Source organism: Molossus molossus, unplaced genomic scaffold (genome assembly GCF_014108415.1).
Source record: "Molossus molossus isolate mMolMol1 unplaced genomic scaffold, mMolMol1.p scaffold_m16_p_12, whole genome shotgun sequence".
NCBI lineage: Eukaryota > Metazoa > Chordata > Mammalia > Chiroptera > Molossidae > Molossus > Molossus molossus.
The window spans coordinates 64,035,783-64,137,319 of NW_023425347.1; the positions used below are offsets into that span (position 1 = coordinate 64,035,783).

A 101,537-nucleotide genomic window follows, 5' to 3' on the forward strand; every position below is an offset into this window, starting at 1 on the left:
GGGAATTAGGTAGAGAGTAGCATTTCAGAGAAAGAAAACAGCCTATGAAAATGCTTAGAGGGGAAGTGATGGTGGGATTTCCAGTTTTGATAAGTCACTTTGTTTCTAGCACAGAGAGGTAAATTTGAAGCGGTTAAGACTGGATGCAAAGGGACCAGTTAGGAAGCCATGTAGTCAGTCTGGGCAACAGAGGATGAAGCCCTAAAATGGTACTAGAAATGGAGAAGAGGCAAGAGATTCTAAATATATGTGTCAAGTAAAACCATTAGGACTTGGCTGGGTAAGGGTAGGAGAGGAGGCGTCTAAGCTGACCCTCAGGCTCCTCGCTAGAGTGCCTGGGTTACCACTATTGCCAAGTGAGAAAAGACATTTTATGTCTGAGATGCCCATGGGACATCTTGGAGATATCATCTGAAACCGAGGGACCATGTATAGTCTGAAGATACAAACTGGATAGTCATCCGCATGCAACCGTGAGTGAATGAAATCAACCAGGGAGACACATGCAGTCAAACAGACCTGGGTTTTGCAACTCAGCACTGCCATTCACTATCTGTGTGACCTTGAATATGTAAGTTACTAAACCATTCTGGGCCTCACTTTTCTCATCTTTATTTGGATATTATTATTATTATTATTTAAATGTCTGTCACAGTACTGAGCACATAATAGGTGCTTAATTATTATTCTAACTCCAGTACTTCCTAGCAGTGGGAAATTGAACAAGATACTTCTGCTTGGTGAACCTCAGGGTCTCATCTACAGCTCTGGCTAGGTATACACAGTAGCCCGTGGAATGGGCGTTCAATAAATGGTTGATGGGTAAATGAAGAAATCTAAAAAAACGGAAACAATATCTACCAACAACAGGTGAGAGGATTAAACAGGACTTTTAAAGAACTATATAAAGATCAATGTAAATGTTGCCCTAGCCGGTTTGGCTGAGCGGTTTAGAGTGTCGGCCCGCGGACCAGAGAGTCCTGGGTCCAGTTCCCGCTAAGGGCATGTACCTCGGTTACAGTTTGTCCCCAGCCCCGGTTGGGGTTGTGTGGGTGGCAATCACGCGATGTGTCTCTCTCACATAGATGTTTCTCTCTCTCTCTCTTTCCCCCTCTCTTCCTCCCGCTCTATCTGAAGTTAAATGCAAAAATATTCTCAGGTGAGGATAAAAAAAATGATCAATGTAAATGTTAATAAATTAGCCAGCACTTAGAAGGTAGACAACATTAGTCCCTTCCTTTCTGTCCTTGCTTTTTAACCTATCCCCTCTTTTGTTTTGTATTTTAAATCTCTCCTTTTTTATTAGCTCCTTCTTTTCAGCTTACAAACATGCTCCAGTCTCTCCTAACCTAAAAAACCTTCTTTGGGTCTTGCTGTCTCTCTCAAATTCTTTCCAGTCAGTCTTCATTTTCAACTATACTTTTTCTCAACCCAAACACTTTTCAATAAACAAGCCATATCTTTTGTTTTAGGGGAAAAGTCCCAGTTTATTATTACTTTTAAAAAAGCCAGTATCATTTACATAATTGTTCAAGCAGACCTATATAGAGGCATTTCATTTTAAAATATATATGTATGTAATTTTTCTACTACAGTAATTCATTTCAATAAGAATTTCATTATGTATCTTCTACAGAACCCTAAACCAAGAGCGCCAATGTATTCAAATAAACCTCAAGGTGTAGGGCTGCTTCAGGCCAGTTCTTCATTAGAAGCCTCAGCATGGGGGCTCCGGAGACCAGCACAGAAGGTCTTCCAGGGAGACCTGAAATGGTCAGATAAGTGAGTTCTGGAAAGAAGGGGGAGTTGGCTGGCTCTGGCAGGCTCACCCCTGGGGTAGAGCAAAGAGAACAGACAGGGGAGTTCTGAGAGGCACCAGAGCTATCTAAACTCAGGGGGACGGAACAGAGTGAGCAGCAGCAGTAATTGAGTTTCAGTTACCTGCAGGGTGGCGAAATAAAGTAGTAACTTCATTTGCCTGACGTGGGGGAAGTTTAGAGGTGTCCTTGGCATACTCACAGTGAAATCCGTCACCTTTTGCTGTGTTGGGTGATGGCAACCGTACAGTGCTTCCTAGTGACAGCCCGTGTGCGTGCTGTTAGGCAGCACCAGCGCACTACAGCTAATGAAGCATTTCCTGCAGGCCTGTCTCCCAGGGCTCTCTGCATCCTCTGTCTGAAGGAATGGCACCATGGGAAAATTTAGCACAGCCAGCAACAGCCATCACCCAAACTCAAAAGAGTCTTTGAATGACAGAGAGGGGCACATTTTCTTTTCTGCCCAGCCCAGGGTTAGAACCATCCTCAGGTCATTTTTTGTGGGTCTGTACAAACGTGCCGACTGGCAGCGAGCCGTTCTTCACCTGAGCCCGGATTGCAGCTTGGTGCTTTAATGTGAAGACCAGGGCTCTCACCGTCCGCCGGTATGGCCCATTAATGAGGCGGGAGCAGAGATGAAACGTTTCCCGCTCAATATTTTCAACCAGTAGGTGATCCATCTAAAAAACAGCAAAATTATCAAATTAGGGCCTTGCATTGCATAAGGATTAAAAACAAGAGAGGCTGAAGCACTATGCTCAGAGGCTCCCATTAATCAAATGAAATTCAAGGACATCTACTTCCTGTCACAAGAGAAACAGGAAGAGCAAATTAATTCCACCCTGGCAATTAAGGAACAAGGCCATGTGCTTTGTGACAGGGACCTCATTCACAACCCCTGCCGGGTGGTAATATTTGCCATTATAACAGGAAACTGGCCTGAACTAAGCAATGGGTACTGGGCCTTGTACTTTACCAACCAGGAAACGAAGATCAAAGATAATAAATCAGTGTAACAGTTTATACTTTTTGGGGGGTTTGTTTTAAAAGTGCCTTTTAACCCCTTACTGCATTTCAGAAATACTGGGTCTGGATCCTAATACTTGTGTAGAGCAGTTTATAAATCACATTTAATAATCACTTTTCATATTTAATGCTCAAAACTCCTATTACCTCATTTTACAGGTGAGGAAATGGGTTCAAAGGTAAAGAAAAATTCAAAGTCTTACAACTCCCAAGAGGCAGAGCTAGGACTCTGGCCTGGAGCCCTGACTCCAAAGTTCATGTTTCTTCCCTTTCACTATACTAACTGTCCCCTCAACATTCTAAGAGACCAGTAGAGCTTGAAGAGATGCTTTCAGGGCCAGCTAAGCATAGCAGGCCTGGGGATGGGACCTGGAGCAATACCGGGGGGGGGGGGGGGTGCGGCTGGCTCAGGTCTTCCTGAGGTCACAGACATAATCAAAGTCGGACAGGTCTTAGAATTTGTTCACATGGTCTGGATCCAGGCCAGGTTGGGCTGCTGGTCAGAGAGCCCCCCTGCCCTACCTTTCTTTCCAGGGCTTTTTCCCCTCCCTAGTCCTGAGCACCGCCCAGCGTGATCTCACTAAGCTGCTTTCACATACCTCTATGCTACTGCACAGGTGCATTTTCCCTAGGAAATACATTCCTATTCTATGTCAAAACAGCTACAAAGCAAAATGCAAAACAACAAATTCTAGCTCAGAGGACTGAAAGTTCTTCTTTGGGCTGCCACATGTCCTGAGCTTCCCTTAGCCATTACCATAATACATTACAATGATCCTTTTTTTTTGTCTGTCTCTCCTGAGAGTAAGTTCCTTGAATACAGGACACACATTTCTCTTTCATGTCCTTTTTTCCCTTCATTCAAACATTTTTTCAGCACTTACTATGTGCTAGGCTCTGTGCTCGGGGAGAGGAAAAGCAGTGAAAAGGGCTGGCAGTCTTTGACTCAATGGAGAGCACACAGTCCAGTAAGAAACAGGTAATAAATGTGGCTTACAAGTGTACTGGGTATAGGAAAGAGGACAGGCATGCATGCTGGCGTGCAGAGCTATAGCAAAAGGACCCAACCCAGGAGGGCAGTGTTTGGCTTTGGAAGGAAATGATAATTTAACTTGAGACCTGGAGAATGAATAAGATCTGGCTAGGTAAAGTAGGCATGCGCTTTGTGATAAGTTCACTGAGCTGTATATATATTTTTGTACACTTTTGCTATTTTTTATTTATTTCCTACTTCTTTCTTTCTCTATTTTTAATCCTCACTTGAGGATATGTTTTTCATTGATTTTAGAGAGAGAGAAAGGGAGAGGGAGAAAGAGAGAGAGAGAAACCTCAATGTGAGAGAGAAACATCAATCGGTTGCCTCCTATACACACCCTGACCAAGGATCAAACCCGCAAACCTAGGTATGTGTTCTGAATAGAACCCATGACCTTCTGGGGTATGGGACGACACTCCAACCAACTGAGCCACACGAGCCGGGGATATACTACTATTTATTTTTTAAAATGTAAGAAAAAAAATGCACCAAAAATAAAAAAAGATCATCTGACATTTGATAAAATATCCTAATAAAAGGGACAGACCAAAACAAATAGAAAAAAGAAACTTGGAAGAAACAAGGACCAAGCAGGGAGCAGAATAGGACTGAAAGAGAAAGAGACAGGGAATGAATAACCAGGCCCAGACATCTGCCTAGCTATAGGAGACAAAAGATGTTCAGGGAAGTCTGTGGTCCTGATGACTGACTGATCACCTAGGCCTGTGCTAGAGTGAGTGAACTCAGCGCCATGGCTCTTCTCCAGGACCCAGACTCCTCAAGCTTCTCATGGCCTCCTGGGTGGGCAATGAACTAGCCCCTGGTCTGAGGCAGCCCTCATAGCAGATTACTTTAGGCTAGAAGGGTGGCTAACTATCTGTCCAGCATTTGTTTAGCAACATTTGCCAGAGAGGCTCCTCAATCTTCAGATAGAGTAGGGGAGGGAGAGACAGAGTGGGAGAGGGAGAGAGAGAAACATCCACGTGAAAAAGACACATCGACTGGTTGCCTCCTGCACAACCCCAACCAGGGCAGGGAACCAAACCACAACCGAGGTACGTTGTGGGAATCTTTGGTCCGTGGGCTGACGCTCTAAACTGGCCAGTGTAAGCCCTTTAAAAGCAAGGGAACAAGGTCTTCACATGCGTACCTTAAGTGCAGAACTTCCCACACTGTACTATAACTGTTTATTTGTGAGCCCTCTAGGGATGATATTGTGTTGGATCCATTTCTAAATTTCTCATGCCTAGCATAGGTACTAGCACATGGTAAGGGTTCAGTAATTATTTGTTAAATGTCCTTTTTTTCCCTATGTAACCTCCTTCCTTTCCTGTTCTTTTAATAACATCCTACACTTAGCAGATATGAAATATGTTTCTATTTTATACATATTTTCTAGTTAGCAAAATCCTACCCTCTTGCAAATGCCAGTTCAATTGCCATCTTGTCCATAAAGTCTTCCCAGATTCCATCAGAGTTCACATTTTGTCTTTTGTGTGTCTACACCACTTGCTAGTACCACTATTTCAGGTACATTTCATCTTGCCTTCTATTAATCATTTACAGGCTCTCAGCCAGGAGACAGTAATCTCTCTTAAGGTGGGGAATGCAACTCACTTGTGTCTGCATTCTCTCCAGGTACTAGCAGTAGTAGAACAAAACATTTGCTGACTTGAATACCCACTGGAAGCAAACTTTGTGTGAGTTTTAGCACATAGAGCATGACTGGATTTGTACCTATCTAACCACACTCCTTTTTGACCACTTAAACACATTTATGAAAGAGCTGGTCAAAGCCAGAGGTGCAGTCTGAGGCCATTAAACAAAGAAAAAACTAACAGTCCCATATGGGGACATACCCCTGACCTGGATCTCATTAGCACCATCTGACAACCAACTGGGCCAACCAGCCAGTGTTTCATAACTCTTAATGATACAAGCTCACTTTGAGAATCGGGTTCATTTTTTTTTTAATGACATAATAGGAAAATGATCACAGGCCATGAGGTAGGAAGGAGAGTGGATAATGAGGAAGGGGAAGTAAGAGAATGACACCACAGGGAATGTTCATATGAGGAAAGATCTAAAATATAGGAAAGAACAAAGAAGTTCCGGAAGGGAGAAAGTAAAGAGGAATGGAGCCAGGGTCTCAACAATGGAGTTTTTATTCATCTATTTCATTATTCCAAGAACAAGGAAACAGTCCACGAATCTGGAAAGCGAGATCTATACAGTAATAAAGAGATACATTTGGCTGTGTGTGTATATTCCTCATCTGTGGCTTTCACTACTAAAGAATATGACCAAAACAAGTAACATGAAAACATTTTTTTCTAAAAAAATGTAATAAGTAGATCTGCAAAAACACAAGCTAGGATCAAACTGTAAAGGTTTTTTTAGTCATTGGGCCAATAACTTACCCAATGGTTTACTACTGCCTGATAAAGTACATTTGTGGAGACAGGATGTCTGATTTGAATGCACTCAACATTGGTTACTGTCAAAGACGCGCTACTGGATTAGATGGGTCACTGATTTACCCTAATATGAAAATGTTTCAGATGATAATAGATGCTAAGAGTTAACTTTTATGCAAAAGTGTTTATAATTCTCTGACATAGCAAACTGATAAAATTACAGGATCAAATATTGTTTATGCAAGGAAAACAGATTGATTTTTTTTTTCCCCAAGGAAGAGAGTAAGATGCATATTTTTAATTTTTAAAATTTACTCTTTGGGAACAAAACCACTCAACTATGCTTAATCTGATATTTTTTCCAATTACGTTGGAAAGCAATAACGAATGTATCACTTTTTTAACTTTGCTTTGTAACACTTGAGTGCTTACCACTTGATGTGCCATTTAAAGGATAATTAATGGATAAACTAAAAGGATAATTATTATGGAGTTTAATATAGTAGGCAAACTGCTCATTAATCCTTACAAGCATTGCTTCGTTATTATAATTTACTTAAAAAGATACCACAGGGAACTGGAATTTACCACCACATTAACTACATATTATATACCCACACTCTATGTTTCTGTAATAATTTTGGTTTATTTAAAAAATAAACTTTATTTAAAATACTAAATAGCAAGTCTTGTTGTTTAATCAATACTCTGGAAAGTTTAGACTTAAAATCTTCATATTTTTTTCTCTCTTCCAAGGATTTAACATTCATATTAAAGTTTCCTTTAGGAAGAGGAAAGCAAGCTTAACAGCACTGCAATTTGCTGAACTATCAAATAACATTAAAAATTAGAAAAATTTTAAAAATATATGGAGAGAAAAGGATATACAAAATGACACTAACTGATATTGATCAAGATGAAAAAGACAACACAGATGTAAATTATCGTCAATTTTCTGCAATGTTGTTTAAATAATCAATAAAACTATCTTATGGAACATTTGGCATATAATTGGCTCTTAATAATCTGGAATAATCACAACTTTATAGCATTCATTTAAAAAGCTATAATAATTTACCAAACAGAAAATGCACCAAAATGTTAACAAGATCATGTCTGGATGGTAAATTCAATAGGATCTTATTTTTCCTTTCTACCTTTTTCTCATTTTCTATCATAAGTTTGTATTTAAAAACTCAAAACTATATTTTATAAAACTAAATAGTAAGTCCATTCGCCCTTCTTTTGTGATGCATAATTGAGACAGAAAGGTTAAAATTTTTTTCAGAAAATATAGTAACGGATCTAGCATTTATTTAATTTTTTGTTACTCCTCACCTGAGGATATTTTTTCCATTGATTTTTAGAGAGAATGGAAAGTAGGGGAGAAAGAGAAAAACACTGATGTGAGAGAGACACGCTGATTGATTGCCTCCCGCATGGGCCCCAACCAGGGGCCAAGAATCAAACCTGTAACCCTTTGGTGTGTGGGCCGGTGCTCTAACCACTGAGCAAGACCAGCCAGGGCCAGATTTAGCATTTTTTTATTTTTAAAAAAATGTTTTTCCATTATTGATTTTAGAGAGAGAGAAAGTGAGAGGGAGAGATGAAAATACCAATGAGAGAGAACATTGATTGGCCGCCTCCTGCATACCCCTTACTGGGGATTGGGCCCACAATCTGGGCATGTGTCCTGACCAGGAATTGAACCAGCAACCTCTTGGTGCATGGGTTGATGCTCAACCAGTGAGCCACACCAGCTGGACCAGATCTAACATTTAAATCAGACTTTTGAATTGCTTCCTTTGTTAATAATATTAAATTATTTTTTTTATTAATTTACTTTTGTTCCAGATGTTTCTCCTTATTAAATTATTCTTAAGGAAACTTTAATAGGGATACCCTAAGAAGAAACAAAAATGTAGATGTTACATGTCTGATTTTTCCAGACTATAAATTGACATATAAGATTTGTTTGATGATGGTAATTAATATTATTGTTAATGAGCAAAAATCCTAGCATGTGTACCTCTAACCACTACTGTCATCTAAACTGTTTGTTGGCTATGAAGATGACAAGAATTATGTGTAGCCAATTGATTATATGCTTTAGAACCAAAGGTATGAGTGAGGATAAAAAATGAGGGAGTAGATTTTCAATAGACAGCTATTTATTTTGCCATTGATATTCCACAACAGTCCATCCCAGAATTTTTGCTTCAGTGGGAAGGAAACAAATTTTATTTTATTTATGTATTTATTTATTTAAAATATGTTTTTATTGATTTTATTAGAGAGGGAGGGAGAGAGAGAGATAGAAACATCGATCAGCTGCCTCCTGCATGCTCCCTACTGAAACCCAGGCATGTGTCCTGACTGGGAATCGAACCGGGACCTCTCAGTCCATGGGACAACACTCAATCCACTGAGCCCACCAGCCAGGCAAGGGAACACATTTTAAATGGAAGGAGCCAACATTCATTAAGTGACTTCTAATCACCAGGCACTATACTATCCTTTTATATAAAGAGTACTTTTTTTTTTTTTTTTTAATCCTCACCTGAGGACATTTTTTTTTTCTCACTTTATCTTGAGATAATAGAGTGGGAGGGAGAGAAGGAGGGAGAGAGAGAGAGAGAGAATATCAATATGAGAGAGATACATCGAGTGGTTGCCACCCACACAACCCTAACCGGGGCCAGGGACAAACTGCAATGGAGGTACATGCCCTTAGTGGGAACCGAACCCGGGCCTCTCTGGTCCACAGGCCTATGCTCTAACCCCTGAGCCAAACTGGCCAGGGCATAAACAGTCCATTTACTCTTTCCAATAACCTTAGGTGTAGGAATGATAATCATTTCACTGATAAAAAAAATCAAGTCTCAGAAATGTTAAGGGATTTGCCTAAGATGCCACAGTTTGTACGTACTAGAGCCAGGGTTTTAATCCAGGTCTTGCTAGTTCCTTTCTACAACATTGTCTTCCAGAATGATTACAAATCCAGAACCCTTAAAGAAAAAGCAGACTAAAGCCACAGCACTAAGACTATGAAACTTCATTCTGAAAATGTGAGGCTCATTTAACTGAGAACACCTAGTAATAACATTCCAACCAGAGCATTACCTCTAATTCCAACGCTTCTGAAAGTAACTTCTGGGCATTTTTCCTAAGTGCCTCAGTTTTGGAATCACTTCGAACTTCAATGGAAGGTCTATCTGCATGTTTCTCAATGAAAGTTCTCCACTCAGTGTAAACTTCTCTGGCAAGACAAGCCACTTCTGAATCTGAGTGTTTACGCATCTTGTTCACAGTGTGACCTGGAACAAGAAAAGAGAAACCAAAGGAAAGGTTGTTCTGTCTTCTGAAAAGTACAGGACTACATGGACTGATGTGTGTATGGCACTTAGAAAGTAATTCACATCCCTAAGGATTTTAAGGCTCTTGTGCAAATGAAGACCATTTCTCAAAGACAGATTTCAAGATAATCACTGAAGGAGAATCACAGGACTAGCCAGTGTATTAAGTCATAAAATAGAAGTATGACCAATAGATACTTAAAACAGAACTAAGGTACTAACTCCTTAATCCAAAAATTACAACAAAAGAAAATGAATTAAGCTTTTTTCTTATCTTTTTGGGAATGTTCTATATTCAGCTGATAATAAAAAGATTAACAGAATTTTAAAAAAATTGTAGCCCATAATAAAATAATTCACTCAGGTGATAATCATCAGTAGACGAACTCATTTGATGAAAGGTTGATGGGGAAATTTATAATGGAGGGATGAGCTTGTCATCACCTGAACCACTGATCAATCAGCATCCCTGAGAATGGGACTATCAGACACAGGTAGCACCCTCCTCCCAAAGGAAAAATGAACCAAAATCCAACGGCTCATTCAAAGCTACCTAACTTCCAGTTTATAGAAAATATGAGAGGCAGAGGAATAAGCTATAATATAAGGAAACAAACATCCAGAATATGGCACATTCTATAGGGCATTCTATAGACCTAATTTCTACAAAAGTCAATGACTGCAATAGATCAAAAAAGTCTTTTGAGTCCAAACTACCAAATGTGGTACGTCTGGAATTCCTTAATGCCATCTTCTACGATAGGCAGAGTGGTCTTTATTTAACTTTATCATTTTCTCTTTCAGGGGTATTTTTTCTAAAACATAAAACTGACCATTTCATTGCTCCCCTTAAATCTTTAAATTCTATATGCAAATTCATTACCTTGTCACAGAAGTCCCTTCAATCTTCTGCCACCTCCCATCTGCTTTCTAGCTTCATTTCCAGCTACTATCCCACTGTCATAATATACTCCAACTACTTACTTGTAGCTCTAAAAACACTTCCATATTTTGAAAGTCTCTACTTTTGAACATATTTTTTAATAAACATACTTTCTACCTGGACTACTCTTTCTTCCTCCTTAATCTGGTCAACTTCCATTCTGTCTTTAAGACTCAGCAATGGAGACCCTCCTCTAGGAAGTCTTCTGTAATACCCCTAGTCTTGGTTGGCATGCCTCCTCTGTGCTTCCTTAGCACCTTAAGCTTTGTTCATCACAATCATTATTATAATTGCAATTAGATAAGTTATCTCTCTTGTCCACCAAAGAGAGCTCCTTGAGGCTAAGAGCTGTGACATGTTCATCTCTGTATCTCTAGCAAACAACCATGGCAGGAGGCAGGGATCAGGAAAGTGGGTGTTCAATAAATGTTGTGGAATGACAGGCCCATATGAAGGATATATTTTTACTAAAATATATAAAGAAGGGAGAAAAATACCATATTATATGATGGAAAATTAGTAAAAGAATGCCAATATATTGAAGTTAATTTGTAGATTTACTATAATCTCAATAAAAATCTCAACAGGCTGTTTGTATTATAATACAAATATTATAATACAACCAATATTTCTAGACTTATTATAGAAATATAAATGGGCAAAAGCCTAAAATACTATTTGAAAAAGAGGAATTACCAGGTATAAGCAGGCTTATAAGGTATTAGAACTTGACTTCCGGTCAAGATGGTGGCGTAGGTAAACGCGGTATCAAGTCCTCTCACAACCACATCAAAGTTACAACTAAACTACAGAACAACCATCATTCAAAACCGCCTGAAATCAAGCTGAATGGAAGTCCTACAACTACGAAATTTTTAAAAAGCAGCTACATCCAGACTGGTAGGAGGGGCGGCGGCAGCGGCGAGACAGGCTGGTCCCACACCCACGTGTGGCGGATAAAAATCAGGAGGCTCCCGCGGCTGGGAAGGTCCTTCCTGAGGACTGAGGGGTCCCCGTCCCACACCAGGTGCCCCGCTCAGGGTTCCAGTGCCAGGAAGAGAAGTCCCCATAACTTCTGGCTGGAAAATCCAGCAGGAACTGAGGCTCAGGGAGGCTGAAGCAGCTGGAGCCCCAGGCAGCTCCCTAAAGGGCCCGCGCACGGACTTATCGGACTCTCCCCCTCTAAGCTTGGAGGGGAGGCAGCTCGAGGGGCGTCAGAGACATACAGGGAAGAACTGAGCTGTTTGGCACTAAAGCGAGGGCTGGAGAGGGGGCTTCCTCGGGGACAAACGTGCTGTAAGAGGCCTTTGTTCCTTTGGTGAGCCCTTCCCGGGGGGGGGGGGGCGGCAGACAGAAGCCATATCTGGGACTCCAGCAACCTGGCTCACACTGGTAGCCCCACCCTGCTGACTCCCTGAGGCCCCGCCCCACCCCACACAACTTTCAAGCCCACCCAAGCTGTTGCCACTTGCTTAACCATAGGATTGGCCGGTCTTGGATCCTGCTTCAGGTTTTCCCTAAATTCTTTCAAACAAGCAGCATCGGATCTCAGCGAGCCCCATACCTCTCATTAAGTAATACACAGAAACAAACACAGGGAGGCAGCCAAAATGAGGAGACAAAGAAACAGGTCCCAAATGAAAGAACAGAACAAAACCCCAATAAAAGAACTAAGCGAAAGGGAGATAAGCAACCTAACAGATACTGAGTTCAAAATACTGCTTATAAGGATGCTCAATGAACTTAGTGAGAACCTCAGTGAACTTAGGGAGGGCCTCAAGAGCATAAAAAAGGACCAGTTAGAAATCATGGATACACAGTTAGAATTGAAGGAGGCATTAACTGAAATAAAGAATAATTTACACAGCTTCAATAATAGAGTATGTAAATCCAAGGAGCAAACCATCGATTTGAAATATAAGGAAGCAAAAAATCCCCAATCAGAACAGCAAAAAGAAAAAAGAATCCAAAAAAATGAGGATAGTGTAAGGAGCCTCTGGGACAACTTCAAGCGTGCCAACATTCGCATCTTGGGGGTGCCGGAAGGAGAAGAGAGAGAACAAGAAATTGAAAACCTGTTTGAAACAATAATGGCAGAAAACTTTCCTAGCTTGGTGAAGGAAACAGACATACAAGTCCAGGAAGCACAGAGTCCCAAACAAGATGAACCCCAAGAGGCCCACACCAAGACACATCATCATCCAAATGCAAAAGGTTCAAGACAAAGAGAGAATCTTAAAAGCAGCAAGAGAAAGGCAGCTAGTTACCTACAAGGGGGTTCCCATTAGGCTGTCAGCTGATTTCTCAAAAGAAACTTTGCAGGCCAGAAGGGAGTGGCAAGAAATATTCAGAGTGATGAAAACCAAGAACCTACAACCAAAATTACTCTATCCTGCAAAGCTGTCATTTAGAATCGATGGACATATAAAAACTTTCCCAGACAAGAAAAAGTTAAAGGAGTTCATCACTACCAAACCGTTATTATATGAAATGATGAAGGGTCTTTTTGAAGAAAAAGATAAAATGTATGAACAAACAAAATGGCAATGAATACATATCTATCAACAATGGAATCTACAAACAAAATGAACAGGAAGAACAGAAACATTCTCATAGATACAGAGAACATTTTGTTGGTTGCCAGTTGGGAAGGGGGTTGGGGGAATGGGTGAAAAAGGTGAAGGGATTAAGAAGCACAAATTCATTGCTAGACTGACAAACCTCAAAGGGAAAGGGGTTGGGGGGGTGGGAAGAAATAAACCAAAGAACTTATATGCATAACCAATGGACACAGACAATAGTGTGGGAAAAGGTGGGAGGGGGGTGGGAGTGGGGAGGAGGGGGTCAATGGGGGAAAAATGTGGAACATCTGTAATACATTTTACATCAAACAATAAAGATTTGAAAAAAAAAATATTAGAACTTATTATAAGCAACAAAAATTTAAATTATATGGACTAGCACCAAAAAAATAGACCTATTGAATAAAAAAAATGAGGCTCAGGAATGGGTCCTATTATATACAAGAATTTAATATATAATAAAAAAAAAGTCATCAATGAAAAAAGGGAAGCAGAAAAAAGATTTAAATTTGGGGAAATGGTCAAAACCATTTAGAAAGTTTATCAGCGTATGCCAACTGAACAGCCCAATACAGATTTATTTACTCTCCACACGTTTGCTGAAGGCCCGCTCTTTGTAGAGGAGGTACTATGCTAGGCACTAGTCATGCAGGGCTGAACAAGAAAATGTCCCTGCTGTTAAGATTCTGTGAAGATCCCCTGACCGGTTTGGCTCAGCAGTTAAAGCACCAGACTGTGGACTGAGGGGGTCACAGGTTTGATTCCTGGTCAAGGGCACAAACCTGGGTTGCACGTTCGATCCCCAGCCCTGGTCGGGGTCATGTGGGAGGCAACCAACTGATGTTTCTCTCCCACATCAATGTTTCTCTCTCTCTCTGTCCCTCTCTCCCTCCCTTTCATTCTATCTAGAAATTAATAGAAAAATATTGTTGGGTAAGGACTAAAAAAAAAAAGATTCTGTGAAGAGCATTCTGTAGGTGAAAAGAAATGTAACTTTGAAGGGAAGACAAGCGTCTTTAACTTCTCACTCTAACCAGTTATCTGTGTAGAAATTTCATCTAGCCTTTCTACTGCCCAGGGAAAGGAATACATCAATATTCATCACAAGGAGAGGAAGAGGGAAAAGCAGAGCATCGTAAGAAATGTCTCAAGGTGCTTCCTAACTGCTTAGTGAGATGTTCTGAAATACATCACTTAAAAGCTGGTCACTACTCAATACTTCCCTTTTCTGAGTACAGTTCTCCATGTCCTTGAAATTATTCATTCAGCAAGCACATTTTTGTTGGTCCCTATTATAGATGCTAAAAATACAAAGATAAACAAGACATTGGAGGACCTCAAGACCTAAATTTAGAGCATTTTAATACTTTACTAAACACCTACTTTTAGGTCTGGTGTTGAGAGTACACAGATGAGAAAGACACAGTCCCTGGAATTTAACCTACACTCACCTTGCGCCAAGGTGTGCAAAGAAGATGTGTGTACAAAAATATTCATTCCAGTATTGTTTGCGGTAGTGAAGAGTTAAAACAACCTAGAAGCTCATTGTTAAGGGTCTACTATGTTAAGTAAATTATAGTCCATTCAAATAATAAATATTTTGCAGTCATTGCAGACTAGAATAGCTCAACATGTAGTAACACAGAAAGATGTTTACTTAATCAGTTAAGTGGGGAAAAAACAGGTTCACAGAAGAATATGCACAGTATGGACCAATATTTGTTTTTTAAATTATATTTGTGTACACATATAAACACATATGTGTTTATGTGTTTATATACAGAGAAAAAAGTCTAAAAGAATGTACAATGAAATTATTAATGGGTCTTCTCTAAGCAGTAGGACTGTGTGTGTCCAGCTCACAATCCTGTGGGTTGGCTCAACTGGTAAGCAATCCTAATAGTGCAGGCTGTGCTTTACTAGAGGTGCATTCAGGCTCCTTTGGAATAGACATCCTTCTATGTGTTGCCCACCTTATCCTTTTATCTCCCAAGAAAGGCACTATAGATCCAGCTTTATATACAGAACTGAAGACAAAAGTCTCTTGGAGTCCTTCTACTTGTCAAATCAATGGACCTTCTCCATCCTCATGTTACTTGATCCTTCAATGGCATCTGACACTGCTGCATTCTTCCTTCGGAAATATTCTCTTTCGCTGCTTTTTGGGACACCACCTGTTACTGGTTCTCTTCTTCCTTTTCTCTCTCTTCTGCTGGCTGCATATGCCTTGCTCAACCTTTATCTGTGAACCCCAGCTGGGGCGTTGTTCTTGGCCTCTTCTCTTCTCTGCCTGTCTTCCCTGAGTAATCCTACCCATTCCTGTGGTCCAACCACTATCTGCAAGCAGATGACTACCAAATATATATATATATCTTACTGAGTACAAGACCCAAATATTTAGTCCCCTCTGCATGCTTATTTTGCAAGCACCTCTAACTCAACATTTCTAAAATGAAAAATGTAATTCATTATTATTTCCCTCAGTTCCTCCTCCTGTATTTATTTATTTATTCATTTATTTATTCATTAATTTATTTATTTTTGTTAATCCTCACTCAAGGATATTTTCCCATTGATTTTTATTTATTTTTTTTCTTTATTGATTTTAGAGAGAGGAAGGGAGAGGGAGAGGGAGATAGAAACATTGATGAGAGAGAACATCAACTCGCCACCTTCTGCATTGCCCCCATTGGGGATTTGGCCCACAACCTGGGCATGTGCCCTGACCAGGAATCGAACCGGTGACCTCTTGGGGCATGGGTCAATGCTCAACCACTGAGCCACACCAGCAGGGCTCCCACTGATTTTTAGATAAAGTGGAAGAAAGGGAGTGAAGGACGAAGATGGAGGGAGGGAGGGAGGGAGGGAGGGAGGGAGGGAGGGAGAGAGAGAGAGAAAGAGAGAGAGAGAGAGAGAGAGAGAGAGAGAGAGAGAGAGAGAAACATCAATGTGAGAGAGACCTGCAACCCAGGTACATGCCCCCTGACAGGGAATCAAACCCATGACCCTTCAGTGTGTGGGCCATTGCTCTAACCGCTGAGCCAAACCAGTCAGGGCCTCCTCCTGTATTTCTTATCACACAATGACACCACCATTCACCCATCATGTTAGACTCTTTAACATTTATTGTATCTTTCCCTTTTCCTGCTGCCCTGATTCAGGTCCTCATCACGTCTCCCCAGGTCTACTGCAATGATTTACTAACCAATCTTTGTTCCCAGTATGGTCTTCTCTAATTTATCCTCTATACTGAAGTAAAAAATAACATTTTAAAACACAATTTGATCATATCATTCCCTTACCAAAAACCCTTCAGTGGCTCTCTCCACTGCTCTCAAATTAATTTCTTTTTATTTATTTATTTATCTTCACCCGAGGACATTTTTCCATTTTTTGTTCAGGTAGAGTGGGAGGGAGAGAGAGGAACAGAGAGAGAGAGAGAGAGAAACATCGACGTGAAAGGGACACATCGAGTGGCTGCCACCCGCACGACCAACCAGGGCCGGGGACAAACTGCAACCGAGGTACACGCCCTTAGCGGGAACCGAACCCGGGTCTCTCTGCATTGCAGGCCGACGCTCTAACCGCTGAGCCAAACCGGCCAGGGCTCTCAGATTAATTTCAAAGTATAGCATTCAAGCTCTGAATGACCTGAACCTCTTGGTTCAGGCCTTACTTCTCACCAGATCACCCTCTTTTCTCCCTCCCCTCACACCCAGCCCTCCTACTCCTTTCTCTCTCTCTCTATGTACTAAGTTCAAGCCTAAAGAGCAGCTTGCACATCCTTGTTTTGGTTCAGTCTGTCTGGCCTTCTTACATTTCTGTGCCTTAGCTCACTGTTCCCTCTGCCTAGAATGTTTAAGTGCTCGCTTTCTCTTCTAAACTGCAAAAACAGTCCTGGCCACTTTGGCTCAGCGGTTAGAGCGTCAGCCTGTGGACCAGAGAGACCCGGGTTCAGTTCCCGCTGAGGGCACGTACCTCGGTTGCAGTTTGTCCCCAGCTCTAGTTGGGGTCATGTGGGTGGCGGCCACTTGATGTGTCTCTCTCATGTCAATGTTTCTGCTCTCTCTCTTCCTCCCTCTCTCCCTCATGCTCTGTCTGAAGATGAATGCACAAATGTCCTCTGGTGAGGATAAAAAAAATAAACTTCAAAAACATCTGTAAAACAGCTCTTAGAATAGTGCCTAGGACAGAATAATCAATAAATGTTTGCTGAACTGAATCAAAGTTAAATATAAAAATTTACATTTAGCTTTAAATTGGTTTTGTACTAACATTTGAATATAGATGCAGTTGATTGGTAAAATCACACAATTGCAAACAAAATAATGGAATGATACTGTAAAACTAAATCCAAAGGCACTGGGGATCCAAAGCTTCTAATTCTTACCCATTGCTAAGAATTCTTTCTGCTGACCACTCCAGATTTTTTTTCCCCTCTGTTGATTTTACAGAGAGGAAGGGAGAGTGAGAGAGAGCTAGAAACATCAATGAGAGAACACCGATTGGCCGCCTCCTGCATGCCCCTCATTGGGGATTTGGCCCACAACCACAACCTGGGCATGTGCCCTGACCGGAAATTGAACCGGCGACCTCTTGGTGCATGGGTCGACACTCAACCACTGAGCCACACCAGCCAGGCACTACTCCAGATTTTATATGAATTATCTCATCTAATTTTTATAACTAAAAAATGAATTAAATACTATTTTACATCTCTTTTTACAAACAAGAAACTGAAGGTCAGCAAAGTAACATGCCCCAGGTCTCACAGCTAGTAAGTGTGGAAGCCAGGATTTGAATACAAGTGGCCTGACTCCAGGGCCTGCACACTTAACCCCTAACACCCTGTATTTCTATGTTATTAGGGACTAGAACACAGGGAGTGTTCAATAAGGCTCTGTTGAGATAATGTTGTTCACTTTCTTGGTATTCCCAAAGCAGAAGAGCGCAGGACTTGAGGGGTGGCCGTAGGGCTTAAGGTTTCATCTCTCAGGCCAGAGCAGTGGAGTCAATGCTTCTGGCCTGCAGGGGACAGTACCACCCACAGATTACTTTCTCGGGAGCCACATCCAGACCGGTCAGGAGGCTCTGCTAATACCAAGGAAACCATCCCAGGAAGGGCAAGGCTTATTAAGATTTGTTAGCGCCCTGGCCAGTTGGCTCAGCGGTTAGAGCATCGGCCTGCGGTCCGGAGAGACCCGGGTTCGGTTCCCGCTAAGGGCACGTACTTCGGTTGCAGTTTGTCCCCGGCCCTGGTTGGTCGAGCGGGTGGCAGCCACTCGATGTGTCCCTTCACGTCGATGTTTCTTTCTCTCTCTCCCTTCCTCTCTCTCCCTCCCACTCTATCTGTACAAAAAATGGAAAAATATCCTCGGGTGAGGATAAAAAATAAAATAAAAATAAAAATAAAGATTTGTTAGCAAGAGGAAGGAGTCTCCAAAAAAAAAGAGTGACAGCAGGAAAGGCAGTCTGGGCAGGAAAAGAGAAAAATATAGGGGGTCTAGGGAACTTCTAGAAAAAACAAGGATAAAAGCAGCAAGAGATAAGCAACAGGTTACCTACAAAGGGAACCCCATAAGGCTCTCAGCTGACTTCTCACAAGAAACACTACAGGCCAGAAGAGACTGGCATGAAGTAATCAAAGTCATGAAAAACAAGAATCTGAATCCAAGACTACTCTACCCAGCAAGGCTATCATTCAAAATAGAAGATCAAATAAAGAGCTTCCCAGACAAAAAAAGGCTAAGGGAATACATTTGCACCAAACCAGCACTGCAAGAAATGTTAAAAGGACTGCTGTAATTAGCAGTAGAAATGGGAAGAAAAATAGAACCACACTAAACAAAAATGGCAATAAATAAGTACATATCAATAATCACCTTAAACGTAAATGAATTGAATGCTCCCATAAAAAGACACAGAGTAGCTGATTGGATAAGAACGCATGACTCATCTATATGTTGTTTACAAGAGACCCACCTCTCAACCAAAGACTCACATAGGTTGAAAGTGAAGGGATGGAAAAAAATTTTCCAAGCAAATGGAAAGCAAAAAAAAGCTGGGGTAGCAATTCTCATATCTGATAAAATAGATTTCAAAATGAAGACCATAACTAGAGACAAAGACGGCCACTACATAATATTGAAAGGATCTATCCAACAGGAAGTTATAACCTTCATAAACATATATGCACCCAATATAGGAGCACCAAAATATATTTAAAATCTTCTGGAGGACTTTCAAGGAGAAATTGACAACAATACAATCATAGCAGGGGACTTCAACACCCCGTTGACAGCACTGGATAGATCCTCTAGGCAAAAAATTAGCAAGGAAACAGAGACTCTAAATGAAGCACTAGACCAAATGGATTTAATAGATATCTACAGAGAATTACACCCCAAAACAACAGAATTCACATTCTTCTCAAGTGCACATGGGACATTCTCAAAGATAGACCACATGATAGGACACAAACTAAATCTCTACAAGTTCAAGAAGATTGAAATCATATCAAGCATCTTCTCAGATCACAATGGCATGAAACTAGAAATCAATTGCAACAAGAACATGCAAAGACATTTCAACACATGGAGGCTAAATAGCATGTTACTAAACAATGAATGGGTCACCGAGGAGATCAAGGAAGAAATTAAAAACTTCCTGGAAACCAATGAAAATGAACACACAACAACACAAAATCTATGGGATGTAGCAAAAGCAGTTCTGAGAGGGAAGTTCATAGCACTACAGGCCTACCTCAAAAAACAAGAAAAATTTCTAATTGACTGTCTAACCTCACAACTTAAAGAATTAGAAAGCAAACAAAAAGAAAACCCCAGAGCAAGTAGAAGGAAGGAAATAGTAAAGATCAGAGCAGAAATAAATGGCATAGAGACCAAAAAAACAATTCAAAGGATCAATGAAACAAAGAGCTGGTTTTTTTTGAAAAGATAAACAAGATTGATGGACCCTTAGACTCACCAAGAAACAAAGAGAGAGAACCCAAATACAGAAAATCAGAAATGAAAGAGGAGCCCTGGCCGGTTTGGCTCAGCGGTTAGAGCGTCGGCCTGCGGTAGAGAGAGACCCGGGTTCGGTTCCCTCTAAGCGCACGTACCTCGGTTGCAGTTTGTCCCCGGCCCTGGTTGGTCGTGCGGGTGGCAACCACTCGAGGTGTCCCTTCACATCGATGTTTCTCTCTCTCTCTCTTCCTCTCTCTCCCTCCCGCTCTGTCTGAACAAAAAATGCAAAAATGTCCTCGGGTGAGGATTAAAAAAAAAAAAAAAAGAAATGAAAGAGGAGAAGTAACAACCAACACCACGGAAATACAAAAGATCATTAGCAACTACTATGAACAACTATATGGCAACAAATTCGACAATCTAAGTGAAATGGACAAATTTCTAGAAACACACAGTCTCTCAAAACTATTCCCAGAAGAGATAGAAAACTTGAACAGACCAATAACAACTAAGGAAATTGAAGAGGTAATCAAGACTCTCCCAGCAAACAAAAGCCCAGGCCCAGATGGCTTCACGGGGGAGTTTTACCGAACATTCAAAAAAGAACTAACACCCATTCTCCTCAAACTATTTCAAAAAATTCAAGAAGAAGGAAGACTTCCAAACACGTTCTATGAGGCCAGCATAATTCTAATTCCAAAACCAGAAAAAGACACTACGAAGAAAGAAAACTACAGGCCAATATCCCTGATGAACATAGATGCCAAAATCCTGAACAAAATACTAGCAAATCGGATCCAGAAATACATCAAAAAAATTATTCACCATGACCAAGTGGGATTCATTCCAGGGATGCAAGGCTGGTACAATATTCGCAAATCAATAAACGTGATACACCACATAAACAAAATGAAGAATAAAAACCACATGATCATATCAATAGATGCTGAAAAAGCATTTGACAAAATCCAGCATCCATTTCTGATAAAAACGCTCAGCAATGTAGGAATAGAGGGATCATATCTCAACATAATAAAGGCCATATATGAAAGACCTACAGCCAACATCATACTCAATGGACAGAAACTAAAAACGTTTCCATTAAGAACAGGAACAAGACAGGAATGTCCACTTTTGCCACTCTTATTTAACATTGTACTGGAAGTCTTAGCCACAGCAATCAGACATGAAGAAAAAATAAAAGGGATCCAAATTGGAAAGGAGGAAGTGAAACTGTCATTATTTGCAGATGACATGATACTATACATAGAAAACCCTAAAGACTCCATCAAAAATCTACTAGACTTAATAAATGAATTTGGCAAAGTAGCAGGATACAAAAATAACGTCAAGAAATCGACGGCATTCTTGTACACCAATGATGAACTCACAGAAAGAGAAACTTAAAGAACAATCCCATTTACCATCGCGCCAAAAAAATTACGATACCTAGGAATAAACTTAACCAAAGAAGTAAAGGACCTATTTGCAGAAAACTACAGGTCATTTAAAAAAGAAATAGAGGAAGATATAAAAAAGTGGAAGCACATACCCTGTTCATGGATTGGAAGAATTAACATCATTAAAATGTCCATACTACCCAAAGCAATCTATAGATTCAATGCAATCCCCATCAAAATACCAATGACATATTTCATAGAACTAGAACAAATACTTCAAAAGTTCATATGGAACCAAAAAAGACCCCGAATAGCCACAGCAATCTTGAAAAAAAAGAACAAAGTAGGTGGGATCACAATACCAGATATCAGGTTATACTACAAAGTGACTGTAACCAAAACAGCGTGGTACTGGCACAAGAACAGGCATATAGACCAGTGGAACAGAACTGAAAACCCAGAAATGGACCCAAGGCAATATGCTCAATTAATATTTGACAAAGGTGGCAAGAGCATACAGCGGAGTAAAGACAGCTTCTTTAATAAATGGGGTTGGGAAAATTGGACAGCTACATGCAAAAAAATGAAACTAGACCATCAACTTACACCATACACAAAAATAAACTCAAAATAGATAAAAGACTTAAATGTGACCTGTGAATCCATAAAAATTCTAGAAGAAAATGTAGGCAACAAAATTTCGGACATCATACGGAGCAGAATTTTCACTGATACATCACCTAAGGCAACAGAAATAAAGGAGAAAATGAACACATGGGACTACATTAAACTAAAAAGCTTCTGCACAGCAAAAGAAACAATCATCAAAATGGAAAGACAACCCACTGTATGGGAGAACATCATTGCCAATGATGTATCAGATAAGGGGTTAATTTCCAATATATATAGAGTGCTCCTACAACTCAACAAAAGGAAGACAAAGAACCCAATTAAAAAATGGGCAGAGGAGCTGAATAGACACCTCTCCAAACAGGACATACAAATGGCCAAAAGACATATGAAGAAATGCTCAACATCACTAATCATCAGAGAGATACAAATTAAAACAACAATGAGGTATCACCTCACACCTGTCAGAATGGCCGCCATCAACAAATCATCAAACAACAAGTGTTGGCGAGGGTGTGGAGAAAAGGGGACTCTAATACACTGCTGGTGGGAATGCAGACTGGTGCAGCCGCTATGGAAAACAATATGGTGCTACCTCAAAAAATTAAAAATTGAACTTCCATTTGACCCAGTGATCCCACTGCTGGGAATATACCCTAAGAAGCCTGAAACACCAATCAGGAAGAATATATGTACCCCCATGTTCATAGCAGCACTATTTACAATAGCTAAGATCTGGAAACAGCCCAAGTGTCCACCAGTAGACGAATGGATCAAAAAGCTGTGGTACATATACACAATGGAGTACTATGCAGTGGTAAGAAAGAAAGATCTCTCATCCTTTGAGACGACATGGAGGGACCTGGAAAGTATGATCCTAAGTGAAAGAAGCCAAGCAGAAAAAGACAAATACCACACGATCTCACTTATATACGGAATATAATGAACATAACAGTCTGAGGAATACGGTAGACCCAGAAACATGGAAGTAGGGCACAGACTGACATCCCTCAGAAGAGGGGGTGGGGGTGGGTGGGAAGAGATAAACCACAGAACTTATATGCATGTATGCTTGACCAATGGACATGGACAACTAAGCTGGGGACGGGGCGGAGGTGGGGTGGGGTGGGGGGTGCCAATAGGGTAAAAAGGTAAAATATCTGTAACAAAAAAATAAATTAAAAAATTCATAAAAAAAAAGAAAAGAAAAAAACAAGGAAAAAATCATAAATTTTAGATACAAAAGGAATTTCATGGTAACAATGATGACAGTTAAACACTGTGCTAAATGCTTTATATATTTTAACTCATTTAATCCTAGGAGGTAGGTGCTGTTGTGATTCCCCATTTTATAGGTAAAGAACCTAAAGAACTAAGAAATTAAGTAACTTGTGAAGGACCGGGCAAGTAAGAGGCATGGCCAGGTTTCAAACATAGGCAGTTTGGTCCCAGAGCGCACGCTTTAACCCTATACTATTGCCTCTGGTGATAACACAGTTCTACTTCCTCCTGATTCAGATGAAAAAGTGAGGATCCATGACCTTTCTCCAAGGTCACAAGTTGGTCAGTAGCTACATCAAGGAAGTTAATGATCTGCAAAAAGTCATTATTTGCTCCATGAAGTTTATGTTTTAAAGCAAGCAGTGCCACTGGCTGGTCTTATGATCTAGGTCAAGTCCCCCGGGTTTAAGGGTAGGGGGTTTCTGCATCCCAGTACATTAAGCCAAATTCCCTGCACGAAGTAGTCTTTCACACATTTAACAAACATTACCAAATGCTAGGTATGTACCAGGCCCTGTGCTAGACATTAGGATGGAACGTTGACCAATATGCAACCCTGTACTCAAGGAGCTCCAGGTAGGTCTAAGCACAGGAAAAGATACTAAAGAAAAAAGTGTATGAAAATGTTGCAGGTCCTAAGACAGTACTAAAGGGGTAATCCCATGGAGGACTAAAAGGGCAGAGAGGTCAATTCAGCTGGCAAAGGGGCTAGGAAATACCACACAAAGAGGCAAATTTTCATCCTGAGTCTTAACTTAATGAGTCAAGGAAGCAGGATTCACAGCAGTAGAGTGAACAAGATCATAGAACCCGAAATAGCATGGGAAGGCTTGTGGTAGGTAAAATAATGGTGCTTAAAGACAGCCATGCCCTAATCCTTAGAACCTGTGAATATGTTACTTTACATAGAAAGGGGGACTTTGCAGATGTGATTAAGGTTAAGGACACTGAGATAGGGTGGGTTATTGGTGGGCCCAATATAATCACACTCCTTTAAGGTAGAAGAGACAGAAGGGTGGGTCAGAGAGATGAGGTATGAGAAAAATCTGACCCTCCAGCTCTGAATATAGAGGAAGGGAACCATGAGCCAAGGAATACAGGTGGCTTCTAGAAATTGGAAAAGCCAAGGAAACAGATTCTCCCCTAGAGTCTCCAAAACAAAATGTAGCCCTGCCAGCACCTTGATTTTAGCCCACTGAGACCCGTACTGAAGTTCTGACCCATAAAATCGTAAAATAATAAATCTGTGTTGTTTTAAACTACTAATTTTGTGAAAATTTGTTATGGGATTATTCATAGAAAATGAATACAGGAGCCTGTAAGTAATTCAAGATTGCTGAAGAAATGGGAATCTATGGCACAACTTGAGACCAGAAGGCAGTTTGAAAGGTCCTTGCCACTAACTTATCCCATGACCTTGGGCAAGTCAAATCACATATCCATTCATTCATTCACCTACTCACTAATCTGTTCACTCAATGAACATTTTTAGCCCCACAAAGATTATGTTTCATCTGGATCTTGAAGGACAAGTAAAAGCTTGCTATGGACATCTTTAGGTTTCAGGAGGTGACATGACATGGTATAAGAATATCTTAGCATTGTCACTTATTATTTGGTGTTCTGACTTGGGGTAAGTTACTTTAAGCTCTCTAAGCCTCAGTTTTCTCATTTGTAAAATGGAGAAAATAACATTTACCTTCCAGAATTGTTATGTGGATCAAATGAGGTCATAGTTGGGAAAGCACTTAGTAAGTATAGGTTTTCTTGTTGTTAATCAATCATAAATGAAAATAAGACATCTCTGAAATCAGATCAATATGATCGACATAAAACTTTTCCCAGAATATGCATGTACACAACGTTGCAAAGTGGAACATGCTTGCTCACCAGGTTGAGAGTACAGTGCCTAACTCCACTGCCTCATCAGCCATCTTACTAGACAGCTCTTACCCACTGGTCTTCTTTATTTTTTTTAATCCTCATTCGAGGACATTTTTTCATCTTTTGTTCAGATAGAGCAGGAGGGAAAGAGAGGCAGAGAGAGAGAGAGAGAAACATGGATGTGAAAGGGATACATCGAGTGACTGCCACCCACACGACCCAACCAGTGCCGGGGACAAACTGCAACTGAGGTACGTGCCCTTAGTGGGAACTGAACCCAGGTCTCTCTGACCTCAGGCCAACGCTCTAACCGCTGAGCCAAACCAGCCAGGGCCCCACTGGTCTCCTTTAAAGTAAAGGTATCCAGCCCAACTGGTGTGGCTGTGGTTGAGCATCGACCCATGCACCAAGAGGTCACTGGTTCAATTCCTGGTCAGGGCACATGCCCAGGTTGTGGGCCTGATCCCCAGTGGGGGGCATGTAGGAGGCAGCCAATCAATATTGTCTCTCATTGATGTTTCTATCTCTCTCTCCCTCTCCCTTCCTCTCTCTCTAAAATCAATAAAGAAAAACAATTTTTTTAAAGTAAAGGTATCCAGTCACAGAGGCCCCATGAAGTGCTAGGTCCAAAGGCCCTCAACTTCCCAGACCACTTGAGAACAGCGAGACCACTCATTTCCCTTGCCTCTTAAAACATTCTCCTCCTCAGCTTTCATGGCACAATACAAAAGTTCTGACTCTCTTTCTCTCTCTAATTATACTCCCTCTACCTTTTCACTGGCTCCTCTCTTCCTCCACGGATCTTCTAAGTTCTATCCTTCAGCCCTTTAATCTTTTCTTTTACTCAGAGAACTCATCCACTTAGATGATTTTAAGCAAATGCTTCTAGGCAAATGACTTCCAAATATGTATTTTTAGTCTAAATCTCTCATATGAACTTCAGTCCCACATCTCTAACTGCCTGCTGGACATTCCTACTTGGAGAGTGCATGTCAGAGTAAAATGGTAGGGGTACTGACTAAAATGGGAGTACTGGGAGAAAACTTGCATTTGAGGGACACACGAAAAGGCACTAAATTCTGTTTAAAAGAGGTAGGTTTGAGCAGATGGCACAACCCATAGATATGGTCCAATAAAATAAAGGCACATATGGCTAGGGTCCAGAGCACAATGGCAGTCTGCAGCTGACCAAGAAAGGACATTGCCCCAAGAGACCCAGGTTCTCATTATATCTCTGGTGCGGCCCTGGATAAGTCACTTCATCTCTCTGGGTCCGTTTCCTTCTTTATAAATTTAGGTAGCTAAATGGATTGATAAGTGTTATGACACTGACATTTACAAAGTTCAGAAATAGCAAAAATTATAAGATCTCAACAGTAAATGGACAAAGAACACAAACAATTCACAAAAAAAGGACAAAGTGCCAATAAACACATAGAAAACAATTTATTTTCTGCAGCAAGATGCTCTTTTAACCTATCAGGAAGATTTTAAGAAAATGGTAGTAATATAAACTAGAACAACATTTCTAAAAATCGAAGATTCAAAAATGTAGCAGGACGAGAGATACATATCCAAGAGCTGTCTGAGTGAAGGCCTCAACGAAGTGCGAGGTTGGACAGACTGCTGAAATGCTCTAAAGCAGCAGCAGCAAGACTGAGGTTGAAGTTTTATGGAAAAGCACTCCTGTTAGGGAACAGGGGACAAGGACTAAAGAAAAAGAGAAAGGCAAGAAACAGGAATATAAAAAATTAGAAAGAGTCACAGAGAAAATCTTATTTGACCTTGTCATTTTCATTCATTTGATGAATATATTCTGAGCTCCTGCTATATCTCACACTAATGCTTGAAATGCATTAACTAAATAAAATGTGTTACATGGTCCTAGAGTTACTGTTTAGTAAATAAAAAATAAGGAAGTAAATAATTTTAAAAGTAATTGCAAACTCAGGTAAGGGCTATGAAGGAAATAAACATTTAAAAAATGTTTAAAACATTTAAAAAATAAAGAACTATCAACAAGGTTCAGTGTCATTTATGTTCAGAGAAGAAAGATTAACCAATGGTCTCAAATTCATGGTTCTGGGAAGATGAGAAAAGAGACAAGACTATTGGACTTGGAGAGAATGAAATCACTTATGTCCTGAGAGAGAATAATGTAGTGGTTGTGGGAGAAATCAGTATAGAAAGATTTGGATGAAGGAATGGGAGGTACAGAAATAGGAGTGGTGATTATTAATCACTTTTAAAGGAATTTGGCTATAAAGGGAAGAACAAGGTATCTGTAAGAGGTGGTAGAGATAATTAAAGGGAAAGATCTGAGTCTGTCTGAAGGCAGAAAGAACCAGTGGAGAGGGTAAGAGTAGCAACAAAATAAAGAGACATCTTGACCTCCTCATCAACACAGTCCTTGCTAAGTCTAGTCCATTAACCCTGATAAGGTCTCTCTACAAACTAGTCAATCAACAGGTTAGAATCTCTCCTATTTTATAAATAACAACTTTCTTCAACCCCACATTTCCTTTCTGATATTGCCATCTCTCTTTTTTCTTTCAATACCAAACTTCTCGAAACAGTTGTTTATTTTCAGTTTCATTTCCTTACCTCCTTCTCATTCTTCAACCTTCTGCCCCTAACTCTGCCTTTGACTTTATCAAAATCATTTATGACCTAAACTTGCAAAATCTAATGTGCAATTTTTAGACTTAGCATATTTGGCCCTTTGAGAACAATGAACACTGCTGACCTAGAAATAATGCTTCCCATTTCATGACAGCATTCTCTCCTGTTTCCCTTGTCACACCTTCTCAATCTCCTATAACTCTCTTATTTATATCTGTGTGCTTTAGGATTTTGAACTTAGCTCTATGCTTTTCTTACTTTCCCTCGGCAAGTTTATCTATTTCCATTGTCTCAATTTCTAACTATATAATGATGATGACTCCAAAGTATATACTTACAGTCTCTTCTTAGCTTCAGCCTTGTACATCCAACATTCTGTTGGACATTTCCTCTTGGATGTCCCATAGTATATCACACAGTAAGTCTAAAACTGAATTTATTAAAGTCCCCACTTCCAAACCTACTGTTCCCTATCTTAATGAGTGGTACTTCCATCCACCTACTTGGCCATAACAGAAATCCAGGCTTCAGCCTTCATTCCTTTATTATCATTCCCAACATCCAATAAATCTCTAGATCCTTTGGGATTTTATTCCATTTATTCCATTGTCTCTCTTTACACACACACACACACACACACACACACACACAGAGGGAGGGGGGGAAGGGAGAGGGTAGAGAGAAACATTGATGTGAGACAGACACATCAATTGGTTGCACAACCTTGACCAGGGATTGAACCTGCAATTGAGGTACATGCCCTTGACTAGAAATCAAACCTGTGACCCTTTGGTCCATGGGTCGATGCTCTAACCGCTGAGCCAAACCAGCCAGGGCCCATTTATGTCTCTTGATCCCAACCACACTTCTCTGTCCCCATGACTATCATCCCACCCAGGCCATCCTCATTTCTCAACCAGGTGTGCTTCTCTCCAATACTTTCCCACATGGCAGCCAGACAGATTTGTTTTTCTAAAATACAAATGCGAATGTCATTCCTCTATTCAAAATCTTCCCATAATAATCACTATATTTAGGGCCTCAGGCTTCATTATGGACAAAGGCTATCCTTTCACTGCAGTAAAACTAGATTCTAGATAAAAACCACCTCATTCCCTCTTCCAAAAAAGTAAGCAGAGGCTAATGGGGTAGACTCAGGGAGGGGTAGGGTTAAACTAAGGGCTGATATAAATAGCAATGCTGCTGAAATACTCACTTTTGGGTCAGTGGTAAAGTGGGAGAGCTAATCCTGAGACTCTCATACTGAGCTGGGATCCCTGAGAAGTGTGCTAAAGTATTCCAGGTCATAAATGACCCTTCACTATGGACAGAAACAAAGAAAAGACGCTAATCCCCTCTAGAGGGAAGTTTCTCCAAGTTGGTCCCACTAAACTCCCACAGATTTAAAGAAAATAATGCATTCACAATTAAAAATCAACAAACACATAAGAAGTCAAGCACCATGAGAGTCAGCAGAAACAATAAACAACAGATTTAAACCCCCAGGAACCACAAATATTAGAAGAGTCTGCCCTGGCCGGTTTGGCTCAGCGGTTAGAGCGTTGACCTGCGGTCCTGAGAGACCCGGGTTCGGCTTCCACTAAGGGTGCGTACCTCGGTTGCAGTTTGTCCCCAGCCCTGGTCGTTTGTGCGGGTGGCAGCCACTCAATGTGTTCCTTTCGCATCGATGTTTCTCTCTCTCTCTCGGTTCCTCTCTCTCCCTCCCACTCTACCTGAACAAAAAATGGGAAAATGTCCTCGGGTGAGGATAAAAAAAAAAAGAAGAGTCAGATGAAAAATACAGAACTATACATTGTGTTTAAAGAAATAAAAGGCACAATCATAAGAATGTATAGATAATACTGAAAAGAGACAGATTTAGGGGGAAAATAAAAAATAGTTTTGAGATAAAGAACTCAATGGTTGGGTTAAATAGCAGATCAGAGCCAGCTAAAAAGAGAATTAGTAACTTGAAAGATATATATCTGAAGAAACTGCCCAGAATATTAAGAGACAAGAAGATAAATATATATATATATATATATATATATGGCAAACAGGCAAGGGATATGAAGAATAAAAGGTCTACCATACTTCTAATTGTAGAACCCCAGAAAGAAGAAACAGAATGAAAGAGATGTACTTCTAAAGGGATAATGGTTGTACAATTTCTACAAATGAACACAAATCTGTATATCCATGAAGTATAATGTATCTGGTTAAATAAAAAGAAATACATGTTGTGGTAGCCAGTTTACAAGATAGCCCCCAATGATCCTTACCTCTTGTTATTCATAACTTGCATGTAGTTGCCTCTCAAACTGTACCAGGATTGGTGAGTGTGCCCAATAGAATATGATAGAAGCAATGGTATGTCACTTCTGAGACTAGGTTATAAAAGACACTGTTGCTTCCATCTTGGTTGTTCTCTCTTGGATCACTTGTTCTGGGAAAAGACAGCTGCTATGTCATGAGCAGCCCTAAGGAGAGGTCTATGCGATGAAGAACTGAGGCCTCCTACCAGCAATCCTGGTACTGAGCCATTTTGAGTAAATCCTTAAGCCTTGGTCAAACTTTCAGATGACTACAGCCACAGCCAATAGCTTGACCAAAACCTCTTAAGAAACTACATGCCAGAATCTCCCAGATAAACAGATTCCTGACTCTCAGAAAACTGTGTGAGATAACAATATTTAACTGCCAAAATTTGGGGTAATTTTTGCACAGGGATAGATAACTAATACACATGCTAAGACCAAAGAGTTTTGAATGGCTTACAAAGGACTTTCTCCATCTGGTCCAGACCGTCTCTCCAGCTTCACTTCAAACACACAAAACTTATTTTAGTTTCTGCAACGCATCCTGTTCTCTCCCATCTCCAGCTCTGTACAGCTCAGATATACCCCCTGCCTGACACATTCTTCAACATCTTCTCCTCCACTCCCAATGCATATACTCCTTAGGCTAACTTCTCCCAATCACCAGAGCACTCATCACATTGTCTGATAAAGTCTTGTTAAATTGACTGTTCTTCCATTAGACTGCAAGCTTCAAAGAGGCGTGGACAATATCTGTCTCCATTATTATTCGAGCACAGTTCCTAGCACAAAGAAGGCACTCAGTAAATATTCGTCTACATAGCCCACAGGATAAGGCAGGAGGCTAAAGGTGGAGGAATGTAAACATATCCAGGCAATGATCCAAATGAATCTTCAGCTTAGCAACTGTTGTAACTACAAAGAAATCAAGAAACCCCTATATTCCATACAACCTCAGGTTTAGGGAAGGCTTAGGGTAGAGTCAAGACTCAAAAGTTAGATGGTTTCCAGCTCCTCCCAAGCCAAGCCCTCTTGTGTGGTTTCATTATGATCCTTGAACTGAAATCTCTGATCAGACACACCCATTCTTAAAAGCATACTCACAATTTACTCAAAGAACAAATAGAAATTTTTTTTTAATTATCATATTCTGTATTTGTAGAACACCTCCAGTCTATTATGCTGATATTTAAGATCTGATCATAAATGGTAACTGTTGTGTGTGCCTAAATATGAACATATACATACATATATGTAAATATATACATGTCATGAAATATTAATCACTAGTACCCTCTACTGGTGGAAATAACCTTATCTGCTCATATCAATGGTCTTATTGCCCTCTAGTGACCACAACCTATAAAGAGAAAATCCACCAGCAGATGGGAGCATTTCCTTGACTATAATGATAGGGTTTTATGTTCTTTAAGCATATAATTTTCTCGGATTCTGGTTTATATTACAGGGGTGCAACTCTCAAGACTCTTGGGGAGCTCTCTGGGGGATTTCACACAGCTCTTGCCAGCTGTTAACGCCAGTGTGAAGCTGCTCTCTCTCCTGCTTCTCATGAACAGGAGGTCAAGGGGAGGCAAAGAAGGCAATGGCTACACTAGTGAGGGCAAGAACAGCAGCTGTGAATGACTACCCTGGACTCTCCGGGGAGTTAGGAGCAGCTTGAGGAACACATGTTGGTCTTCCCTTGCATATTATTCACAGTAGTGTACTGTAATAAATGGCAATTCAACGTAGTCCCTGACTTACTTTGTAAATATCTCCAATGTTATAACTAATGATATAGCAGCAAAGGATGCTATCATTTTGTTTTTATAAACCATGCTTTGCAAATTATTTCTACTCAAGACAGAACAGCCAAGTCTGTATCAAGATTGAACTGAAATGTCACCTCTTCTATGAAGCCTTTCCTAAAATCCCCAGATGTAAGTGACTACTGTTCTTTACGCCAGCATTTACCTTGTATATATCAGAATGGTACTTAGAACATTATTTCTGTTTTTATTTATAACCTATAATTTCTTACAGCTCACATATGGCTACCATGCTTATTTCTCTACCAAACCTGAAGTTCCTTGAGGTCAAAAACTATGTCTTATTCATTTTTGCATACCCAGCATCAAACACACTCAAAACGTTATCCGTAGATCACTGCCAGTTACCAGTCCAGGCAGAAAGCACAGAAACTGAAGCATTTATTTATTGATTTATTTTAATTAATTTATTTATTTTTGTTACAGATGTTTCTCCTTTCCCCCCCACTGATTCCCCCTTCCCCCTCCCCCCAGCCCTGTCCCCAGCTTTGTTGTCCATGTCCATTGTTCATGCATACATGCATATAAATTCTGTGGTTTATCTCTCCCCCACCACCCCCTTTTCTGGGGATTGTCAGTCTGTACCCACTTCCACGTCTCTGGGACTACCCCATTACTCAGACTGTTATGTTCATTATATTCCACAAATAAGTGAGATCATATGATACTTGTCTTTCTCGGTTTCACTTAGGATAATACTTTCCAGGTCCCTCTATGTCGTCTCAAAGGATAAGAGCTCTTTCTTTCTTATAGCTGCATAGTACTCCATTATGTATATGTACCACTGCTTTTTTATCCATTCGTCTACTGATAGACATTTGGGCTGTTTCCTGATTTTACCTACTGTAAATAGTGCTGCTATGAACATGGGGGTACGTATATTCTTTCTGATTGGTGTCTCAGGCTTCTTAGGGTATATCCCTAGAAGTGGGATCACTGGGTCAAATGACAATTCAATTTTTAATTTTTTGAGGTAACACCATACCGCATTCCCAACAGCAGTGTACTAGAGTCCCCTTTTCTCCATACCCTCGCCAACACTTGTTGTTTAATGATTTGTTGATGATGGCCATTCTGACAAGTGTGAAGTGATACCTCATTGTTGTTTTAATTTGCATCTCTCTGATGATTAGTGATGTTGAGCATTTCTTTATATGTCTGTTGGCCATTTGTATGTCCTGTTTGGAGAGCTATCTACTCAGCTCCTCCGCCCACTTTTTAATTGGGTTCTTTATCTTCCTTTTGTTGAGTTCTATGAGTACTCTATATATTTTGGAAATTAACCCCTTATCTGATGTATCATTGGCAGTTATGCTCTCTCATACAGTGGGTTGCCTTTCCATTTTGCTGGTTGTTTCTTTTGCTGTGCAGAAGCTTTTTAGTTTGATGTAGTCCCATGTGTTCATTTTTCCCTTTGTTTCTGTTGCCTTAGGTGATGTATCAGGGAAAATTCTGCTGCGTATGATGTCTGAAATTTTGTTGCCTACATTTTCTTCTAGGATGTTATGGATTCATGAGTCACATTTAAGTCCATTTTGAATTTATTCTTGTGTATGGTGTAAGTTGATGGTCTAGTTTCATTTTTTTTGCATGTAGCTTTCCAATTTTCCCAACACCATTTATTAAAGAAGCTGTCTTTACTCCACTGTATCTCTTACCCCTTTTGTCAAATATTAATTGAGCATACTGCCTTGGGTCCATTTCTGGGTTCTCTATTCTGTTCCATTGAGCTATCTGCCTGTTCTTGTGCCAGTACCAGGCTGTTTTGATTACAGTGGCTTTGTAGTATAACCTGAAATCTGGTAATGTGATCTTTCCAACTCTGTTCTTCTTTTTCAAGATCGCTGTGGCTATTCAAGGTCTTTTTTGGTTCCATATGAACTTTTGAAGTATTTATTCTAGTTCTGTGAAGTATGTCATCGGTATTTTGATGGGGATTGCACTGAATCTATAGATTGTTTGGGTAGTATGGACATTTTAATGATGTTAATTCTTCCAATCCATGAACAAGGTATGTGCTTCCATTTTGTTATATCTTCCTCTATTTCTTTTTTCAATGCCCTGTAGTTTTCTGCAAATAGGTCCTTTATTTCTTTGGTTAAGTTTATTCCTAGGTATCTTAAATTTTTTGCCGCGATAGTAAATGGGATTGTTTTTGTAGTTTCTCTTTCTGTGAGTTCATCATTGGTGTATAAGAATGCTATAGATTTCCTGACATTAATTTTGTATCCTGCTACTTTGCCAAATTCATTTATTAAATCTAGTAAATTTTTGATGGCGTCTTTGGGGTTTTCTACGTATAGTATCATGTCATCTGCAAATAATGAGTTTCACTTCCTCCTTTCCAATTTAGATCCCTTTTATTTTTTCATCCTGATTGCTGTGGCTAAGACTTCCAGTACTATGTTAAATAAGAGTGGCAAAACTGGGCACCTTGTCTTGTTCCTGTTCTTAAGGGAAATGCTTTTTATTTTTGCCCATTGAGTATGATGTTGGCTGTAGGTCTTTCATACATGGCCTTTGTTATGTCGAGATATGATCCCTCTATTCCCACATTGCTGAGCGTTTTTATCAGAAATGGGTGCTGGATTTTGTTGAATGCTTTTTCAGCGTCTATTGATATGATCATATGATTTTTATCTTTCATTTTGTTTATGTGGTGTATCACATTTACTGATTTGTGAATATTGTACCAGCCTTGCATCCCTGGGATGAATCCCACTTGGTCATGGTGAATACTTTTTTTGATGTATTGCTGGATTCAACTTGCTAGTATTTTGTTCAGGATTTTGGCATCTATGTTAATCAGGGATATTGCCCTGTACTTTTCTTTCTTTGTAGTGTCTTTTCCTGGTTTTGGAATTAGAATTATGCTGGCCTCATAAAACAAGTTTGGAAGGCTTCCTTCTTCTTGAATTTTTTGAAATAGTTTGAGGAGAATGGGTATAAGTTCTTCTTTGAATGTCCATTAAAATTCCCCCGTGAAGCCATCCAGGCCTGGGCTTTTGTTTGCTGGGAGAGTCTTGATTACATCTTCAATTTCTTCTTGTTATTGGTTTGCTCAAGTTTTCTATCTTTTCCTGGTCCAGTTTTGGAAGACTGTGTTTCTAGAAATTTGTCCATTTCGCTTAGATTGTCGAATTTGTTGCCGTATAATTGTTCATAATATTTGTTAACAATTCTTTGTATTTCTGTGATGTCAGTTATTATTTCTCCTCTTTCATTTCTGATTTTGTGTATTTGGATTCTCTCTCGTTTCTTGGTGAGTCTAGCTAAGGGTCCATCAATCTTGTTTATCTTTTCAAAGAATCAGCTCTTTGTTTCATTGATCCTTTGAATTGATTTTGGTCTCCATGTCATTTATTTCTGCTCTGATCTTTAGTATTTCCTTCCTTCTACTTGCTCTGGGGTTTTCTTTTTGTTTGCTTTCTAGTTCTTAAGTTGTGAGGTTAGTCTATTAGAAATTTTTCTTGCTTCTTGAGGTAGGCCTGTAGTGCTATGAACTTCCCTCTCAGAACTGCTTTCGCTATATCCCATAGATTTTGTTTTGTTGTGTGCTCATTTTCATTGGCTCCCAGGAAGTTTTTCATTTCTTCCTTGATCTCCATGGTAACCCATTCATTGTTCAATAACATGCTATTTAGCCTCCATGTGTTTTTTTTTTAATTTTCCTTTTTTTTTTATCCTCACCAGAGGACATTTTTTTCCATTTTTTGTTCAGATAGAGTGGGAGGGGGAGAGAGAGAGAGAGAAACATCAATGTGAAAGGGACACATCGAGAGGTTGCCACCCGCACAACCCAACCAGGGCCGGGGACAAACTGCAACCAAAGTACGTGCCCTTAGTGGGAACCGAACCCAAGTCTCTCTGGACCGCAGCCCGACGCTCTAACCGCTAAGCCAAACTGGGCAGGGCTAGCCTCCATGTTTTCAAATGTCTTTGCATGCAATTGTTGCAGTTGATTTCTAGTTTCATGCCATTGTGATCTGAGAAGATGCTTGATATGATTTCAATCTTCTTGAAGTTGTAGAGGTTTAGTTTGTGCCCTAACATGTGGTCTATCTTTGAGAATGTCCCACATGCACTTGAGAAGAATGTAAATTCTGCAGTTTTGGGGTGTAATTCTCTGTAGCACTTCATTTAGAGTCTGTGTTTCCTTGTTAATTTTTTGTCTAGAAGATCTATCCAGTGATGTCAGCGGGGTATTGAAGTCCCCTGCTGTGATTGTATTGCTGTTGATTTCTCCTTTGAAGTCCTCCAGAAGATTTTTAATATATGTTGGTGCTCCTATATGGGGTGCATATGTTTATCAAGGTTATAATCTTCCTGTTGGATACATCTTTTCAATATTATGTAGTGGCCTTCTTTGTCTCTAGTTATGACCTTCATTCTGAAATCTACTTTATCAGATATGAGTATTGCTATCCCAGCTTTTTTTTCCTTTCCGTTTGCTTGGAAGATTTTTTTCCATCCCTTCACTTTCAACCTATGTGAGTCTTTTGTTGTGAGGTGGGTCTCTTGTAAACAACATATATGTCATGCTTTCTTATCCAGTCAGCTACTCTGTGTCTTTTTATCGGAGCATTCAAACCATTCACATTTAAGGTGATAATTGATATGTACTTATTTATTGCCAATTTTTGTTTATTTTGGTTATATTTTTCTTCCTATTTCTTCTACTAATTACAGCAGTCCTTTTAGCATATCTTGCAGTGCTGGTTTGGTGTTAATATATTCCCTTAGCCTTTTTTTTGTCTGGAAAGCTCTTTATTTGACTTTCTATTTTGAATGATAGCCTTGCTGGATAGAGTAGTCTTGGATTCAGATCCTTGTTTTTCATAACCTTGATTACTTCATGCCACTCCCTTCTGGCCTGTAGTGTTTCTCTTGAGAAGTCAGCTGAGAGCCTTATGGGGTTTTCTTTGTAGATAACCTGTTGCTTATCTCTTGCTGCCTTTAGGATTCTCTCTCTGTCTTTAAATTTTGGCATTTTAATTACTATGTGTCTTGGTGTGGGCCTGTTTGGGTTCTTCTTACTTGGGGCTCTCTGTGCTTCTTGAATTTGAATGTCTTCTTCCTTCACCAAGTTAGGAAAGTTTTCTTGTCACTATTTCTTCAAATATATTCTCTAATCCTTGCCCATTTTGTTCCTCTTTGGGGACTCCTATGATGCAAATGTTAGTATGTTTCCAGTTGTCCCACAGTTCTCTTGAGCTGTCTTCCTGTGTTTTAATTGTTTTTTCCTTTTGGTTTTCTGATTGGTTGAATTTTTATACCCTGTCTTCTAATTCACTGATCCGGTCCTCAGCTCCCTCTACTCTGCTGGTTAGTCCTTCCAATGTGTTCTTAATTTCTGCTATGTCATTCTTCATTTCTACTTGGTTGGTTTTCAAAGTTTCTATATCTTTACTCATGGTGCTTATGTATTTACTCATGCTGTTGAGCTTCGTCAAGATAATGGCTCTGAACTCTACCTCTGATAATTTGCTTAACTGCATTTCATTGATCTCATCTTCAATAGAGTTCTCTTGTTCTTTCATTTGGGATTTGTTTCTTTTTTTCACCATTTTGGCTATCTCAGTGGGTTTTGGAGCCTGCATAATTTTCCCTATGGGTGTTGGTGTTCTGCTGTTTGTGGCTCCCTCTACTGGGTTTGGATGAGCCTGGGTGGGCCCACGTTAAACACCACTGTCACGTTTTACTTTCCTGGGTAGATTTGCAAGCCCAGGAAAGGTTCAGTTGTTCTCTAGCTTTTTCCTGGTGGCTAGTAGTCTCAGTTACTCAGTGCCTTGGAATGTAGCCCTGGTGTTCTACATAAGAGGATTTCCACAGGGTGGGATAGATGCTGGTTGTTAGGGAGCCTCAATTTGCATTTCCTTGCCTCACCTGGGAAAGGCTGAATCTCGGGGGGGGGGGGGGGCTGCTGCTTTTCCCCACAGCTCAGGGAAGGAGCACACTGGCCACCGTCCTTTGTGGCCGCAACTCAGTAAAAACTCTGAGTGCCCTCCAAATTCCAGGTGTCCCCACAGAGTTCCAGCCCAGTCTGCCCTCCCTCTGCCGTAGCCCCCAGGTGAGTGGCTATGGCTATTTTAGTGCTCTGTCCCGGCTCTCTATGCTGTGGAGGGGGCTTGGTCTTTATTCCCCTAGGGCGCTGCTCACAGCTAAGACTGCTGCTGTCCGTGGGCTCCCAGCCCGCCACCCTCTCAAGCCTCCGCAGATCCTACCAGTGTCCCTTGTTATATGGTTCTGTCCTGCTGCCTTTCTGTTGCTTTTTTCCAAGGATTTGTCTTTATTTTAGTTGTAGTTCCTGTCTGGTCCTGGGAAATCATCTGTGTAACTTCCATTCACTCCATCTCCATTTTCACATCCTCTACGCCTATCTTGTACAGTCCCTGCTGGGTCGCACAGGCCTCTCTGGTGCCCCCACACCATGCAGGCCCCATGGGCAGGCAGCTGGATTGCACCAGTCCCTCTTGGGCTCCGGCTTCCCACCACTGTTGTGGGCTGCTGGGTCACACAGGCTTCTCTGGTGCCCCAGCACCCCACAGGACCCACGGGCAGCTGGATCGCACCAGTCCCTCTCGGGCTCCAGCTTCCCACTGCTCTTGTGAGCTGCTGGACTGCACAGGCCTCTGTGGAGCCCCAGGTCCCGCCACTGGTGGCTGAGGAGTGCTGCTGCCCCATGGGGCTCAACTCCTGCTCAGCTTTTGCTGTAGTTTTTGGGGACGGTGCTGGGCTCCTGGCTGTCTGCAGCTTCTGCAACTGGCACCTTGGAAGTTCCACTACTGTGCACTGGTCTGTGTTGACATAGCGTGTACACTGGTCCGATGGTGCCAGGTGCATTGGTAGGCTCAGGTTGCTGGGCCCTAGCCGCTCCCACTGCCTCCTCCCAGGGAAGATCTGGGATCTTCCAAAATGGTGGGACCTCCCAGTGGCGCAGGGAGAAGCACCCTGAAGAGCTGCTTACCGCGGTAGCCAGCTGCTCCTATCCACAGCAAAGGAACTTTCTGCTCCGTGGCTCTGCACTGCTAGGGTTTGGTCGTTCACCTTCACGTCCACTCACACTCTCTCACACACTAGCTCCCTCTCTCACACACTCACCCTCCCTCTGGTCCTGCCCGCTGACATCTTCTAGAAACTCAAGCATTTAGAAAATTTTATAGCAATTTGACAAAGTAATTCTACATCTGCTGAGTCTGATAAAGAAAAGTGGGGATTGTATTTTACATATTTTATTTTTCTGGTAGTTTTTATTATATATTATGGAAGTATTGGTCTGCAACCAATGAAAACTTTTTAAAACAATGGTCTCTTACCATGTATAGTTTGAGAAGCACTGATATGATAGATAACTTAATGTGTGTGTGAGGGAGGAAAGGAAGAGGAAGGAGATAAATGTTATACTCTGCATAACATTCAGAAGGAACATACCTATCCTTGTTGACTTTAACACTTCCCTGGAGGGTATTTTCTTCTTTAATTCTTGTAGGGTTTCAACTAGATTCTCTTTTGTTTGATTAGGAAGCTCCAACATAGTTTTCCATCTTTTTATGTCTTCTATAACCACAACTCTCTGGGAAAAAGAAAAGTCATTTGCAAAATGGAACATTTTCATTAGAAAGACATCTGCCTTCACCTGAGTTAATGGGGCTCCTATTGACAAATGAATTATTGATTATGACCTAAACCAAAGCACAGTGTGTGTGATAGTCCCAAATGATGGGTAATTGCTTAAAAGCAGGTCCTGCTTACTGCAAATCAGGAAAGGAGTTACATCTATTAGGAAAAGTACAGGTTTTAATCTTACCATGTCAGGCACTACTGGGCACTTAGCATTGAGAAGCAATAAGGATAAGAAGAAGAAAAAAAACGATGCTGAGGTGAATCAACCCTATAGCTCACTTAAATGTTTTAAGTCATAGGCAAGGACAGAGAGCAGAAAAGTAATAAAGACATATTTCAACAATCAAAGCACATTTTAACAGCTCCACACCTCCTAGATGATACAACTCAAACTGTCTGGTTTGAAGAATTTTTAAAAACTTCAAACACACAGAAAGGTAGAGTAATTCAGTATTTATAATAAAAAAAGTTAACATTTTGCCATTTTTTATAAATAAAATATTACAAAGTTTAAGTGTCCTTAAATCCTCCACCAAATTCATCCCTACCCCCTTCCATTCCTTGAAGAAACTACCATTACTTGCATTAAGTGTGAAATTTTAACAATTAAGTAATCTGGGTGAAGGAATGAGAAAGTTCTATGTTCTGTGGTGCAACTTTTCTGTAGTTTTGAAATTATTTCAACAAAGGAACTTTTTAAAAAAGTAAACAGACAAAATACTAAAGTTGTTTTATAATAAAAAGAATCTTGTCTCGCCCTGGCCAGTTTGGCTCAGCAGTTGGAGTGTTGGTCTGCGGACCAGAGTCCTGGGTTCAGTTCCCACCAGGGGCACGTATCAAAACTCATTAAAAAGAAAAAAAAGCCCTGGCCGGTTTGGCTCAGCGGTTGGAGCGTCGGCCTGCGGTAGGGAGAGACCCGGGTTCAGTCTCCGCTAGGGGCACGTGCTTCAGTTGCAGTTTGTCCCCGGCCCTGGTTGGTCGTCCTGGTTGGTCATGCGGTGGCAGCCACTCGATGTGTCCCTTTCACATCGATGTTTCTCTCTATCTCCTCCTCTCTCTCCCTCCCACTCTATCTGTACAAAAAATGGAAAAATGTCCTCGGGTGAGGATTAAAAAAAAAAAAAAAGAAAGAAAGAAAAAAGAATCTTGTCCCCATGGTTATTACCCTGGGGAGGGGGCCCAGTTAGGGGATGGAAGGGGGTACTAGGGACTCTGGTAATGTTCTTATTTCTTGATCTGAATACTGTAACACAGCTGTGTTCACTTTGTGAAAATCTGTCAAGATGTACACTCATATTTGTCCACTTTTCTATATGCACGTGATAGTTTAATAAAAAGTAACCAACCGCCAACCTTGCAAGTCTCAACTCTCTCCCCTGTCTGGAGTCTGTTTGCTTCCAGCCTAGCAGGCAGTGGTGGGAGCAAGATATGTCTGACTCTTCTACTTCCCCATCTTTGCTCTTCCTCCTCCCCCATCTGCTGCTTTGCTTTGGTCTCTGACCCTTCCAGGTTTGAAGCTAGGAAAAGGAGGCGAGGTAAGGATAGGAAAAGCCTTTCTTTCTGTTGTGATACTATGCTAAGCAGATTTTAGTGCTCTGGGATATTTTCAATAGGAAGAAGGTATAAATATCATCTCATTCTGCAACTTGCTTTTTCACTCAATATATTTTCTTGATTTAGTCATACGGAGATATATATATAATCTACTTTAATAGTATTAGATAATATTCCATTATTTTTATATACATATGTCTCAGAATTTTTAAATCTATTCCCCTAATTAATATTCAGGGCTGCAGCCTGGCCAGTGTGGCTCAGTCGTTGAGCATCGACCCATGCACCAAGAGGCTGTTTCAATTTCTGGTCAGGGCACATGCCCAGGTTGTGGGCCATATCCCCAGTGGGGGACATGCAGGAGGCAGCCCATCGATGTTCTTTCTCATCGATGTTTCCATCTCTCTCTCCCTCTCCCTTCCTCCCTCTCTAAAATCAATAAAAGAAAAAAAAATTTTTTTAAATATTCAGGGCTGCAGATAGCATTAATTTAAATATATATATATATATATATATATATAGAGAGAGAGAGAGAGAGAGAGAGAGAGAGAAATACATAGAAGTGTAAATATATAGATACATATCTCCATGCATAGTAAGTGTGGGGTTCTACTTTATTATAGTCAACTCTTTTTTCATCCAAAACCTCGAGAAGACCACAATCTTCATGCTGTTTCCTTGGAGTAATGAAATTTTTCCAGCTCACTTTTCTCAAACATGGTAGCCCAATTTTGGCTCTCAGCTTTATACAGGGGTTATTATCTGAGGACTTATGTGCAATCCCCATACTGGATATAAAACCCCAGCCCCTAAGCATTTACATCTGGTTTCAACAGAACTATTCACCTTCAGCTCCCAGCTCCCAATTGCAGTTCTGGGTTTAAATTTCCTTTCTTCCCGGCACCTGACGCTTTCTCGTTCTTGCTTTTGTTTTTTAAAATTTTTTTTTTTTAATCCTCACCCAAGGACATTTTTCCATTTTTTTGTTCAGATACAGAGGGAGGAAGAGAGAGGGAGAGAGAGAGAAAGAAACATCGACGTGAAAGGGACACATCGAGTGGCTGCCACCCACACAACCCAACCAGGGCCAGGAACAAATTGCAACCGAGGTACATGCCCTTAGCGGGAACTGAACCCGGGTGTCTCCGGACCGCAGGCCAACACTCTAACCGCTGAGCCAAACCAGCCAGGGCTCATTCTTGCTTTTGAATTTAACTCTGTATTAGACACCTTTCCATGTTTTTTTGTTGTTGTTTTAAATCTTCACCCAAGGATATTTTCCCATTTATCTTCAGTTAGAGTGGGGGGGAGGTTGGGAGGAAGTGAGAGAGAGAGAGGGAGAAACATCGATGTGAGAGACACATCAACTGGTTGCCTTCCAAAGGACCGCAACCAAGGCTGGGGACTGAACTGCAACCGAGGTATGTGTCCTTGACCGGAATCAAACCTGCGACTCTTTGGTTCAAGGGCCAATGCTTCAACTGCTAAGCCAAATCAGCCAGGGCTGTATTAGAGACTTTTTATCCAGGATTTCTACATGTTTAGAATGAGGTTCAGGGTTCCACTCAGCTCATTACAGCACATGGAATTATATAGAAGACCAAATTAGTTAGCATGGCATCAAAAGCCTTACATGACTTGACTCCTGACATCCTTATCACCCTTATCATTTGCTCCAGATTCACCAAACTATTTATTTACTTAATTAATTTTTTTTAATCCTCACCCAAGGATATTTTTCAATTTATCTTCAGACAGAGTGGGAAGAAGAGAGAGGGAGAGAGAGAAACATCGATGTGAGAGGGACACATCGATTGGTTGCCTTCCACACGACCCTGACCAGGGCCGGGGACGAACTGCAACCAAGGTGCGTGCCCTTGGCCAGAATTGAACCCACGACTCATTGGTCTGCAGGCCGATGCTCAACCACTGAGCCAAACCAGCCAGGGCTCACCAAACTATTTAAAGCTGCCTAAACAGCCCTGGCCGGTTTGGCTCAGTGGTTAGAGTGTTGGCCTGCGGTCCAGAGAGACCCAGGTTCGGTTCCCGCTAAGGGCATGTACCTCGGTTGCAGTTTGTCCCAGCCTTGGTTGGGTCGTGCGGGTGGCAGCTACTCGATGTGCACCTTTCACGTCGATGTTTCTCTCTCTCTCTCTCTCTCTCTCTCTCTCTCTCTCTTCCTCTCTCTCCCTCCTGCTCTATCTGAACAAGAAATGAAAAAATGTCCTTGGGTGAGGATAAAAAATAAAAATTAAAAATAAAGCTGCCTAAACAAATCCCAGTATTTCATACTCTGCCTGGGGTGTTCTTTCTTTGCCTACTTATTTTTTAAGACTCTCTTCAAGCATCACCTACTCTATGAAGCCATTCTTGCCACTCTCCAACCACATATGACCATACTATACAAACTTCTATTACTGTATCTCAGCTTTCTGCATATACTTATCTACAAGGCTGTCCTCAGCACTGGACTATGAGCAGCCTGATGGCGGAACAACTCATTTGTCTCTCTATCCCCAGTGCACAGGTGTAACTGAACAAAACCACTTCTACCCTCAAAGACTAAGTGCAGTATAGTTTTCAGATCTGAAATTTAAGGGTATAAATAGAAAGATATAGCAGTCAGTTTCAGAGAAGAAAAATTCCATAAACATCAAAGAATGTTTCCTTATTTCCGTCCAAATGTGGGCCCCAAAACAGATATTTCAAGTTTTTGTCAGAATTATGGAGAGGAACAAGGTAAGTAAACATGAAGTATCTATGGGGTGGGTAGCTACAATTAACAGCGGAATGGTTACTGCCAAAAAAAAGAGGTGCTCTCCAAAATACCATCTGGTCTTATAGTTGTAGATGGCTGAAATATCAAGTTTGACAAAACCAATTAGGGACAATGATTGTCTCATAAGCAATAACATGGGTATCATTCCACTGGTGGGGGCAGGGGACACATATTAGCTGGTCGATCCTACAAAGGGAGGAAAGGTTTATAGAGCATTCTTAAGTGCTGAACCTAAAAGAATTAGCATATTCTAGAATCTTTTAATTTAAAAAATCTACTGCAACCAACAGAAGAAATCACTTTCCCTTAAGAGAGTAAAAAGGGATTAACCAAATTAACCTTTACTACTCAAATGTATACTACGTAAACTCTATTGAGTATCACTTTCATTGAATGTGATAAGGCTATGGCAAAATTACTTGTACTATCTGATAACAGAAGTACGATGGTCCTAATATTCTAAAATTTTTATACTTTCTTTGCATGGCATTCAGAAACCTCCACTTTTTTTTAGTAGTTCACCTTATAGGGGGCAGACTGTAGAATCAGATTTCCTAGTTCAAATCCTGGCTCTGCCACTTATAGCTGCGTGACCTTGAGCAAACTACTTAATTTCTCTGTGCCTTAGATTCTTCATCTGTAAAATACAAATGATAGCTCTGCCCGGGTGGCTCAGTTGGTTGAAGCATTGTCCCATACACCAAAAGGTGATGGGTTCGATTCCCAATCAGGGTACATACTTAGGTTGCAGGTTTGATCCCTGGTCAGGGCATGTACAGGAGGCAACTGATCAATGTTTCTCTCTCACATCAGTGTTTCTCTCTCTCTCCGTTCCTTTCTCTAAAAATGAGTAAAACATATCTTCAAGTGAGGATTAAAAAATAAATAAATGATAAAAGCATCCATTTCACGGAGCTATTATTAGGATTTAACGAGGTAGTATGTGAAAAGCACTTAACACAATGCCTGGCCCATAGAAATGGGCTCAATAAATGTTAGTAGTAATCATTACTACTATTATCATTCTCACCTCTAGTTTTACTATGTAATTCCCACACACTAGCATCACGTTTTAATGCCAAGAATCTGCTAAATGCTCAAGCCTTGATTTCCTCATCAGTAACATCCAAAATAATAATATCTAATCTACAGTGTTGTTACAAGGGCTAAATAAATGCATGTTGAAAGGGCTAAGCATGCCTCTTCTTTTCTGTACATGAAAAGAGGAAACTCAGTTTTTACTACATTCCAGGCACAATGCTTAGCCCCTCCCCCCTTTTTTTAATCATCACCCAAGGATATTTTTCTATTTATCTTCAAATAGAGTAGGAGGGAGAGACAGGGAGAGAAAGAGAAACTGACGTGAAAGAGACACGTCGACTGGTTGCCTCCCATGCAACCCAGACCAGGGGCGGGGACAAATGGCAACCAAGGTACATGCCCTTGGCCAGAATTGAACCCATGGGGGCTGACACTACTGCTGAGCCAAACTGGCTAGGGCATGCTTAGCCTTTTCTTTTATTTATTTATTTTTTTATCCTCACCCGAGGACATTTTTGCATTTATCTTGAGATAGGGCGGGAGGGGGGGGGCGAGAGAAAGACAGAGAGAAACATGGATGTGAGAGACACACAACAACTGCTTGCCACCACACGACTCCAATGGGGGCCGGGGACAAACTGCAAAAGAGGTATGTGCAGACCGAACCCGGGCCTCTCTGATCGGCAGGCCGACGTTCTAACTGCTGAGCCAAACCAGCCAGGGCTGCTTAGCCCTTTCAACATGCATTTATTTAGCCCTTGTAACAACACTGTAGATTAGATATTATTATTTCGGATGTCACCGATGAGGAAATCAAGGCTTGAACATTCAGCAGATTCTTGGTATTAAAATGTGATGTGAGTGTGTGAGAATAAGTCATTTGGCAGAGACCTAGCTAACTCTCTAGAACTCATGTTTAACTCAACTTGATTTTATTTATTTATTTTTAAATATGTTTTTATTGATTTTTTTAGAGAGAGAGAGATACATTGAAGAGAAAGAAACATCAATCAGCTGCCTTCTGTATGCCCCCAACAGGGATCGAGCCCACAACCCTGGCACATGCCCTGACCAGGAATCAAACCAGTGACTTATTGATGCATGGGATGAAGCTCAATCCACTGAGCCATACTGGCCGGGCTCAACTTTATTTTAATTTGTCACTGTTTATACATGAAAGCAAGCATGTGACGTGCGCATAAGGAAAGAGGACGGCAAGTACCACTTACTGACTAGTTATCTGTCACTACTTCTCTCTACCTAGCCAAATCTTTCCATCCTTTCAGGGTGCTCTGACCAGTAAAACAGAAGCTGGGCTCTCTCCTCTCTTAACTCTTATCTATTTTTTTTTAAATCCTCACCCGAGAATATTTTTCTGTTTATCTTCAGATAGAGTAGACGGGAGGGAGGAAGGGAGAGAGGAAAAAGAAAGGAAGGGGTGGGGGAGAGAAATATTGATGTGAGAGACACATCAACTGGCTGCCTCCTGCATGACCCTGACCAGGGCCAGGGACCGAACTGCAACCAAGGTATGTGCATTTTACCAGAATCGAACCCATGGCTCTCTGGTCTGTAGGCTGATGCTCTCACCGCTGAGCCAAACCAGTCAGGGCCTCTCTTAACTCTTAACCCTTACTGTCCAAATAAAAATTTTGTAATGGATCACATATGATTTCGTATCATTACTTAATACTTACTTATGCTAGGATCCTCAAATAGGAAGTCCCATGAGGGCTCATACTTTGACCTTAAATTTCTCTTACTTTCCTTAGAGTACCTAGCATACTGCTGGGCATTAAGTTATTTCACAATAATATTTATAGAATAGTTTAATATCCAGACCCTGCAAGGCTTTTCCAAATAAAGATGATTCTTATTTATTCAATAAATTTTTACCTAAAATGTAGTAGGTACTGCGTTAAATCTTGAAGCTGAATTAGAACATAATAAAACACTGTGGTCCCAGTCCTCAGAAGTTCATAGTAGACTGGGGAAAACTACAGGTAGTCAGATAATTATGATATAGTGAGGTAAGTGCTATAATGATATTTGAGCCAAATGCTAAGAGAATATTGAAAAGGGAAGGATAAACTCCCCCAAAGGGCCTAGAAAGCAATTCAAAATTCACTTATTTAACAAATATTTATGACTACTTAATATGTGCCAAGCACTGCGATAGGTCCAAGAATACAGAGGTAAATAAAATACCAAAGGTCCCTGTACTCATGAAATTTATAATCTAGAATTCACAGAGAAAGTTGCATTTGAGTGGGTTGACAAATGATTAGAAATTCACTCCATAAAAATAAAAAGAAAGGTTTTCCAGGAAAAGGTAGCAACATTATTCAAAGCACTAGAGACATGAAAGAGAATAGCGTATACAGAGAACAGCAAGAAATGGAGTGTGGCTGGATGGGATGAGATGACAAGGCTCACTGCGTCAGAAGAGAAAGGGTAACAAATACCATGCCAAGGTTGTTCAAGTTTTAGTTCATTTGGTCATTCAGAAAAATGTATTGCAGACTTCTATATGCCAAGCCCTGTACCAGGCACAGGGGACACAAAATCAACAAGACATACTCTTTTTTTTTTTTTAATCCTTACCCGAGGGCATTTTTCCATTTTTTATTCAGATAGAGTGGGAGGGAGAGAAAGGAAGAGACAGAGAGAGAGAGAAACATTGATGTGAAAGGGACACATCGAGTGGCTGCCACCCACACGATCCAACCAGGGCCGGGGACAAACTGCAACCGAAGTACATGCCCTTAGCGGGAACCGAACCCAGGTCTCTCTGGACCGCAAGCCGACGCTCTAACCGCTGAGCAAAACCGGCCAGGGCAAGACGTACTTTTTCAAGAATCTGAGTGTAGCAGGGCGTAGGTATGTAAAGGAGCTCAATTAAGCACAAACAAGTGTAATGATAGGGGCATGTTTAAGATGCAGGGATGTAAACTTAGAGAATGTAAATTTGAATAAAGGAAACCTCATTTAAATAGAATTGGGAGGCCAGGAGGAGGAGCTGTACTGCACTACCACTAGACCCCAATAAGAAGGGACCATATCTTGCATATCCAACAAAAAGTGTTTTTACTTTACTAACAAAAAAAGTTTTTCTATTTAGCCTAGCAACAAGCACAACCAATGGGAACCCTCAAAACCCAGCCAATCAGAAGCCATCAACACTTGGAACTCTCTCTTTCCTCCAATGAACTTACCTTCAAAGCACCAGTCTCCTCCCAACTTCACCTTTTTTCTCTACAAACGTTTTCCTCTCCTTTGTTTACTGGACTTGCATATGGTTTTTGCTATAGCATGCTTGTGTTGAATTTTAATTCTCTGCCATTCCTGACTCAATCCATTTCTGCTGGTAAAAATAACTGTGTCTGGCTGGTATGGCTGAGTGGTAGAGCATTGACCCCTGCACCAAGAGGTCACCAGTTCAATTCCAGGCCAGGGCACATGCCCAAGTTGTGGGCCAAATCCCCAGTGGGGGGGATGCAGGAGATGGCCAATGGATGTTCTTTCTCATTGAGGTTTCTCTTTCCCTCTCCCTACCTCTGTCTCTAAAATCAATAAAGAAAAACCTAGCCTTACTGAGTTTGTACGGGGTACATAGAATCATAGTTGGTAGTTTAACATTCCTAATAGACAAAATTTTGCAAAAGAATAACATAGGGGGTTTCTCCTACCAGCTAGCAAAACATATCATAGAGCCAAAGTAATTAGAAGAGTGTAAGAGTAGTATGGGAATTTATATAAGTCAGTAGGGTATGAGGGAAACAAATTAGGAGTGGTCAGGAACAGTTTAGGGATGAAGCATAGCAAAAATAATTCATAGGTCTGCCATAGAACTCCTGGCTTTCAAAGTCCATTGCACATTTTCTCTAATCCCAGATTCCCTCTCACCTTCAGAGATTCGATCGTGGCCTGCTTGTAAATCTTTCCTCCAGGATCTTTCTTCTGAGGACTACTCTGGAGTCTAGGCGATCGAATGACGAATTTATCCATTTCTAGGGGACTCCACTACCTTCACGGCTTGCAGTGTGCTCTGCTCAAGAAAGAGAGCAGATTCTAAGTCATCAGAACTGCTGGGAAGTGTGTTCCCTAAAGTGACACAGTTGGTTTCTATACACCCTGGAAGCATCCCAGAATTATGAGGACTAATGGATGGGATTTACAGAAAGTGTTTCTCTAAAAAGAAACACTTCCTAAGAACTGAAACTTGTACAACGATGGGTCTAACTCCCGAGTCAGGAAGTGCCTAGCTTTCAGAAGTGCACGCTGTGGAGGGGATTCCGGTACTGGGCCAGGCGTGGAACCTAGTGACAAGCCTCTTCCTACTTTGGTTGGGTCGTGGCAGGGTTCAAGTTCCACTGGGTTCAGTGAAGCTCTCTTAACAACTACCCCGCCATCGCTGCAATCCCAATGGTTCCCCTAGTAACCAGCGATCAACAACTACCTCCAATCTCGGCAGGGTCCTCACCACAAGCAGCCATCTCCATGAACTATCTGCCGGTCAGAGAACCCTACCCACGACCACAGTCTTCTGGATCCCCGAGCAAACATAAACACCTCTGCCCTCAGCACTCAGAGCCCAGGAAGGGGGAACCTAGCAACAGTCTGACGTGAAACCCACCAGGAAAAGCAGCCCTGGCAGCAGCTAGGCCCCTCCAGAGAACACCGTCTGACACACCCAAGCCTGATGAAACTAAACGGAGGCTGCTTTTCGGGGTGGCAGTTTCTCGGAAGAGGACCCGACCGTCCGCGGAGCGCCTCGGGGATCCAGCAAACCACACTCCCCAGGACGCACCGCGAAGGGAGCGCGTGAGGTCGCGCCCAGGGCGTCCGTAGTTCTCCGAGTCCAACTTTCCCGACCGCACCGTGCGCCTGCCGCCTGTGGAGAACTACGCGCCCCGGCGTGCCCCGCAACCGGAAGGAAGGAGCCAGGGGATGCCGGTTCGCTGGGGTGCGCTCTAGTACTCGCGATGGTTGGCTCCGCCTCTTCTCTCTAATCTACAGGATCATAGACCGGGAGCTGGGGAGGAGGACGCGGTTTCACGCGAGCCTGGGCGGAACTGAGGGGGACGAAGGAGGCGGAAGCGGCGGTCCGTGGGGCGGGGAAGGGGCTGGCCCCGGAAGGAGGAGGAAACCCTGAAAAGAAAACAGCAACAAGCTGAGCGGCTGTGCCAGAGGGAAACAAAATGGCGGCGCCGAGAGGGAGCCTCTGGGTCAGGGCCCAGCTGGGGCTCCCGCCGCTGCTGCTGCTGACCGTGGCCCTGGCCGGAGGCTCCGGGACCGCTTCGGCCGAGGCGTTCGACTCAGTCTTGGGTGATACGGCGTCTTGCCACCGGGCCTGTCAGTTAACCTACCCCTTGCACACCTACCCCAAGGTAGGGCCCGTCCGAACCGGGCGACAATCCTTCCCTGGCCGCTCATCTTTCCGCCCTCCCGCACCGCTGTCGGCTGTGGGAACCTGCTGTTGAACCCACCATTCATCCGCTGTCTGCCACCTGAGTGGCTCTGTTCTCCCCAATCCCACCCGCACCCCGCTCCCGTGTAATCACCGGAAGTTTGTGCTGCACCTACCCTGTAATGGGCTGGGGACACCAGGATGAAAAGATGGGAGCCCGTTCCCCGGGGAGCTTGCGAGGCAGCAGTGCATTCCGAGCGGGAGGAGGGTGCGGGTTATCAGTGGGGGTCCTCACCCTCCAGGAGCCTACGGAACGGCGGGGGCGGGGGGCCGGAGCACATACGCGAGCCCACGAAGGTTTACCCCAGAGAACGTTTACTGTGCGCCTCCCCGGGCCTGGAGCGCACAGTCTGTCTGTTGCGGTGGTCGGACGCCTGGACGGCTCGGCCGTGGTATGAAATGTAGTAAGTCGGCCCGAAGAGTTGTGGGACGCACAGGCAGGGCTTTCCGCCGTGTTGGTTACTGTATGCAGGGCGCTGCCTCTGGGGACTGGGATGCTTAGAGAGCAGCAGCGAGACATGTTTGCATTGCAAGATTCACCATTCCGTGCGGAAGACAGGATTTGTGCAGGGAGCGAAGAAATGAGGCTGCCCCCAGGGGCTGAGGGCGTCACAGCTTACGGAGAGGAGTGACCCTACCTTCACTGCCTGTCCCCCGCAGGTGCCGCCTTTCCTTGAGTTCCATTCACTGCTCAAGTTGTTTTTTCAGTTTCTTGAGAACTCTGTTTACTCAGCATTCTAGATTTCGTGGCGACTCCCCCGCCCTTTCTCATCTATAATTTGGGTATATGCCTTCCTTAGCCTCCTGCTTTTATGTACAAGAGCTTTTGCTGATGTTACTGGTCATTTTTTCCTTGTTTTTCCTTCATCTCGCTGCTGTTTGCGTAACCGTGTGGCTAGCTAGCCCTTTTTGCTCTCTCAAACTAAGAAGTGACCACCAGGACAGTTCCAGTGAAGTTAGGATGTTCCTTATTGGCGAGTGTTTTCAGGTCTTTGAAGAGTTCTAAATGCTATCACAAGATGTGGGAGAGGGTATCAGCCTAAATTTTCAGTCAGAGACTAAAATAGCAAGGGGGAGAAATGAGAAATTCTTGACTTGCAGACTTATTCGGTGTATACTACCCCTAAATACATTATTTTCATCTCATAAACCTCTCATCTAAGAGGATTGTATGAGGAAACTCATTAATATTGATTTGGGCTACTTTGGCTTGGAGACTTATTTTGTATCATTGGACTGTTTGGTTCTGGATTTTATTTTTTAAGATGTTTTCCTAGCAAAATTGTAGTATGAACCAGAGAATAATTAATTCAAAAGGATAAACATTTCTAGAACTTTTAGGTATTTTTGTAATATTCACTACTTCCTTAAAATCTGTGTGATCTCTAAGCTATTTTTACTTTAAAGTTGTTCCCACCAGGAGCTCTAAATCATCTGGCTCCCTGTAAGTCCTGTACTTAAAATTGATTAACCGTCTGCCCTCTCTGTTAGCTAGTATGATGAGAGATTTATACTAGTCCTCTAATTCTCACAACCACCCTGCAAAGTAGGGTTTTACAATTGAGAAAATTGAGGCTCTGAAAGGTTAAGTTACTTGCCCCAGGTCACATAGCCAAGGACTAGTGAAGTAGTTGGAATTCCGACCTAAAACTAGCTAAACTTTGCTGCCTTCTATTAATAAAGTTGTATTTAAAATCATTAATTTAGCCCTGGCTGGTTTGGCTAAGCAGTTAGAGCATCAACCTGGAGACTAGAGTCTCGGGTTCAATTCCAGTCAAGGGCATGTGCCTCGGTTGTAGTTAGGGTTGTGGTCAGGGTCATGCGGAAGGCAACCAGTAAATGTGTCTCTTTCACGTGGATGTTTCTCTCTCCCTCTCTCCTTCCCCCACTCTCTCTCTCCCTCCCCTACTGTATCTGAAAATAAATAGAAAAAAAATATCCTTGGTGAGGATTTAAAAAATAATAATTTACTTATTTCACTAATTTCTGTTGGCCCTTTTCCCAATTATTGTGCTATGCAGTTCAGGAAAAAGTAGTGTGTTATATAATAAGTGAATTTAGATGAATTTACAAGCTCACGTAGCCTCTCTTGGCAGATAGAAATTTGTAGCTGGCAGATAGAAATCTTATTTTAATGACTAATTTTCAGAATTATTTGTTGTAAGAAAATAGAATACCTTAACTGTTTAAAAGTAATTATTTTAAAATTACTATATTTTACTCTTTAACTTTTCTCAAAAGTGCAATTGCATAATTTGCCTGGATCTGAATATAAGAGACTTAATTTTATGTTAATAACAAAGCTAACTAGATCCAGCCTGGTCATATTTTTTACAAAGCGTGGGCTCTGGAACCCTACAAACCTGGGTTCCATCCACAGCTCCACTTTTACTATCTGTGTGTCTTTGCTGATTACTTCATTTCTCCTGATTTTATTTTGTCAGCTGTAGAAAAAATTTTTCACACCCTACAGAGCAAGTGTGAGGATTAAAGATAATATATGTGGCATTCTCAGCACATTGCCTAGCACATGTCAGTAGTCATTCTATGTCATGAAACCAGTTGGTACGTATAGTATTAGTAGTGCTTAATAATGAGAGAATAGTTAGCATGACTGAGCTCAGGATATGAAAATGCATATAAAATCTATAAATGGTTTGTCAGTCTGAACCATATTCCTTTCTATGTCTCTGGGTCTGTTTTGCTCATCAGCTTATTTTGTTCATTATATTCCACAAATAAGTGAGATCATGTGGTATTTGTCTTTCTCTGATTGGCTTATTTCACTTAGCATAATACTCTCCAGATCCCTCCATGTCAGACTGACAAACCTCAGAGAAGTGGGGTGGGGGGCGAGGATGGATGAGATAAACCAAAGAACTTATGTGCATGTATGCATAACCAATGGACATAGACAACAATGCTGGGGGATTGGAGGGGCAGGATGAGGAGGAGAGTGTCTGGGGGGGAAAGGGAGAAACATCTGTTACAAAAATAAATTAATAAAAATTGGGGGGGGTCTATAAATGGTATCATTGAGATTCCTTGTAATTATTTAGCTGGTATTTTGTTTGGTGGGGGCCATTTTCTTGTGCTCTAAATCAGACGAGATATATTTTATAAGAGCTTGCCAGTCATTTGGGATACATGGAGCATGAATTATTTACTTGGGGAAATAATATCTAGAACATGAAACATGTACTTGGAATAAGGATATGATTCTTCATAACTACATATTTAGTGCCTACTCTGTGCCAAATGTTGTGTCAGATGTTAAGTGTTAGTGTGGTTCCTGGCACATTGTGGATGCTCATTAAATATTAATGTTGCATCTATTTATTAGATAGTATAGCACAATATTAATGATATTATGAATATAAAATGTATAATCCTCATATTCAAGATTGACATAAGTTCTCCCTGTTTTACAACTAAGGAAACTGGGGCTGAGAAAGAGTAAATTACTTGGCCCAAGACTGTACAAAGTAAATGGTGAGGCTGAGCTTCATACCTAGACCCTTTTCACTATGCCATAAATATTATATTCTCTTCTGAAAATGGTATGGAGCCCGGCTGGAGTGGTTCAGTTGGTTGAATGTTGCACAGAAAGGTTGCCAGTTCAATTCCCAGTCAGGGCGCATACCTGGGTTGGGGGTTCAGTTCCCGATTGGGGCACATATGGAAGGCAATCAATCAGTGTTTCTCTCTCACATGGATGATTCTCTCTCCCCCCCCCCCTACTCTTTCTCTTTCTCTCTTTCTCTCTTCCTTCCTCTCTCTAAGCATGTCCTCAGGTGAGGATTTTTTTAAATGGTACTGAAGGGCTTATTGGGTTGGTTTAACAGAAGAACACATATCTGAAAATGAAATGGCATTCAGTAAAGCTCATACTAATGAGCTCATGCTTCCTCTGTGCAATATGAGGAAATATGTGGTGCTCCAAAGGCATGAGAATTCTATCATTGTTGTACAAAGTCTGCAAAAGCTACTCAGGTATGAAATTTATTTTAATTGCTAACATTCTTTCAATTTCACCTTAACAATAATGTAACTAGAACTGAGATTCAAAAATATGCTACCTTCAAAGCTGTATAATAAAGCTTGCTTAATATTAGACTGCAGCTATCTCTTCCTAATGGATTGCTGCTGCTAAATTTTACTAATCCTCTGCTGGAAAGAAATGCATACCTTTGTACCCATTGGTTGCTAACTGGTATATGCACATGCTGTTTCCTTCCTTATTAGATCCTGCCAATTTGTACACAGTGGGTCACATAGTAAGTTGAGGGGGCTCCCCAACATGTACTGGTTTGTTTCAAATACTGTATGTATTATATTGAAGGAAAGCCTGTTCAAGACATTGTCATTAGTCTTACTAAGCAGGTAACATTTTCCAGTAATGCAGCATATATACTGTCTTGAACTCATTCACATATACAATGATGCCTATAACTATTGTTTTCTACTTTAAAACCCTATTATTATTATTAACACTACTGCCATTTATTGAACACCTTCTATGTTCCAGGCACTGTGCTAGGAATAGCTATCTACAACATTATTGAGGGGGTTAGAGATCATTTATAGTTATTATCTCCTTTTATGATGAAAAAAACTGAGGTTTAGATAGGTAAAGTAACTTGTGCTAGGTCACTTATCTAAAAGGTTTTAATCCAGGTCTGGCTAATTCCATTGGCTTTTCCCATATGGCACACTGTTGCTTTTGTTTGTGTTTTTAGTAAACAAGCCACGTTTTAAAAATCCTTTCATGTAAGCATTTTTATAGATGTAAATCACAGTTTGTGGGGGCCTTTATGGCACTATTTGCCATGTGAAGTTAATCATGATACTTTTCCTGATAAGCTTGATGGTTTGTATAAATATTTGTGTAGCAGAAGTATGCTATTGCTCCTAATGTACTTGCTTATTCATTTCTATCTCTGTTAAAGTTTTGATTTTGTCATTGTTATTTTCATTTTCAATATTTTCCCCCATGAGATCTGGGAAAAGAGTGATTTTACCCACTAGACTTCTTTCTTTGATATCACTTTATAAACAGGAAACTAAAACCTCTTTATATGGCAAAGGTCTTGGATATTACCTGGCTCCTATCATTTTTCTTTCAGTTATAAATTTTTTTTTATTGGACAGTTTATAATAAATGCTACTAACTTTGCTTTCTTTTGACCTTTTTTTCCCTGAGGAAAATATACTATTTTTTTATAATCCTCCCTGTTCTTTCCCCAGGAAGAGGAGTTGTACGCATGTCAGAGAGGTTGCAGGCTATTTTCAATTTGTCAGTTTGTGGATGATGGAACTGATTTAAATCGGACCAAATTGGAATGTGAATCTGGTAAGATGCTATGCTAATGACATTAGCACTATAGAACATTGATGTTTTCTCTGAGTTGTGTTATATTTTTAATGTATTTTTAATGTATTAATGACAAGCATAATTTTAAACTAGTTATTCAGCATATTTTAATTATTTTGAAGTTGGAGTGTTAGTAGCTGCTGCTAGAAATTTTATGGTATTTAAATTTAATCTATTTGTTGAGACAATGTTTATTTTGTACTGTGTGGCTAGGACACCTTTGTTTAAGCTAGTATTTAGTTTAGACAAATGCAGTAGTAATTAGCCTTCTCATAATTCATCACTACCTTTTCAAGGGATAGTATAATTTTCCTAAGCCTTTCAATCATTGGCTAGTTGGCTTAACTCCAAGTTTTTTTTTTATTGAATCAGGCCTTTGACTCAGTATTTAATAGTGTATTCTTTTGTGGGTCATGCCAATAAAAGAAGTAACCAGAGTCCTTGTCATCTCTTAAACCACTATTCTTACCTTTTGCTGAAAGAGCGAAATGTGTTTAATAAAAGAAACCTGTAATCAGGACAAAATTGACATTTAACTTTTTAAAGAACTATAATGGAATTTTTTCCATTCATTACATTACACTGTTTATCCAGTGTAGCAGGAGGTGTCTTAGTCCCTATCATTATGCCATGACTAACATTCAGCCTCTGTGATATCATAACCCTATTTTTTTATGGCTCAGTCTCAATTGGCCATCTTTCTACGTGCATAGTGCTGTTCAGTTTATTGTCCAGCATCTTTGAGAAGTATATTACAAATACATGGCTGGGTTGGAAAGGAAAATAAGATTGGTATAGTGGTGAAGTGTTCTGTGATAAGAAAGAAATGTCTCTGGTGAACTAAAAGAAGAGAGTGTATCTGGTAGAGACCCATTTCAACTTTAGAATCCTGCTGTAGGACATTTTTAAGTTCCCTTTTCTTATACTTTACGGTGTTAGACTAATTGCTTTGTTTTATTTTTCCTTGCCATGTAAATATCCTTGTTTCACAACTAAGTGATCCAGTTTTGAACAGTAATATCATACATTTGTATAAATCACTAAAATATATCATTTTGTTCAACCCCATGAAGTAAGTGGTTGTTTTTCCAGTTTAGACATACGGAATTCAGTAGTCAGAGAGGTTAAACCGTCAGCCCAGGTCACATATACAGCCAACAAATGATGGAGCCAAAACTTGAGGTTGTCTGTTCATTGAGGTTACCTGTTCAATGTTTTATCCATTGTGCAAACCTTAGCTGTGAGGCTCTCCTCTTATGAATGTCAATATAGAGCCAGAGACTGAGTATATAATTAATAGATTTATACGTGGAACAGTTGACTTGTGGGAGATAAAATAGGGGTTTTATTAAAATAATGCAATTTGCTGCTACTGCCAAATTTGGAAATTCATATGATGAAATGTTTTTTAGTATGATAAATTTCTTCATAAAATGCCAAATCCCTGTGTTATCTTTCCTCCTTTTCTTTCTCTCTCTTTCTTGTAATTTGACTGTTTTTCTCTTACAGCTTGTACAGAAGCATATTCCCAATCTGATGAGCAATATGCTTGCCATCTTGGTTGCCAGAATCAGCTGCCATTTGCTGAACTAAGACAAGAACAAGTACGAGACAACGAAACTGCCTTTCAAAATTGCCTGCTTAGATTGCACTCACTTGTACTGAAACATTTATCACCCACTTGATCCTATATTTGTGTTATATTTTAAACCAGTTTTCAACAAATGTTTGCACATAGAAAAATCAATTATATTTTTGTATAATCCTTTACTGTTAAAAGGTATATTCACATATATAATCTCCTTTTGTTTTTTCTCTTGGTTTAGTGAAGATATTATCCTCTTTTACATATGAAAAAAGTGAGGCTGAGGGAAATTGATAGTTCAGAGTCTTTTTTTTTTTATCCCAATTGCAATTACCTTAACTCAGACCATCATCATTTCTCATCTGCATTGCTAAATTAACTTCCAAACTATTTTCTCACTGTAACCCTCTGTAGTTTATCTTTTACTCTGTGTCCAGATATTTATTTTCTAAATGGAAAGCTCATCATGTCATACTCCTATCTTATATAATTCCATTGCTCCCCATTACATACAGGTTTAAATCCAAACCACTTATCACAGCCTGACTCCTGATTACCTCTTCTATGTCATCTGTTATAATTTTCTGACCTTCATACTCTATACTCCATGCATACTGGGGAAAAAAAACTTAATTGTATTAACTTTTGCATAGAAAATACAGCCACATGATACAAAATTCAAAAGGTATAAAGAATAAATAATGAAAAGTCTTCTACCCCTGTATCTATTTTCCTCCGTTAAAGTAGGCAGAGCTACTAATACAGATATATTTTATGCATATACAAGGATACAGACATTCTTTTTTTAAATTAAAGGATATATAATGAATGTCTACTCTTTTTTTTTCACTACATAATATTCTATTGTATGGATGTGTCATTTAAGCATTCCCTTATTTGTGGATATGTAAGTTGTTTATAGTCTTTCATTTAAAAATGATATTGCGTATTTTGCACATTTATGAGTCAGAGTTGGAGGGGAGATGATATCAGTTAGTGTTAAATCTTGATCAGTAGCTTACTGTGTGTGTGTGTATATATATTTTTAGCCCATACATTCTTCTCTCACCCCCTGCCCTGTTATCAGATGTCTCACATTTTATGCATATATTTTTGGGGGGTTTTTTCCTTCCTCTTTTCCATTGATGTTCATTATGGCATGATTTATTTTGCTTGAAAGCATTAAAGATGAGAATGGTGTGATTTATCCCTTTCCCTTCTACCTCTTGAGGCCTTGTTAGGCCTTATTTAATAAAATCTTAAGATTCTCCATATTTTTGTATCTGATTCAAAAGCCTTTTATTCTGACACAGATGACAGGTAGCTTATAAATACGTTTGGTAGAAATTAAAGGGATTTTCAAATTTACCATAGACAATTTGCATAGATAACTAAGAGTTTACTTGAATACTAAGTATTGTTACTGATTCACTTAATTCTTTATACCCTGTCCTAATAAGGATTTGGAGAATCTTGATTATGTTGCTCTCTTGAATATGCATATATAAGAAATAATATATTTATCATGACTTCATTTTTTTTTTTTAAAGCTCATGTCCCTGATGCCAAAAATGCATCTACTCTTCCCTCTAACTCTGGTAAGGTCATTCTGGAGTGACATGATGGACTCTGCACAGAGCTTCATAACCTCTTCATGGACTTTTTATCTTCAAGCTGATGATGGAAAACTAGTTATATTCCAGGTGACAACTGTGCTTCATATATTCATCTAAATATTAACAGCAATAAATGTATGCCTTAAATGAATGTCTTAGCATAGAGCCATGTCACTTATATATATTTATTATCAAATAATAATTACTATTTTGCATAATGAAAACATTGGGCATCACAATACAATGTGACTTGCCCTTCCATCTGCCCATTGAAAGCCCATCAGTCCTTATCTAACAAGAACTCTGAATCTTCTGAAATTTATAGTGGTTAAATTGATAAAATAAAACCTCTGGCTGTGGGAGATAAGAATAATTAAAATAATTTGAATGTAAATAGTGGTATGTATTTATATCATATATGGATAGTAGAGAAAAGCAATATGATGTAATTTTTAATTGTTTTTAGTACTTTTCTTCATAAGTTATAAGAGAGTTTGTTGAAGAAGAAGCATATTGCCTCCTAGAGAGGTAACTTTTCTCCTATATCATTATTTACCATGTGATATGATAATAACAGTAGCTATTTTTTTAAGGTTCTTCTGTACTAAGGATTTACGTATTTTATCTCAAATCCTCAGACAACTTCATATGGTTGTATTATCCCTATTTCATTGATGAGGAAACTGAGAATCTAACTTATTTAACATCACCCTGCCAGTGAGTAACAAAAATAGGCTTCGGACTCAAGTCACTTTAGCTCCCAAGGTTCATATACTACCCTACCACACAGACTTTCTTTTAATTCCATAGTTAAATTTCTTAAATTTAATTTTTTTAATCTTCACTTGAGGATATGTTTTTGTGGATTTTTTTTTGTTGAGAGAGAGAGAGAAACATTGATGTGAGAGAGAAACAATGATCAGTTGCCTCCCATACACGCCCTGACTGGAAATCAAACCCGTGATCTTTTGATGTACAGGATGATGCTCCAACCCACTGAGCCACCTGTCCAGGGCAAATTCCTTAAATTAACCAGCCCACAAATTAAATTTTAGTACCATGTTTCAGGTAATAATTAAAGTGAACCTTTAATTATTATTACTAAGTGACTGGCTTACTTTAAGGCTAGTATGTGATTTTTAGCACTGTCCTGAGCCTTAGGTCTCTAATAAGTAAAACACAGAAGGAATTTTCTCTCTTTAAATTCATAAATAAGTTTGCCCTGGCTGCTTTGGCTCAGTGGTTAGAGTGTTGGCCCATGGACCAAAGAGTTGCAGGTTCAATTCCCGTCAAGGGCACGTACCTCGGTTGTGGGAGGCAGCCAATCCATGTGAAGTTTCTCTCCCTCTCTCTCCCTCCCCACTCTATCTGACGATAAATGGAAAAATATCGTCAGGTGAGGATTTAAAAAAAAAAAAAAAATCTATGAATAATTTCTATGTCTTAGAACTACTTAAGGTAAAGCATAAGTTGACTCTTAGAGTAGAGCCCTCATTCATTCACGACTAGATGTGAGGTTAGCTCTGTTTTCCTCTTTGTGTCAACTTGAGTATCACTAGGGTGGAGAAACCCCCACTCCAGAGGATCAGCGCTATTTGTAAAGTATGGAGTATTTAGCCGTAATTTATGAATTACTCACACTTAGGGAAGAATGGAATGTTATAGTTGAGAAAAAAATAGAGATAATAATTGTTTAGTCAAAAATGTTGTCAGTCTGCTAAATTATTCCTGATCAACTAGAATTAGAACTCATTTTTGCAGGGTATGATATTTAATGCAGTATGCTATAATTTGTTCTCTTTTCTATTTTTTTTTTTAATGTTGTCAAGAAGTTAAACTAAATACTTGATGATGCCAGAAATCTGTCTGTTTCTTTGCAAGGCACTGGATCTGATGTTTAGGAAGTGCAATTAAAATATATTGTGGTTAATATGTTTTATTTTTTTATACTACTGTTACTTTTTCTCAATTTGAATGATTATAGAGATGATGTGTTACAGAACTTCCTACTGAGTAAAGCTTAAGGAGTACAAATGACTTAATTGTTTTCATTATTTTAGTCTAAGCCAGAAATCCAGTATGCACCGCAGTTGGAGCAGGAGCCTACAAATTTGAAAGAATCCTCTCTAAGCAAAATGTCATGTAAGTTTTATTTTAAGGAGCTTGGGATAAAAACATTAGCGGTCAAATCTGGTTGTGATAGAATTGATTGTGTGATTGTTTTTATACTAATAGAAGATGAACAAATAATTTCTAAAACAGTGGCTATCAAACTTGAATGTGCATTGGGATCTGAAGAGCTTGTTAAAACAGATTTTTGAGCCCCATCTTCAAAGTTTCCTATTGTTTAGATAGGGACAGGACCTGACAATTTGCATTTCTAACAAGTTCCCAGATTTTGCTGATGCTGCTGGTCTGGGGATTGCACTTTGAGAACCACTATTCCAAAACCATTTAGTTTGCTTTGAAGGGTGTTATGAGTATAAACTAAAGAAATATTCTGATACATCCCAGCAAACTAACCAAATAGTTAAACCCCCTGAAAGTATGAGTTTCTATTCTATTTTTAAGAATTGAATTTTGCCCTGGCCAGTTTGGCTCAGCAGTTAGAGCGTTGGCCTGTGGTCCAGAGAGACCCAGGTTCAGTTCCTGCTAAGGTCATGTACCATGTACCTCGGTTGCAGTTTGTCCCCGGCCCTGGTTGGTTTGTGTGGGTGACAACCACTCCATGTGTCCCTTTCACATCGATGTTTCTCTCTCTCTCTCTCTGTTCCTCTTTCTTCCTCCTGCTCTGTCTGAACAAAAAATGGAAAAGTGTCCTCGGGTGAGGATAAAATAAAAAATAAAAATAAATTTAAAAAATAAGTGAATTTTAACTCATGGGAATATAAAACATCAAGCTAAAGCTGAGCTTACCTTTTATTTTTTTAAATCTATTTATTTTTTATCCTCACCCGAGGACATTTTTCAGTATTTTGTTCAGATAGAGTGGGAGGGAGGGAGAGAGAGAGAAACATCTACGTGAAAGGGACACATCGAGTGGTTGCCACCCACACGATCCAACCAGGGCCGGGGACAAACTGCGACTGAGGTATGTGCCCTTAGTGGGAACCAAATCCTGGTCTCTCTGGACCGCAGGCCAACGCTCTAACCGCTGAGCCAAACCTTCCAGGGCTGAGCTTACCTTTTAAAATGTACTAGCTCATACCTTATTTTAGATGCTGATTTGATTAACTTTCTCACTCTTTTGCTGGGTGGATAATGCCATCTTTAATTTTACATTATAATAAACCAAATTCTGTTACTCAAACCCACATGTAATTAAACTGAAAGCTTCAATGTCCATGAGAATTTGGAAATAAAATAAGAAATCCATAATGTAGTAGAATATCCATTTGTTTTTTAATGTGCCATGGGAACTTACATTCATTATTAAATGTATCAGATTATACTTATAAAAACAACGGGATATCTGTAAAGTATCGATATAGAGTAGTCATTTGAGACTATCTTTTGGAGGATAGGATATCATAAACATGTACCTCGTTATTTCAGCAGATCTACAACTGAGAGGTTCACAAGCACACAGGAACTATCTCGAAGATGGAGAAAGTGATGGATTTTTAAGATGCCTCTCTCTGTATGTATTACTCTTTATTAATGGGCATAGGAGACAAAATCTGGCTTATATCAGAGAGTTACATTCCTTTTTATTATTTTAAAATTTTATTAGCTGTTCAAAAGTAAAAAAAAAATGTTGCCCTGGCCGGTTTGGCTCAGCGGTTAGAGCGTCGGCCTGCGGTCCGGAGAGACCCGGGTTCGGTTCCCGCTAAGGGCACGTACTTCGGTTGCAGTTTGTCCCCGGCCCTGGTTGGTCGTGCGGGTGGCAGCCACTCGATGTGTCCCTTTCACGTCGATGTTTCTCTCTCTCTCTCCCTCCCACTCTATCTGTACAAAGGTGTCCTCGGGTGAGGATAAAAAAAAAAAAAAAAAAATGTTTACCTTTTTCATACCAAACTTGCATTTTGGGTATTTTACTCTGTTTAAAAGGTAATATGCAGCCCGGCCAGTGTGGCTCACAGGTTGAGCATCGACCTATGCACCAAGAGTTCGCCAGTTCCATTCCCAGTCAGGGCACGTGTCCAGGTTGTGGGCCAAATTTATAGTGGGGGACATGCAGGAGGTGGCTAATCGATGTTCTCTCTTACTGATGTTTCTGTCTCTCCCTCTCTCTTCCTCTCTCTAAAATAATAAAGAAAAAAAGTAATATGCAGCCCTGGCCAGTGTGGCTCAGTTGGTGGAGTGTTGTGCCAGGCACCAAAGGATCACAGCTTTGATTCCCAATCCCAGCACATGCCTAGGTTTCGGGTTTGGTCCCGGTTGGGCTATGTGCTGGAGGTAGCTAGTCAATGTTTCTCTCTCACATAGATGTTTCTCTCTCTCTCTCTCCCCCTCCCTCCCTTTCCTTGTCTTTCTTCCTCTCTCTGAAATCAATAAACATATCCTTGGGTGAGGATTTAAAAATAAATAAAGGTAATATGCATACTTTCTTTTTGTTAATCCTCACCCAAAGATATTTTTTCCATTGACTTTTAGAGAGAGAGGAGACCTCAGTTGGCTGCCTCCCACAAGAGCCTGAGTAATCACCTAATCTTTTTTTTTTCCCCCCCTTTATTAATTTTAGAGAGAGAGGAAGTGAGAGGGAGAGAGACAGAAACATTGATGAGAGAGAACATCAATCTGCCACCTCCTACATGTCCCGCACCAGGGATCAGGCCCAAAACCTGGGCATTTGTCCCAACCAGGAATTGAACCAGCAGCCTCTTGGTGCATGGGTCATCGCTCAACCACTGAGGCACACTGGCCAGACAGTAATCATCTAATCTTAAATTACAATATATTCTCAACACTTCCCTACCTGGCATCTTATTGGCAATTTATTGCTCTTTAACATTTTGTTACTACATTTTATATTCTTTTGAAATCTTTTTGTTGTTGTTACTCCTCACCAGAGGATATTTTTCCATTGATTTTCAGACAGAGTGGGAGGGAAGGAAAGAGAGAGAACATCGATGTGAGAGAGAAACATTCATTGGTTGCCTCCCACACAACCTTAACCAGGGCCGGAGATCAAACCTACAATCCAGGAATCAAACCCGAGACCCTTTTTTGGTCCATGGGCTGATGCTCTAACTGCTGAGCCAAACTGGCTGGTGCAAATCTAACATTTTAGAAGCAGTTTTTTAAGTGTTTAACTTAGGAAGCAATTAACTTTATAACTAGAGATTTGATTTTGTGACATTTATGTGCACAAACATGAATTATTATAATAGCATCTTACATTTTAATAAAAAGAATGATTTTTCTTAAATGTTTTTTCCCCTCAGTAATCTACTTTGACTCTTAGAACAGCGTACCCTATGATAAGTAGTTAGATCAGAGAGATGCATCAACAATTCCCAAGGTTATATATCTACTGTGTTAAAATTCAGACCTAGGTTTTCTAATCCTACATCTTCTACTCATTCTATTTTGCCATGGCTGTCTGCTTTTTAAAGAGTCATGATTTTTTCATGATTGTGTATAAGATCACCTAGCCGGTCAGTGAAATCTGGTCTTCTGACTCTTACTACAGTGCTTCTTTTTATTGTATCACATAGTTGTTATGAAGTTACCCTTGGACTCCAGAATGGAAATTGAGGTCACACTCATGTTTTCACTTGCCATTTCTTTTTGCAGTCTGTTATGTGCCAGGCACTGTGCTAGGGACTTGAGATCTAAGGAAAGATGTTCAGTCTCTGCCTTTATGGAGTTCTCAGGTCTAGTATGGTAGAGACAAACATGCAGACAGTGAACAACAAAATAATTATTGCTGCATATTATACATAACACACATATCTCTCATATAGAGTACAAGGAGTACTAAATCTATCAGAGGTTTCAAAGGGAGGATTTACAGAAATAGAAATATCTTAAATGATGAGTAGATTTTTGCTAGTTAGAGCACATTTGTTTAAGAGATTTGACCAAACCAGGTAGGCAGGAGCTAGATAGGAGCAAGAAAGTAATCTCTTTATTTATTTATTTTATTTTTAAGACTTTATTTTTTAGAGCAGTTTAAGATTCACAGCAAAATTGAAGGGAAAGCACAGAGATGTTCCATTAACCCCCCCCCCCCACTATCAACATCCCACCAGAGTGGTACATTTGTTACAGATGATGAACCTACATTGACCCATCATTATTACTCAAAGGCCATAGTTACATTAGGATTCATTCTTTATGTTTATTTACTTATTTTTAGAGAGAGAGAGATAGAAACATTGCTATGAGAGAGAAATGTCGTCGGCTGCCTCCTGCATGCCCCCTACTGGGGATCGAGCTTGCACACAGAGCTTGTGTCCTGACTGGGAATCAAGCCAGGACCTCTCAGTCCATGTGATGACGCTCAATCCACTGAGCCACACCGACCGGGCTAGGCTTCACTCCTGGTGTTATGCATTCTGGGGCTTTGGATACATGTATAATGACATGTATCTACCACCATAGAATCATACTGCCCTAAAAATCTTCTGTCCACCACCTATTCATCAATTCCTTCCCTCTATGCCTTGGAACTACTGATCTTTTTACTGTCTCAATAGTTTTGCCCTTTCCAGAATGTCATATTGGGATCCTGCAGTAGGTAGCATTTTCAGATTGGCTTCTTTCACTTACCAATATACATTTGGGTTCTTCCATGTCTTTTCATGATGTGATAGCTCATTTCTTTTTAGCACTGAATAAATATTCTGTTGTCTGGAGGTACCACAGTTTATTCATTTACATACTAAAGAACATCTTAGTTGCTTCCAGGTTTTGGCAATTATGAATAAAACTACTATAAACATCCATGTGTGGGTTTTGTCTGGACATAGATTTCAACTCCTTTGTATAAATAACAAGAAATGTGATTGCTGGGTTATATAGTAAAAGTGTATTTAGTTTTGTAAGAAACTTCCAAACTCTCTTTCAAAGTGGCAGCTCCATTTTGCATTCCCACCAATCATGAATGAGAGTTCCTATTGCTCCACATCCCCATCAGCATTTGGTGGTGTCTATGTTCAAACTTTGGCCATTTTTATAAGTGTATAGAATCTCATTGTTTTAATTTTCTGTTCCATGTTGAGGAAAGTAATCATTTTTATTATCAGGAAGAGGCCACTGTGAAGAATAGAGGATCATGTTAAAGAGCTTGGGTAAATCAGGCAGGAAATTAAGAGATCTGAACTAGGGCAGTAGATAAGGAGAATAGGAGATGATGGAGATAATTGAGGATTTTACAGGATTATTTTATTGTAGAGGTTGAAGAAGTGGATTGACTTTATAAAATGAATCGTGGTTTTCTGGCTTAACTAGTTGTGACTGGAATCCAGATATCAAATGTATCCTTCTTTCTCATGTCATGGAAGGGAATTCCTTATACTAGGTTAGGGCTGGAATATGTAAAACAGGTATTTTTTTCATTAGAAAACATTTATTACTCTGTTATCTTTTTTTTTTTTTTTTTTTGTTCAGATAGAGGTGGGGGGGGGGGGGAGAAACATCGATGTGAAAGGGACACACCGAGTGGCTGCCACCCACACAACCAACCAGGGCCGGGGACAAACCGCAACCGAGGTACGTGCCCCCAGCGGGAACCGAACCCGGGTCTCTCTGGACCGCAGGCCGACGCTCTAACCGCTGAGCCAAACCGGCCAGGGCTATCTTTCTAAATTGTAATACTTAAAGCATCATGTAGGAACTTCCTTTTTTTTTTAGATACAATGCATTTTCCAAAGTCTACCTCTTGCTAAGAGACAAACAGTGACAGCATGCTTTTTCCTTAGCATGTTCAAGTGTTGGCAAACTATCAAGTTAATGGGTTATGGTGGTAACTTAAGATCTTTTATTAGGCAGTGTTGGAGGAGCATGGATGTGAAAATTATACTACCTAGTCCAATTAGACTATCTAATTACATAGCTTTTCAGAATTAGATTCCTAAATATTTTTAAAAAGCTTGCCTTATTCCTGTTCTCAGGATCTTAATCTATAGTTTGGCAAACAATAGGTCAATTATAGAAAAAGCTTTAGTTGCTGATTCTTATAACTGGCTTTCTACATTAAGATATTTTGAAAGATGTTTTTATTGATTTTTTTTTAGAGAGAGAGAGAAACATCAATGTGAGAAAGAAACATGGATTGGCTGCTTCCTGCATGCCCCCTACTGGGGATCAAGCCTGCAAGCCAGGCATGTGCCCTAACCTCTGTAATCGAAACGAGACTTCTCAGTCCATGGGACAATGCTCAATCCACTGAGCCTCACTGGCCAGGCTACATTAGATATTTTAATAAGCCCGGCTGGTGTAGCTCAGTGGTTGAGCACTGACTCATGCACAAAGAAGTTCCCAGTTCAATTTCTAGTCAGGGCACATGCCCAGGTTGTGGGCTTGGTCCCTTGTAGGGAGAATGCAGGAGGCACCCGATCGATGTTTCTTTTTTTTTTTTATTGTCACTCGAGGACATTTTTTTTAATATATATTTTGCTCAGATAGAGTGGGAGGAAGAGAGAAAGAGAGAGAAACATCGACGTGAAAGGGACACATCGAGTGGCTGCCACCCGCACGACCAACCAGGGCCGGGGACAAACTGCAACCGAGGTACATGCCCTTAGCGGGAACCGAACCCGGCTCTCAGGACCGCAGGCCAATGCTCTAACCACTGAGCAAAACCGGCCAGGGCCGATTGATGTTTCTATCTCCCTCTCCCTTCTCTCTCTCTAAAATCAATAAAACATTTTTTAAAAGATTATAATCATAAGAAACATGTAACTGTCTTTACTAAGATATGCTGTAATGGATACAGAATATCCATAATAGAAGTATTTTTGTAAATTAAACTAAGTAAATGATGGCAGATTAAATATTTGAAATGTTCTAGAGAAGCTATCTTTAGTAAGCCTGTTGTGAGTCCCTTTATAAAACAAATAATCATTTCATAATTTACCTATTCTATACCTTAACTCTAGGATATTGGGTTTTCTTAAAGCAAGTATCATTGTAATACCTTGCAAAATAATATATATGACGTTTTTATAGCAATGTATAATTTATAGGACACTTTCATTTGCTTTATTGAATTTAGAAATTTTTTAAAAATTATTAATCGCCCTTAGCAGTAATTTGCTTTAATTTTATACATTTAACAAAAAGCTGGTATCTCTGACTTTTTAAATTACAAAAATGATGCAGCCATGTTACAGAAACTTGAGAAATGGAGGGAAGGGCTTCATACCACCCTAAAATACCTGCTATAATATTTCCTTCTCTGCATATGTTTTTTAAAATAGTTTTAAAGGTAGTAATCATAAATTTTTAATTATTAAACTAAGTATATATGGTTGGTTGTTTTTAATTATTAAGAGTCTCCTATTATGAAATTTTAATGTGACTAATTATTGATTTTTTTTTTTTTTTCAGTAACTCTGGGTGGATTTTAACCACAACTCTTGTCCTCTCGGTGATGGTATTGCTCTGGATTTGTTGTGCAACTGTTGCTACAGCTGTGGAGCAGTATGTTCCCTCTGAGGTAAATTTAATTCTAATACCTACGCCATGTGAAGAGTGAGCCATATGATTAATCATTTTTTTAACTAGTAAAACAGAGTCTCTCTACTAATAGAATAAGAGAAGATTTGGTGGTTTCCATCACACACCTGAGGGTTGGCACACATGAAAATTACAGTTTGCCACACAAGAATCACTGTTTCAGTTTTCTGCAAAACTAACTACCATAGTTACATACATGTTGGCTGGTTTGAATAAAGTGTTTCTCTCCCTGGTTCTTTGAGACTGAAAAGAACCTGTTGATTTTGGTTTCTAAAGTAATATTTAAGAAAGAAGACTTGTAGAACCACTAAAAATTTTAAATTACCACAAATTTTAAAGAGTAATTGCTGCTTTAGAAGCAGCAAAGCTAGAGTGTTTGATTTTGAGTTCATTTGTTCTGGTACCTAACCCTGAAAGAGATGCAAAACTATCGTGACTTCTTGGTAATTAAAATTTTACCCAAGAGCCCTGGCCGGTTTGGCTCAGCGGTAGAGCGTCAGCCTGCGGTCCAGAGAGACCCGGGTTCGGTTCTTGCTAAGGGCGTGTACATCGGTTGCAGTTTGTCCCCGGCCCTGGTTGGGTTGTGTGGGTGGCAACCACTTGATGTGTCCCTTTCATGTCGATGTTTCTCTCTCTCTCCCTCCTTTCCCACTCTATCTGAACAAAAACTGGAAAAAATGTCCTCGGGTGAGGATAAGAAAAAAATTTAACCCAAGAAACGTAACTTTTAAGGTAAAGGAGTTTTGTTTTGGAAAAGTCTATAATTTGATTATTCATTTTGGCTTTCAAGGAAAGAAAATTATTTATATAACTAAATATGGGATAGTAATATCAATAGAAAAAGAGTGCAATAGAAAAAGAGTGAAAAGAAGAAAGGGAAGTTAAAGTAGAATTTAATAATAAGTAGTTGGCATGTGCCTAGCATGGTTCTTGACAATCTTTTTCTTATCCTCACTCGAGGACATTTCTGCATTTATCTTCAGATAGGGTGGTCTGCCGGCCAATGCTCTAACTGCTGAGCCAAACTGGCCAGGGCAGTTCTTGAACAATCTTATTTTAATAGACTATAACGATATGTTTTTTTGTGTGTTTTTTTTATCCTCACCCGCGGACATTTTTTTTCCATTTTTTTGTTCTGATAGAGTGGGAGGGAGAGAGAGAGAGAGAAACATCGATGTGAAAGGAACACATCGAGTGGTTGCCACCCACACGACCCAACCAGGGCTGGGGACAAACTGCAACCGAGGCACGTGCCCTTAGCGGGAACCAAACCCAGGTTTCTCTGAACTGCAGGCCGATGCTCTATCCGCTGAGCAAAACCGGCCAGGGCACGATACGTTTTAATATAAGATTTATTCATGAATAATTAAGACAGAATTAGCCCGGCTGGTGTGGCTCAGTGGTTGAGTGTTGACCCATGCACCAAGAGGTCACCAGTTTGATTCCCGATCAGTGCACATGCCCAGGTTGTGAGCCTGATCCCCAGTGTGGAACATGCAAGAGGCAGCCAATCGATGTTCTCTCATCGATGTTTCCATCTCTCCCTACTTCTCCCTTCCTCTCTAAAATCAATAATGAAAACACTTTAAAAAAGATAACATATTTTATTTTTTAAGATGATATGTGATACATACCCTGGCCAGTTTGGCTCAGCGGTTAGAGCGTCAGTCCGTGGACCACTTACTGAGTCTCGGATTTGATTTCGGGCATGTACCTCAGTTGTGGTTTGTCAAATTCTCTGAGGAACGACTCACTTTTCCCACATATGCCCCCTAGACTCCTATGATCATCATAAAGTCTAAGGCATCAACATCCATGTAGAGTCCTGTTGGTGCCTTTTACATTCCCTACAAATATCTGCCTTATGGATGTTACTTTCTTGCCCCTTTTAGAACTCTTCTTTCTATCTTTAACATTAAAATTATGGCTATAACCTCAAAGAGCTTTTAGGCTTTACTTTGTATATGAAACCACACTTTGGCTAGGTATTAATGTTGTTTTTAACCATATATATATATATATATATATATATATATATATATATATATATATATATATATGTTGTTGTTAATCCTCACCCAAGGATATTTTTCCATTGATTTTTTAGAGAGAGTGGGAGGGAGGGAGAGAAAAACATCAATGTGAGAGAGACACATCGATTTGTTGCCTCCCACATGACCCCAACCGGGGCCAAGGATTGAATCTGAGACCCAGGTATTTGCCCTTGACTGGGGGGTTGAACCTGAGACCCTTCAGTCCACCAGCCAACGCTCTAACCGCTGAGCAAAACCATCCAGGGCTCAACCATATTTTTTATTATAAAAATAACTGTATACTTAGTGTAGAAATTTGTTAAGTATATATAAAGAAGCAGAAAAAGAAATCACTCATCCTATTATTCAGAGCGATTGTTGTATTGCCATTTGAGTGGATTTCTTTTCAGTATAAACAGTTTTTAATACATATTAAGGTTTTGTTTCTTGTTTTAAAATATTGCTGTAGAAGTACTCCTTTCCTGGTGTTTTCTTTGTTTACTGTAAAAATAACTGAGAACTTAACATTAGAAAGTTATTCCGATTTTCTTGGCCAAAAGCCACCTATTTTAAACTTTACTTTCTTCACAAAGCCTTTTCATTGATTTTCTTACTGGAACATAAGTTATTTTGACCCTCTCCATAGTAACATGAGACTCCATTTTAATTATACAAGTATAATTCATCTGTGAGTAGTGCTATTTAGATTGTGTTATGTTATTTATCTATATGATCCTGTATGCTTGTAGGAGATCATAAGCCTGCTGAGAATGTGTCTCTTAAGTACAGACCTGGAATCTTGAAGCTTAAACATGAAATATAAAAAGCTTCCCTTTTGGTCACTAGAAAGCTTAAAATGGTGTTAATGTATGGAATGTGGTCTTAAACACTTAAGAGCAGCTTTATTTTTCTTATTTAAGAAAGCTCTGAAACATTTTATTTTTAGTCTGCTTTGCATGTAGTTAGGTATTCATCATATATCATTTGATTGTATTGGCCAGAAAGAATTGGCAAAGAATTTCAATTCCTTGGTTGGTCTTAAGGCATGTCATTTTGAGTGACTTGATGTATAAAGATTTTTATCTTCTTTTCTCCACACTTTTTCCTCTGTTCTTTCACATTTGTGATGTTACTTTTGAAACTTAATGGAATGACACTTTCTTTTGTTGAGTTATCTATTTAAGATAGAGTTATCATTCATAGTGGTCCTTGTCAGACAGGTCAGGCAGCCTCAGAAATTTGCTATAGCAACAGATGTTGATATACATGCTGCCTCATTGTTATCTCTTTATATATATGCTGCCTTTTTCTTATTTGTCAAGACCATGATCATTTTATTTCATGTATTCTGTTTAAAAGGACATGAGAAGATTCCCAATCAACATTAATGTTAGTAAATCACATACATTTATGGATAACTTGTTATGTGCCAGGCCCTGGTCAAGGGATTAAAGATGCAGTGAAGAATAAGACAAAGATGGGACAAAATTTAAGGCTTCCAAGACTCAGGAAGTAGGGTGAAACATGTCTTAAACTATAATAAACATTATTTTCTTTGCCCAAAAAAAAAATAATAATAATCCAAGAATCTTGCCATTGCCATTTAGAAGCTTTAAGTCTCATAAAAGAGGCAATCAGAAAACAATATGAGTGCCACAACTTTTTAATCCAAATTCTGTTCAGAAACTGAGTTTTAGAAAAGATTTAAGTAATTTATCCAAGATTATATAACTGGTTAGTAGTAGAGCCAAGCCTAAAGCCCAAATACATATTTACTAATTAAATTAATTTTTTTAGCTTTTATAAGTAATATTTGTAACATAAATTAAATCTTCCTCTTCTTCACTTCTAAGATAAACCACAGCCAATAGTTTTTAAATTTTTTTCCAGTGGTTACCATTTTTAAATTTTATCTTCTCTTTTTGTTTGTTTGTTTTTTATCAGCTTTAAACATTATCTGATGTCTTCTACTGAAGAATAAGGAATCAATTAGTTCCTTACACTATCTCCCACCTCCACCATCTCTTCCCTTTCTTCCATGTTGATGTTCGAAATCATTCAAACAGTTCTTGGTTGCTATTTCAAGGTCATTAAATGTTGCTAGATAGAGTTTTGAAAGTTTTTCTTTCACAGTGCCCCACAGCAAATTATCACATGTTAATTCTGGTGGTTTTTTTTTTTAATCCTCACCCAAGGATATTTTTCTATTTATCTTCAGATAGAGTGGGAGGGAGGGAGAAATGTCCATGTGAGAGAGACAGAGACACATTGACTGGTTACCTCCCGCACGACTCTGACCAGAGCCAGGGACAAAACGCAACTAAGGTACGTGCCCTTGACCAGAATCGAACCTGCGACTTACTACTGGTCTGCAGGACAACGCTCTAACCTCTGAGCCAAACTGGCCAGGGCTAATTCTGGGTTTTAAGGAGGCCACACTATATCAGATCTATATCCAGTCTATCAGTCATTGAATCTGTCTGAAAGATACTCTCCTACTGGAAATATATAAGGTCCTGGGCCATCTCCTTATTGCAGGATAGTTATTGCCTTGAAACAGTAGTCAGCAAACCATGTCTGAAACACAAACAAGTAAGCAACTATCACGACAATCACTTTTAGAATATTTTTACCACCCCAAAAAGAAAACTCGTACTCATTAGTAGTCGCTCCTCATTTCTTCCCAAGCACCACCAGCACCCCAATCATAGATAACCAATACATGGTCTCTTGTGACTGGCCTTTTTCACTTAGCATGATGTTTTCAAGGTTCATCCATGTTATAGCATGTATCAATATTGATAGATATTAAAATCTTGAAAGTGCTATTTATTCGACATCGTCCAAATGCACCTTTCCAACTTAAGTACTTCTATTTGGTTCTTGCTCTATAATCAGTCACTTGTTATCTCAGTAAAGTCAGAATTTCAAGTTGTTTTTTTTTTTATCCTCACCCGAGGACATTTTTCCATTTTTTGTTCAGATAGAGTAGGAGGGAAAGAGAGGAAGAGAAAGAGAGAGAGAAACATCAACGTGAAAGGGACACATTGAGTGACTGCCTCCCACACAACGCAACCAGGGCCAGGGACAAACTGCAACTGAGATACGTGCCCTTAGCGGGAAATGAACCCAGGTCTCTGGACCACAGGCTGACGCTCTAACCATTGAGCAGCCGGCCAGGGCAGCACTTCAATTTTTAACTCATGATACAGAGATGTATTGCTGTAGGAGTTAACAACAAAATCTGTTCCATGTATTAGTAAATACTTTTCTCTTTGCTTTTCTGCCTTGACAAAATAGACCTGCATCTAAATAGACCTACTTTCAAAAGATATTAGACATTACCATTATACTCCAGCGAGTGTTAAGAGTTTTGCAGTGACTCTAGTTTTTGTTTTCATTGTTTTGTTTTACTTTCTTCTTGGATATGATAATAATTTAAGGGCTTTTATATATTTATGAAGACCTTTCTATCAGTGTTAAAATGTTCCATGTAAATTCTTTGTTTTCACAGTCTTTTATTTTATTTTTTCTTTATTGATTTTAGAGAGAGAGGAAGGGAAAGGGAGAGAAAGATAGAAACATCGATGAGAGAGAACATCGACTGGCCGTCTCCTGCACGCCCCCCACTGGGGATCAGGCCCACAGCCTGGGCATGTGCCCTGACTGGGAATGGAACTGGCGACCTCTTGGTGCATGGGTCGACACTCAACCACTGAGCCACACCAGCCGGGCTCTCAGAGCCTTTTACAATAGCACATATTTTCCAAATGTAGTAAGTTAAAACATTTAGTAGCAGAGAAACTTATTCCAAATCATTTGACAAGTTGGTCAGGGAGTTAAGATCTTAAAGGAAGTAATCACTTAAAGAATCAACCACCCCAAATCAGTGCTCTTGGTATGACCACTCTACATTTAAACCTGAGCAATTATTTTTGATACTTTATTGTTATGATTACTAGTATTTTAAGTTGGGACATGTGGAAAAGTTTTTTTGGCCATCACTGGCAATTGAATCACCTATCTGGAACACTTGAGTAAAAGCATTCTTCATTCTTAAGGACATGTGTAGAATTTTATTTTTTTACAAAATACCCATAGATAAAGTTTTTATTTGAAGACTTATTCAATGAGGTTTCTAATTACCCAAATTCTAATATGCATTGATTTTTTTTTTTGCAGAAGCTGAGTATCTATGGTGACTTGGAGTTTATGAATGAACAAAAGCTAAACAGATACCCAGCTTCTTCTCTTGTGATTGTCAGATCTAAAGCTGAAGATCACGAAGAAGCAGGACCTCTACCTACAAAAGTGAATCTTGCTCATTCAGAAATTTAAGCTTTTTTTTTTTTAAAGAAAAGTGTAATAGTTATCTAAATTTTGATTTCTCATAGAGCTTTTAAAATTGGTTTCATTGGATATAGGGCTTAAAAATCACTATAAAATGAAAATAAAGTTGCCCAAATCTGTGAAGACTATATTTGCTGTAACTTTCCCTGTGATTTTTTTTCTAGTAACTTAAGAGATGGATATTTGGGATTGTATTTTTATTTTAATATTTGTAGCTACTTTATTATTTGCGTTGTTGTTGTTTTTTTTCAGCCACATTCTATGAGCTGATCATTGTTTTTCTCCCACTTCACCACGATACTATCAATCACTTTAGTTAATAAGCTGAATATTCAGTAGGATATGATGCTTCTGCTCAGAAATGGCCCACAACCTGTCATTTGAAATTTAGCAGGAAATGCCCTTATACTACATTTTCCAGTTGTATTGAACTAAAATCATTAAAATTTTATTTGAATATTTATGTGCTGAAATTTGAGTTAATATACTCTGGATTTTCCAAATCTTTCCTCTTACCGCCTACCCAACCCACACAAAAATTATGAAATGTTCTATTTCTGCCTATTGCTGTATAATATATGATGATCATGAAACAAACTGAAGCAAAAATGATGTGGTCAGAAGTGCATTTTATGTTATTTGCACAGGCTATAGGTTTTTGTTGAGTGAGTCTTTCCAAGGAACTATTTTTCTCTGTTAGAAAGCATACCAAGTATAAGTTTAAAGGTATTTTCAGAGAAAACTTTTTATTGTGACAGTAAGAATTAGACTCTTATGGTGCAGAACTAAGTAGATTTCACCGGGCAAAAACTACTATTATCACTCCTTTACCTATAATAATACAGATTTAAAAATAAGAATAATATCAGGTAACATAGATACCAGAATCTTAACATGATTTGGTGTTGTTTTACCATGAAATGTTAAATAATTTTGCCAACCAATACTTCCCTTACATACAGGGCCATTGCCGGCAACTAAAATAGTGCTTTTGCCTAAAGACTGAGTCACACACTTACCATACAGCTTAGTCATCAACTTTCTCTGAGTCCAAAAAAAATCTTACAATTAACAACTAATCAAGTTGTTAACTGGTCACAATTAACATTGTGTCACAAAATACAGGTTTCCATTTTTAAAATAGTTTGTCTATATTTAGAAGGTAGAGAGTTAGGAGATATGTGAACACATCCAGAAATAGAAGAGTCGTTAAGCAGTCGTGCCTCCTTTTTTGTGACAAAACAGATACAGAACATAGGGATTGGATTGGAATATGCCTTTTAAAAAGCCTGGCTGTCTTATCTCCCACCCATGGTACATACTTAGTATCCGGTACAGGTTTAACTGAAATACTTGCACTGAAACAAACTGAAGGGAAATACACAAAATGCCGCACATTTGTAGGAGCTAGGAGCCAGTGCACCTGTTAGGAAAGCCCTCCCTTATAAAAGCAAAACAATAAAAGAAATATCTAGAGAAGAAGGAGCAACTGTATGATTGTCCTGTATTCTCTCACCTACCCTTGGTTTTGTTCTTTGCTTCCCTGCCCCTGAGATCTCCTTGTTTGTCTGGAAATTGATCCAAGTGCAGACAAGCTTGCCCCTTTTGTTTATGAGATAATGCATTCCTATAGGTGAAAGGAACTCAGTCATTCCTGGTGTTTAGTAGGCATTCAAATATTTGTGTCCTGCCCTCTTTTTATTTCAGCATGGTTAAACCAGACTGACATTTTCAAAAATAATTTTACTTTAAAAAAGAAAAAAAACTATCCTCCCCACCAAAAAATATATGTACATTGTAAAAAAAAAAAATGTTTGACTTGAAAATTCTAACCAAAGCAATAAAACTGACCCTCCAGGCCCCTTCTCCTAAAGCAGCTATTTTCAACTGGTATGCTACAAGAATTTATAAAACATGCAATATCTGACTATTTAATCAGGGGCACTGACCCCTTTTCCCTTAGATTGTCAAAAAGACAACAGCCCACACAATAGCCATCTGGTCTGAATGGATCAAAATTGTACCTATTTTTATGTGTGTCAGATTGGCAAAAATATATTCTTTGGAGTGCCTTAGAATTTTAGTAACTAGTTTATGTGTACCGTGAGGTGAAATAAAAGGTTGAAAATCGCTGTCCTAAAGTAACAGTTTAGCCCTTCTTGAACAGACCCAACTTCACTTGTTTCCATGAGACAGGTGTCATCTTTCCTACCACATAAATAGCATCTTGAGAAATTTATCTTGGTCTGAGGCAAAATCTGAAGGCCCTTGGGTCACTGGTTCAAACCTCAGACTCCCAAGGTCCTTGGTTCAGTGTAAGACATACTAATTCAGGCAATTATGTAGATGGTAGTAGTCATCATAATGAATGATGTAGGCCCAAGAGTCCCAGTTTTTTCACAAAACTTCATGGATACCTTTTATTTATGATCTTTTTTTTTTTGGTAAATAAATTTCCAGATCATCTAGTCTATTACTCTTGTCTCAGAAATTTCTGTGATGCGTCATCAGCCAATCAGCTGCTGGTCAATATGTGAAACCTAGTATTTTTACTTGGCTGATATTCCAGCCAAAAGCAAACAACTTTATCCCATGTCATTAGTTCGTCTGGCTTTGTCTTAGGTAAATATGCCGTTTCCATTGTAATTTTTTAAATATATAAAATAGCTCCATTATAATTTTTGTGGGCCTTTAAGGACCACATATTAGGGATCATTAATCTAGATATTTCTAGACTGTTTCTGTTAATCAGCTGCCCTCACCTTCAGACTTGTCTCAGAGCAGTTTATTATAGAAACTTTATCAGCTGAGTCCCCAACACATCATGGCAGTAATTTTGCCCTATTACAAATAGCTATCTATTACAGATCCACGATGGAATCATTCAACAACCCCTTGAGAGTCAGCGCCAGACCCTAGGCTGGGTGACAGGACTGCAGCAACAAGACCCAAGGCCTAACTCCAGTTGCTCAAAGTCTAAAGGAGACACACTGTTATTAATGTGACCACTGCTATGACCACATAAGCATAGAGTACTATGAGGACACATTAGAGGGCCCTAGCTTCTGGAAGAAGTGATATCCAAGTGTAAACCTGGAAGGAAAGGGAAAGCCGAACAGCATTCCTGGTAGTAGGGACAACATGCCTGAAGACAGGGAAGATGGCAGGGAACCACACACTGTTTAGCAGGATGAGAGAGAGCATACAAATGCATAGCAATAGATGGGTTTGGGTGGACCAGGTAATAAAGGACCTTGTTGAACTTGAACTTGATCCTGAGCACAGTGGAAAGCCATAGAGGGGCCTTAAGCAAGACAGTCGACAACTTTGTGGAGGATAGACCAGAGGGGCAAGTCCAGAGGCCATCAATATCTTAGCTCTGCAGTAGAACCTCTAGCATCTATTAAATTATATACTTGCCCAGCCAATCAAAATGAGAAATTCCATTCTTTTCCCATTATTTAAATCCTATTTCCTTTCATTTTACTTCAAGTATTAAAAAAAATTTTTTTTGCATTTATCTTCAGATAGAGCATGAAGAAGGGATAGAAACATTGATATGAGAGAGACACATTGATTGGTTGCCACCCACACAACCCCAACCAGGGCCGGGGACAAACTGCAACAGAGGTATGTGCCCTTAGTGGGAATCAAATCTGGGACTCCCTGGTTCATGGGCCGGTTTGGCTCAGCTCTAACCGCTGAGCCAAACCGGCCAGGGCACTTCAAATATTTTTTCGTTGTTAATCCTCACTCGAGAATATTTTTCCGTTGATTTTTAGGTAGAGAGGAAGAGAGGGAAACATTGATGTGAGAGAGTCACATTGATTGGTTGCCTCCCACATGACCCCAACTAGAGCCAGGGATTGAACTTGCAGCCCAGGTATGTGCCCTTGACCAGAATCAAACCTCGACCCCTCGTTCCTGGAGCAGATAGTTCAACCGCTGAGCTAAACCAGCCAGGGCCATGTATATTTTTGAGCTTTTATCTATACATCTCTCTGTTCCTTCTTTTCTAGGAGAGGGAAGAGCAGAAGGGGGAGAGGTTGGAGCAAGCAGGAAGAGTGGGCCAAATGTGGTGTTGGGTGTTGGGTGTTGGGTGTTGGGTGTTGGGTGTTGGGTGGGGAAGACAGAGGTCCAGCTACTAGGGCACTGCCTTTCTTCAGGAATGAGTGCAAAAGAGTTTAAAGAGGTAGATGAGAAACTGAAGCTCAGAGATGTTAAGTAACCTATCAGAAGTCACACAGCTAGTGGGGCACCATTTGGATATCAGCTCCAAAGTTTCTGCTCTTGCTGAAGGTTTAGCCGGGCATGGGTCATGCAGGCCCAGCCAAGGCCAAGGGAGCCCAGCAGGATGGAGGCGGAGGCTGTACAATGCAGCACAAGTCCTTTCTTCTCCAAGGTATAACCTGGCTGCCACTCCAGGAAGTTCGGGGATTGAGGCAGCAAAGCCTCTCCTCCATCTTGCCAGGACCTACTGCTGCCCTTCACACAAGGATTCTCAGTGACAGCCTGAACCCACGAGCGATGTGGCTGCACCTGGACTGGACCAGGATTCTGGAGGAAGGGACCTTTTCACATCCCTCTAGAGCAGCGGTTCTCAACCTGTGGGTTGCGACCCCTTTGGGAGTCGAACGACCCTTTCACGGGGGTCGCCTAAGACCATCGGAAAACACTTATTTCCAATGGCAATTCAACAAAAATAATTTTATGGTTGGGGGTCACCACAACATGCGGAACTGTTTTAAAGGGTCGCGGCATCAGAAAGGTTGAGAGCACTGTTCTAGAGTCTTTTCATAAAGAAACACTTAGGAATCACAGTCAAGGATGGACAGAGATTGAAGGACATGAGTTGGTCCAGAAATGTCAAGTGGCCATCATGTATGATGCCAATGTTCCCCTTTAGACCCATAGCAAGACATCACCAGTCAATCATAAACCCCGAGTCCTAACCTCCGAATTCTTCTGAACCCCCTGGTCCAGACCCCCTCTCTACTCAATTAATTGCAGTTGGCATGCAAGATAAAATCTAGTTAGCACCGTTAGCAGATGCCATGCATGCCCTGTCCATCCCCTCATCCGTTCCATCTCAAGGCATATCAGCCTGGCCCTCTGCTGCCAGTGCTGGCATCCCTTTGTCTAAGACGGGCCAGCGGTCCAGGAATTAACACCCCAGGGCAGTCCTTAGCCAGTGACTGGCAAGAGCTGCCAAATACGCCAGTTCCCTTACACTTGGGAACTGATTATCGGGATCCCCAAACGAAGACACCCCCTTCATCTAGTCTAATACTTCCATTTTCTGGAAAAGAACTGAGGCTTGGAGGAAGGGAGTGACTTGCCCAAGCCAGAGCCAGTGGCAGGACCCTCATGAGCACCCCGTTCTCCTGACCTAGGGTTTAGCTCTTCCCAGTGCTGCTGCCTCTGTCTATCCATCCCATCCGCACCCCGTGGACTAGGCAGTTTAAATCCCAGTGAAAAAGATAAGACCTGTCACAGGCTAGACAACCCACAGGCAACAGAACCAGGCTGCAGAGGGACTCTCCCTGGAGCTCCAGGCTCATTTCTGGGGTAGACACCTCTCTTCCCTTGGTCTGGGGCCCCCGACCAGGGCCCTGGTCTCCTCAGCAGAGCAATCAGGCTGCAGGGGATCTCACAACTCAGGGGTGGGTAGAGGGGTTAGTGGGGTTAGCAACCTGTCCCTACCCCTCCCCTATCACAGGCACCATCTCTAGAAAAATTGAAATGCACATGGCCACTTTTTAAGAGAACATAATTTAAAATTATATTTGCTTTATAAATTTAGTGGAAAATGCATATTCTTTCAACCTAGATTACCTATTTAATCGAACAGAACATCAATGAGACAATGACCCCTGCTTTTTAGCTCCTAGAATATTAGTTCTGGGTATTTCTGCCTGGACCTTCATGCAGCTGAGGGGCCTGAGATTCTCCAGTCTCATCACTGATGTGGAGAAGAAAGCACATCCTGAAAAGCTCCTGGGTTCAAGCCCCTACCCCTACCCCGTACTGTGTGACTTGAGGGCTGTTCCTCTCTGTACCTCAGGCTCTTTGTCTGTGAAATGGGCATGAGGATTTCAACAGCCTTGGAGCCTTGTCAGAATGCAGAGTGGGAAAAGGCTGTGGGGGAGGGGGGGCGCTTCCTGCCCTTTCCTCTGCCTGGGAGGTAGTCTGGGAAGGGACTGCCCACAGAGAGGGTGTGGCCAGGCAGGGCCTCTTGTCCTCCCTCCTCCAGGCTGCCCCTGGTGACAAGGAGGGAACCTGAGCTCAGTTCTACGCACCCAGAGACTAGAACTGGGAGCTGGGAGCTGGGAGCTGGGAGCTGGAGACATGAACAAGATCTTCCCCCAGGTAAGATTTGCCCTGAGATGGCTCCTGATCCCAGGGAGCCAACGTGGGGTGGGAGAGAAGTTGAAGCAGCTCAGCTTCCGCCTGCTCTGGAGGGGTGGGGCGGGATCCATCCACATCATGGGAGGGGGCCTCAGGGAAAGCCTCTCTGAGGAGGAGCCCAGGGGCTGGTTTGAAGGATGAATGTTTACCAAGTGGACAGTGCAGGCAAAGGCCTCCCAGGCGGAGGGCCCAGTGCAGGCAAAGATGTGGAAATGTGAAGCGGGCCTGGTGAGTTTTTTATGAGGGGCCAGTGGTTCCACCTAAGGCTCTCAGTGACTTCTGTGAAAAACTCTGGTGCGACACCATGAGGCTGGACTTCACCTCGCCGAAGCCCACCCCTCACTCTGTTCTCGGGCAGGAGGAAGTCAGTGGCAATGCTGCAGCTGGAACCAAAGTCCTCCCTGGAGAAGAAGGTAAAGGATGGAGGGTTTGGGGCCGGTGCCCTGCGGGCCCTCTCCCCAGCTAGGGTTCCCCAGGTTAAGCCATTGCTATAGAGGCACAAAGAGAGCCCTCAGACCTCTGCCCCTTATGATGGCCCCTGGTTACCTGCGTTTACCCTGTGTTTGCTGACAAGGAAACCACCCACTAGGGCTTGCAGGGGTTACCAGTTTTAGATTTGTGCTGTATCTCCTACTGTAGTCTTCTTTCCCAACACCCACTCCCCCAAGCTCCAGCCACACCAGACCACTTGCTATTCCCCACACGCCACCCACCAGGCCTTACTCCTACGCTCTCCACCTGGAATGTTCTCTCCTTGTACCCTCCCCTCAGCTGCTGGTGGAAATCCCACCCTCTGAGCAGCTGGGGCACTTGCTCACACTTCCTTAACCACACTTGCTACCTGGCTCTGATTGCTGCACAGGGACAGATCCGACCAGAAGGTGAGCAGAATAGGCAGCTCCACAAATACGAGTGCATTGGATGGAAACGACCTGCACTGACTGAATTGGGGCTCTTTCCTTGTCTCCTGGAGCTCTGGGTCAGAGTATTCCCAAAGACCTACTGTGTGCCTGCCTCTGGGCTGGACCCCGGGGACGCAGCTGCATCAGGCCTGTGCTGCTTCTTTCTCTGAAATAACTGGGCCCAGGACAGCTGTCAGACCCATACTCTCCTTTTACCCTACCCATGCTTTGCCTTCAAAGGGCAACTACAAACTTTCAGAGGGCAACGACCTGAGTTCTGACTGCTTTTGTGTCCTCTACAGAGCAGGACACCTAGTAGTTCCTCAACAACGCTTTCTTTTCTTATTTCACAAACAAGCAAAAAAGTTAAAAAAAAAAAAAAAAAAAAAGTTAAATGAGCAGGATGTCTCCTGTTATCGTTATTACCACAGTGCTTGGGATACAGCTTGGCACACAGTAGGTGCTCAATAAACACAATAGCTAAAACCTTTATAGTACTTACTAAGTGCCAAGCACTGTTTTAATATATTAACGAGCTTAATTGTCTCGACAACCCTATGGTAGGTATTATGACCCCCATTTCCCACACGAGGGAACAGGCACAGAGAAGTAAAGTGAAGTCTCAGTGGGGCCCGGCTGGGAAGTAGGGGAGCCAGGATTCCAACCAGCATCCTGGCGGGCTGCAGAACAAACAATCAGTTCGTTTCATGGAAAGGGCTCTGGTTTTGGTGGCAAATAGGTGTGAACTCGTATCTCAGCTCTGCATAAGGCAACCCCAGTCTTGTCTTCTCTGAACCTCAGTTTTCTCACCTATAAAATGTTGTTTAGAAAAATAAAAATGGCTATGAAGGGCCTTCTGTAGTTTCTGCCCCATTATAGGGACTCGAAAAGCAGGTGTCCGTCTTTCCCTGCCTCCTGAGGAGACAGCCTTGTGGAAGGACAGGAGGATGAAGGCATGGAGCAGAGACCTGGGACCCTCATCCTAACTGCCATTCACTAGCCGCAGGACTGGGGCCAGGGACTGGCACTTGGCGGGGTAGGCCCGGGAAGAAATGAGAGCGTCATAGTGGGCTTAGGGGCACCTCCTCCAGGGAACCTCTTTCTGCCTCCAGACTCCCAGGTGGGGACAAGCCACTTATAGGAAGGGCCAGAGGAGGGGGAACCCTGGGCCCGCATGCTGGCTGCTCCATCACAGGTTTCCTGCTCCACACGGCAGGCTGCAGCGCCCTCTGCTGCTCTCGCCGAGGGGCCTGCCTGTCGGCCTTCGTACTGCTCCTGCTGGCAACTCTTGCAGCCCTGATGGCCTTGGTCTCCATCCTTGGACCCCCACCACGTACACCAGGTCAGGGTGCTCAAGAGAGGGTGGGTCAGACTTGCTGAGAGGGGGTGTGGGGCACAGAGAAATGGGGGAACCTGACCCTTCCTGGCTTCTCCACGAAGTGAGTTTTGGACAGTTCCTTAGGGTGTGTGCACAGACTCGAGCACCCACACTGACATTAACATGTCTCTGAGCCTCCATCTGTAATATGAGCTATTGAGAAGACCCAGCTCTGATGACCCACCTGATTCCAGGAAGCCTGCCCTGATTCCCAGGCTGGGTTGGAAGCCCCGTCGGGGCCCCCATAGGGCCCTGACTTTCTCTTCCCCTGGCCTGGCTGTCCTGGGTGCTGCCATACATCTGTGTGTCTGTCTCCATCATGCAGCATAGAAATGTGGCTCCAGCTTCAGGGGTGAGCCCCACATGGTCCCTGCCCTCGTGGAAGTAACAGTTTGGAGAGCGACATAAACAGTAATCAAATAAGCTCATGGAGGCAGGGTTAATGGGGCGCCGAGAGTCTGGACTAGGGCCTCTAGCCCAGTCTAGGAGTCAGAGTGAGCACCTCGAGAAATGAAGGGAGCTGAAGCATGAAGGGAGAGTGGAATTGGTTAGTGGGGGTGGCAGAGGGAGCGCCATGTGTGGCGCCCTGGGGTGGGAGGGAACAGGAGGAGGAGAGACTGCAGGCAGGCCAGGGGACACAGGGCGGCAGCAGTGGCAGGCCAGGTGCCTGGGGCCTCAGAGTCTGCACTGGGAAGGAGGTCACCATCCAGCGAGACATGGGAAGGGGGTTGATCTGGGGGCAGAGTGTCACCACATCTACCTTTCTGACAGAGGGCTCTATAGCCAGGCTGAAGGGTGTTAGGGGACAAGGTGTGAGGGGTTGGGTAAATCCACAGTGTTCTTCAGGCCTGTGCAGAAACACAGCACTTAGAGCAGATGTGCACACATGAGGAGCTGCATCCACGTGCCTGTGTGTGCACGCCGGTGCCTCTGTTCATGCCTGTGCCTGCATGTGTGTATGTATGCATGTATATGTGTGCTTGTGTGTATCTGTGTGCTTGTGTGTGCACGTCCGTGTATGTGTATGTGCACTGAAGTGTGTACGTGTGTGACCATGTGAGTTTCTGAGAGGCAGTTCTGGGAGCTGAGACAGGTTCACATATGCCCAGACACACAAGCACAGCCCCGCCCTTCTCTGCAGTCTGCACGCACGGTATACACATGCTCAGCCATGGAACCAGGGCGGCCTCCCAGCTCTTCTGACAGTTTCCCTGCTGTAATCCTTTGGAACAGCTCTGGGGGTGGGTGCCCCCCTCAGTAGGACGGGAGGGAAGACTCTCAGAAGGACAGACCCATTCAGATGGCTGCCCACCAGTCCTGGACACTGGGGAGGCAGCCCCAGCCTCGGGAATGAGCTGAGCCTACAGGCCTGGGTTATTAGCAGTGTGACCGGGCCCGTCACACCTCTCTGAGCCTTCCTTTTCTCATCTATAAAATGGGGCTGTGTAAATCTCCCCAACAGTCCGATAGGTGTGTACTCTGATCCCCTTGTTGTGGACAAGGAAACTGAGGCTCAGAGAGGTCAAGTCACTGGCGCAAGGTCACTCAGCTGGCAAGTGGTAGAGCTGGGACTTTGGCCTCCAGTGCTGAGCCCAGTATCCTCCTCACTGCCCAGCCGCTTGGTCCAGCTCAGGGTGGGTCTCAGGTATGGGAACCTGGTGATGCCCTTGTGAGCACCACCCTTGACCCTCCGGGGCTTCCCCGCCCACTCAGGGGCCCAGGCCTGTGTGACCCTGACGAACAGGACTGGCTTCCTGTGCCATGACCAGAGGAGCTGCATCTCGGCCAGCGGGGTCTGTGATGGCATCCGTACCTGTCCCCACGGCGAGGACGAGGAAGAGGCCTTGTGCCGTGAGTACCTCTTCAGTCCTGCTCCTGCCCTGGGTTTTCCTCCAACTCCAACTATCCCTGCGGCCAGAATGAGGCTCAATCGTTACTGAAATTACCAGGCACCTTTGTGTCCTCAGGCCTGGGACACCTGCCCCCACCTGCCCCTACCTGTGCACATATGTATGTGCCCACATTAGGGAATGCCTTCACTCTGTCCATGCCCAGCGACCTGTATTCCAACTTCATGGCAAAGTTCAAGTGTTACCTCCTCCAGGAAGCCTTCCCTGACTCTCAAACTAGGTTAAGGTCCCTCCTTAGGGCTCCCACAGACCCTGTGCTTCCCTGTGTCCCAGCCCTAGTCACCTTGGTTGTCACTCTTCTTGGCACTTTTGCCATGGCCATCAGACTGTAAACTCCTCTGGGGCAGGCCTGGTCTGCTTGACCTTAGGTCCCTACTCCTGGTACCGGGCATGCCACGGTGGGGTATTCAGAAAGATTTGCTGAACAAATGATGGAATGAGTGAGTAAATGAATGAGTGAATGAGAAAATCTTGTCCCAGACCTTGAAGACCTGACAGTTCGCAGGAGAGAGGAGCCAGGGCGCTGTCCATGTGGAAGGGAGAGAGTTCGGGGTTGAATGGGTGGAGTAGGGGAGTCAGTGAGGGGAGGATCATTACATCATAGACCCTCAAGACTGGAAGAGATCTTAAAAGTCATCTAGTTATGTCCCAGCTCATGCCCAAATCCTCTCTATAACAAACCGAACAGAGGCCACCCAGCCTCTGCTTGCATACTCCTGGGATGGGGAGCTCGTTACAACTTGAGGCAGCTACTCCCATCATTGCGCGGTTTTTCCGTGGGAATGTCTCCCATTAGCATCCTGGATTGGTTCCAACTCTGCCCTCTCATCAACCCCTGCCCCCCAATGAACCACATCTCAGTCGATCTCTATGATGGTGGCACTGCATGAATTCAGAGATTGCATTTTTGCCTCACGTAAGTGTCCCGTTCCCTGGGCCACACCCTGAGCTCCCAGTCATCCCCATTGTGAGCAGCCTTCTCCGTCCACCAGTACTCCACGGAACACATACCAGCTGCCCATGTCCGTCTCCCTGGACCAGCTCCGGAAGCAGCATGACACTTTGGACTGGCTCTAGTTAGTCCAAGGAACAAAGAAGGCTTTTCCCCTCCCAGGTGTGGGTTATACCTCTAGTGATGTGGCCTGAGTTTGTGTTAATTTTAGGTAGCCTTGTCACACTGCTGCCTAACACAGAACTCACATGCATGAAGGATCTCTGACTCCCTCTCACTGGGTATGTGAACACATCCTCTGAGTTCTGGGACCCATTTGTTTTGTTATGTTCCAGTTGGAGAAGGGTTCCTGGAGATGAAGGAAGTTGAACCTGGACTTGAAGTGGAATGGTTTTGGACAGGTGTCAAGGACATTTCTGGAGGAAGGAAAGGGCAGAGAGGGGCTGCATATGAGTTGAGCAGGGAATGAGGAAGGGAGAGGAGGCTCTCTGGGCATCGTGTTGGATGTACAGGGAAAAAACATTTCTCTCCTTTTGACTCAACCTTCTTCCTGGGATGGATGCCTGGTGACCCTGAGTTTGGCAACTGCCCAAGGTGACCAGGACAATTCTCCTCCAGCTAGCCCGGAGACAGCTGGGACCAGATGTGGACTTCCTCCTGCCTCATCTGTCCTCTGTAGGAGATGTGCCCCAGAGTCTCCCCAGCTTCCTCGTGGCCCGCTGTGGAGACCCAGCTTCCTGGATCTACTCAGACCAAAAATGTGATGGAACCAACAACTGTGGGGACTGCTCAGATGAACTGAGCCCAGGTAGGGGTCTGGACACAGGCTGGGCTGCAGCAGGTGGCCAGGCAGTGACCGGAGGGCAAGGTTGACCAAGGAATCTCTGAGGTTCCTCCTGTACCCGCTCCTTGCATCCTAGAAAGTTGTTCGCCCCTGCCTGGTTGCCTCCAGTAGTGGGGTGCTCACTACCACATCAAGTGGCTCCTTCTGGAGCTTGATTCTTCTGTGGCTCAGAGGGTGATTATGCAAGAAGTATGGATATGGCCCAATGAGGGTTTGAACATGGGTTTCCCTCATCTTCTCTGCACCTCCCAACAACCCTGTGAGGAAAGTAGGGCAGGAATCACTGGCACAAATTTACATGTGGGTAAACTGAGGACAGAGAAGAGAAGGGACTTGATACAATGACTGATAGGAGGGGAGCTTGGTACACTCTCCCTACCAGGTCTCCTGACTCCAAGTCCGTGTCTTTTCACTGCGCCAGATCCTTTTCATTCTCTTCCCCAGTGTTCAATCAACAAACGTGGGCGAGACACTGTTTGGGGCTGGGCCTGTGCCAGGTTCTGCTGGAGGGCAGTCAGGAGTCAAACAAGACTCACATCATGCTGGTGCCAAAGGAAGTGATGAGAACCTGCAGAGCTTTTCCTTGGGAAGGGAGGTGTGAGAATCAAGGGAGACTTAGAAAAGGCAGTATTAGGGAAGGGACAAGGTTTCAACAGACAGAGGCTGAGTGTACAGGGGAGAATGCTGGAGTCCAGGGCGCAGGACCAAGGAGGGAAGTCCATGAGGCTCCCTCAGGGAGTCCTAAGGGGGCTGTGTGGCTTAGGGAGGAAGGGAGGGAGGAAGGCTGGACTAGACCATACGCACTTGTTCAAATTTGAACACTGACCCTGTGCCTGGCACTATTCCTTAATAACAACCTTGAGTAGCTGAGGAAACTGAGACTCAGGGTAAGAGACTTGCTTGAGTCACACAGCCCATGAATTGGGATCTAGATTCTCTCTCCCACCAGGAAATAAGGAATATAGTCAACCCATGTCAGATGGGATGGGGCTCTGGGAAGCCATGGCAAGTGTCAGAGCTAGGGGTGCCTGGGCATTCCAGGACACTACAGCTGCTCTTTTGTTGGCTCTTGTCCCTGCAGTGACTGCATGCCCACCTTGTGGCCCTGGATGGTGGCGCTGCCCCCCAACTGTTTTCAAGTATTGTGACTGTATCCCGAGGAGCCTCTGCCGGGACCTCGTGCAGCACTGTTCCGACTGGTCCGATGAGAACGCCTGCCCTGGGCCCTGAGCGGCACCAGCCCAGAGCACGAGGCTGGTTGAGTGGCACTAGTAATCCTTCACATGAACGCCAAATCAAAGAACACGAGGGCAGGAAGGAGCCTTCAAAATTGTCTAGTGAGATCTACACACTATTATCTCTGAATAAGACTTGCCTCTCCAGCTTTCAAAATGTTCAGCCTCTCCTTGAATGCCTCCAGGTACAGAGAGCTCACTATCATGATAGGCAGCTCCTAACAAAGGTGAGGGGGATCTGCTTTCACCATCGTAGGCTGCCTCTGGGGCCACACTGAGGAAATCTCTCCAAGACAGACTTGCAGATCCTGACCTTACCGCCCTTAGAGAAAAGACGAGTCTGGGCTCCAACACCAAGCTGAGGAATTTAGCCCTTACGTGGGGTGTGTGCCACTTCCGGCCCCTTTGGTACCTGGGCAGATCTTGCTGGGCTTGGCTATAGCCTTAGCATTTCTCTCATCTCGGTAATCCCAGCAGGCCCTACTGACTGATCACAGGAAACAGCACCTGAGCCGGGCCTTTGTCACCCTGCCAGTGGGAAGCCAGCCTGGAGGCTCCAGAACCGTAGAGTAGAAGGTCTCGAGAAAGAGCAGCCCTTCTGTCCACCCCATTCTCCGCCCTGCCACCCCCCTCCACCCGGCGACCATGCCCAGACAAACAGCCCAGGGTTCTTGTAGATCCCAGAGCCTGAGTGAATGAGATGTTTCTCTGCATACCTTTCCAGCTTCACAACACCCAGACAGACAAGGATGGATGCTCCCATTAAACAGATGAGGAAACTGAGGCTCAGAGGGAGAAATGACTTGCCCAGGATCATACAGCAATGTCAGTGCTAGAACTGGGACTCAAATATAGTCTATGGTATCCCAACCCTGAAACCTTTCCTGCTACCAATATGATTATATCTTGGCTTGTAGGGGAAGGGGGAGGGGCATGCAGAGTCCCTGTGTAGTATTTTTTAAATTAGCTTGAGGGTCAGAAAGTGTCCCACCCTTATTCTGAAAGAGAGACTTGGAATCTGGCCAACACGAGCGTTCCTATTGAGGGAGACAGACATACCCCATTGAACATTAATAAAATCTGTTTTATGTATCAGTCTGGTGTAAGTTTTGGACTGAAAATGGACATCTGAGAGATGGGTGAGCTCTGGTTCATTCCTCACTCACTGAAGAGTCTCTAATCACCTGCTCTGGACCCAGCTGGGTGCCAAGCACCCAGACATGAAGAGACCTGGGTCCCAGCTCACAAGGAGCGCAGGGTCTCATGGTGGGGGCACCTTACACCATGGAAGGATGGGGGACAGCAGGAAATGCTAGGCAGAGGGCCCTGAAGAGGGGTCTCTGGGAGCCAGGACACAGTCATGTTCCTGACCCTAATGAACTGAGGACCAGCTCCTAGAACGGCACCTCAGGGATCCTGCCCGAGGGATGGTCAGCTCTGGCTCCGGCTCCTTCAGCTGAGTTTCTCTCCAACGGTAGCATAAGCGAGGAGCTGCGGGTACACTTGGGGTGTCCTGGGTTCTGACCACCGAGCCAGAGGAGCTTCTTTCCCGAGGAGGGGCGTTCGGGCCGGCTCTGGAGGGCAGGAGAGCTTCCAGGGGTCCAAGTGGAAGCGAGGGCATCCCCAGCTGAGGGGCAGTGTGAATGAAGCGTGGATGTGTGACAGGGTATGGCTCGGCCAGGGAATGCCAGCAGGTCGGCGCAGCCAAAACATTGGGGGGATTGGTGGGAGACAGTAGGAGGTGAGCAGGGACATGACCCAGAGAGCACAGCCTGTCACACTTCATCCTAAGGACAAAGGTGATAGGGCGTAATAAACAGCGACACTATCTGGAGCCACAGTGACTTTTAATTACAACAGTTCAAGAAAGAGATGCCAGGACTTGGACCAAGTGGGCAGAGAGGAGGGATATCAAGGACTACTTACGGGTGGAACACCTGGGCCTTAGGGCCCTGCGTGGGTGAGAGTCAGGGGGTGAAGAGGAAGGTGGAGGAGTCCAGAGGCCCGAGGAGCACCTAGCCTCCTGCCTGGGCCATGCCTTCTCCAACGGCAGCAGAGTCCAGGGGAAGAGAGGAACAAGAAGCTAGTTCTGGCACTCAAATGCCAACCTGTTCCTGATACCCCGAGATCGATTGTTGAAAACAAGGTCGCTGGGGACAGTCGGGAACCTGAGCCTATGTTTGCTCATACCAGTGCGCCTCGGTGGTTCACGCAGCAGGAGGGCGCCCAGTTCCCGGCAGGGGCTGCTGGTGCATTGGTTAGGTCCCGTGGGAGAGAGACAGGCGGACCTTGGTGGTCATCCAGACCTGGGGCTCTTCAGTCCTAGGCCTGTGGCTCTTCTGAGAAAAATTCCCAAAGGCACCAACAGCACAGTTGCATATCATTCAAAAATTTAATGAAATGTATTGGGGTGACATTTGTTGATAACTTACATAAGTTTCAGGTGTACAATTCCGTCAGCCAACATCTAAGTACTGTGTGTGTGCTCAACACCCAGTCTAGTCTTCTTCATCACCATATATTTGAGTTTCTTTACCCTCTTCGTCCTCCCCCACCCTCTTCCCTCTGGTAACCACCATACTGGCGCCTGTGTCTATGAGTTTGTTTGTTTGTTGCTTTCTGTTTTATATCCCACATGAGTGAAATCGTATGGTTCCTGTCCTTTTCCATCTCATTTATTTCGTGTAGCATAATAATTCTCGCTGCAGCGCTCGGAGGGAGCTGCTGTTTTCACAAGAGGCTTAGCCGGGCCGAGCGGCTGGTCGCAGAGCATATGACTGGGGGGCGCAGGGCCAGGTGTCTGGGCGCTTAGCTACGGTAGTTCGCTGCTTTATGTTCTGTCTCGTGAGGTCTGGAAGCTGCCAGTGGTGATGATGCCTGAGCAGGGCCGTGATGGAGCCAGGTGGGAGCAGGGCCAGGGCAGTCCTGGCTGAGGAGTGTGAAGCAGTTGCCCGTGGCTGAAGTGTGAGGAGGAGCCTCAGATTCTGGGTTACAGGGAGTGAACTTGACTCAAGGCTGCAGGGAGCGGCAGAGTCAGCGGGAAGAGCACACTGGACTCCTCCTCCTGAGGGGCTGCACAGCAGGCTCCCTCCTCTGTGCCATGGGAAAGGACGCCACGGCCAGACTATCTGCAGGCTCGTGGAGAGGAAAAAGTGAGATCTGGCATGTGAAGGCCCCTTGGAAACAGTAAAGCTTCGAGCAGAATAAAGGGGAGTGTCAAGTGTGTGAGGGGATTAATGGATATTAACAGCCAATGTTTAGTGAGCACAGGCCAAGCACCATTGCAAACTTACCCCTTGTATCTCATTTTCTCTAATCCTCACAACCAGACCAGGAACCTTTACAGAGGCATGAAGTTGCTTGCATAAGATCACACAGCTTTTAAAGGACTTAACCAGGATCAAATTTTGATCAGCCCAAATCCAGAGCCCACCATACCCTTCCTTAACGTTTCAGCCTTTCTCCGCCAGGACTCCCTAGAAGAGAAAGATGGAGCCCAGGCCAGGGGACAGCAGCCTGGAAACAGGAGGTGGCTGATGCTAGCAGAACAGCATTTGTTCTTTTCTTATTTATTGTTTCTTCCTTTTGGAAAGAAGCAGATGCCCTAGCAACCTCCCAAACAGCACTCCATAAGCCAGGTCCAGAAACACACAGCGCCCAGTGCAGACAGCCAGGGCCCTCTGCCGGGTCTCATCAGCAGAGGGGGATTTAATGTCACAGCCTGAAGGAAAAACCCAGGCAGCCAGCATCAATATTTGCCATCTCCCAGCATCCCTGGCCCCAGCTCCAAGATCAGTACTTTAAGTACAACAGGCTCTTGGCTGTGCAAGCATACACGGATAAATGGATGGAATTTAAAGTGGCTCAGCCTTCACCCCAGAGTTTGGACTGGAAATCTGGTCTGATTTCCAGGGTTACTCTGCCATCGATGTTTGCCTGGGACTTTCTGTTCATCCTTAGATTCACTGAACTACAGACATCAAAGCTGAAGAGGCTTTGCCCAGCCAGGCCAACGCAGAGTAGCCCTGCCTGGTGGCTGCCACTGGGATTCTGAGGACTACTCAGTTCAAGGTGGAAGTGATTTCTCTGAGTCCTTTAAAAAATGTTTTAACTGAAATATAATTTGCATACAATGAAATGCACAGATCTTAAGTCTATAGTTCAATTCGTTTTTTAAAATAGTCTATTGAAGTATAATCGACATACAATAAGCTATACATACTTAAAATGTACATTTTCATAAGTTTTGACACATGTATACACCCATGAAACTATCACAATTAAGGTAATAAATATATCCTTCACTCTCAAGTGTCCTTGTACCCTCAGTAATCTTTGCCCTCACCCCTCCCCACCCTCCGTACCATACATGGTAACAGCCAACTTGTGTTCTGTGAGTATAGATTAGTTTGTACTTTATAGAATGTTATGTAAATGGAATCATACAGTATATATTCGTTCTGTCTGGCTGGCTTCTTTCACTCAGGATAACTATTAAGAGATTTATCATGTTGTAGCATGCCCAGTAGTCATTCCTTTTATTTTCGAGTAGCATTCTGTTGCGTGGCTATCATTTGTTTATTCCAGGTTGATGAAATGCATTCTTCACTTGTCCATTCATTAATGGATTTGGGGTTATCCCCAGTTTTGGCTATTACAAATAAAGCTGCCATAAACATTTACATATGTATTTATATAGATGTATGCTTTTATTTATCTTGGGGGAGTGGAACGGCTGGATGTGGTAGGTGTATAGTTTAACTTTCTTTTTTTTTTATCCTCACCTGAGGACATGTTTCCATTTTTTGTTCAGATAGAGTGGGAGGGAGAGAGAGGAAGAGAGAGAGAGAAACATCAACATGAAAGGGACACATCGAGTGGTCGCCACCCACACGACCCCAACCAGGGCCAGGGACAAACTGCAACCAAAGTACATGCCCTTAGCGGGAACCGAACCCGGGTCTCTCTGGACCACAGGCCGATGCTCTAACCGCTGAGCCAAACCGGCCAGGGCTAGTTTAACATTTTATGAAACCACCTATTTTCCAAAGTGGTTATATCATTTTACGTGTGCATTAGAATACAAGAGTTCCAGTTGTTTTATATATTTGCCAACATGTGGTCTGGTCAGCCTTTTTAATTTTGGCTATTCTAACAGGTGTGTGCTAACATCTTAGTGTGATTTTACTTTGCATTTTCCTAATGACTAATGATGGCGAGCATCTTTGTGTGTGCTTGTTTACTCTCCATTTATCTTTCCTCGGGAAAGGGTTTGTTCAAATCTTTTGTCCATTTTATTAGATTGTTTTCAATTATTGGGTTTTGAGAGTTCTTTATATATTATGAATACACATCCTTTATCAGATACATGATTTGCAGATATTTCTCCCAGTCTGTGGCTTGTCTTTTCATTCTTTTACCAGTGTCTTTCAGAAGTTTTTATATTGATGAAGTCCAATTTATGAAATTTTTTCTTTTATGAATCATGTTTTGTATTTAAAAATTCATTGCCTAACTCAAGGTCACAAAGATTTTATCCTGTGTGTCCTTCAAGAGGTTTATAGTTTTAGGTTTTTATAATTAGGTCTATGATTCATTTTTGTAGATAGTGCAACGAATGAATCAAAATTCTATTTTGTTATTGTTTTTGCACATGGAATCCAGTTGTTCCTTTCCCTATTGAATTGCCTTTGCTACTTTGTAAAATATCAGTGATCTATTTATTTGTGATCTATTTGTCCCATTGATCTATTTGTCTATCTTCATGTCAATGCCACACTGTTTTGATTCCTGTCCGTTTATAATAAGACTTGAAATCATGTAGTGTTAGTTCTCCTACTTTGTTCTTTTTCAAAGCGATTTTGGCTAGTCTAGGTCCTTTGCAATTCTATATGAACGTGAGAATCAGTTTGTTAAATTCTCTAGAAAAGTTCCGTGGGAATTTTGCTTGGCATTGCATTTAAACTACAGATTAAATGTGGGGGAACTGCCACTGCCATCGCAACATTGTGAAGTCATCTTACCCATGATTACATTATATCTCTCCCTTTATTTTGTTTTCTAATTTTTCCAGTAATGTTTATAGTTTTTCGTGTACAGGTTTATACTTCCATTGTCTGACATCTCTCAGTATTCCACATTTTTTTAATGGTAAGTAGTATTTTTAAGTTTTAATTTCTAGTATATAAACAGTTCATTTTTGTATATCAATCATGTATCATACAAACTTGCTAAACAGATTAATTCTAGTAGATTTTGGTAGATTCCATCAGATTTTCTATATAGCTAATCATAAAGCCTATCAATAAACACAGCTGTTTTATTTCTTTGCTTCCAATTTGGATGTTATCTTCTCTCGTCTTATTTCAGTGGCCATTTTTGATGTTGAATAGAAGGGGGGGGGGGGGCAGACACTTGCCTTGCTGGCCTCCTATGTTCCTGACCCAGAAGAGAAAGCATTTAGTCTTTCACTGTTGAGCATGTTGGCTGTAGGTTACTGGCAGATGAGCTGTGTCAGGTTGAGGAAATTTTCTTCTATTCTTAGTTTGCTGAACGTTTATCTCAGGAATGGATATTGAATTTTTCAGATGTTTCTTCTGCATCTATTGAGATGATCTGTTATGTTTTGTTTGTTAAATGTGGTGAACTTACATGAATTGCTTTCAAATGTTGAACTAATCCTGCTTCCCTGAGGTAAACCCCACTGGATCATAATGTATTATCCTTTGTATAGATTGTTGGATTTGATCTGCTAAAATTTTGTTGAGAATTTTTTCATCTGTGTTCACAAGGGACATTTGCCTATATCTTTCTTTTCTTGGCAAAGTAATGTCTTTTTCAAGTTTTGGTATCAGAGTAATGTGGGCCTCATCAATGGATTGGGAAGTGTTCCCTCCTCTTCAGTTTTCTGTAGTAGTTTGTATAGAATTGGTTTTATTTTGTCTTTAAATATTTGATAGTATTCACTAATGGAGCCACGTGTTTTTGGAATTTTCTTTGTACAAAGGTTTTATTTTATTTTTTTATTTTTTCTTTTCATTAATTTATTTTTGTTACAGATGTTTCTCCTTTTTCCCCCCCGCATTGACTCTCTCCTCCCCATCTCCCCCACCCCGTACCCGGTTCTGTTGTCCATGTCCATCATTTATGCGTACATGCATATAAGTTCTGTGGTTTATCTCTTCCCTCTCCCCACCACCCCCTCTTCTGAGGGTTGTCAGTCTGTAGCCTACTTCCACATCTTTTGGTCTGCCCTATTTCTCAGACTGTTATGTTCATTATATTCCAAAAATAAGTGATATTTGTATTTCTCTGCTTGGCTTGTTTTGCTTAGGATAATACTTTCTAAGTCTCTCTATGTTGTCTCAAAGGATAAGAGATCTTTCTTTATTACAGCTGCATAGTACTCCATTGTGTATATGTACCACTGCTTTTTTATCCATTCGTCTACTGATGGACACTTGGGCTGTTTCCAGATCTTAGCTATTGTAAATAGTGCTGCTATGAACATGGGGGTACATATCTTCTTTCTGATTGGTGTTTCAGGCTTCTTAGGGTATATTCCTAGGAGTGGGATCACTGGTCAAATGGCAATTCAATTTTTAATTTTTTGAGGTAACACTATATTGTTTTCCATAGTGGCTGCACCAGTCTGCATTCCCAACGGCAGTGTACTAGAGTCCACTTTTCTCCACACCCTCGCCAACACTTGTTTGATGATTTGCTGATGGTGGCCATTCTGACAGTGTGAAGTGATACCTCATTATTGTTTTAATTTGCATCTCTCTGATGATTAGTGATGTTGAGCATTTCTTTATATGTCTGTTGGCCATTTGTATGTCCTGTTTGGAGAGTTATCTACTCAGCTCCTCTGCCCACTTTTTAATTGGGTTCTTTATCTTCCTTTTGTTGAGTTCTATGAGTACTCTATATATTTTGGAAATTAACCCCTTCTCTGATGTATCATTGGCAGTTATGCTCTCTCATACTGTGGGTTGCCTTTCCATTTTGCTGGTTGTTTCTTTTGCTGTGCAGAAGCTTTTTAGTTTGATGTAGTCCCATGTGTTCATTTTTCCCTTTGTTTCTGTTGCCTTAGGTGGTGTATCAGTGAAAATTCTGCTGCATATGATGTCTGAAATTTTGTTGCCTACATTTTCTTCTAGGCTTTTTATGGATTCACGAGTCACATTTAAGTCTTTTATCTATTTTGAGTTTATTCTTGTGTATGGTGTAAGTTGATGACCTAGTTTCATTTTTTTTGCATGTAGCTGTCCAATTTTCCCAACACCATTTATTAAAGAGGCTGTCTTTACTCCATTGTATGCTCTTGCCACCTTTGTCAAATATTAATTGAGCATAATGTCTTCGGTCCATTTCTGGGTTCTCTGTTCCACTGGTCTATATGCCTGTTCTTGTGCCAGTACCAGGCTGTTTTGATTACAGTAGCTTTCTAATATAACCTGATATCCGGTATTGTGATCCCACCTACTTTGTCCTTCTTTTTCAAGATTGCTGTGGCTATTTGGGGTGTACAAAGGTTTTAAACTAAAAATTCTCAACTTTTATAATTTATAGGAGTACTCAGATTATTTATTTATTTATTTATTTATTTATTTTTAGTGAACTTTGGTAATATCTTTTCAGGAATTTATCCATTTTTAAAAGTTGTTGAATTTACTGACAAAGTTATTTGTAATATTACCATATTATCCTTTTCATATCGGTAGAATCTGTAGTAATGCCACCTCTCTTATTCCTATTTGTAATTTGAGTCTCCACTCTTTTTTTCCCTATCAGTTTTGCTAGAAGTTTATCGGTTTCATTGATGTTGTCTCTTTTTCTCTTTGTTGGTCTCGCTAGAAGAATACCATTCTATGTGCACATGAGAAGAAGGTGCATTCTGCGTCTGTAGATTCTATAAATCAGGTCTAGTTGGTTGATAGTAACTCTATCCTGCTGATTTTCTGTACTTGTTCTATGAATTGTTGAGAGGGGAGTATTAAAATCTCTAACTGGAATTGTGGATTTGTCTATTTTTCCTTGCAGGTTTATCAGTTTTTGATTCATATATTTTGAAGCTCTGTCATTAAGTGCATACATATTTAGGATTGTTATATCTTTTTTTTTTTTTTTTCTTTATTGATTTTAGAGAGAGAGGAAGGGAGAGGGAGATAAAAATATTGATAAGAGAGATCATTGATTGGCCACCTCCTGGTGATTTGGTCCACAATCTGAACAACCTGGGCATGTGCCCTGACCGGGAATCCAACTGGCGACCTCTTGGTGCATGGGTCAACCCTCAACCAGTGAGCCACACCGGCCGGGCAGGATTGTTATATCTTCTTGATGAACTGACCCATTTATCATTAGGAATTAATCTTCTTCTTCTTTTTTTCTTTTTGTTAATCCACACCTGAGGATACTTTTTCCATTGTTTTTTTTTTTTTTTTTTTTGAGAGAGCAGAAGGGAGGGAAGGAGGAGGAGGGGGAGAGAGAGAGAGAAATTAAGAGAGAGAGAAATATAAATGTGAGAAAGACACATCCATTGGTTGCCTCCTGCACACCTGACGGGAACGGGAATCAAACCTGCAAACCAGGCACATGCCCTTGACTGGATATCAAACCTGGGACCCTTGAGTGCACAGATTGATGCTCTAACCACTGAGGAACATCAGCCAGGGCAGGAATTTTCTTTATCCTTGGTAATAGTCTTTGCTTTATTTGTAAAATCTATTTGTCTGATATTAGTTAGCCACTGCAGTTTTTCCCAGCCCTGTGTGGCCATCAAGTACTGTCCCTCTCATCCTGTTGGTGGTTCTTTCCCTGGACTGGGGCAGCATCCTCATATGCATGTGTTCAATACTGGAGGGCTACTCTCTACATGTCTCTGGAGCTCTGTGTCTGCAGCTTTCTCCTCTCCACCACTCTTTCCTATGTGACCACTGGCTGCCTTGCTTTCCCTGAACTCCTCACTCCACTTCCTTAGTTCATGGATTCTGTTAGGCTCTATCTGCCTGGATTCCCTCCTCTGTGCTGCAGCCTGGAAAATTTCTCCAGGCAGTAAGTGGAGCAACTGTAGGGCTCACCTTATTTGTTTCCTGTCTCTCAGGGTTCACTGTCCTTCATTGCCTGATGTCCAGTGTTGTTTTGTTTTTGTTAATATTTTTTATTGATTTTTAGAGAAAGAGGAAGGAAGAGGGAGAGAGAAACATCCATATGAAAGTGACACATGATTGGCTGCCTCCTACATGCCCCACACCGGGGATAGAGGCTGCAACCTGGGCATGTGCCCTGACCTAAAATTGAACTGGCAACCTCTCGGTGCCTGGGATGATGCCCAACCAACTGAGCCACACTTGGCCAGGGCTGACGTCCAGTGTTTTAAAACTATTGCTTCCAATAGTCTTAATATATTTTTTTATTTTTCCAGGCAGGAAGGTGAAGCTGATCCCATTACTCCATCTTGGTTGCTTTCTGAATCCTTTGAGCAAGGCGGAGAGAGAGATACTTTCCCCCAAATCTTCCAGCCCCAGCCAGGCCTGGGGTGGGGGTATCCTACACTTGGAGATTTGTTCTACCTCATTCATTGAGAAGGCAGGGCCCAACCATCATTATTTCGTTTTATAGGCTGGGAGTGTGAGGCAGTGACTCGTGTTCTATATTCCTCGGATGGGAGTGGTGGAAGTGAATTAAGGCCTGTAAAATTCTCCATTTAGCCTGCTTAGTGCCATGGGGAAATACAGTGATACCTCGGTTCTCGAACATAATTCGTTCCAGGAGGACGGTCGAGAACCAAATTGTTCGAGAACCGAAGCAATGAAACCCAATAGGAAATAATGGAAACTGGATTAATTCGTTCCAAGCCCCAGAAAATGCCTATTTACTGGCCTAATTTGTATATAATATGTAGAAAAACATAAGTCTCAACAAGAAATAAAAGTGTACAGTATGTCTAAGGGTTAAATTCAGTGTAAAGCGTGACTCTCTCCACAAAGCGTGACTCTCTCCACAAAGCGTGACTCTCTCTCTGCACTCACACTGATGACGCAAGCAAGGCGGCTGGGCCGAATGAACGCCATTCGGCTCAACTCAGCTCATCTCGGAAGTTCGATTTCCAAATATTTGTTCGGATTCCAAGACAAAAGTTTCTCGAATCTCCTGGTCGAATACCGATTTGGTCGAAAGTCAAGGCGTTCGAGAACCGAGGTATCACTGTACTGGACCTGAGAACCAATCTGAGTTTACACCCTGACTTTCCCAGCCAGTCCCCAACACAGCCAAGCATAGTTTCTCATCTGCAAAGCACACAGATGTACTGAGTACATTACTTGGAGAATCCTTGTCATCATCATCCAGTTTCTCAAAGAGGAGTCCTGGGATCTGCCACATCAGATTCTTGGGAGTGGCATAGTGGAGTGTTGCTTGATGAAAATGCAGGTTCCTGGAGCCAACCAGCTCTCCAGAATCAGAATGGAGGGGCGGGAGTTATCTGCACTTGTATTACAGGCTCCCCAAGAGACCCTTGGAAATTTCTGGGAATCACTGATCCAAATCCTAAGCCAGTGATTTCCCGCCAAGAGCTACAACACTTGCTAGGTGTGCTCTCTTGTTAAGCTATACTATCCCTTTCTACTCCCAACCTCATGAGCATTATGTAGCACAATGACTTTTATTTATTTTTTTGCATTATTTTTTAAAAAATTTATTTATTTATTTTCTTTTTACAGATGTTTCTCCTTTTTTACCCCATTGGCACCCCCTCCCCACCCCACCCCCGTCCCGTCCCCGGCTTTGTTGTCCATGTCTATTGGTTATGTATACATGCATATAAGTTCTGTGGTTTATCTCCCCCCACCCCCTTCTGAGGGATGTCAGTCTGTGCCCTACTTCCATGTTTCTGGGTCTACCGTATTCCTCAGACTGTTATGTTCATTATATTCCGTATATAAGTGAGATCATGTGGTATTTGTCTTTTTCTGCTTGGCTTATTTCACTTAGGATCATACTTTCCAGGTCCCTCCATGTTGTCTCAAAGGATAAGAGATCTTTCTTTCTTACAGCTGCATAGTACTCCATTGTGTATATGTACCACTGCTTTTTTATCCATTCGTCTACTGATGGACACTTGGGCTGTTTCCAGATCTTAGCTATTGTAAATAGTGCTGCTATGAACATGGGGGTACATATCTTCTTTCTGATTGGTGTTTCAGGCTTCTTAGGGTATATTCCTAGAAGCGAGATCACTGGGTCAAAGGGAAGTTCAATTTTTAATTTTTTTAAGGTAACACCATATTGTTTTCCATAGTGGCTACACTAGTCTGCATTCCCGCCAGCAGTGTATTAGAGTCCCCTTTTCTCCACACCCTCGCCAACACTTGTTGTTTGATGATTTGTTGATGGCGGCCATTCTGACAGGTGTGAGGTGATACCTCATTGTTGTTTTAATTAGCACAATGACTTTTAATAAAATGCATCAGAATAGTCTTTTTGACCATTTCACAAAACACTTTGAAATTACTAGGGAATCCTGATATGTTAGAGATTCCCAAACCTGGAAGTCCTTTTTTAAAATAAAAAAAATCTTCTTTTTCTTTCTTTATTGATTTTAGAGAGAGAGAGAAATGGAGAGGGAGATAGAAACATCGATGAGAGAGAACATCGACTGGCCACCTCCTCATGTCCCCCACTGGGGATTTGGCCCACAACCTGGGCATGTGCCCTGACTGGGATTCGAACCGGCAACCTCTT

The 101,537-nt window shown here is 41.7% G+C and overlaps 3 protein-coding genes across 5 annotated transcripts; 2 read left to right on the forward strand and 1 right to left on the reverse strand.

Moving 5' to 3' along the window:
• Positions 1-1,493: 1,493 nt before the first annotated feature.
• On the reverse strand, positions 1,494-49,948 carry TCEANC2 (transcription elongation factor A N-terminal and central domain containing 2). Of its 2 annotated transcripts, none has more exons than XM_036256163.1 (5): positions 49,800-49,948; positions 49,013-49,154; positions 39,541-39,682; positions 9,420-9,613; positions 1,494-2,497 (listed from the first exon to the last, which is right to left on the reverse strand). In XM_036256163.1, exons 2-5 carry the CDS (start codon positions 49,112-49,114, stop codon positions 2,309-2,311), a joined length of 627 nt encoding a protein of 208 aa, XP_036112056.1. In that variant the 5' UTR covers positions 49,115-49,154; positions 49,800-49,948; the 3' UTR covers positions 1,494-2,308. The 2 variants fall into 2 exon arrangements, with proteins under 2 accessions (XP_036112056.1, XP_036112055.1); XM_036256162.1 differs by having other exon boundaries at positions 49,743-49,948.
• Positions 49,949-50,075: 127 nt separating this feature from the next.
• On the forward strand, positions 50,076-75,624 carry TMEM59 (transmembrane protein 59). Of its 2 annotated transcripts, none has more exons than XM_036255848.1 (8): positions 50,076-50,496; positions 55,824-55,929; positions 57,460-57,554; positions 59,086-59,238; positions 61,212-61,293; positions 62,710-62,791; positions 68,650-68,758; positions 74,994-75,624. In XM_036255848.1, exons 1-8 carry the CDS (start codon positions 50,308-50,310, stop codon positions 75,147-75,149), a joined length of 972 nt encoding a protein of 323 aa, XP_036111741.1. In that variant the 5' UTR covers positions 50,076-50,307; the 3' UTR covers positions 75,150-75,624. The 2 variants fall into 2 exon arrangements, with proteins under 2 accessions (XP_036111741.1, XP_036111740.1); XM_036255847.1 differs by having other exon boundaries at positions 50,270-50,496; positions 62,707-62,791; positions 74,994-75,620.
• A 5,885-nt stretch (positions 75,625-81,509) lies between these two features.
• Positions 81,510-88,785, forward strand: LDLRAD1 (low density lipoprotein receptor class A domain containing 1). Its single transcript, XM_036257386.1, has 6 exons — positions 81,510-81,530; positions 81,928-81,982; positions 83,688-83,813; positions 85,563-85,700; positions 87,391-87,519; positions 88,637-88,785. Exons 1-6 carry the CDS (start codon positions 81,510-81,512, stop codon positions 88,783-88,785), a joined length of 618 nt encoding a protein of 205 aa, XP_036113279.1.
• The last annotated feature ends 12,752 nt before the right edge of the window (positions 88,786-101,537 follow it).

Coding starts and splice junctions, on each gene's coding strand:
- TCEANC2 (XM_036256163.1), bottom strand. CDS start 49,114: ATGGATAAATTCGTCATTCGATCGCCTAGACTCCAGAGTAGTCCTCAG. Junction 39,683..49,012: donor CCACGATCGAATCTCTGAAG/GTGAGAGGGAAT, acceptor TCTTTTTCCCAG/AGAGTTGTGGTTATAGAAGA. Junction 9,614..39,540: donor GTTAAAGTCAACAAGGATAG/GTATGTTCCTTC, acceptor TTCTTGTTCCAG/GTCACACTGTGAACAAGATG.
- TMEM59 (XM_036255847.1), top strand. CDS start 50,308: ATGGCGGCGCCGAGAGGGAGCCTCTGGGTCAGGGCCCAGCTGGGGCTC. Junction 57,555..59,085: donor CTGAACTAAGACAAGAACAA/GTACGAGACAAC, acceptor TTTTTTTTAAAG/CTCATGTCCCTGATGCCAAA. Junction 62,792..68,649: donor TTTTTAAGATGCCTCTCTCT/GTATGTATTACT, acceptor TTTTTTTTTCAG/TAACTCTGGGTGGATTTTAA.
- LDLRAD1 (XM_036257386.1), top strand. CDS start 81,510: ATGAACAAGATCTTCCCCCAG. Junction 81,983..83,687: donor AGTCCTCCCTGGAGAAGAAG/GTAAAGGATGGA, acceptor TCCACACGGCAG/GCTGCAGCGCCCTCTGCTGC. Junction 85,701..87,390: donor CGAGGAAGAGGCCTTGTGCC/GTGAGTACCTCT, acceptor TGTCCTCTGTAG/GAGATGTGCCCCAGAGTCTC.